At 42.9% G+C, this 144,179-nt stretch overlaps 1 protein-coding gene and 1 long non-coding RNA gene across 2 annotated transcripts in view; both read left to right on the top strand.

Annotated features, from left to right (window-relative positions):
* The window catches only part of LOC127058288 (uncharacterized), a 5,364-nt gene extending 2,979 nt beyond the window's left edge, over window positions 1-2,385 (top strand). Inside the window, exons 3-4 of the long non-coding RNA XR_007776337.1 lie at window positions 986-1,120; window positions 1,284-2,385. This is a non-coding gene — a long non-coding RNA (uncharacterized LOC127058288). The remainder of the gene's footprint in view (window positions 1-985; window positions 1,121-1,283) is intronic.
* Window positions 2,386-70,764: 68,379 nt separating this feature from the next.
* Window positions 70,765-143,751, top strand: LIPC (lipase C, hepatic type). The gene is made up of 9 exons (XM_050967988.1): window positions 70,765-70,846; window positions 119,755-119,942; window positions 122,720-122,899; window positions 124,819-124,936; window positions 129,398-129,631; window positions 131,114-131,356; window positions 139,195-139,315; window positions 140,775-140,993; window positions 143,628-143,751. Exons 1-9 carry the CDS (start codon window positions 70,765-70,767, stop codon window positions 143,749-143,751), a joined length of 1,509 nt encoding a protein of 502 aa, XP_050823945.1.
* The last annotated feature ends 428 nt before the right edge of the window (window positions 143,752-144,179 follow it).

Below are 144,179 nucleotides of genomic sequence, written 5' to 3'. Positions count from 1 at the left end.
CAAAAAAAAAAATAAGGGGGGGGCGTAATTTCATTGCTGCACTTTTACTGACCCAAACTAACAACTTTGACATCAAACTCTGCAATAGCCAGCCAGAGTCCTTTCTTCAAAACATTAGTATATTTTAGTACTAACAATTAGGAGTCAAAGTAGCTGATCATTCCACCACTGCATCCAAACCTGAATCAGATTTTTTTTAAAAGTATGTAATAAGTTTTATTGCCAGAAGCTTGTTTCCAGGGATTGCATGCACAAATACTAGACACTTAAAATTACAACTGGCTACCTGCAGGCTCAGGTACCAAACCTGGGAAAGCAGTTGTTGATATCATGGTTTATATGATTTTTGAAAATCAAATGGGAACAACTGAAGAAGCAGTAGTTTTGTTGCAGCAGTAATTCCATGCTGTTATGTATTTTGGAGGAGAGTTTATTGTAGAAGATTTATCAGTCGTGTATTAAAAACCTGAGTCAGAAACAGTCAGACTGTGAGGAAGAGCAATTCCCTTATTATGTCTGTTATGATTATTCTCCTGAATATCTAGGTTCATGTCACAAACTGCATTAACATCAGTTGTATGGATTCTCTTCCTCCAAGACAACTTTGTCTTATAATTTCAATGATAAGTTTCTGCATAGCCACTAGATGTCACTTTATTAAGGTTATTTTAGTAATCCCGTGCTGCTTTATTGGCATTAGCCCTTCAGAGGTAGTGTGCAGTTTCATTTTGATTTTAAAACATGAACATTTTAAGACTAGCTAGGAGTTGATGAATCACTTGTCTAATTTGAAAACCACAGTATTTCCCATATTTCAAAGACGGAAATCTCAGAACGTACAGACAATGGAATTAAAAAACAGGGACAAGTTTGGCCTCGGTGTACACTAGAAATATGCATTATGTATGTTTATGTATGTGGTCAAAATGAAAGAAATTAAAAGTATTAAGACTCAGGCACCAATTTCTATTCATTTTTTTTTCAGTCTATATGATGAGCCAGAGAACGAGTATTCTGGTAATGAAAAGAAACAGAGAGATGATATACTGAAAGGAGTGTCACTTCCAGAACAGATTCAATGTCATCTCACCTTATTCCACAGTAACAAAGGTGCTGGCAGGTACTGTAGATATAGTTTTAAAATGTTCCATTTATTTTATATTTAGGGTACAAACCCTTGGCTTTCTGATGCCTCAAGTCTGAGCCTCTGATAGGTCAGTTTTACAGAGTAAGACACAGTTTGAAATATCCAGACCTTGCATTCATGCAATTTTCCTTTATAGAAAAACTGACCCTGGAGGAGAGAGGGAAAAAGAACAGGAGGATGACTCCATTTCTGGGCACATGAATGTAGAATCACAGATGTGGGCCAGAGTCTTCATTTCCTTATGTGTATGTGCATCTGGAGGAACACCACTGAAGTCAGTGGAGATACACCATTGTGAGAGCAGGAGATGTAAGAGCAGACTCTGGCAACATGGAGGCAGCACATGCCATTACACATACACAGACTTTTTTTTCAAATCCTGTGGTAGAACAAAGATTGTAATAACCAAGAAATGATAAAACATTATGAATCTAAGACAACACTGAACATTAGATTAAAATATAGGTAGGATTCAATGTTTATCTTTAGGAACATTATATTAGATTGGTTTAATATCAAAGACATTTACCCTGAAATCATTGAGGACAATAGGGTTTTGCTATTGACTTCGATGGCAGCCCAATTAGGCCCAAGCAAAGTGCATTTAAAAAGAAGAATGGAATTTGTATGATAAAATAGAATTTAAAAAGTCTTCTTTGAAATAATAGCAACAATGATGGTGTCATTTAACATTTGTATAGCTTCTTCCATCCCAAAGGATCCCAAAGCACTTTACAAAACTGCTGGATAAAACTGTACCTAGAGCATCAGCTACTGAGAATTCAGCCACCTCTGGGAAGGAGATTGGCAGACAACTGCTTTACATTGGGATTAGAGGATATTTTAGTCAAGAACACAGGCTAACCTCTCCTGTCATGGAAGGTGCGTCAAATTATTTGATAGTCACACAAAACAGCAAGGTCTTCTTTGACTTTTAAGATCTCTTCCAAAACACTGAAGTATACACTGTAATAACTGTGCTAACTTTCTCAGTATGTTAGTTCCACCCCAGGAGCTGTAAATGCAAGCAAGACAATTAACTCCCTGGAAATGCCTCCATTCAGCTGGTTATTCTAGTTTCTAGTAATTAAGATTGCATTTCATGATCCTCAGCCTTATGAAATTAGTGTTTACAGTTCTGTATGCTACAAAAATAAAACATGGTTATTTTAATTAAATTATTTATAAATGGCAGTGGTTCCACCTCAGATGTATGTATAATGAGAACGGGACCAAGCAGAGTCATCATTCATCATACATTTTCATGTATTTTTGTCTGCTAATTGGAGATGCATGGAACTGTTCAGATTAAATGCAAATCTTTCCAATTTCTCTATCCTCCTCCTTTCTTAATCCATTTCCTTCTACAGGCCCGTGCTCAGAAGTCTTATTTACCCGCCCTCCCTCCCTGGCTCTGGACCCTTATTTCTGGGGATATTCTTCCAGTCCTGACATGGTTTTCAGAAGCTCACTGATTTGCCAAATTGCCTGCTGTGTACACAAAACACACAGAGAATATTAAAGAGCAATGACAACTATCTTCACTATTTTATATAGCAACACATATGCTGTCAGTAATTCAGTACAAAAGGAAATCAAGTCTAGTTTTAAAAGAATGAAATATTAACAGTAGTCAGAGCAGCTCCCAACATATTTGAATTGTAGATATTACATATTGCTGTTTGCAGCCAAAGAGACTGTTTTAGTATTGCAGTTCTGGGAGCAATGGGCCCAATTCTTCTGTCATCCTGATCAGAATTCTGATTAATCCCATTGAATTCAGTGGGGTTACTCCAATTTACTCTGAAACTAAGTTACTCCAGATCTACACCAGTGTAACAAAGCAGAATTTGGCCCCATGTTTCAAGGTGAAAGAAAATTTTGTGACAGATTTTCTGTCCTGTGAAAAGGCAAAGGGGAACAGAAATTACTGGCAAATTCCCAGCATACATAGCCAGCTCTTACATCTCTCACAATGCATTCACTGAGGTACGGGATGTTTTGGGGACAGAAAAGGGACCATAGCCAATCAGCTGGTGAAAGCTAGGTCAGCCCCTAGGCTGCCCTAATCTGTTCTGGGACTGGTACAGAATATCAGAGAAGGTTCCTGCTTGTGTAACCAGAACCGACCCTTCACCCAGTCACTACTTTAGAACTGGAGGAGAGATTCCCTTAGAAATACTTTAAAGTAAGGCATGATCCAAATTCAAGGCAGCATGGAAAGCATAGCTTGAAATGACAGGTTTAGACCAGGAATCGGCAACCTTTGGCATGCGGTGCCCCAGGGAAAGCCCCTGGCAAGCCAGGCTGGTTTCTTTACCTGCCGCATCCACAGGTTCAGCTGATCACAGCTCCCACTGGCTGTGGTTTGCCATTTCAGGCCAATGGGAGCTGCAGGAAACAGTGCAGATCAAGGGATGTGCTGGCCACCCTTCCCGCAGCCCCCATTGGCCTGGAACGGTGAAATGCAGCCAGTGGGAGCTGTGATCGGCTGAACCTGCAGATGCTGCAAGTAAACAACAGTCCTGGCTTGCCAGTGGATTTCCCTGACCGACAGCGTGCCAAAGGTTGCAGATCCCTGGTTTAGACCATATTCTTTTCCCTTTGCCCTCTCAACAGACATTTAACTGACTGTTCTTAAAAATACAAAGAATTTCTTTGCACTTCTCCTCTTCCATTCTGCATCAACTCCAGAGAATGCCAATAGAAGTTCCATGAACAAACCACAAATACAGTCCAATAGAGACTGGCAGTATGGATAATGGAGAATGCTGACCTTACTGGCACAGTCTTAAACAGAGTTTTGTTGTTGTTTTAAAAAAAAGTTTTATAACTGTTATTGCACAAACCAGGGCATTTAGGAGCTATTGTGACAGTCTCTTCATCAGTACAATTAAGTAGAGAAGTTCCTTTGGAATCTAATATAAATCTGAAAAAAGTGCTCTACAATTTAGACTGAGTAGCTAGATAACTTGACCATTCCTTCATTTGAACCCAATCAATGTCATGCATAAGGGCTCAGGGGTAAAAGGCGGGGGGTGGGGGGAGCGGAGAGAGGGGAATAAATCCATAAAGAACAAAGATCACAAAAATGAAACAGCTAAGGAGCTGCAATACAAAACAAAAAGCATGTTCACAGACACATACAATCCTAGGTAATGCCAAAACCACCAGCAGCAGCTTCATCCTCCTGGTCAGCAGATTATTGCCTACAAGTGACAAATAAGCTGTACTGTTCTGGAATGACAGCCATGCATCTGAAGAAGTGAGATTTTTTACCCACGAAAGCTTATGCCCTAATAAATCTGTTAGTCTTTAAGGTGCCACCAGACTCCTTGTAGCTTTTTATTTATTTGTCAACTTAACCCTGCAGGGTTTCCTTTGTCTGCTGAAGAACAGTCTTCTTTGGCTGGCGTAAGGTAGGTATTCTTTTACCATCTCTCCCCATCTCTCCGTTAATTCCTAGTTTTCTTCTAGTGTCCTCTGTATGTGCTTGATAACAGCTGGGGTCTAGTACCTCAGAACCACTCTATAGCAATCTGAATATAAGGAGCAGGCAATAAGGGATTTGAGAAAGCATTTTCTATGGTGAGTAGGAACCGGAGCTTTCATATTAGAGAGCACTGCTTTGAATAGCAGAAGAGCTAGCAAATCTCTGAATTTACATCCTTCACATTGCCAGGATGCAGTCATTTCTGATAGCACTGAGTTGTACTTCCAAGTCTATTTGCAAATCCCAATGTTCTTTCCAGGTTGGAATTCTTCCCGAGCAGAGCTGCTGAAATTCAACATTCCTTCCACAAACCATTCCTTATCACAGTTTCTTCAAAAAATTGTATCTTCATTTTTCTGACTGTTAAAAATGACTCTTCAGTGATTAATTAGTCTCAGTGCTGGTAGCCATGGTACACTGGAATGTGCTTTATTCTATGCCAGTAATAGTAATGCATACACAGTGAGAAATCATGACTCACAGCTTAAAGGGATTAATTATTTTTCACATTCGGTTAGTCATTTCTGATGATATTGCTTTGAAATATTTCTACCAACACCTTTTTGTCTTTTTTGAAATATATAGTCAGAATCTGTGGTGTGTGTAGCCACAAAATCATAATGTCTCTGTTTCCCATGTAAAGTTGTAAGAACAACTTTAAAAAAAAAAAAAAGTTAACACAGAACCAGTAGTCATTTTGTTCTTAAAGTGGCTACAGATGACACACACACACACTGCTCTTCCATGGAGAAGTTACATTTGCTCTTCCAGGTTTCTTTATTGTTTTCCTTTATCTAAAATAAAAGTCTTCAGACTAAAAGTATATGACTACTCTTTGTGTTTGAAAAAAAACATATCATCTCAAAACTGGAATGGGGCATACACCAAGTACAAAAGGAGACAGGGAAGTGTCACATGACCAACAAGCTTATCCCATTTAAGTTTCCTTTCCTCCATCTTTACCTCCTTTTCTTCAATTCACACCAGTGAACTACCATTAGTGCAGCTCTAGCTCCACCAGAGATAACAGAAAATGGAAGACGAGCTAGTGCAGACTAGCCCCTGACTTTTTCACCTCCATGTTGTCTAGACCTACTGTCCCCTTCGGGGATTTCTTGATGGGGGAAATATCTCTGAATTTTCCTTTCCCACAGGTCTGTGCAGTCCTCACTATGCAAGAGCCAATGGTTATATTCTCTCTCCAGAGGGACACACAACACTTCAATTATAAACATGGCCACATGCATGAAGAGGTCCTAAAAATCTGTATTAAGAATAATTAACTCTTATATAGTACTTTTCACCTCGAGATTTCAAAACAGTTTACAAAGCAGCACAGGGGTCAGTATTCCCATTTTACACATGGGGAAAGTGAGATGAAGAAAGGAAGATCACAAAGCAAATCAGTCACTGAGGTGGTAATAGAATGCAGCTTTCCTTTCAGTTTACATGGCTACAGGCTGGACCATACAGCTTGTAATTGTAACTAATACCAATGCTATGGCTTCCTGGTGACACTCAATATGCTCACATTATTGGAAGTCTGGGTGAAATGATCCAAAGTCACTACAACAATGGTGATTCATTAAAATGGGAGGTTCGATTAATGGGTATTTGGATAATAAAGATTCAATTGTAACAGCACATAAAGGCAAGCATAGAAAGGGCTGACCTATGTGAAAATGAAATATTTGATCCAAAATATTCCCAGTTATTAGCATCAATGTCACAGTCTGTGGCCATTTATTTTCCTTTATAAAAATGCAAAAGCAACAATGCATAAGCTTCCTTCTCCTGTGCTCTCTGGCTTTTTGCTATTGCACTGACTGTATGGAGACAAACATTACTTCTTGGGGGACTGCTTATCCAGTAAGGATTCTGATGCCATGAAGTGGGGATGTTATCTAGAATATAGCACTGTGCATTAAGACTGTCAATGCAGAAATACTAAGAGACAGGGCCAAATTCAGTGTGGCATAAGCAGAGGCAATACATTGGCTTTAGAAGGGCTGCTTACACCACAGCTGACTTTAGCCCATGATACTGGGCAAGTATTCTTGCCAGCAAGTTAAAGAAGTATGGGCTGGATGAATGGATTATAAGGTGGATAGAAAGCTGGCTAGATTGTTGGGCTCAACGGGTAGTGATCAATGGCTTCATATCTAGTTGGCAGCCAGTATCAAGTGGAGTGCCCCAAGGCTTGGCTTTGTTCAATATCTTCATTAATGATCTGGAGGATGATGTGGATTGCACTCTCAGCAAGTTTTCAGATAACACTAAACTGGGAGGAGTGATAGATATGCTGGAGGGTAGGGATAGGGTACAGAGGGACCTAGACAAATTAGAGGATTGGGCCCAGTGATTTCCCTGTACATCCCCCCGGGGGGGTGTACACCCCCCCTGAATTTCCCCAACACCCCCCCCCCCCTAATTTTGTGAGTTAGTTACATACCAATTCACTGACTGTTTGGAAATCTGAATTTAAACTGAAACATTAATACACACTTTAAAAGCTTATACAGTGTATGATAAAATATGTGTGTCTGAAAAAGTATAATAGATTTGAAAAGTATGAACATAGACTAGCTTCCTTGCTTCCTTATACAGCTGTTTCTTATGATGCCAGTGCATTCATTTCGGTGGTGTTGGCCAACCTATTAATTTCAAATGATGATTTGTAAGCAAAGTCTAAATGAGCTCTCCCTGACAGCTAGTGATGAGCTGGGGCTGCAGGGAAAGGCTTCAGGGCCAGATTATATTTATATTTATATTTACATTCACACCTAATCTACCTAGGTATCCAGCAAACAGAGCTGTGTTGTCCAAGTGATAGATTTTGGCTGGGGTTGGGTTACAAACCACTTGAATGTGGGGGGAATGGGGGATGAAATGTTGTTCTTATTGTTTGAGTAAAGGGCAGTAGAACTGTAGCCTGTGATGATTTGAAGACAACAAGCGAGAAGGTGGGGACCTGTCCCTCTCCACTGTTTAAAGACAGAGCTGATTAGGCTCCATAGATAGTCTTTTGTTCTGTTAAGTGACCACTGCAGCTGAAATCACTGACAATCAGGTCTAAGTGCTTAGTTCTGTTGTGGGGACAGTGTTCCTGTGGGTACAGTGTTTTTGTGTAAGAGACAACTCAGACTGCACTAGCAGCGAGCGAGGTTCCCGCACTGAGAGCTCAGCTGAAATGACTGAGAGCTGGTGGAACCTCAAGAGACCAACTCGCAAAGGTCACAGTGGCAGGTGGCAGCAAAGGTGACTGTGCAGGGCCATTGGCAACAGAGTGGTGGAGTGAACGGTGGCACAACGAACAGACACGGCCAGAGGGAACAGTGAGCAGCTGGAGGAACAAGCAAAGTGCCTTCTTGTCCCCCACCTGGCAGGTGTACTCACGTGAAAGCACCTCTGAACTCTGAGTCTCCACTGACCAAGGACAACACCGGTGAGTGGAGTGCGGTGGAGGGAAAAGTGAGGGGCATGTTAAATAAACATTTGTTTGTTGGACTATATTTTAGTCACTTTGCTCCAGAATGCTAGATTTGTGACTGGGAATGGAAACTTATATAAATATGTTTCCTAGTAGGCCAAGATTTTTAAAATGCATTATTTGCCAAGGTTGTTATCTCACATTGTTGCTATCTTGGGAGGTCATTACATTGGGGAGTTTCTATACTAAACATTTTTATTATTATAATTAATTTTTACATAAGAATGGTCATACTGGGTCAGACCAATGGTCTATATAGCCCAGTACCTGTCTTACAACAATGGCCAATGCCAGGTGCTTCAGAGGGAATGAACAGAACAGGTAATCATCAAGTGACCGTCCCCTGTTGCCCATTCCCAGCTTCTGGCAAACAGGCTAGTGACACTCAGAGCATGGTGTTGCATCCCTCCCCATCCTGGCTAATAGCCACAGATGGATCTGTTCTCCAGCAATTTATCTAGTTCTTTTTATAATCCTGTTATAGTTTTGGTCATCATAGCATCCCCTAACAAAGAGTTCCCTGGGTTGACTTTACATTGTGTGAAGAAGTACTTCCTTTTGTTTTTTTAAAACCTGCTCCCTATTAATTTCATTGGGTGACTGCAAGTTCTTCTGTTATGTGAACGATTAAATAAAATTTCCTTATTCACTTTCTTCGCACCAGTCAAGATTTTGTAGACTTCTGTCATATCCCCATTAGTCATCTCTTTTCTAAGCTGAAAATTCCCAGTCATTTTAATCTCTCCTCCTGTTTCATACCCCTGATCATTTTATGTTGCCCATCTCTGTACCTTTTCCAATTCCAATATATATATTTTTAGGATGGGTGACCAGATCTGCACACAGTATTCAAGGTGTGGGCATACCATGGATTTATATAGACTCACTCACTCATGCCCGTCACCCCAATCAGGGTATGGGCCACCAACCACAGATCTCCAGAGTCCTCCATCCTGGGCCATTCGCTCTAGCTGGTTCCAGGTATAGCCCATTTTTTTGCTATCAGCCTGAAGGTCGCGTCGCCAGGTGTTTCTTGGACGGCCTCTTTTCCGCTTGCCTTGGGGGTTCCACCGCAGTGCCTGTCTGGTGATGTTAGTTGGCTGCTTACGTAGTGTATGTCCTATCCAACCCCACCTTCTCCTTCTGATTTCTTCCTCTGCTGGGAGTTGACAGGTCCTCTCCAAGAGGTGGATGTTACTGATGGTGTCTGGCCAGCGGATCTGGAGAATCCTTCTGCGGTAGCTATTAATGAAGGTCTGGATCTTCCTGATGGTTGTTTTGGTTGTCCTCCAGGTTTCAGCTCCATACAGTAGGACTGATTTCACATTGGAGTTGAACAGTCGAATTTTTATTGCCAAAGACAGCTCTCTGGAGCTCCAGATGTTCTTGAGCTGTAAGAAGGCTGCTCTTGCCTTACCAATCCTTACTTTGATGTCTGCGTTTGTGCCACCCTGCTGGTCGATGATGCTACCTAGGTAGGTGAAAGACTGCACTTCTTCCAGGTGGCTTCCATTCAGTGTGACTGGGTCATTGCTGATGGAGTTAATCCTAAGGATCTTGGTCTTGTCCTTGTGAATGTTGAGGCCAACCTGTGATGACGTGGCTGCCACTACGTTGGTCTTCTCTTGCATCTGCTCTTTACTGTGCGAAAGGAGCGCAAGGTCGTCAGCAAAGTCCAGGTCATCAAGATGGGTCCACAATGTCCACTGGATTCCGTTCCTACACTCGTAAGTGGATGTCTTCATAATCCAATCGATGACGAGGAGAAAGAGAAGTGGTGACAACAAGCATCCTTGCCTGACTCCAGTTTGCACCTGGAAGCTGTTAGTAAGCTGCCCTCCATGGATCACTCTACAGTGTATACCATCATATGAGTTCTTGATCAGGCTGACCACCTTTGCTGGGATGCCGTAGTGACGAAGGAGCTTCCAGAGGGTCTCTCGATCCACGCTATCGAACGCTTTCTCATAATCAACAAAGTTGATGTACAACGAGGAGTTCCACTCCATAGACTGATCGACTATGATGCGAAGCGTTGCTATCTGGTCCGTGCATGATCTATTCTGTTGGAAACCTGCCTGTTCATCTCGTAGCTGTGGATCGACGGCATCCTTCATTCTCTCTAAGAGGACTCGGTTGAAGACCTTCCCTGGCACTGACAGGAGTGTGATTCCTCTATAATTGGCACAGTTGCTAAGATCTCCTTTCTTGGGGATTTTGATAAGATATCACTCTTTCCAGTCTACCGGAATCACTTCTTCTTCCCATATCTTCTCAAAGAGGGGGTACAGCATTTCCACTGAAGCATCCAGGTCTGCTTTCAGGGCCTCTGCTGGGATGTTATCAGGTCCAGCCACCTTCCTATTCTTCATCATGGTGATGGCTTTTTTGATCTAATCTCTGGTTGGTTTATCACAATTAATTGGGAGGTCCTCGTTGGCTGGGTTGATATCTGGTGGATTTGGTGGTGCTGGTCTGTTCTGGAGTTCCTCAAAGTGCTCTGCCCATCTGTTCATCTGTTGTTCTATTCCTCTTATAGACTTTCCCTGCTTGTCTTTAACGGGACGTTCTGGCTTGCTGAACTTTCCTGACAGTCGCTTGGTCGTATCACACAGCTGTTTCATATTACCGCTGTATGCTGCCTGCTCCACTTCAGCTGCCAGTTCATCCACATACCCTCTCTTGTCCTTCCTGATATTCCTCTTCACTGCTCTATGGGCTTCAGCATATTCTTTTTGAGTTTTGGCCTTTGCTGCTCTAGTCCTGCTGTTATTGACTGCTGCCTTCTTTTTCTTTCTGTCTTCTATCCTGATCAAGGTCTCTGCTGTGATCCACTCTTTCTGCTGGTGTTTCTTAATTCCAAGCACTTCCTGGCATACTGACCTAAGTGTCTCTCTCACTTTCTGCCATCTGTTTAGTACACTGTCTTCCTCTTCCTCAGACCGATCCTGTAATACTGAAAACTTATTCTTTAGCGTCAGTCCAAAATCTTCCTTGGTCTTACGGTCCTTCAGAAGGCTGACGTTGTACTTCACTCTTCTGTCTGACGCATCTATCCAGTTCTTTTTCAGCTTCAGCTTCAATCTGGCCACCACTAAGTGATGGTCGGACGCTGCGTCTGCTCCTCTTCTAACTCTAACTTCCTGCAAGGATCTTCTGAACTTCTTGCTAATGCAGACATGATCGATCTGATTTTCTGTCATGCCTGCTGGTGATACCCAGGTACTCTTGTGGATCCGCTTGTGAGGAAAGATGCTACCTCCTATGACCAGGTTGTTAAGTGCACACAGATCCACAAATCTCTCTCCATTCTCACTCATCTCTCCCAGAGCGTGGGTCCCTATGACTTGTTCGTATCCTGCGTTGTCAGGTCCAATTTTGGCATTAAAGTCTCCCATAAGGATGATGATGTCTTTGTCTGGGAGGATCTCTAATATTTTCTGGAGTCTGTTGTAAAAATAATCTTTGTCCTCCTCTTCGCTGTCATTAGTTGGAGCGTAGCACTGAACAACATTCATCTTAATCCTCTTCATTTTAGTTCTGAAGGATGCTGTGATGATCCTGGGACCATGTGCCTCCCAACCAATCAGTGCTCTCTGTGCCTGCTTGGACAACATGAAGCCTGCTCCCTATGTGCGGGGTGCGTCGCTCTCTTCATGTCCTGAATACAGCAACAGCTCTCCTGTCAACAGTCATCTCTGTCCCGCTTGCGTCCATCTTGTCTCGCTAATGCCTAATAGGGTCAGCTTGTTGCTCCTCATCTCTGCTGCAACCTGCGCCGTCTTTCCTGACTCGTACATGGTCCTCATGTTCCATGTGCCGATGGTAATCATCCTGGTTGCAAGAAGGGTAATCGGCTTAGTGGCTTCCTCACGGCTTTTACCACCCAGCATCATGCATCTTCGAGTTGAAGACCATTCTTTTTCCAGGGTAAAAGTCTCTGTTGTCTCTATTGTTGGCGTTTCTGTAGCAGGTTGATTTTTTACGAGGTGGAGTTGCTAGCCCCACGCCCAACCCTCCTCCTTTATCCTGACTTGGGACAGGCAGATGGCCCCAAAGGACCTCTCTGGTGGAGTTATTTATATAGAGGCAATGTGATATTTTCTGTCTTATTATCTATCCCTTTCTTAATGATTCCCAACTTTGTTTGCTTTTGTGACTGCTGCTGCACATTGAGTGGATGTTTCAGAGATCTACAATGACTCCAAGATCTCTTTCATGAGAGTTAACAGCTAATTCAGATGCCATCATTTTGTATGTATAGTTGAGATTGCTTTCCCATGTGCATTACGTTGCATTTATCAACATTGAATTTAATTTGCCATTTTGTTGCCCAGTCACCCAGTTTTGTGAGATCCTTTTGTAGCTCTTCGCAGTCTGCCTGGGACTTAACTATCTTGAATAGTTCTGTATCATCTGCAAATTTTGCCACCTCACTGTTTACCCATTTTTCCAGATGAATATGTTGAACAGTACTGGTCCCCGAACTGACCCCTCAAGGATACCACTATTTATCTCTCTCCATTCTGAGAACTGATAATTTATTCCTACCCTTTGTTTCCCATCTTTTAACCAGTTACTGATCCATGAGAGGACTGCCCTCTTATCCCATGATGGCTTACTTTTCAAAAGTCAATTTAAATTAAATACATTTTTTTTAATTTTTTTTTTAGAAATCTAGATCTGTTATGTGTTTTGGTGTAACTTGCATTTTCCTTATGTTAAATTTGCATAATCCTAACAAAACATTTACTTTATTCATATCTCTTTTATTTATCTCATTGGACCTGACACCCCCCCGTAAATTCGAACACGCCCCCTAATTTCAATTCCTGGGGAGACCACTGATTGGGCCAAAAGAAATCTGATAAGTTTCAACAAGGACAAATGCAGAGTCCTGCATTTAGGACGGAAGAATCCCATGCACTGCTACAGACTAGGGACCAAATGGCTAAGCAGCAGTTCTGCAGAAAAGGACCTACGGGTTACCGTGGACAAGAAGCTGGATATGAGTCAACAGTGTGCCCTTGTTGCAAAGAAGGCTAATGGCATTTTGGGCTGTAAAAGTAGGGGCATTGCCAGCAGATTGAGGGACATGATCATTTCCCTCTATTCGGCATTAGTGAGGTCTCATCTGGAATACTGTGTCCAGTTTTGGGCCCACACTACAAGAAGGATGTGGAAAAATTGGAAAGAGTCCAGCAGAGGGCAACAAAAATGATTAGGGGGCTGGAGCACATGATTTACAAGGAAAGGCTGAGGAAACTGGGATTATTTTGTCTGCAGAAGAGAAGAACGAGGGGGGATTTGATAGCTGCTTTCAACTACTTGAAAAGGGGTTCCAAAGAGGATGGATCTAGACTGTTCTCAGTGGTAGCAGATGACAGAACAATGAGTAATAGTCTCAAGTTGCAGTGGGGAAGGTTTAGGTTGGATATGAGGAAAATGTTTTTCTCTAGGAGGGTGGTAAAGCAGTGGAATGGGTTACCTAGGGAGTTGGTGGAATCTCTTTCCTTAGAGGTTTTTAAGATCAGGCTTGACAAAGCCCTGGCTGGGTTGATTTAGTTGGGGTTGGTCCTCCTTTGAGCAGGGGTTGGACGAAATGACCTCCTGAGGTCCCTTTCAACCCTGATATTCTATGATTCTATGACGTACTATCACTTCAAGAGCTGGTGGAACTCTGTAAAAAGCCTGAGGCAACAGGAAGAGGTGATTCAGATAGTCTTATCTTTTTTAAGGGAAGAAAACAGTCTATCACCACCACACACAGCTACAGCCAGCCACAATTGGCTCTTATCAGACTTTGTTCAGAGGTTTTGCCAGGGAAAGACAACTCACTCCACAATGAGTGGCAAGAAACACTAAAATAAATGGTTGGCTCCTGAATGCAGTCAGACTCGTACTCTTTCTCGAGTGTTTCAGCTCTTTTCATAGCCTTACTTGAAGCATAGAGGCTTAAGTTCCTCTGTCTACCAAGACAACTGGTACAGCACTGGCAGTGGCTGTTGGGTTTCTAACTTGACCTTTGTGCTTCAGAAAAAGGTCTGGGGGAGAGAGTACACAATTTTCATGCCCACACAGGTTTTTAGCTCTCCACACTGCACTGCAAAAGTATGATCTGGTTAATTAATGCCAGTTGCAATACGACAGTGTTTCTGGTGCTGTGAACACCTGCCCACTCTGAACTGGACTGGAACCACCAACTCATTTCACACAAACCATCCTACAATCGTTAGATGTCAACAACTTTTGGTCATCATCACCTACAGAAAAGTTAAGGAAATGGTGTTTGGATCTCATTTAGGAGAGTATTTGGGGCTCAGGGTCAGGGTCAGGGTCAGGTTTAGGTTTAGGTTTAGGTTTAGGTTTAGGTTTGTTATTAGTTAGTAGCACATTCTGGTGAGATTTCAGCACAAAATAATAGTTGCAGTGAAAAATCTCAAGAAATCATTAGTTTGTGAGATTGCCACCATCTTGGGCCAAACATGAGATTTTAGCCTCATCCAGATCCAAACCTGACCACAGGTTCTTCTACTGTTCTAGTTATCACCTGGAACCAGAATTGGAGGGTGGGGGTGTGAGAGATCCAGCAACATGAATTCAGATGTGAACCTAATCCCCCTACACTTCATGTAGTCTGATGTTTTGTTCTTGGCCTATCTCCTACCATTAACTTGGGCTTCATTCATCCATTGATCTAAAGGTGAAAGAGCTGTGCAAAAATGAGAGCCTCTCTTTTCCTCTGTGTTGTCTCTGTTCTCACTCCTCCCTTTTTATTTCCTTCTACTCTGCTCTCTCTCTCTCTGCTGTACCCTGCATATGTGAGCAACAGCAGAATGAAAATGACTAAAATCTTGATTTCTGAAGTGCTTTGGGAGGCCAATGATTCAGGAACTAGAGACCGCAGCAGCTGGGCCTACAGTGCGGTTGAATGCAATCTTCGTGGCTGGACTTGTGTTTCAGCTGCTGTGTATCCTAGAACAGAGATTTGAATCTTGCTGCCAAAAGGCCACAGCTCCCTCAAATAAAGCAAAGAAACCCCCCACTGTACATGACAAGCTTGCCTCAGCTAAATAAACATGCTGCACTGGCTTTGGTGAGATTATTTGTATTATGGCCACACCTAAATCCCTCAGTCAGAATGGGGCCCCTTTACACTGAAAGCCACATAAGGACATGTGCCCTGGCCCTGAAGAACTTTCAATCTAAGATGACATTTGACATACAAAAGGAGGGGGAAAGGAATATGTAAAATTTGTCTATTTTACTGTATGATAACTTTTTTTCCTGTTAATTATAAACTGTAAATCCAACTATCCTTATCTTACGTTCAATCAACTCATTTCATATATGCACCAAACCAGCAGTGGATCTTGAGGAGATATTTGGAATAGGTAGCAAAGATCTTACAATCCATTTGCTCATTTTTACTGGAGTCATACCCTGAGCTGATGAGTACAAGGATTTCACGCACTGACTCCCAAATCCCAGGGCTGCTTGGTATGCTATATCAATGTTCCATTTCATCTGTATATCCCACAGTATTAATTTAAGTTTGTCTGTATTCACTTTATTTTCAGTCTACCTACACATTCATCTAAGAGATAAATCTCCCTGAATATTCTTCAATTTATTTATCTTCAATTTCAGTATCCTCAGCAAATAGTTATCTTACAATTGATATTGCTATCCATCATAATTAGATACAGCAATCAACAAAAAGATATCTCATAACTGACCCCAAAGGAAATGCACCATTTTCTAACAGTCACAGTTACTTGTTTCTGAGACTGATTTCTGTCCATTAAACTATTTTCCCTTCTCACATAGAGAGTCTTTACTATACCATCACCATGGGACTTTAATTTTTTTTTAAATGTAAATTTATTCTGTATTATATCTCCTGTATTAGCTGTGCCAATCACAGCAGTGATACTGTGTCCTTGAAGAAATGTGAGAAGATAATGAACCAAGATCTCCCTTTCCTAAATCTGGCTTGATTGGATCTTATAAAATTAAGTTTTTCAAGGTGTTCCTTCACAAACTTCTGCAAAACAGACTGCTAATATTCTCAGTCACAACTGTTCTTGAGATAACTACGCTACTCTAACTGCTTGACAATCTTTCCTAACCTTTACTTTGAATTATGTTTACCCCAGAATCTGATCATTTAAACAGTACATTGGGATTTAATTTCTACTCCTACTTCCATTACAATTCATGGGTATGTATTATCTGGACCTGTGTTCACTCTTAGGGTACATCTACACTACCTAACAGATCGGTGGGTAGCAATCGATCTATTAGGGATTGATTTAGTGCGTTTAGTGTAGATGCAATAAATTGATCCCCGATTGCTCTCCCGCCAACTGCTGAACTCCAGCTCGGCGAAAGGTAGAAGCAAAGTCAACGGGGGTCTGGTAGCCGCCGATCCTGCACCGCGAGGACACACAGTAAGTGATTCAAAGTCGATCTAAGATACATCGACTTCAGCTATGCTATTCTCGTAGCTGAAGTTGCGTACCTTAGATCGATACCCCGCCCTCCCAGTGTAGATCAGGCCTAAGAATTCCAGTGTTTAAACAACTGTTTCCATTCTTATCTACACACTAGCTAACACTTCCTGTGTCCCAACAGGAAATCTGATCTCTGCCATATACAGTTCTTTATCCTTTCATTCCATTTTAAAGCCAGCTGAAAACTAATTGTTCTTTAAGGGTAATGAAGTAAGTGACAGGGCACCCATTAGCTTCAGTAGGAGCAGAATTTGGCCTTAAGTCTTCTACATCCTTATAGGATTTCCCTAGAATCCCCCTGAATTTCCCCAACACCCCAGTTACATGCAATGTTGCCAGTTTAGTTGTTGGTTGGAAATTTGAACTGAAATTGAAACATTAATACACACTTTAAAAGCATATACATGTAAGCAGAATCAGGATAAGCTTTACCCTGACATCTGGTGGAAAGAATTTCAGAGAGTGTATTTGCATAGGCACGCCTACCCTATCCCAGACTGCCGAGCTGTGGGACTGCTTGGTGACAAATGACTCACCCTCAGTTGGGTGGTACTTGCTAGACAAGGGACATGGGTTCCAAAACCCAGTGAATTGAGAGAGGCTGGGGACAGGTATCTGTGCCTGGTGGTGCAGTCTCCTTGTGGAGCCAGAAGCACCAGTTGCACTTCCTCCTCTCTCCACTGTGGAATGTCAGAGTTGATTTTTTTTATTCCCTCAAGAATCTAAATACAGGTTACTGAGCTGAACTCACTTTGGGCTAATGGTGCACTAGCACTGGGGCTCCCCTACTAAGAGCTGAGATCTCTAAGAGTTGATATCACTAAAGAGCTGAAATTACTGAGCTGAGAGCACTGAGTATTGTGCTAACTAGTGGGGGATCCTGAAGCTATACTGTGGAACAGAGCAGCTGGCGGAGTGGAGCAGTTGTGGGGACGGCTGGAGTGGCTCACGGGACAGCTGATGGCAGCAGAGCGGTTGGCAGAGCGGAGTAGCTGTGGGATGGGTGGAGCGGCCCACAGAGCGAGCGGAGCCGAGCAGTTTGCAGAGAGAACTGGAGCAGCTCATGGAGCAGAGCAGCTGGTGGAGTGGAGCAGTTTCTGAGGACGGCTGGAGGAGCAGCGTGGAGTGGCTGGTAAAGCGGAGCAGTTCGTGGAGAAGGCGGAAGCAGAACCCATGGAGAGGCAGGGCAGTTGGCCCCGGACCACGTAAGGTGCCCCTTTCTACCCAGGCTGGGGGGAGGGACCTCTACAGATAAACTCTCGAACTCTGGGGTGGCATTGACCAGAGACTTTTGGGTTGTTGGACTTTGGGGTGATTGGACTTAAAACCCTAAGGGGAAAAAGGACAGTGCCAAATGTACTTGAAGGTGGGTTTTTGTTTATGGTTTGTGTTATAACCCTGTTTGTGGCGTTTCTCCAATGGGATGCCGCATTGATTCCTTCCTTTATTAAAAAGATTTTGCTACACTCAGACTCTGTGCTTGCGAGAGGGGAAGTATTGCCTCCTAGAGGCGCCCAGGGGGGTGTGGTATGTGAGTGTCCCAGGTCACTGGGTGGGGGCTTGAGCCGGTTATGCATTGTGTTACTGAAACGGAACCCCTGGATACTGAACCCTGCCCTTGTTGCTGCCAACTCAGAGGGGCAGAAGGGTTACATTTTGGGGGGCTCGTCCGGGATCCCTGGGTCAGTACCCCTCGCAAGCACCTGTTGAGTGTTCCACTGTATTGGGAAATAATTGTGTTTATATTTTGAGGAAACTACTGTTTGTATAATGGCTAATATGTCGGGTTTGTTGGGCTCTAGTCCTACAGCCTCTAGCTCAGGGGCGGCAGATTCAGCCTATGACTGGGCAAACGCACTGGGGCATATATTGGAAACGATTGTGTTGGCCTATGCTACGTCGAACTCTTGTCGTAAGTTAAGGTTATTTGATGGGGAAGAGGAGTTTGAACTCTGGTCGGAGCATACTACTGAAATGCTGCGGGAGTGGGCCGTACCTGATGTAGAAAAGCGACGATGTCTAATAGAGAGCCTTTGTGGCCCAGCATTAGATGTAATTCGCACCCTGAAGCTCATTGACCCTGAGGTCAGTGTGAAGGACTGCCTAGAGGCCCTTGATAATACCTTTGGGAGCGTAGAGGGCCCTGAGGACAGTTACTGTAAATTCATTAATTCCCGACAGCAAAGGGGTGAGAAAATTTCAGCCTATATACAGAGGCTGGAGAGACTACTTCAGAGAGCTGTTATGAGGGGAGCAGTGACTGCTGAGCAGATGGATCAGACCAGACTGGCTCAAGTTGTAAGAGGGACTCAGTATCAGAACCCGATCCTACTTCACCTCCGACTAAGAGAACGGCAGGAACATCCCCCAAGTTACTCCCAGCTGATAAAGGAGGTCAGGGAAGAAGAAGAAAGGCAGGTGGCCAGCGAGTGTTGGGAAGCCCAAACATTGGAACCAGCCAGCACGACGCCACCGCCAATGGCCAGTGTACTGATGGTAAGCACCACAGAGGAACTTGCCCAACAAATGCAGGTCCTGACAGAACGGATAGCTGAGCTGCAAAGCATCATTGACCGAGCTAAGATTTCCAGGAATAAGGAGCCTCAGACTGTGACGATAGAGAAGTCAGTATCTAGAGTCACTGTCCCACCTCGCCAAATGGGGAAAGGACAATTCTTTTGCTACCGGTGTGGTCAGGATGGGCACAGTGCTGCTAACTGCCATAAGAAAGAGAACACCTCCTTAGTGTATGAAAAGCTGAGGATTAGTTGGAAGAGATCCAGTAGCTGTCAGAAGGTCCGGGGACAGAGACCACCTAGGCCTAGAGGATTTGAAGATTCCCCCAGAAGAGACCATCCAGCTGAGATCCCAGCAGGACTGATAGGGCCTCGAGCAGAGGTCATGGTGAGGATTGAAGGGGCGGAGTGTAAAGCCGTGCTTGACACTGGATCTCAAGTGACTATTATATTTCAGTCATTCTACCAACAGATGCTTAGGCACCTGCCCATACAGCCACAGACTGGCATTGGTCTGTGTGGCCTCAGCATGGATGAATACCCCTATCAAGGGTATGTCATAGTGCACCTGGAATTCCCAGAGGAGGTTGCTGGGGTAAGGCAAGAGGTAGACATCGCTGCCTTAATATGCCCTGACCCGAAAGGGACCTCTGATGTGTCTGTGCTGATAGGGACCAACTTCAGCCTCTTTAGGCTACTGGCCGATTACTGTAGACAGCAAGCAGGAGACCAATATCTGAACACCTTGGTGATACACACACACTGTGCCGCGGCTTACAGAAAAATTGAGGACACAAGAAAAGTGATGCCTGATTTGCCAGTAGGAGCACTGAGGTATGCGGGCCCGGTCCCTTTAGTGGTGCCTGCCATGTCAGAAAAGGAGGTGATTGTCAGGAGTACCTGCCTAAAAGGCAGTAAGGGAACATTAGCTGTGGTAGAGCAGCCAATCAAGGGAGGGCTCCCAGAAGGAGTGCTGGTTCTCAGTGGAGTCATAACCCTACCTGTTGAAGCCCAGGAGAAGGTGACGATACTGGTTGCTAATGAAACACGCCGTGATGTGTTTGTAAAACCAGGGCAGAAGATTGCAGACATCTTTGAGCCTGAAAGCGTTGTGAGACTCCAGTGTGAAGCTGAAGTTCCAATGATAGATCCTGCGAAGTTTGACTTCGGGGACTCATCGCTGTCTGAGGAGTGGAAGGATCGCCTGAGGAAGAAGCTTTGCGAGAGATCCAAGGTATTCTCACTACATGAGTGGGACGTGGGATGTGCAAAGGGTGTGGAACACCATATCAGGCTACAAGATCCCCGACCCTTCAGGGAGAGGTCTAGGAGGATTGCCCTCTCTGAGATGGAAGACGTGCACCATCATCTTCAAGAGCTGATCGCGAATGGTATCATCACAGAGTCACGAAGCCCCTATGCCTCACCCATTGTGGTCGTTCGTAAGAAGAGTGGAAAAATCCGGATGTGTATTGACTACCGCACCCTAAACAGGCGCACTACAGTTGATCAATACACCATGCCTCGAGTACAAGATGCCTTGGACTGTTTGCTGGGTAGTCAGTGGTTCTCTGTGTTGGATCTTCGGAGTGGATACTACCAGATCTCTCTGAGAGAAGAGGATAAGGAGAAGACAGCCTTCATCTGCCCGTTAGGGTTCTACCAGTTCGAACGCATGCCACAAGGGATTTCTGGGGCCCCTGCCACATTTCAACGACTTATGGAAAAAGTCGTGGAAGACATGAATTTACTGAAGGTGTTAGTTTACTTGGATGACCTGATTGTGTTTGGAAGAACCCTGGAGGAACATGAAAAAAGACTTCTTAAAGTGCTCGATAGGTTGGAGGCATACGGTTTAAAGCTTTCAATCAATAAATGCCAGTTCTGCCAAACCTCAGTGAAGTATGTAGGTCACATCGTGTCCCAAGAGGGTGTGAGTACTGACCCCGATAAAATAGAAGCACTCACTACCTGGCCACGTCCCAGTAACTACAGAGAACTCAAGACGTTTCTTGAATTTAGTGGCTACTACCGCAGATTTGTGAAGAACTATGCTACAATTGTAAAACCTCTAAATGATCTTACCGGGAAATACCAGTCCAACAAGAACAAATCTAAGACCCAGAATAAGCGGAGGCCTCCAAAGCCTCCTTTGCAGAGACACTATGGCCCCTTTGAACCATTTGGGCCGCGGTGGGATGAAAGATGTAAGAGGGCTTTTCGGGAAATCATTACTTGCCTAACTCATGCTCCCATCCTAGTCTTTGCTAACCCAAGCAAACCGTTTATCCTGCATACTGACGCCAGTTTGGAGGGTCTGGGAGCAGTACTGTATCAGGAAGTGGAAGGCAAACGCAAACCGGTAGCCTTTGCCAGCCGAGGACTGTCTGACAGTGAAACTCGCTACCCCATCCACAAGCTGGAGTTCTTGGCCTTGAAATGGGCCATCACTGAGAAATTTCAAGACTACTTGTACGGTGCTCAGTTCCAGGTGTGGACAGACAACAACCCACTGACCTATGTGTTAACAAGTGCTAAATTGAATGCTACAGGCCAGAGATGGGTGGCCGCCTTGGCTAGCTATGAGTTCAGCATTCAATACCGATCAGGGAGGAGCAATGTAGATGCAGATGCCTTGTCCAGATGTCCGCAGGCACCTGGTGTTGCTGTGTTACCCACGAATGGCGTGAGAGCTATCTGCAGTGTAAGTCGCCGAGAGCCGGAGGCCCCTAAGAGCCTTCATGGATGTGCTGCTGAAGCTTTGGGCCTGCCCCCTGAATGCGTGCCTTCTGCTTCAGTGAACTATATTGCTTTGGACCAATCTCCCTTGCCCATGCTCAATGCAGCTGACTGGCAGGAAGCCCAGCTGCAAGATGTTGACATTTGTGATACACTACTTGCCAAAAGAGAGGGGTGAGGCCCAGCTGCGGTTGTCCCACCTACCCCAAAGGGTAAACTACTATTGAAAGAATGGACCAAACTAAAACTGATTCAGGAAGTGCTACACCGCGTGACCACAGACCCTCTACAAAAGCAACGGAATCAACTAGTGCTGCCAAAAGAGTACAGAGCCCTGGCCATGAGGGCCCTGCATGATGACTTTGGACATGTTAGGGATGGAGAGGACCCTGGAACTTATCCGCAGTAGGTTCTATTGGCCTCGGATGGCCGAAGATGTTCGCAGAAAATGTGACACCTGCGCTCGATGTGTTCAAAGAAAAACTCTGCCCACAAGGGCCGCATATCTGAAGAACATCACCAGCAACAAACCTCTGGAGCTGGTTTGCATTGATTTCTTGTCCTTAGAAGTAGACAAGAGGAATATTGGGAACATTCTAGTAGTGACCGACCATTATACGCAATATGCGCAGGCATACCCCACACGTGATCAGAAGGCCACTACTGTCGCTCGAGTACTGTGGGAAAAATATTTCTCAGTTTATGGATTCCCAGCCCGGATACACTCGGATCAGGGACGAGACTTTGAGAGTCACCTTCTAAAGGAGGTGCTGAGGATAGCAGGAATTAAAAAGTCAAGGACAACGCCTTATCACCCACAGGGTGATCCTCAGCCAGAGAGGTTCAACCGAACCCTGTTAGATATGTTAGGACTTTGCGGCCAGAACAGAAGGCAACCTTGAGCCAACATGTCGCATTTCTAGTGCACGCCTACAACGCCACAAAGAACGACGCTACGGGAGTCACCCCATATCTCTTAATGTTTGGACGAGAACCAAGATTACCCATAGACCTGTGCTTTGGTGTATCCGAGGATGGAAATAGCTATAAAACTCACCAGCAATATCTATCCCGACTACGAGAAAAGCTGCGGGATGGTTATCACTTAGCTACATCTGCAGCTCAGAAGAATGCAAGCCGCAACAAATATCGATATGATGCTAGGGTACGTCTGCAAGAGCTCCAGCCAGGGGACAGAGTCCTGCTGCAAAATTTGGGTATTGCTGGCAAACACAAGATAGCTGACAGGTGGAAGGCAATACCTTACCTAGTAATGAAAAAGCTAGAAGACCTGCCGGTTTATAAGATCAAACCTGAAGAGGGTACAGGGCTGACAAAGACCGTGCACAGAAACCTTTTGCTCCCTGTGGGGGAATTGGTAGGCAGCCCTTATGAAATTGGCCACAACCGGGCAACTGGGCAGAACAAAGGTGCTGTGCCAAAGCTGCCTTCCAACTTGGACAGCCGGCTCCCTGCAGCTAACCAACCCCTACTCAGCACATCTGAGAGTAAGTCTGAGGAGGAAGACACAACCATGGTGTATCCTGGAATAAAGACAAGATTTCAGTCTCAATCCGCTGAATCAGAAGAGAGCACATCCTCTTCCGCCCTAAACCCTATGGCAAAAGTATTTAGGCCCATTCCTGACATCCCTGAGCCACTGGTGGGACCCCCGTGTAATGACTTACACAGGCTATTGGACAGTGGTGACATACAGATGGAGGATGTCCAGAGCACCTGCGACCCTCCACTGTTAGAACTAGAAATGCAGGGGCCTATGCCAGTATCTAAGAGAAACTCACAGGAAACCTCCCCATCCGTCACTCAAGAGGATGTCCCCCCTACCATAGCAACAAAGATTCTCAATAGGCGAGACAGGGTAATAAAACCAGTGAAACGGTTAACTTACAATGCACCTGGGGTGATTAGTGAGGAGCCTATACATTTAGCACACAGGTTTGTGAAAGCTAAAGTGGGCTATCTAATGCCTTTTGGAGGGGACCAATAAGTTGGTATAGTAGGGAATGTGATTTGTCGGGACGACAAATTCTTGGCTGGGGGGAGGATGTAAGCAGAGTCAGGATAAGCTCTACTCTGACATTTGGTGGAAAGAATTTCAGAGAGTGTATTTGCATAGGCACGCCTACCCTATCCCAGACTGCCGAGCTGTGGGACTGCTTGGTGACAAATGACTCACCCTCAGTTGGGTGGTACTTGCTAGACAAGGGATATGGGTTCCAAAACCCAGTGAATTGAGAGAGGCTGGGGGCAGGTATCTGTGCCTGGTGGTGCAGTCTCCTTGTTTAGCCAGAAGCACCAGTTCCACCCCCTCCTCTCTCCACTGTGGAATGTCAGAGTTGATTTTTTTTTATTCCCTCAAGAATCTAAATACAGGTTACTGAGCTGAACTCACTTTGGGCTAATGGTGCACTAGCACTGGGGCTCCCCCACTAAGAGCTGAGATCACTAAGAGTTGAAATCACTAAAGAGCTGAGATTACTGACCTGAGAGCACTGAGTACTGTGCTAACTAGTAGGAACAGAGCAGCTGGCGGAGTGGAGCAGTTGTGGGGACGGCTGGAGCGGCTCACGGGACAGCTGGTGGCAGCAGAGCGGCTGGCAGAGCGGAGTAGCTGTGGGACGGGTGGAGCGGCCCACAGAGCGAGCGGAGCCGAGCAGTTTGCAGAGAGAACGGGAGCAGCTCATGGAGCAGAGCAGCTGGTGGAGCGGAGCAGTTTCTGAGGACGGCTGGAGGAGCAGCGTGGAGTGGCTGGTAAAGCGGAGCAGTTCGTGGAGAAGGCGGAAGCAGAACACATGGAGAGGCAGGGCAGTTGGCCCCGGACCACGTAAGGTGCCCCTTTCTACCCAGGCTGGGGGGAGGGACCTCTACAGATAAACTCTCGAACTCTGGGGTGGCATTGACCAGAGACTTTTGGGTTGTTGGACTTTGGGGTGATTGGACTTAAAACCCTAAGGGGAAAAAGGACAGTGCCAAATGTACTTGAAGGTGGGTTTTTGTTTATGGTTTGTGTTATAACCCTGTTTGTGGTGTTTCTCCAATGGGATGCCGCATTGATTCCTTCCTTTATTAAAAAGATTTTGCTACACTCAGACTCTGTGCTTGCAAGAGGAGAAGTATTGCCTCCTAGAGGCGCCCAGGGGGGTGTGGTATGTGAGTGTCCCAGGTCACTGGGTGGGGGCTCGAGCCGGTTATGCATTGTGTTACTGAAACGGAACCCCTGGATACTGAACCCTGCCCTTGTTGCTGCCAACTCAGAGGGGCAGAAGGGTTACATACAGTATATGAGAAAATACTTGTACCTGAGAAAACATAGAATATCAGAGTTGGAAGGGACCTCAGGAGATCATTGAGTCCAACCCCCTGCTCAAAGCAGGGCAAATTCCCAGATTTTTTTTTTAACTCCAGTTCCTTAAATGGCCCTTTCAAGGATTGAGCTCACAACCCTAGATTTAGCAGGCTAATGCTAAAACCACTGAGCTATCCCTCCCCCCATAATGGGTTTGAAAAGTATGAACAAAGACTAGCTTCCTCATACAGCTGTTACTTATAACAATGTTGGCACATTTACTTCAGCTATCTTGGCATACCTAATCATTTCAAATTATTATTTATAAACAAGGTCTGAATGAGCTCTCCCCTGACAGCTAGTGATGAGCCAGTGATGGTTGGAAAGGCTTCAGGACTAGACTATATTTACATGAACACACCTTCTCTGCTTAGGTATCCAGCAGACAGAACTGTGAGCAGTTTTTGCTGGTGTTGGGTTACAAATCACTTAAGTATTAAATGTGGAGGTTATGAAATGTCATTATCCTTATTGTATGAGTAAAGGGCAGCAGAACTGTACTTAGCCTGACTGAGGGCTTGTCTACACTGGCAAGTTTTATTGCCAAAAACTGCTTTTTGGCGACAAAACAGCAATAGCGTACACACTGTAAGGTCACTTTTTTTGAAAAAAACATTTAGATTTGGCATAAAAAAACTTCTACCTCAGCGAGAGACTTTTGTCTTTTCCCCTCCCTTTATTGTCGACAAACAGCCAGTGTAGATACCACAGGGGGGGTTTTAAATTATTTTATTGGCCTCCAGAAAGTATCCCACAATTCCCATGCTGCCGCTCTGGTCAGCTGTTTGAACTCCGATGCCCTGCAGCCAACCCACCCCTCCCCCTTGCAAGCCTCAGAATTTTTAAATCTCATTTGCTGTTAGCCAGCTTCTCAGAGGAGCTTCCCAGGTGAGCTGGCTGGCTGTCACACCAAACACTCTCCAGCTTGGACCACTGCTGAGTTGTTGGATCTGATCAGTATATGGGGAGAGGCATCTGTTCAGTCACAGCTGCGAGTGACCCATAGGAATCAGGACACATATGGGAAAATTTCTCGGGGCTTGTGCGAAAAGGGCTATGATCGGGACACACAACAGTGCAGAATGAAGATAAAGGAGCTGAGGCAGGCGTACCCTAAGGCATAGGAGGCATGACTCCACCTCCATCGCCAATTGTCCTGTGGATACTTTGCATGCAGCTGAAAGAGGGGGTAACCTGGAGGCTGAAATTGTGGATGAAGAAGTCGAGCTAGAAGAGGATGCAGTGCTCCCAGGGGGTTGCCTGGTGGAGCAGGCAGCCAGGAACTTTTCTTCACTCCAGAAGTGCTCAATGGGGAGCAGGAAGCAGATGAGATGCCGGGTAAGCTGCTGTGGCTTATGTAGGGAATCGAAAAGTGGGAGGCAGGTAGTGTTTTCTGTGAGCTGGACATTGCCCTGTGTAACTAATCTGCATGGCCAACCAGGGTGTTGATGGACATTGAGACCTGCAGGGAATCCTCCAGAGAGAGGCTCTGGAAAGTTTCCAAGAGGTACTTGTTAATCCTCTGCCACAGATTCCAAGGGATTGCAGCCTTGTTAGTTCCCCCATTGCAGGCAACTGTCCCATGCCATTTAGCAATCACTGAAGCTGGGACCAAAGCAGCACATAGCTGAGCTGCATATAGACCGGGGTGAAAGCCGAAGGATTTCAGCAGCTGAGCCCTGGTTTCTCTGGTCACCCTCGGCAGCGAGATGTCAGCCAGCAGGTTGGCTGCCTGTGAAAAATCGTGGGATCATTTTAAAATGAGATCCCTGCTAAGGTGCCCTGCAAGCTATGACCTTTTTGTCTGTATGCACAACCACCTTCCCCCACTCCTGAAACTCACCACGATTGGGGTGCTCGCAGAGCTATGTACCTGCCTAGTCTCAGAGAGAAAGTGATTTCTACTAGCAAAATGCGCTTTTTACTAAAATGTTTCAATCATTTGCTGGAATGTAACAATCCCACTTCTGTTCAGCACAGATCTTGAAGAACAAACCATGCACCACCGCGAACCAGCTGCGGCAGATAAGAAAAAAACCTAGGTGCAGCAAAGAAGACATGCTCCGTGAGGTTATACAGCACAATGAGAGACAGACCAGGGAACGGAAAGAGTGCTGGGATGCCGAAAGGCAGGCCAGAAAAGAGAATGCTCAAGTCTTTGATACAGCTGCAGACTGAGCAGATCCGAGTTCGAGCGCCACTGCAGCAGATGCACAATAGGGCTGCTATGTGATCAGGACAGAACAGAGAATTTTGAACACAGAGTGGAATATCGTACAATGAATGAATGAAGATTTAACTTCAACTTCTTTATCAACACTAGTGGTTCGACCAAATCTTTGTGCTATGTTCCTGGGATGAAAGAAGTAGGAATTCATCTCTTGCTACTCCCAGTCACAACAGCTACAGCTGAGCATATTTTTTCCTCATTGAATAAAATTTTGTATTCTGAAAGAAGTCACCTTCTGCCTGATCATGAGCATATCATGAATGACTGGAAGTAACGGACACACAAGAAGACACCAAAGAGTGCAAAATTACAACAAGAAACCAAGACGGATGTAGATGTAGTGCTTCGTAGTAGGCTTGAGTGGCCAACTTTTATTTTTGTGATGATTTTAAAACATGAGTTAAAGCTAATAAAATGGTTGTGAAACGTTTTTCAGTTTTTACTATGGAACTGTCAAAATGGACTATGGAACTGTTTTACCATACAGCAAACCTTTGCCCTCATGGTCTCAACCCTCATTGGCCCTCACCTGCCAACGCCTCCCCTAATTTCAATTCCTGGGGAAAACACTGCTTACCTTCAATCTGTGCTTGCCACTATAATGAGTGGACCAAATACATGTAGATGAGCGATGTAGCTGTCTCACAGAGAGGATAACCTTTAGTTCATGTAGGAGAGGCCTGTGGTTTTGCAATTTAAAAAAAATCTAAGTTGCTCTCCTGGATTCCTGTTTGTGTGTGAGATTTATACAGTAATTGTGTCTCTGGTCATATGGATTATTATTCAAGTGACCTTGTTTGGGAATATATTTGAAGAACATGTTAATTCTGAAGTCTCTTTAAAAGAGTGATAGCATTGTCGCTTCTATTGTAGAACTCACAAAATAGTGACACTAGCTGGTGACAACCATTCTCTGTCTCTAAGAAGTGAATTTTCATCACTGTTTGTCTGAAAGCTTCACTTTACAGTGAAAATTATGTCAAACTGTAATCTGTTTCAAGGTCAGGTGAAAGGGAGCATTCTGATTTTGTTATATACTATATGACACAGAGGGCCAGATTCTGGTATAACATAGGTACTTCTGGAGTAACGTCACTCAAGTCTGTGGAGCTGCACTGATACAAAACTTAAGAGAGATCAGCTCCAAAAAGCTGGAATCAGAAACTTCCATGCTACTTTGGAGTGAGAATTATGTGGATGTCCTTCCCCTAGCTGGTTCACCTAAGAAGTTTATGAGTCTCCTACTGTTCCCAGATAACTAGCCTAGTTCTTTAGCTTAAACAGCAGAGACTCCTTGATTTAAAAGCAAGAAGCAGCAGGCTTTTATCCCCACTGGGTATCACATTGAAATTCTGACATTCATGTAGATTTCACAGTTACTTCAGTACAATTCCACTATTTACCCTCAGTTAACTAAACAATTATATGGATTTAGGTCACTTAGGCACATCTGAAAATTTTACCATGTTATATTTTCTTTTATATTAGTACATCTTCATATTTTCTTGTATCATTCCTACCACTGAGGCTATAACTGAAGAAGATTGAAGAAATACAAAGCACAAAAGAATCAGGGTTAAATGCTACTAAAATACTGCACTAAGATTTTGTAATTTCAATATTTAACATCGTGTTCTAACACCAATAGATGGGTACTTGGCATCACAGACTAAAGCAGATGTTAAGGCAAGAAAACTGGTAAACACTCAACAGTGCAAAAGAGTTCTATCATGATTCAGAACTTGCTGAAAACATGCTATGATTGGCTAATGTTGTGCCTGCCAATTAAAAAGAGCTAGTTACATTATTTATTTAAAACAATACCTTCTGAAAAATAACCCTTTTCTTATTAGTGGATTGTTCAGGAGCAGATCATAGTTTCCTCAAATGCATACATTATTCATTAATATTCAGTCTATGGGGGTTGTTCATAAACTGTTCACTTTGATTAATCACCATTTGTATTATAGTCGCCTGGTATAGATTTTCTGTTCCCTGACTGGATGATAGATTTTTAAGTCCAGAGAATAACTTCTGTTTTCCCATATACAAGGAGCAACCCTATACTTTCAAACACAATTAACTCTATTTTACATTAAAAGGAACAAGCAAGCATAATAGTAATACAGATACAAGCTACGTACAGCAAGAATAATGATTATAAATGCTAAATAATGAATAACCCACTTCTGAGATGAATGTTTCAATAATGTGAAACAAACTTCTGGGATCTGCAGACATTTTACAGCAAATTGCACTTAGGTATTTTATTCACAGCCATTCACAAATGAAGTGTTTGGGTTTTTTTAAATATTTACGCAATTCCACAATAACTAATTATTCAACTCCTCAACGGGCTCACATTGTATGTGCCTCCTGCACTTTAAAACGTCTGGTTCTCACCCAGCCTTGTGTTTTTGGGGTGCAGATCCATCCCCAGAAGTATAAGGAAGCCCAGCAATCCAAGCCACTTTAACACTGCTTCCCTTCTCCTACCTCAAACACTTGCACCCATACAGTAACCTACTGAAATCAGTTTCTCTCTCGCACAGACCTTGGTGCCTGAACAGTGTTCCTAGTGTCCCAATCAAGTCAATGGGACTCCGAGCACAGACCCCTACACTGTACCGTGCCCCACACCAAAGCCTGTAGGATGCTACATGGATACCTGTTCTGCGCTAGTGGATTTCATGATAGGGCTAGGGCCTTGGATTGGAAGCTCCTCGGGGGGAGGACCATTTCTTGTTTCTGTTAAGCACCAAGTCCTCTTTTGGGCAAACAATTTTTTTTTTAATGATGGGAATAAATTGCTGATTTTTCCTGACTTTCTTTGCTAAGTAGTGAAGGAGAAAGGCACTGTTTGCACTTAGCAGAATGTGAGTAAGCAAGGGTAGCTGTGCTGTACCTACTAAACTCAAGTTGTCTATGGAGAGAAAACTTCATGTTCTGGGACATAATCTCTGCTTTCAGGCTGCTGGATAAATCAGGCAGGCACAGTTGTGCTTCCATTCACAGCATGGGGGCAAAGGTTAATGGAACTGGCAGCCTCTAGTAGAAAATTGGTTCCCTACATCCATTGTATCCATTTTGCAGTTTGAACAAAGTGTTATTTTGGCATGTGGCTATTCCCTGGGCAAACAGGATTGCACAGATCAGTTATTTATTTAGCTGCTTTCTTTTTTAAGCTGTTTGTTTTAGAAATAGTCTAGCAGCTGAGCATCTGCACCTAAGAACATGAAAGGTTAAAAGTTCAGGTGCTGTGAGGTGTCTGGACAAAGAGACAGGAAACTGAGCATGCTGCCGTGATTGAGCAGTTTAGGAGGTAGATAAAACCTTTAAAAGGCTGTCATATCTTATGCTGTCTCATGCTTCCTTGCTCTCAGTTTCCAGGCAGAGTCTGAATCTCCTTTTAAGTATCTCTGACATCATTTAGTCCAACACGTAGTGCTACAAGAGGCTGAACACCAAACATCTTGAATAGTTTATCAGGTCTCTCTGGAACCTCCTTCATCTTTGCTTCTGGAAGATTAACAACAATCCCGTTAGCTAACCCCTTTTTACAGTTATAGATACCCACAAAGCATATGGCTGTCTCCTATTACAGATTTCAGAGTAGCAGCCGTGTTAGTCTGCATCCGCAAAAAGAACAGGAGTACTTGTGGCACCTTAGAGACTATTACAATAAATCTATATCCTTCTTTTGCTTGCCAGTATTCTCTCATTATGCTTTGCTGAACAGTGAAACAATCCTTTGAATCATATTCAGTGCCAACCAGTACCTGAAACCATAAACACTTCATTTCCCTATATAGTATTCCTTTTATCTGTCCAACAGCACCTCCTGCCTTTTGCCTATTCACCATTTAAGAGCAACTAGTTTTATCTATACTGTGCCTCTAAAACAGCCTCCACACAGTTCTCAGACATTCTGGGGCTAAAATGATAACACTCATACAGTACCTTTGATCTCAAAGCACATTACAAACTATGCCCACGAATCACTTCATACACCACTGAAATGAAGCAACTCATAAGCTGAAAGGCAGCAACTGCTTAATAGCAGTTAGGTCAGCAAATGGTGGTAGGGGTAGGCAGAATGTAATTACGGCATGTTGGAATTTGACCAGGACAACAGTTTTGAAAGATGCTTTGGGAGTTTTAAATGACCACAAATGGTCAGGACTTTATTTTTACATTTAATCTGGAAGATGAATGGTCACTGTGTTGTCAATGAACCTCTAACTGGTTTGCTTCAGAGCCTTTTAAATCAATACCTTATACCTCCTACTCTCTATCAAACAAAGATTTTACACTCAGTACAAAGCAGTCCCCCTGTTTCAGCATGACAGCATGGTTTAAAAGAGAGGACTGGGAATGCTTATAAATTTACCATGTGTGTTGAAAAAAACCTTCATTTGTTTTGAACTAATTGTCTGGTCTGCAGCAGGCAGAAAAAAAACAAAAGCTTCTAACTAATAGTCTGGGAACAAACTAGGCTTCTATTAGCAACTTTTTTAAAAAATGTTCTCTAAGCTCTGCCACCTCCCTTGAGCAAAGGTCAAAAAAAGAGGGTTAGTGTCCTTTTCTGTTCTCCCTCCTGACAAAAACTAAACAGTGTCACTTCCCAGTGAAAATACCTTGAAATGTTGGAAATAGCCATTTAATTATTTCTACTCTACAGTAGTTCTATGACTTGATTTGCATTAGTTCAATACAAAATAAACCACACCCTGAATTTAGAGAGCTGTGACTGACTGGAAAAGTATGTGTGCACTGCAATTAGACACCCGCGGCTGGCCCGTGCCACCTGACTCAGGATCCCGGGATTTGGGCTAGGGGCTGTTTAATTGCAGTGTAGATGTTGGGGCACAGTCTGGACTCCAGGCTTCAGGACCTTGTGAGATGGGAAGGTCCCAGAACCTGGGTCCAGCCTGAGTCCAAATGTCTACACCACAATTAGACAGCTCCTTAGCCTGAACCCAGCAAGCCTGAGTCAGGTGGCATAGGCCAGCTGCGGGTGTCTAACTGCAGCATAGACATACCCAATGAGGCCAGAAAAGAGAGCAAATACAATATGACGACCACTGACACAGGTGCACAATTTCTCTCAGATTCACCAAGTTCTAAGATTCCTTTTATGTCAGGCGTGGCAAACACAGAGCTCCTGGACCAGTACTGGACCACTTGATGTTTCGTGTGGAACCGCATAAATACATTTCAATTTTTCGGAATTTGAGTTTTCATTTAGAAAAAAGTTTCAAGCCTCGTGACTGCAAAGAAAGCTTTCCAAATATGAAACTGTGTTGTTTTGACTCTGCAGACAGCCATAAACATCAGCTCGGAGGTGTGAAATTTTCTGCCTCAGATTCATCTCATCAAGATATGAACTCTAAGCCTAATGATAACACTTCAAATGTGAGGTATTTAACCAACTATTTAGTAGTTGATCATTTTAGCAGATGGAATAGGAGAAGGGGTGGGAGAGAGGAAAGTGTGAGGCTGAATCTTTTAGCCTGTAAGCTTTTTAGAGCAGAGACTGTCAAGGCCTGGTTGCAGCTGCCCAGGAGAGTAAGACCACCCATGATGGCCCTGTGCAGCTCCCTGCACCTTGTATCCAGAGGTAGGCAAGAGAACAGGGGCAGCATGCTGTATTCCATACCCAAACTCATGGGATAAAGAAAGGTGGTAGAAAGATGTAGAGCCTGCAGCCGGCTGGCCAGCAGAGCTAAGGGCTGGCCTACACTGAAAACTTGCATAGGCATAGCTACCTCTTTCAGAGGGTGTGAAAAATCCACACTGCAAGAGATGTAGCAAAGCCAGGGTAGATGGAAGCACTCTTCCATCAACCTAGCTACCGCCTGTCAGGGAGGTAGATTAACTGCAGCAATGGAGAACCCTCCTGTGTCTGTAGCGAGTGTCTAGGGCAGTGGTCTCCAAACTTTTTTGATCACACACACTCCATCAGTAAAAAATTTTGAGCACCCACTGCCGCGCCAGCTCTACCATTTTTGCCAAAACAAAACAAAAAAGCCGCTCGGACTCCTGCCCGAACTGCTGAAGCAAAAAAAAAAAAAAGAAAAAAAAAAAGCCACTCGGACTCCTGCCCGAACAGCCGTAGCAAAAAAAAAAAAAAAAAAAGAAAGCGCTCCTCCTACCACGCACCCCCCCCAAGGATCCCCTTGTGCGTGCACCCCACTTTGGTGACCACTGATCTAGGGAAGCACAGAAGCTTTTACCTAGATTTCAGTAAGGCGTTCGACACGGTTCCGCACACGGAGCTGTTAGTTAAATTGGAAAAGCTGGGAGTGAATATGAAAGTTGTAAGGTGGATAAGGAACTGGTTAAAGGGGAGACTCCAGAGGGTCGTATTGAAAGGTGAACTGTCGGACTGGAAGGAGGTCACCAGTGGAGTCCCTCAAGGATCGGTTTTGGGACCGATCTTATTTAACCTTTTTATTACTGACCTTGGCACAAAGAGCGGGAATGTGCTAATAAAGTTTGCGGATGACACGAAGCTGGGGGCTATTGCTAACACGGAGAAGGACAGGGATTCTATTCAGGAAGATCTGAACCACCTTGTAAACTGGAGTAATAGAAATAGGATGAAATACAATAGTGAAAAGTGCAAGGTCATGCATTTAGGAATTAATAATAAGAATTTTGGATATACGTTGGGGGCGCATCAGTTGGAAGCGACGGAGGAAGAGAAGGACCTTGGGGTACTGGTTGATAGCAGGATGACTATGAGTCGCCAATGTGATACGGCTGTTAAAAAAGCAAATGCGATTTTGGGATGCATCAGGCGGGGTATTTCCTGCAAGGATAAGGATGTGTTAGTACCGTTGTATACGGCGTTGGTGAGACCCCATCTGGAATACTGTGTGCAGTTCTGGTGTCCCATGTTCAAGAAGGATGAATTCAAACTGGAACAGGTTCAGAGATGGGCTACGAGGATGATCCGAGGAATGGAAAAACTGCCTTATGAAAGGAGACTCAAAGAGCTTGGCTTGTTTAGCCTTGCCAAAAGAAGGCTGAGGGGGGATATGCTCGCCCTATATAAATATATCAAGGGGGTTAACGTTAGGGAGGGAGAGGAATTATTTAAGTTTAGTACTAATGTAGCCACGAGGACGAATGGGTATAAACTGGATATTAGGAAGTTTAGACTTGAAATTAGACGAAGGTTTCTGACCATTAGGGGAGTGAAGTTCTGGAATAGCCTTCCGAGGGAAGTAGTCGGGGCAAAAGACTTTCCTGGCTTTAAGACAAAGCTTGATAAGTATATGGAGGGGATGTTATGATAGAATCGTTAATTTGGGCAATTCATCTTGAATTACCACCAGACAGGTCTGCTCAATGGTCTGCGGGGAGATGTTGCATGCGATGGGTACTGAGTTGCTGCGGAGAATTCCTTCTTGGGTGCTGGCTGGTGACTCTTGCCCACATGCTCAGGGTTTAGCTGATCGCCATATTTGGGGTCGGGAAGGAATTTTCCTCCAGGGCGGATTGGCAGGTGCCCTGGAGGTTTTTTGCCTTCCCCTGCAGCGTGGGGCACGGGTCGCTTGCTGGTGGTGTCTCTGCAGCTTGAGGTCTTCAAACCATTTTTGAGGATTTCAATAACTCGGTCCTGGGATAGGGGTTGTTATAAAATTGGATGGGTGGGGTTCTGTGGCCTGCCTTGTGCAGGAGGTCAGACTAGATGATCAGATTGGTCCCTTCTGACCTATGAGTCTATGAGTCTATAGTGTTTTAAGTGTAAACATAGCCTCAGTCAATACCAAGGGATGGGAGCAAGCCACATCTGGAAGTTGTCAGTAGCACGTTACTCATTCCTTCCCCACTTCCTATCTATAGGAGCAAGAGGAGATGGGCTCTTCCTGGATGGCATATATTCACACAACCCTGTACTCAGGGCATCGGGCAAAGGCTAGGACTATAACAGGGTTTAAAAGAGAACTGGATAAATTCATGGAGGTTAAGTCCATTAATGGCTATTAGCCAGGATCGGGAAGGAATGGTGTCCCTAGCCTCTGTTTGTCAGAGGATGGTGATGGACGGCAAGAAAGACATCACTTGATCATTACCTGTTAGGTTCACTCCCTCTGGGGCACCTGGCATTGGCCACTGTCAGTAGACAGGATATTGGGCTAGATGGACCTTTGGTCTGACCCAGTACAGCCATTCTTGTGTTCTTATGTAAAGCCCCAATAGTTCAGTTACTGCATAAAAGCCAGGACGACGCTACAAACTTTTGCTGACGTAGCCTTGTCAGTCAAGAGTGTGAGGAGGTGTGATTTGTGACTGATAGTTGTGCTGGAAAAAGCCCCTTGTGTAGCTGCTCTTCTACCAATATAGCTTTTTTAAATTATTATTTTGGTGGGGCAGTTGGGAATATTACCTGGACTAAGCTATTGTGGTAAAAACACAGTTTTGCTGTTATACCAGCAAAGCTTTCCAAGTGTGGATGCAGCTATAGCATACTGGTGTAGCTATACTGGCAAAACGATCCCAGTATAGACCTGGCCAAAGGCTATAAGCTATCCTTGAGCCTTGTATCAACCTCCCACAGGTAATTCTGTTGTGGGTGAGAGGAATACCCTCTTAAACTTACTTCCTGGCTTATAATTAAATATAGAATTCAGCTCACCTCACAGAACAACTTTGAGTCCCCTGCATCAAAACAGGTCTGTAAAGCACATTTTCCAGAAAGACCTTCAGATTCTACAGATGAATCCCTCAAGTGAAAATCCCTCTTCAAGGCTCCCCACCATACTGCCTAATGTATGTTAATATGTATCAAACTTCCTATATGTACCATATAGAGAAGGCCAGGAGAACATCTGGGACACTGTTTCAACCTCTAGGTAAAATGGCCTTCCTCAGAGCAGGCAGTTTATTGAGGGAGCACTGTATTTTATGATAGAACTAGGACAGTTCTTCCTTCCCATATAATGAAGTTGGAGCAAGCAGTGTGAGACTTAACATCTCTGTGACTTCCACCTCAGGAGGCCACAACAAAGCAGAGTACTTTTTTCCAGAAGTATTTTATTGTAAAAGTGAATGAGTAATATTAATGCCTAAAACATGCACCAAGGGAACAAGAGGCTGCAAAATATTAAATTAACTCTAGACCAGATTAGCATAGCTTTGATCTGCAAGAACAGTACTGGCAATAAACTTTAACTTTGTACTGAATTTTTTAAAAACCTCACTGTAGTTTCTTCTATTTTTGTGCGTGTGCCTAATCTTAACTTCAAATTCAGCATGCAAGTCACCCCACATGTTTAAGTCTAGCCCAGATTTATACAGAACACACATCCTCCTTCTTCAAAGGTTGACTGATCCAAGTCCAACAACTGTAGTCAAAGGATACGTTTTATTTTTGGTTTAATGTTAGCAGCTGAAGTCGAAAGTTTGAAGTTCATACTGAATGTGTTTAACAATGTTATATTTTAATAATTCAGATGACTAGCCAAAAAACCCACCCTAATACTTACGTTAAAAAAAAATCCTTTTAGCCACTTTAAAAGACTGTCAAATTTGACATCACAAAATGCACAAACAAAGGCGATTTTTATTCCCTCAGGTTATTAGCACACCTAGACAGAAACTATAACAATCATTTTTGAAGTTTTTCCATTTTCTATGTATCTGAGTTTCTGCTACTCAAACCAGTACAACGAACCTAAGTTTAGAGAAATATAAAAATGAAGCCTATGTCCCAGAAGGCACTCTCATGCTTTAGTTAGTACATTTATAACATATTTACAATTTAAATATTTTGCACTGACTTCCCTCTCCCTGCAACTGAAACTTTTAAAGATCTCTGTCTATTTTCTTCTAGAGTTGAGAACTATTCTCCTCATGAACCTTCTCACTTCGACAGGGATAGGCATAGCATTTTCCTTTTGCTAGGAAAGTTGCTGACTAGCGCTTCCTATAATGTTGCTGTTCAGTTCAAGAGCCATGGAGCTGTGGCCATCCTGCCATGAACCCAATAGTCTCCCTTCTATGAAACTCCAAAGTTCCACCTGCTCAGGAGGAGCAAGCTACAGGCATTCCTAAACCTGGAGCTGCTGCACACTGCAGTGCAAAATGCAACAAGGCCACTAGGGACATTCACAAGGCCTGTTCAGATGGGTCAGATTTTCAGTGGGCCTCCTTGAGTGTACCTGCAAACAGATTGAGCGCATCCATTTTGCATACTGAAAAACCACCAGCTGAATCATGAGTGCTTAGACTGAACAGAAAAGGAGAATCGCACTCATAAGCATCAGAAAAAACTAAAGAGCCTTGAAAAGGAAGCATTTTATATGGGAAAATGGCTATACGTATTGGCATTTTACATTTGATTTTTTGCTTATTTGGTATAACGGAAAATTGCAAACGTTATACAATGTCAGCTATTACCATGTACATAATAATTGGGCCACATAATTCATTTTTAGTAGCTATTAGTAGGAAGCCAAGTGTAAAAGAAATAGTTTATGAGCAAGCCCTTTTTCTAAGGATTTATGGTTGCGTGTGACCTTCAGTTAGCAAAGCTAATGTGATTCATTCCACTGAAGGAGTCGGAGTATGTTTTTCAAATCCTTATTTTGAATCTTTAAAATCCTTTGTCTTTCAGTTTCTTCTGTATTCATTTTGAAGAGTGTGTAATTTAACAGATGAGGTAGTTTTTCTTCCTGCAATTGGCTCATCCATTTAAAGATAGGAAAGCAGCAGTGCTAGCTTTTTTTTTATTTAATTTCTTTGTTTTTAAAATTAAATTACTTCCCTTGAAACTAAATAATAATGGCTCCAACTACAAAAATCGAAATAAGTAGTGTCAGCAAAAAAGGGGGTGGAGTGCTCCACAAAGAATACAAATGGAAGGAAAAGATGAAATATCCACGCTTGCGATCTTTATACAGCCAAAACTCCCAGTGAAACCAGTAAGTACATGCCTGACTGTGAGTGATATGGTCTATTCAGTGTTGATGGTTTTGCTAAATTCTCTACAATTGCAGTGATCTGCTAAAGCCTTAATATATTTGTTATCGGATCCAAAATGGTAAGGGCCCTGTCATATCCCAAGTAAGGGCTTCTTATGCAGGGGAGGGAAGAAAAGAAAAACAACCAAAAAAATGAAATGAAGGGTAGAGATATCAAAAAATGATGGTTAGATCAAAAACAAATACAACCTGTACTCCTCTCCATTTCTCAGTGCTCTATCAATTTTGACATAGGTCCTGAACTATGTGCAATCTTAAAGTCATGGTTTTAATAAATACAGGAAATTACACTTGATTCTATTCTTAGCTCTTCAGAAATATTATACAGTGGATAGATTAAAATATAGATGTGTCTGAGGATTTTTTTAGTCATTGTTTGGAGTCTGTCATTTCAGAGCTAAGGGAAGTCAGTTTATAACTTCTCCCATTAACAAATACTGATTACCATGTGTAATCCTTCAAAAGTTATTTCACTGATTTGGAACAAAGTCTGGAGGACAATAATTTTTTCTAAAAATCAGTAGTCCATGTGCCTGTCAGAAACACAACATTCTGTTTTACTACTGAAAATAAGAGGATCAAAGTAGTCTTCTAGCACCCTTAAAAAATAAATTCTCAAGTCTTTAGTTAAGAACAGAGTTTTAAACTTGTTTTTCAGATAAGATTTCTATTACTGAATTATGCTGTATATTTCACAGGCTCTCTCTGTAACAACAAAACAACTGGAATTATTAACAGAATGTTCATTTGCATAGCACACTCACAGCTCAAAAGCAGAATAATATTTTGCATTTATATAGCACCTTTTATCCCAAGGGATCTTCCAAAGCTTGTCACAGGCTATACCCATTAAACACCACTGAAACATACAATGCCTTCTGATTTGGGGAAAACTTCCACTGAAGTCAGTGGGAGGTTTAAATGAACAGAGTGCAGAATCCGGCCCATTGAACTTGTGATTGCCAGCTAGAATGTACAAAGCATTAAGAAGATTTTTAAAGTATTTTGGTTAGGATATTGCAGCAAACCAAAGATTTCTGACTTACCTCTATGATTGATAGTATTCGTTGCAACTGGATTTTTTACTGCTCTTCTCAAACAGCCTGTTTGCAAGTTACTCCTGTTCATATTTCTAAAGATGATGGCACTGGATCCTTTGAGTGGGATGGAAAAAGGATTCCAACTGTAAACAGTGGATGAATATGCTGGAGGGAAAAAAGGTGAATTCCTACTAGTTTATCAAGCCAGATCCCTGCAAGTCAAAAGTTAATTTGTATTATTACTAATAATTTGTGTTGTGATGGTGACCAGAAATTCTGGCTCCATCATGCTAAGCACATTATAAAAGACAGCTCCTGCCCCAAAGATCTTGCAGTGAAACTAATCATGCAGGGTGAAATTCCATGCTGCATCTGAGAGTATGTCTACACTATGAAATTGGGTCAATTTTGTAGAAGTCAATCTTTAGAAGCGATTTTATACAGTCGATCGCGTGTGTCCCCACTAAGCGCATTAGATTGGCAGAGTGCGTCCTCAATGCTGTGGCTAGCATCGACTAGCGGAGTGATGCACTGTGGGTAGCTATCCCACAGTCCCCATTGCCCATTGGAATTCTGGGTTAAGCTCCCAATGCCTGATGGGGCAAAAACATTGTTGCGGGTGATTTTGGGTACATGTCGTCAGTCTCCTCTCCCTCGCTCCTTGAAAGCAACGGCAAACAATCGTTTCACACTTTTTTTCCTGGGCTACCTGTGCAGACATCATAGCACAGCAAGCATGGAGCCCTCTCAGCTCACCGCTACTGTTGTGAGCATTGTAAGCACCTCGCGCATTATCCTGCAGTATGTGCAGAACCTGGCTAGGAGATGCCAGCATGAGGATGATCATGAAGAGGACATGGACACAGACATTCCTGAAAGCACGGGATGTGTTAATTAGGACATCATGGCAGCAGTGGGGCAGGTTGATACAGTGAAACGCCAATTCTGGGCCTGGCAAACAAGCAGAGACTGGTGGAACCACATAGTGTTGCAGGTCTGGGATGATTCCCAGTTGCTGTGAAACTTTTGCATGCATAAGGCCACTTTCTTGCAGCTGTGTGAGTTATTTTCCCTGACCCTGAAGTGCAGGAATACAAAGATGAGATCTGCCCTGACAGTTGAGAAGCGAGTGGCAATAGCCATGTGGAATCTTGCAACACCTGACTGCTACCGGTCAGTCAGGAATCAATTAGGAATGGGCAAATCTAGCGTGGGGGCTGCTGTGATCAAAGTAGCCAAGGCAATCAGTAACATTCTGCTAGCAAGGGTAGTGACTCTGGGAAATGTGCAGGCCATAGTGGATGGCTTTGCTGCAATGGGGTTCCCTAACTGTGGTGGGGCGATAGAAGGAACGCATATCCCTATCTTGGCACCGGACCACCTTGCCAACCAGTACGTAAACTGCCAAGGGTACTTCTCAATGGTGCTGCAAGCACTGTTGGATCACAAGAGACGTTTCATTGACATCAACATGGGATGGCCGGGAAAGGTGCATGACGCTCGCATCTTTAGGAACTGTTTGGCTGTTCGAACAGCTGCAAGAAGTGACTTACTTCCCAGACCAGAAAATTACCATTGGGGATGTTAAAATGCCAATAGTTATCCTTGGAGACCCAGCCTACCCCTTGCTCCCATGGCTCATGAAGCCATACACAGGCAGCCTGGACAGTAGTAAGGAGCAGTGCAGCTATAGGCTGAGCAAGTGCAGAATGGTGGTAAAATGTGCCTTTGGATATTTAAAAGCTCACTAGCGCTGTTTGCTGACTAGGTTAGACCTCAGCACAACCAATATTCCCATTGTTATTGCTGCTTGCTGTGTGCTCCATAATATCTGTGAGAGTAAGGGGGAGATGTTTATGGTGGGGTGGGAGCTTGAGGCAAATCGTCAGGCGGCCAGTTTTGAACAGCCAGACACTAGGGTGATTAGAAGAGCACAGCTAGATGCACTGCACATCAGAGAGGCTTTGAAAACCAGTTTAATGACCTGTCAGGCTACGGTGTGACAGTTGTGTGTGTTTCTTCTTGATGCAAAACTGCCTCCTTTGTTGAATTTACTTCCCTGTAAGTCAATCCCCTTCCCTCCTTCATCCACAGTCCCTATTGTTTTGAATCCATGCATTTTTTATCTATTAAAAAAAAGTGAGATCACTAACAAGTTAGCTCGGGTGGGGTGGTGAAGGAGGGAAGAACAAGGCCACACTACTTATTGTAGCCACACTATAAATCAAAGCTGTTTGAATGTCAGCCTTCTGTTGCTTGGGCCATCCTCTGCAGTGGAGTGGCTGGGTTCCCAGATCCTCCTCCCCTCCCTGCGTTCTTGGGCGTCTGAGTGAGGAGGATATGGAACTTGGCGAAGAGGGCAGGCAATTATACAATGGATGCAGCAGCAGTTTGTGCTCTTGTTGCCTTTCCTGCAGCTCCACCAGATGCCTGATCATGTTTGTTTGCTCCCCCATTAGCCTCAACATCTCCTCCTGCATGTTCACACTCACTGAATCCTTTCCTGGCCTCTGCCACTGAATGCCTCCGTGCATTCAGCTGTGCCCTATCAGTGGGGGAGGACTGCATGAGCTTGGAAAACATGTCATCACGAGTGAGGTTTTTTCACCTTCTAATTTGCAATAACCTCAGGGAGATAATACGAGGAGCATAGAAACATTTGCACCCGCGGGAGGATAAAAAGGGAGAGTAAAATTTAAGAACAATTTGAGAACAAAAGGGAGACTCTTTCACAGTGAATCAAGCAATTCACATCAGACAGCATATGCGCTTTAGGTACAGGGTCGCATTTTGCCTTTTATACTGAGTGCCTACCAGTATGGTGACACATCACACATGGCTGGGCAACAGAATTTAGTTTCCAGGCAGCCATGGTAAGCCAAAAGGTATGCAGGGCTGGCTTCTTCCACATTCATAACATGTAGGAATAGTTTCAAACTGCAATGCCTCCCTTCCCATTGCAAGAAATGCCGGTTGGGTTTGCTGTTTAAAAGGAGGGGGCTATGGTTTTGGGTTGGATGTGCAGCACACCTCTCCCCCCACTGCGTGGCTATTCTCACGGATGATCCCTTTTAGCCAAGCACAAACAGCCCAGCATGAACGGAGTCCTTTTACTGTTCCCTTACAAAAATTCCCCTATTTCAACCAGGTGACCATGGATGATATCACTCTCCTGAGGCTGACACAGAAAGATAAAGACCGAATGTTGCATGAATGCAACCAAAACCCAGGAACATTCGCCGCCACGCTTTGTGCTGCAATGATTCCAGACGACTTGCTACTGGCTTGGCATGGTAAAGTGTCTTACCGTGGAGGATGAAATAAGGCAACCCTCCCCAGAAACCTTCTGCAAAGGCTTTCAGAGTACCTCCAGGCATAGGCCCCGATTCCGTGGATGCTCCGGGGCTGGAGCACCCACAGAAAAAAATTGGTGGGTGCTGAACACCCACCGCTAGCTCCCCGTGGCCATGCCCGGCCCCCTGCTCCAGCTCACCTCTGCCTCTGCCTCTTCTGTGAGCGCGCCACTGAGTCCTGCTTCTCCCCACTCCCTCCCAATGCTTGTGCCATGAAGCAGCTGATTCGTGAGGCGGGGGGGGAGAAGGGGGAATGTGGTGCACTGTGGGAAGAGGCGGGGCCGGGGAGGGGATTTGGGGAAGGGATCCAATACGGGCAGGGAGGGGGCAGAGTTAGGGTCAGGACTTTGGGGATGGGGTTGGAATGGGGGCGGGGCCAGAGGTGGGGAAAAGGGCGGGGAAAGGGGTGGGGGGGCACGGGCACCCACAGGCGCCGGAGAAAGAGAGCTTCATGGAGATGTCCCTGGAGGATTCCCGCTTCATCCCCAGATATGTTAACAGACTTTTCCAGTAGCTGTACTGGCCATGATTGCATCCCAATTCTTCAGGGCAAATCAAACATTAAACACTGGTACTTTAAAACCCTGTACTGTAATTAGAAATGTGCACCCACCAGAGGTGCCTTCTCTGCCTTCTGGGTCTGGAAACCCGCCTTGGGAGGGTATTGGCTCCAGGGTGATGAAAAGGTCCTGATTGCTGGGGAGAACGGAATCTCCACTTGCCTGTTGCGCATTCCCTTGCTCCTCTTTCTTCTCCTCATCATCATCCACAAAATCCTCCTCCATGTTGCGTGAGACTCCCCCCCTTGCAGGTGTCCACGGACAGTGGTGGGGTACTGGTAAAGTCCCGCCCTAGAATGCCATGCAGCTGATCATAGAAGCAGCATATATGGGGCTCTGACCCAGAGTGACTGTTTGCCTCCTATGTCTTGTGGTAGGCTTGCCTGAGCTTCCTAACTTTCATGCGGCACTGCTGTGTATCCCTGGTGTAGCCTCTCTTCACCAGGGATTTTGGCATATATATATATATATATATATATATGAGATTTTGGCATATATATAATTAACATTTCTTCTTTCTGATCAGAGTTCTGCCTGCACAGATTCTTCTCCCCATATAGCAATCAGATCCAGTGTCTCCCATTCACTCCATGCTGGAGCTTATTTGCAATTCTGGGACTGCATGGTCACCTGTGCTGCTGAGCTCGCCATGCTGACCAAACAGGAAATGAAATTCAAAAGTTCCAGGGGCTTTACCTATGTACCTGGCTAGTGCATCGGAGCTGAAAGTGCTATCCAGAGCAGTCACACTGGAGCACTCTGGGATAGCTCCCGGAGCCCAATACTTTTGAATTGCACAACACAGCCTCTACACTACCCCAGATTCGAACCAAGATTTTAGCACTACTCCCCCCACTAGGGAGAAGTACAGCAGTCAATTTTAAGAGCCCTTTAGGTCAATGGAATGGGGTTGGTTGTGTAGTCACATGGCTTATAAAATCAGCCTAACGTGGCTAAATTCAATCTAACCTCATAGTGTAGACCAGGCCCAAGAGGCACAACACAGAACTCACAGCTCAAAGGAAGATAGGCTAAGGTGCCTTTAAGGCTTGGTGCCCAATCATAGAAGGCTCCCTGGGCTGTCCTATGCATCTCAGAGCTACACAGAACATCATAGTGCTCAACAATGTGGCCCGGCCCCAGACATCCTCTTCTATCCTGCGAGTGCAAACCCCAGTACATCTCCTAAACCAGGGCTTGAGATGGGGTCCTCAAAGGACAGCCTTACAGCAGTCTTCCATACTATCTGCATCAAGGGAATCCTCCCAAGGATGCAACCAGGACATTTAGGGTATGTCTGTGCTGCCATAAAAGATCAGCTGCAGCTGATCCAGGTCAGCTGACTTGAGGAATGGGCTGGGTCTCAGAGCCCTGACTCCAGCCTGAGCCTGAACATCTGTACTGTTATTTCATAGTCCCACAGCCTGAGCCCTGAGAATCCGAGTCAGCTGACCCTGGCTCAGACTTGGTGCTGTGGGTTTTTTAACTGCAGTGTTAACATATCCTGTGAGCCCCTGTACACTGCTCCAGCCCTTTTACCCAGCTAAAGCTAACAGAGCAATGGTGAGGTTCTGAGCCTCAAACTTAAACCCTCAACAGAATTAGCGAGGCTGTTTAAACACATCTGATCAGCTTTAATCATGAATAGTTATTCTGCATTCTCTCTGTATAAACAGTTGGGGCTAATACACTCATCTCAAACTTATACCAATGAAACATTTATACAACACCCAACCATTAAGCACTTTCTCCATATAAAGAGCTGTCCTGTAAGAGTTAAACATATAAAGGGTCTGAAAGCAGCTCAGTGTTCAGGTCTTTCCAATCTTTACTTCAGTTCCAAAGTCACTTTAGAGAACTCCAGACAAAAGCTTTGATACTCTGGAAAGGCCAAGATAATCATAAAGTTGGTCCAAATGGGAAAACAGGTAGGGCAGGTGCCATTGAGCAAGCATTTGTTAAAGTGAAATCTAAGAAATCCAATGCAGTTTAAGTGCATCTCTTTTTCTCTCAATAAATGTTTTCAAATAGCACTCAGTGTCTGGCTTCGGGATGCTTTTATGTTTCTGGTCTTACAGTTTCCATTTTATGTGTTTAAATTCATTTGAATTATTTAGTAGTCTCAAAAAATGATCAATGAGTGACTAATTATTATAGGCCATTGTGACAGAGCATGGGATAAAGCAAATGTCTAATTTCAAATTATATTTACTTCCAACTCTCAAAGCTAGGCAAGCTCCCTCCAGGAAAAAAAAAGTGTGTTTATATAGAAACAGAAGGGAATTGTTTTAATGATCACAGAACAGGAGCTGAGTAATTGTGCACAACTAAGGCGGTGTCTTTCCTGCATCTTTGTTTTTCTTTTTGAGGGAAACAGAAAGCTTCCTGGCACCACCAGGTGCAGTTGTATTAAAAACATAAAGAAGGCTCCTGTTCTAACTGAACACAATACAGCAGAAATGTCAGAGAAGCAGCTGGATTGTTTTGCAAAACCTTCGTTGATCTATGGAATACAATACGCAGCATTGTCATTTGCAATATGGCAGATTAACAAAGTTTGAATTGTACATATGAAGAGTTAAAACAAATTCCTTATCTTCCCACATATTGTGAAGGAAAAACAGGATACTAATAAGCTTTAATGAGATGCCTCCTCTTCCTCTGATGGTCACATTTAGTCAATTGGATTGAGCAAGAAACTTTTCAATAAACAGAGTCAATATTCTTGCACACATTTGAACAAAGCACACACTTCTTTCCTACTGGGATAGTGAACACAGTTTTGTCAGTTTCCTAGAAGTTAGGATAAGCCCCAACAAACTGTAAAAAGAAAGAGAGAAATTTACATCATTTATGTTGTAGGTAATGTTTCCATACTTTAACATAAACTTTCTATACATCTAGCAGCATTTTTGTCAGAATAGATGTGTTTATTTCAGGGCTTTAGAGCTGTGCTCCGGCTCCGCTCCAGCTCCAGGCAAAAACCTGCAGCTCCACTGCTCTGGAGCTGCTCTGCACTCCAGCTCTGGGCTCCACTCCAAAGCCCTCATTTATTTACAACATTGATTTGGACATTCTCCTTATTTTCTATCAACATAAAGAGATTCCAAATAAAGGTTGATTTCATTCAACATAACTGGTGTTGGATGTACAGATTGTTACACTAGGGACAAGCACTCTTGGATACTCCAGAAGAAAGGATGCTAACTTCAGCCCTTAAAAGAGGGAGAAGCAGGGCAGGTGCAAAGATGTTCTCGCCCTAGGCAAAACTTCCATCTTGCACCCCCCCCACGAGCCCTGTGGCAGCTCCCCGCCCCCCCTTCCCTAAGGCACCCCCCCCACGGCAGCTTCCTACCCACCTGCCCTGAGGCACCCCACCCACAGCAGCTCCCCGCCCTAGCTCACCTCTGCTCCGCCTCCTCTCCGAGTACGCCGTCGCCGCTCCACTTCTCCCACCTCCCAGGCTTGTGGCACCAATCAGCTGTTTGGCGCTGCAAGCCTGGGAGGGAGAGAAGTGGAGCAGGGCAGCATGCTCAGGGCAGGAGGCGGAGCAGAGGTGAGCTGGAGCGGGTAGCGGTTCCCCTGAGTGCCATGCCCCCCCTTACTTGCTGCAGGCGGCCCTCCCCGCACCCCTGTGCCCCAGGTCCCTCTTCCTAAATGCCAACAACGACTGGGGCGGCTGAAGATCCGTCCGCTACAGTCACCGCTGAAGGACCCGAAGTGCCGCCCCCCAAATGCCAGCACTCTGCACGACCACCTACATTGCCTAATGGGTTGCACCGGCCCTGGGGGGAAGCAAGTCTTCAGAGGCAAGGGAGATGGTTATTACTTTCCTCAAATGATACCAGGAGGAAGTAGATTATTATTGCCACGCAGAGAGATGAACACCCCAAGATGTATCAGGCTGATTACAGAATAAGATTGCTTTGTAGAGATTAGATTAGTGGTCTCAGAAAGAGGTATAAAACTCTGGAGTGACATGTTCAAATCATAGCCAGCATGACTTAGTGCCTCATTCTTCAGTTATGTATCTGTTCATTGTATGGGGGCCTTTCAGATATTGGCACAGCTCAGATGAAGTTGGGCATAATTTGTGAAAGCCTTTAGAATGAACATGCAATTCTTGCACTGCTTTCACATTTCAATAAAGTGCAATTCTACAGTAACATGTTCAATGTTTGATTTATAATAACCCAAGCACATTTTCTAACCTGAAGATGTAGATATGTACTGAACTCTTCTATTTTATCAAATCCTATTGTCTAAAATAAATTACTCAAAATCATTTTGCACCATCCAGCAATAAATCACAGCCCATGCTCACAGGCATAATGTTTAAAAAAATGTGGTTGACATGATGCAAGCAAAATTTATTAACAGTACATTTGCTTTCATCTTTCCAAAAGTACAGAATAGTATGATAAAGCAATACATTGCATTATTTACTTCAAAATGAAGCAGTGTATAATGCAGATTGTAACAAATCGCTAGTTATGTAAGATTTCATGGTTGTCTTCAACACCATTGCCAAATGGACCTTCACAGCAAAATCGGGAATAGAACTCTGGTCCCCCCGCTCCAAAAGTATAGGCTTCTAACAATTACATTAATGGGAATTCTTCTGTAATTATGGGAATGAGTAGATTAGTTTTGAGTGCATCTAATGGAGGGCAGTGGTATAAGAACGCTTTAGCTGGTTCATTGCTAGTATATTTGTCTCTAGGAAAAACACCTATTTTAACATGAGCTTCTGATCCAGTAGTAGGAATTGCTTAAATCCAGCTGTTTAATAAGCTGCCATCACTCCACTTATAGGTTAACACACTGCACTATACTTTATATAAAATGCATAAAATGTATCTGTCCAAATGTATCTAAGATTTCTAATGGAATACAAAATGAGTGATTTAACACAATCATTCTGCCAATGCATCACTGCTCCATTATTTTACAATTGTTCTGAAACCATGACTAAGAATAGCTCCATTAACTGACAAAAAACTGATTAAAGAGACCAACATGGCAACAACAAAACTGATTGTAAGATGTTAATGTGTTCTGAAAATTTTTGTCTGATCTGTAGTTTCTTCTTCAATATAACAAGGCAGCTTACAGCAGAAGTGGCTTGAGCTGAATCTGAATTCAATGTGGAGCAAAGAATCTCATAATTCCAACCATAAGCCTGTAGTGCTTTTAGTCTAAAAAGGCAAATAACAGCTTGAAAAATCTTGTAACCAGGATTAAATCTTAAAATCTCCATAGACCTTGCAAAGAGCATTAAAAAAAACAAAGGCAGCAGATGGGAAGGGTAAACGCCTTTGCACATTGAATTATCAAATACCTATGAACCTCGTATTATTTGAAACTGATCTACCCAAATGTTGTCTTATGCAATCAGTAAATTAACAGAGTTTAATTTTATAGCTAATTTCATAATTTAGCAACCAGAAAATCAAACAGTAGAAAATGTCAGACACACTCTAGCTAAACAGAATAAGAAAAAAAATGTCCTACATTGTTACTAGTATCATCTTAGAATTAAAAATATTTTGTGTAGTTTGAACAGTCAGGAAAACCAGGTTTTTATGTTGATTCCAAAAATAACCCCCTCCTGGGCTTGTGAAGCTTCCCATTGCAGTTAGGAGAAGGCTAGTGCTCCTTTGTATTTTAATTAATTAAATTGTGGAAGTGTGATATCCAAAAGCAGAGTCTGGGAGGCCACTTCCTCTTTCAGTTATTCCTCAGGGAAAAGCATCCCTGCAAAGGGCAGGTAAGGCAGTGGGAAATGGACAGGGATTGGAACTGGTGGAGTACACTCTGGAGATAGCCTCTAGTACACATCGGCTGGTGATTATTCCAGTCACGCCTGGTAAAAATAATGATATAGGTACTGTAGTTGTCCCAAAGCCCTTCAGTATTGAACCAGAAGCTGAAACAGTGACACTTGAGAGGGTTGTGTGTTATGCTTCTGGGAAGAGAGGGAAGCAGGGTGACCAGACAGCAAGTGTGAAAAATCAGGATGGGAGTGGGGGGTAGTAGGAGCCTATATAAGAAAAAGATCCAAAAATCGGGACTGTACCTATAAAATTGGGATGTCTGGTCACCCTAGAGGGAAGGCTAGTAGCCTCAGCTTCTCTTGTCTTGGGAGCTGTGCTTAGTGCAATGAGCTGTTCTTTCCCTTCCTCTGAGATGAGAGGCAGTACCAACCTATAGTGCCACAGGTGCCTTGGGAGCAGACCTGGGTTTTGGCAGACATGACTCTTGGCCTGCAAGTACTGGGCCGGTCTCTTTCCAATACTGATCATGGGTATCAGGGATACTGAAACTGGGTCTTCGTGGACAGCCCATTCTGGAGCTCAGTGTCCAATTTGAAGGAATGGAGGTGCGCTTCATGGATTGCTCAAGATGACACAGTTTAGAGAGGTGTCCATCTATAAGGGCAGACCAAGCAGTGATTAGACACATGGCTCTCACAAGGCAAAATAGTCAGCAGCTATGGCTACCTTTGAAGGGAATTAGTCCATTGCAAGACAGGCTGGGCTTAGGGTTTTGGATCCACCATTCCAGGCAGTAGAGGTGTGAAGTGCCAAACAAAATTCATAAAGAATTGTTTTTGTTTTGTTCTAAAAACAAACCTATGATGGGAAAAAAAGAGTCAGAAATTGAACCCTGACTGAGCTACGATAACAAAATTCTACCCAGAAAGTGGCAGACGGCACTGGTTCCCTCCCACCACCACAGGCAGGAAGAGGGACCTGCAAAACGGTTGTAATTTTTTGCTTTTATGTTTTGGATAACTCCGATCTGTAATCTAAAACACTAACTCAGAAGTTTTTGGTATGGGAATGTACAGTTATGTGTAGGGAGAAATGTATTCCTTTAAAATGTCTATTCATTTAATATTGTTGTATGCAGTGTTGTATCTGTGTCAGGTCCCAGGGTATTAGAGAGACGAGGTGGGTGAGGTGATATTTTTTATTGGAGTAGCTTCTGCTGGTGAAAGAGAGGCATTCAAGAGCTTGTCTCTCTCACCAACAGAAGTTGGCCCAATAAAAAAGATCTCATCCACCTTATCTCCTATTCCTTTACCGGGCGTTCCTTTAAGTTAGTTCTACTGTATAAAAATAGCAGAAATTTATAAAGGAAAAAACAGCCAACACTGTCCTTAAGCTCTACCACCACCAACTAGTCTGAATACATCTTCAAGCACTCAGTCTGGGCCAGAGCTAACTTTTTGACTTGTGGTATTTGGAGGAAAGGTGCTTATAAAACACTTTATGGACAATTCACTCAGCCTCATGACATGCCCAAGAGGTAGACATTATTAAACTCTGTGTACAGATGGGACATCAGTGCCACAGGGAGGTCAAGTGACTTACCCAAGGTCACACAGGAAGTCAGTGGCAGAGCAGAAACAGAACACAAGTCACCTAATTTCCAATTCTATGCTTTAACAACTAGACCACACTCCCACACCAGTCTTTAATGAGCAGAGTTTTGTCATTTTTTAAAAATGGCTTTTCAGGGGAGGAAAACTATTCAGTTCAGCAAGTTTCAGAAACCAAAAGGTTACTTTTCCTGTTGTGTGAGGTTTTTTCACTTCAACTTCCAAACTAAATTGGTAGTGTATCTAAGCACTCCTGCACTGTGTGCCTTTTATCACAGCTTTCTGTGAAGCTGCACAGGCACCTGCACATCATTTTTTCAAAGTGATACTTCTTTCAACTCTTAAATGAGACTGTTAGTCAGCAGGAGGCAGATCTGTAGATGCTTTGACAAGCTGCTACTCAGGATAACTCGCTGGTTTCATGGAACACCAGTATCATGGAGAAAGTATAGGAAAGGAGAAATAATTGACAATGGATAAAGATGAGGCGAGGGAGAGACAGATCTCACACTAGCAGAATATAGGAATAAGGGGAAGCTAAAGAGAAGACAGAAAGAGAACACGTTAGTAATGTTAGCAGGAATATAGTTGATTAATATTTTTTCTATTAATAATAAAACAACCACTGCCATCACTATGTGTTTTGTTTTAAAAAACAAAAGGGTCTTTTCCTGCCAGGTCATATATAAGTGACACACTAAATAATGTTCCAATACTTTAAATTAACTCAGCTTCCAAGCATAAAACATAGTTTGCATTTATGCTGTGTGTAGCATATGAAAGAGTGGGATGTGACACGCTCTGTACCTCGGGGGAACACCCTACACCCCCATGTTCATCTTTATAAAATGACTGTGTGGTATCCAATGCAAAGTTTGTCATGGGTATCTTTGGAAGGCTCATAATGCACTGAGCATGGTTGTTACAGTGATGCTACAGTAATTGTTACAGTAATGTTATAGGAAGGTTATAGGTTATAATTTCATGTATATAGTTATGAGGCAGAAAATGTAGCCTCATGGCTCAAAGCAAGCCCATGCAAAAACTCTCCAAGAACAGAGGCAGTTCACACCTCATCAGGGCATGGATGGGACAAAGCCAGCCCAGCCTCACAGGAACAATGGACACTGGCTTAGGCAGCAACAAAAGAATCTGTTAGACCCTCGAGGGAGTCACCCCCTTCCTTTCGACAGTTTGGGACTGCAATTAGGTAATGCTCACCTGACTCTGAGGGCGGGGGCAAAGACAAGAAGAAAGAAAGGACATGATAAAAGGGAGAGACATTTTGCCATGCTCTCTCTCTTCCACCTACATCTACAGATACCACCACCATGCAGCAACTGAAACGCTGATCAAAGAGGAGAGCCCGATTGAAAAATAACCAGCCAGCATGTGATGAGAAGCATGTAAGTTTTAAAGATATTGATCAGCTTAGATATAAGATCAGCTTAGAAAGCATTTTCCTTTTATTTCATTTGACCAAATCTGACTTCTTATGCTTTAACTTATAATCACTTAAAATCTATCTTTATAGTTAATAAATTTGTTCGTTTATTCTACCTGAAGCAATGCATACGGTTTGAAGAGTGTCAGAGACTCCCCTTGGGATAACAAGCCTGATACATATCAATTTCTTTGTTAAATTGACTAACTTATATAAGCTTGCAGTGACAAGTGGGCTTAACTGGGCACTGCAAGATGGAGGTTTCTAGGGTTGTGTCTGGGACCAGAGATATTGGCTAGTGTCATTCACTTGCAAGTAGCTGGGAGCAGCTTACATGCCAGAGGCTGTGTGTGAACAGCCCAGGAGTGGGGGTTCTTACAGCAGAGCCGTGTAAGGCTGGCTCCCAAAGTCAAGGATTGGAGTGTCCTAGCAGATCACTGGTCCAGACAACACCAGAGGGGAACATCACAGGATGGATCAATGAACTTGAGCTTTTGTGGTATTTTGTAGATAATAACTCTGATTTATCTGTGATGTGCGTTGTGGATTCATAGATTTTAAAGCGAAAAGGGACCATTCTGATCAGCTTACCTGGACCTCCTACGTAATGAGAATCATAGTATTTCACCAATAATGCCTGCATCAAACCCAATAACTTGTGATTACATTAGAGTATATCATTTAGAGAGACTTCAAGTGATGGAGAATTTTCCATCCCTCTTGGTAAACTGTTCCAGTGCTCAATTGCCCTCACTGTACAAATGGTCATTTTATTTCCATTTTGAAGGTTTCTAACTTAATCCTCCAGCCATTGGATCTTGTAACACTGTTTGACTAAGACAAAGGAGTCCTGTAATGTTAGAAATCTTCTTCCTGTGTAGCTACCCATAGACTAATCAAGTCACCTGTTGAGATTCTCCTCAATAAACATAGACCAAACTCTTTCGTTCCAAGGCGCATTTCCTAGACCTCAAATATTCTTTTGGCTTTTTTTTTTGGAAACATTCTCCAGTTGTTATATGGGACACTGACTGTTGTTAGTAAGGTTTCTTATGGACTTTTGTAAGTCTGCCATGTTCTTCTGATGTCAGTTCACGCTGAGAGTAAGAGAGAGTAGGACAAAGAGTAAAAGTAATCTTGAAATCCCTAAATTTTTGAGGCCATACATCTAGCAGAAGGGGACAGGGAACATACAGAAAAACCTGCCTAAAGAGAAGAGTTGCTAAGCTGCTTTATTGTGATGACCCCATTCATGTAACACTCACCTGTTTCCCCTCCCACAGAACACACCTGATCAGTCTTGTCATCTGATTAGCCCTTCGCTAACTTTCCTCTTTTAGGCAAGTATGTTCATTTGCTTAAAGCTACTGGCTGAACGAAATCTGCTTAAAAAAGCAACAAGCACAAACTCGTCCTTTGGCTGAGTATATCATGGCTACACAACCATCACCATCATGCTCTCTCAGTTACCACATTCTCGCTTGTGCATATAGCATATGCCCTGTGACTTGTTTGCAGTGCCTTTGGCTGCAATAGTTGCTACTCACCGATGGAGAGCTAGCTTTGTGCTAGCTATTTTGCCCCTGGTAAAATATTTCCACATATAAATTAAATACACCCAGAATGAAGCAAAGCAGAAAGTAAGAGAAGATTCCAATGTTTTCTATAAAAAATTCCCTCTCTCCTAGAAGACTCCAGAATGCTAACACTGGGTTCCAAAGATAAAAGTGGGTGTTTCCGGGCCATTGAATACTGAAATTTTACTAATCTGTTACAATAGAAACATCGGTGCTAAATTCAGTGTTTAATAGTTTTCCTAATTCCTCATTTCAACCGTAGAACATCAATATCCATAGGACACTAGCACAAAACAGATTGTGAGCATGAATTCAATCACTTAGTTTTAACAATGACATGTTCCTGCATGTCACTGCCATAGCTGTGGACACCCGGATGGCACCACAGTTCATCAATTTTCTTACAGTTCATCAAAGACTACAAGTAACAAATAAGTGTTTCACATATTTCCAGTAGACTGCTGGTATTTTTATTTTATGCCAACAGAAGTTGACGATTTTTAAAGCATTTTGCAATGCCATCACTAAATTCCTCCTCACCATTGCTATTATTTTCCAGTACAAATCAATTTCCTAGATACAATTGTCAAGATGAAAAAAAAAATGAGTCATTGAACACTGAACATTACAAATGTTCATATATGTTAAAGAAGGCACACTTCCAATTTGCACACACTAAAATACCGTCCATATCTCCATTCCTATCACTTCCAGCCCAAGCAAAAAGGGAAGAATGATGCACGTGTTCCATGCATGAGGCCTTCTCATTTGCCATGGGTGAGATCTAGCTGAAATGACAATGGAAAACACGCTGCTGGAGTCCTGACTGGGATGGAAGGACGTGGTGGTGACGTCTCATGCATAGACTGGGCTTGAGCAGAGTATGATTGGGGAATCACCCTTGGCTCCTACCCTCTCGGCCTGAGTGCACAGTCCTAGTGGGCACTCATGGCTCCCCCCACGAGGCAGGGAGCAGCTTATATTGCTTCTCCTGGACATGGGCTGCCAATAAAACTGTTTTCTTTCTCCACTTGCCCTTCCCATAGGTACTTGTTTTATTGTGTCTGCTGCTCAATTTCCCAGTTTGTCCTGGTTTTTTGGCCAGCCCCCTTTTAAGCAGATAAGAAGGATCTTTCCCACATCACAGCCTGGCTGTTATCGGTGTACATTTTTCACCTTCAACAAACTGCACAGGAGGTGTTTCTGAGGAGGGGTATTGGACTGTCAAGCTGCCTAGAGTGGTTCATGAACATGGGTGCCAACCTTAGGGCAAGCTGTTACAAACCAGCACACAAACCCGAAAATGGTTGCGTTCTATAATGAGATTTCTCCAAGCAAGTATCAAGTGTTAACTGCTCAAGCACTATGTCAGCATTAACATGGAGTCACAGACTGCCCCCTTGAGCTCTCCGGTCTATCTTGCCACCCAGGCAAACCTGTCTTTGTGATAAATGGCCCCTCACATCAAAAAATCACAATATTCCGGTTACTCCCAATCACTTACACCATGTCAATTGTACCTTAGATCTCTCAAAGACAGCACTTGTAGCCAGTTCTATAATAAACATTTATTTTAATAACTACAGAAAAGAAATAAGTTACTTTCAAGGTTTAAGCTGGTAAACACACACGAGTTAGGTTTCAAAAAGTAATAGATCTTGCACATTAAACCAGCTTCTATTTGTCTTTTAGGGCTAACCCAAACTAAGCAGCTTGGGGATCCTTGTTTATGCTTAGAAATAGTGCCTTCTCCAAATTCCAAGCAGCAGAGTGATAGAGATCTTTCTGGTCAGGAATTTTTATTCCCTTCTCCCAGAGTTCAAACCATGATGCGATGAGGATTTTTGCACATTCCCTATTCATGGGGTGTGGGGAGCAAACAATAAAATATTTTGTCCACTGATGTTCCACAATAGTCCATTTGGTATCTATTGGCTTTCTTTTGTTGGCTAGGAGATAACACCTCCTATGGAAAACTAGTATCTCACACCTGGTAAAGCTTCTTTCCTGACTGTCGGGGTTTCCAGTTTCATAGCAAACACTTTTATAGTTACAAAGCAAATACTTAAACATTACTTTATAACATAGGATACAGATATAAGTGAGATGAATGCATGAAGCAGCTCTCAAGTGTTTCATGAAGTCCAAACATATCTCTATAGATCTAATACCTAGTTTAACAATACTATTACAGGTGAGCCAGACTAGTTTCCACCTATGCATTTGTCAATGTTCAGTGAGGTCTAGGGACCTTGGTATGAACTGACACCTGGTCTGCCAGCATCACATGGACTATTGAGTTATTTGCACCAACTGTATAGCACGTGTCCAGTATAGATTAACTGAGATACTGGGATCTTGAGTTATTGCTGAAGCCCTGGGCACTGGCCAGGTGCAAGCTGGCTGGATCCTTACTCTCCATTACCAGCTTCAATGTCTGGTGCAGAAAGACACTTTTCACCTCATCCCTTGCATGAGGAAAGCAAGGAGGTGGTGGAGAAGAATCTCTCTGGTCTTCCTGGTCCTGAATCCTGGTAGGATTCACAAGAGGGGGCTAGCTGTACTCCCCTCGTAAGGGCTGCTCTGTCTTCACAGCTGTTAGTTTGCAAACTGCTTTGGAGTTATCCTGGCAGGTAGTTTGTGTGGGATGATGCCACCTGGCAGTTTCTCCCCTGGGTCTGTTATGTCACAGCTAACAGCACTTGCTGCCTTGGCTTTAACTAGACCTCTTTATGAATTATTCAATGAAGTGTCCAGACCAAGCGTGCTATTACACCCAGCACAGTTGAAATGTGAACACAGTCTTCATGTAGATGGTCAATGTGGCCATTTCTTTTCACTCTAATTTTCCTACTTGTATTTAAACTGAAAGTTATCTGTGGCTTTAAGACCAGCCAAAGGACGGAGGGCAAAGGGCTCCAAGATACCTGGCAATGAATTGCAGCTTGCTTAACAAGTTCAGTGTACCCCAATTCTTTAATGTCATGGAATGTATCTGACAAGTATCATGCAGAGTACTAATGAAAATCTCATGACTCAGTGGTTATTCATATGGCATAATGCAGGTGCAAGCAACTGATTCAGAGTTGTGGAGAAACTGAAACTATATTTCTTAAAATGTGTTTGTCAACTGAGCAGGAGTTACTCCACTTAGACAAAGGAATGTGTTTTTTCCACCTGGAAATTACTGCCAGAGGACTTTAAAAACCCCAATGAGAATGTATTTACATATTGCCTAAACAGACTCATCAAGCTAACAAGGGATGGAGGCAAACCCCACACTCTCATGGGGGGGAGGAGATTGACACCCACAGATTTAATGTTCATGTAATTATAGCAGAAGGGGCAGGACCTACATAATTTGCATTGTAGCAGACAATGCAAGTGTCCCTGTGTCTGGTATGGTTTATAGCTGAGCGTGCCAGTCTCAGGTCAGGCTGTCAGAAAACAGGGCAGACACCCCAAACTGGTGGTATATCCTATAATTAGATTTCATCAAACCAGTAACAAATGTATACTCCTGGACTACTATGTTAGTCTTGCCATGGACAGTTCCCTTAAGCTCTCCAGCCCCTCAGACAAACTGGAGTTTATTATGGAAGGTTATTAAAATCAAAATTCACCACACATTAGGTTACTCCCGACCCCAAGGGACAAATCACTTATCCCAGGTCAATGGATACTCTTGATCTCAAAGACAACACTGTAGCCAATTTCTCTAGTAAACTGAAGATTTATTAGCTAAGAAAAAGAAATGAAAATTATTGAGAAGTTAAAGCAGGTAAAATACATTACAGGTGAGTCTAAGTTTGTAGTCTAATCTGCTAGTTCTCCATAAGTCTCTCCGGGGTTGCCCAAAATGGCTTTAGCGACCTCAGTCTTGCATCTGGAACACCCTCGACAGCATCCAAATAGATCAGAGATACAGGATCATTCCCTTGAATCAGTATTTATAGGTCCCACTCACAGAAGGCATGCTGACCAGCGTCTTGCCCCATTTATGTGCTTCCTTTGATGACGAAGATTAGCAAATGCAGACTGGGACTGTAAATCCTTTGTTGTTTAACGGTCCTTGCTTTTTCATTTACATTTCCAAGGAGCAAACATAATGTAAACACGGTGTGATAGCCAGAAACAATCTTTCATTAGTTTTCATGAAGTTTTACATAATAAGTGAACTCACATCTAATTACTAATATACATTTGTACTTAGATAGCCCTAGGTCAATGTAAATCAACAAGTTTTAGATGAGTGAAGACAACACTATTAGCATTCCTCTAGATTTCAAGAATTTAGGGCAAATGTAATTATCGGGAATATGCCATGTATATGAACCTCCCTTTTTGTTCTATTCTAACAAGTGCATTGGTTTGAACACACTATGATCTTTTACCATTTCTTTGGTTTCTATTAGCATGCGAGGGAATTAGTCTGCTGCCTAGGTTTTAGCTGGCAGCCTGCTAGGCAACATCACACTCAGTAGGAAATTTCCTTCACCAGTAGACTCCATGTTTCCTTCCTCACAGTTTGAGTGAACTTTATATAGGGGTAACTCCAGCTGAAGTAACAAACTGTTGGATATTGACCCTAAAGGAGCAGCAAATTAACTTTCCCCTGGTTGTTCCAAAACAAGTGTTTCTAGGGGAAAATTCAGGGCTAAGGAAGTGTAGAGTCACTATCAGATGTTAACCAAGGCTGGTGGAAGCCTGGGGTCTGCAGACAGGTTCATGGATCAAAGGCATTGGACTAGGGCTGCCCCATACATAGACAGAGGGCATGCTGGTTGCTGACTGTGGGCATCCCAGGCAGAGAACTACAGTAGCAAAGCTTTGGGCACTTAAGGATTATAGGGTAAGAGGTAACAGCTCTTCATCTGGGATTGTCCCCCAGAACATAACACCATCTTCCCCCCCTCCATTTCAAATGAATTTGGTGCTCACAAAAAAGATGCAACAGTGAAACCTCAGAGAATGACATCCTCAGAATGTGTGTGGCACAGATTCCCTCCGCACCTCCAATCAGCACGCCTAAACACTGCCCTGAAAATAACTACAACACACACTCAGCTATGATTTGACTCAGCAGCATTAGTGACTGTGCTAAGTGTAGAAGACTTCTATATAAATGGCTGCAAGCCTTATTTAAAAGTTTGCAATTCTTATGGCTTTGTCCATTCATCATAGGACAGACAACAGAAATTTGCAGAGCCTGTTATCTTAATATAAGAAATGGAAATTCTTATTTCCTGCCTTTATGAGACCCAATCATGCTCCCTTTGTACAGGCAAAGCAAACTTTACACAGCTCTTCAATTCAAGTTACAACACATTTTGGACCCTTAATTTGTAGTATTTGCAAATAAAGCAGCATTGAAAAACCCAGACAACTAGCAACAATCCTTATGAAATACATCCCTTAAAGACAACATCATCCAGAATAACATCTGCAGTAAACAGATTGAACTTTGAAACACTCTTGTTACTTCTCCAAAAATATTAAGGGAGAAAAATGCAGACAGATGACTGCAATATCTGCTGGTACAAATCCCATTAAAAGCCATCACATTGTTCCTCATAAATCAAGATTGGGTGCACTGACCAGAATCTTTAAGAAAATCATGACCTGAACCCAAACTGAAATTGAGGTTCAAAAAGGATTAAATATTTTTAAAAAATTATTTAAAGAATATCTGATGCATGCCTCTGCCTAGCTCCAACAGAAACTCCTGAATATTTGTATCCAACATTGCAGATTCAGATAGTGCTTCTCTAAACTTTCTGAACAAACTTCTGTGAGCTTAATCCAATTGAACCTCTGAACTTTCAAGATCTTCCATCTCTAAAATAAACTCACTTCCTACCATATAATCTTCTATGAACACAGGAATTGCCATACTCCATCAGACTGGTGGAGTATCTAGTCCAGTATCTTACCTCCAACAGTGGCTACTATCAGCTGCTTCAGAGAAAGGTGCAAGAAGCCCTGAAATAAACAATGATAGGACAACCTGCCCATAGAGAAAGTTTGTAACTAACGGGGTTCATGAAGAGTTTGAGTTCATCTTATAAACCCTCATGCTTCAAAATATATTATTCTGCACTTTGGGTTTTGTTTATCATGGCTGTTCCTTACCCTTTCATAGATTCCCATTTTCATTGTTCAGAAATATTTTCAGATTTGATGTGTATTTTACCCATTTCTTCTTTGATTTTTGTCTGCTTGGTCTTTTCGTTATTTTATTAAAGACAGTTTCAGATACATTGCCTCTACAGAGGGATTCAGGTTTTGCTCTCATAAGCATGTTAACTCCTAAGAGTCACCATCAATCAGCACTTGAATGTTTAATGTCTTTCAATATCCTTTGTTTTGCCACAGTTCTCAGCCTTTTATTTTAAGTGCTTTCAAGTGTATCCCTCTTCAAATATGTTGCCTAAATGATCCCTGGTTGTCTTGTTCTACTGTCTTCTTTATTCACAGGAACTATAAATCAATTTCTGAAACAAGCCTGCTCTCTCTCTAGTATCAGAAACATTTACCTCCTCCCAAGTGCAGCCAAGGAAAGGGAGGTGAGTAAGCATTGTTGTTTTTACGATGCAATCATCTCTTTGAGATGTACTTTTATTTGAAGTGAGGAAGGTGAACGAGCAAGGCTGCTTTAAAACAGAAATTGCACTTGTCTTTCCTTAAAACCTTGAAGCTCTGTTCCCAAAAGGAGCAGAAAACAACAAAAAACACAAAAATGCCATGCATGAGGCTGGGTTGGGTTGCAGTCTTTCAATGAAATGCTTTATGTATGTTTGAGTAGTTATCTGACATGCAGTACAATGAAGGGAAAAGACCTTTTGCCTGACCAAATACAAGCATATGAGTAAGCATAGACTTAATGCACTTTGTCACACACAACAGAAGGCTACTAGTACACCTGGCAGGCATGCCTGGTTCTTACTAGGGGGTCCATGAAATATCTATCATGCTTGTAGGAGCAATAAGTTCCTTAACATGTAAGCTTTGCCATGTACAGTTATGGAAGGCTTCCCCCTCCCCCTATCTTGACCCCCTATATCATCACTGACCAGGTACTGATAGAAAAACAGGGTTTCTTAAATACACAAACTGTTCATAAAATCAAAACCTAGAATTCATAAGAAGATAGTTGCGGTGGAGCTCACTCATCCTCGCATCTCCCCTTTGCATTGGTGAGGGGTGTTGCCATGATCTTTGGCTCTACCAAGATCCCCTATCAGCTGCCTGCCTCTGGCCCCCATGCTTCTGTGGCTCGGGCCTCAGGCCAAGTCACCTAGAATTCAAACCCCATTCTTTCAAGGCAACTAAACACATTACACATTGTTCCTAAATAAAGGGCACTGAAGGAAATAGACTGAAAACGTAAATATTTTATTTACTGAAATTACACAGAAGAACCTCCTATTACTATTCAGTTTTATTTATGTCTGGCTATTGTTTGATTTTCAGTTCTCTAAAAAAAAAACCATTTCAAATACAAGTTTCTCAGTGGTGCTGGTTGAGGTTTTTTATAGTTATCAATGAACACAGCTATACAGAATGTGGTAAACTGCATTTTTTAAGCTACAGGAATGCAATTCTGAGCCCAACGTACAGATTCAGGGCAAATATAGGTGACATCAACTTGATTCTGAGTGACCAGTCCAGAAGAGATGTCACATGCATCATAAGCAATAAAACAGACTGCATCTTGCAGAAGACACTCATTTCACAGGATCAGGTCCATGCACACTAAGTTATTTTACTCAGAAGATGAAACTTACTGGCCCCTTAAGATACTGGAAAACATTACTACAAAGTGCACGGGCCCCACTGCTTTTCACCTCAAGCCTTGGGTAGCTGAAGGGAGTTATGCCACCTGACGATCTGACCCATAAGGTTTCCTCTCAAGCTGAAAGACAACTTTGTACTATGATGCTCTTTGTCTGTAGGTGATTGAAAACCCTCTTGGAGAACATAAGGAATGTTGCACATCATTATTGAGCTTTAAAAAAAATGGAAGTAAAGCTACTAAGTTACAGAGCTCCAAATTCCGATATTTTGCCTTGGAATGCACCAAAACTTCTGCAAATACCAAACTCCCCAGTCTGATAGACACCTAGTACCAGCAACCTCAACCCTGTACCTCAAGAAAGGACTACAGTGTACTCCTATTTAGCCACAACCTTATTATATAAACGTCCCATAATCCAAATCCCTGCCTTGTCCCTCAGCATGAGATACATGAGGGACAAGGAAGGGATTCGCATAATGCAGAGGTTCAACTTCAGATAACAAAGTAGATCGCCTCACCCCCCCGCCCCCGGATTGTGAGGAGGATGAGCCCCTGACTGAAGTGGTGGCTACCATGTGGCTGAACGGTTCCTGGGGCAGTGCAAGGAGCCAGGGCCAAATTATTTTTTTGTGGGACTGGTGCCAAACATATCTGTGGACCCCCATGGGGTAAGGAGCAAGGCCAGGCCATGGGCAAGCACAGCAGGGTGGGGCAGGCAGACAGGATCCCCCTGGGGTGGCACGGAACCGGTACCTACCTCTCTCTTCCCGAGCCAGGTCCTTCCCAGCCAGTTTCTCTCTCTCTGAGCTGCAGTTGCTCTTCGCACCCTCCTGGTGGGGAGGCTGACTGCAGTTACTCCTGTAACTGGACTTTTAGTGTCCGGTTAGCAGTGCTGAACAGACACTACCAGGAGCACTTTCTAACTGGACTTTCTGGTCAAAAACCAGACACTTGGCAACAAGGGCACTGGAACAGCAGGAGCAGGGGGCCACAGCCCCATCGCTTTTACACCGCTATCTCCTCCCACTTTTTTCCTGTCTGGGGGTGTGGAGTGGGGTGGGGAAGAAGCAGAGAGGAGCAAGGAGTGGGTCAGGCCTTGAGGAAAGGTGGAGCAGGGATGGGAAGAGACAGACTGAGGTCAGGACCTTGGGGCAAGAGGCCAAGTGTAGGCAGGACCTCAGGGTGGAGCAGAGGCAGAGCCACAGGGGGAGTGGAGTGCAGGTGGGGCCATGAGGGGAGGACCAGAGCAAGGGAGGCTACAGTCCAGGTGCATTGCCCCCCCGCCCCCCTCAAACTTCTCAGGGCCTTCCAGCACTACTGCCTGGCAACCATAATCCTGGCAGGGCAGAGTAGAGTTCCAGCTGGGGGGAGGGGTCTCTGTTCTGCCCTGCACCTTGCACCTGCAGTGACTGGGTATCACTGGCCCAGCAACAGCACAGGAAACCCTCTGCAGCCCCACTGTCATGAGAGTGAGTGAGTGGGGTAGAGCTAAGACCCCTCCCCAGCCAGGACTGTGAAGAGAAGCAGCCTCGAGCCCCCGGTGCTGAATGACTCCTGCCCTCTCAGCTATCCCAACTCCCAATAACCTGAATCAAATCCATGTCCCTCTCCTCTGCTATTCAGATAATCAGGAGTACACTGTAATGATTAATTCCCTGAAGCCAAATCGGGACACAGCCCGGTCCATGTGTCCCAGGAGCCAGCTTCTCAAGTGCTTTCCCAGTTGCCTTTCCAGTGTCAAGTATCAGAGGGGTAGCCGTGTTAGTCTGGATATTTGCTGCTTTGCCGGTGTCAATATAGTTGTGTTTAGAAACCTCCAGGTCCCAAGTCCTGTGTTTCCTTAGCTTTGTAACTTCGGACTGTATTCAGCCAATGGTGCAGGGCCCTCTACCGTGAAAATCCTACCCAGAGGAACTGCTGCTACTACAATTCTTGTTTCACTTGCGGGTCTGCAGTCAATGCGTGGACCCCAAGAGCAGCCAGCTTGCCCAAGGGACACATCCCCCAGCAGTCTCCACCCATGGGACTATTATGGAGTTCCAGACAGACTTTAAAGCCACCTTCTTTTGACAGCCCCTCCTCCCCTCCCCCTTCATACCACCATGCTCTCTTCCCAACATAAGTCCTCAACAGAGCACAGCAGCCCCCCTCTAAGTAGTGGGATACACGCTGTATTCCACACACACCCTAATGAGGGTTCCATAAAACAGTTATCATAAATATAAGCTATGCAATGTTTTAATGGTTATTTTATCTAAACCAAATAGAAACTTATCACCTTACAAGAAATGTACATTACCAAGATGTAAATTTTGACATAACCTCACATATACATATAGTTGAGATGTGTGTGAAAAGCATGCCTTTTAATGTCACCACACAGCCAGATCACAATGGGCACAGGTGGTACAGAAAGATCCAGCAGGCATCCTGAACTTGGAGAATTCCAGCTTCAATAATTCTCTATATGGAAACAGACATCTATGGTATGCCTTAGATCTGCTGCAGTCACTATCTACTAACAAACCTATTGGAAGCTAACTTCCTTTGATAATATGAGTCTTCCTCCAAACAGGGGATACAGCCTGTGAATTGAAACAAAGGAATACCATTCACGAAAATGATCATCTGTTCGCATGGTCAGTGCCAAAGGGCTAACAAGCCAGTAATTGCTGAAGCATAACCGTTTCTTTCTCTGCCTTTCCTTTATGCTGAAAGCTTGTGTGTGATCTCTGTGTGTTACTGACTACAATTTAGTAATGAGAGCCAGTTTGCTACCCAAATGAGACAGAACAGCTCACACAAAGCTGGCAACTCATTTATTGAGTGACCTGTCAAACATGTGGTAGGATTGGCTAAGTTACAATTTAGGTAAGAAGCACTTTTTCTGTTCATCTAATCAGGAAACCTCTACCTCTAAAGTACATTATATTGTAGGAGATCGTCTTCTCTTGATGAGTGTGTATTAAAGTTAATTGGAATTACTCATGTACATCAAATGGAGACTAGACCTAGGAAAAAGAAAAAAGACTCTGATCATATGTAGTGTGAATGGGATAGCCTTGCAAGAGGCCATTGTGAGCAGTGACTTTCCTTAGAAAACAATGGCATCTGCTTTCTGTTGACTAATGTGCCATAGCATGCAATTTTATGCTACATCAACTTATCTTAAATGCATGCTGTGGGATTTCTCATTCTAATACTGTAGAAGTATTCCCAGAGCACTGCTTGTTCTCTAGCCATTATTGCTTGTATTACTGTCAATGCTGAAGGCAAATTACTAATGCTGCTAGCAAAATATGAATTACCTTTATATAGCAGAAGTATTACCTGGAATAGGAGTGTTGCAATAACATGACCATTGACTTCAATGTGGAATTTGATGGAGGGAAGGGGAAGAGGGTGATACCACGCCCATGAGAAAGTGTTAATTGTGAATACTAGTTAGAAATGATACCCCAGTTAGAACTTTTAGACCAAGACAGATATTGCCATGAAGGAACACACACAAGCACAATTTGTTAAAGATATTAAATTGTTTTAATTCCATAACCCCTTCAGTCTAATAACATCCAAACTACTTTTAAACCTCATGTGAATTAAGGCTCAGCATCCTTTGAGGTAAGTTGTGTCATCCTCCTAATTTTTCAAATGAGGAATGGAGGCCTAGAGAATTTAAGTTACTTGAACAAGGTCACAAAACAAAACACCAGAAGAGAACTCAGGTCTTCCTTACGTAGGAGATGACTCATGATTAGGTTCCTCATACTGAGGAACCAGAGCCACTTCCAGACAAAGCAGAGGTCTTTCCATACCTCTAACAATACATCTGCTTGTTTTTGTCTATTGCCTGTTTTATTGTGCTTGTTTTCTAATGTTCTGGTAGTATTTTTTCCTATCAGCTTGTTGTGACAGTCTATACTATTATGTTCACCACTGGAGAACTGAAAAGACAGTTTTCCGACAGTCCAGACTGTACCCTGGGTAATGTCACACTGGTGTAAACGTCTTACTTGGGTTCATTTCCTCTCGACCCATTGTTTTCCCTTGATCCTTTTACCTGTGACATATCTGCAGTATCATGAACACATGCAGCCACTGACTTTGCGCGAGTGTTTTGGGTGTGACAGAGCTGAAAACACCTTCACACTTTCTCTCGAGCTCCCCTCAGGCTTCTGAGGAGCTCCCCATAAACAGCCACAAGCCCTTTGAGGCAGGGCCTGTCTTTTTGGTCGGTGTTTGCACAGTGCCTAGCACAATGGGGGCAGGGGGCGCGAAGGGTTGGGAGGGAGGTTGTCCATGACAAGGGCTCCTAGGCACTAAGGTAATACAAATAAAGATAGTGGAATTTGCTCCAGGTTTTTGTTTATAAAGCCTAACAAATCAGTTTATAGTACTAATGTAGGATTCAGACCCATCTGGGCTTCTGAGCTACCAAATGAAAGACGGTTCTGTAACAAGTAACAGTTTGCTGAAGGAGGAAAAGTTCAGAGTAGACATTAGAAAATAGCTTTATTGGTAAAACCAATTGAACAATGAAATAAACTGTGACCATTGCCTAGAATGGATCACCCCAGAGAATGCCACACTCGGGGCTGAGACACCTCAAGAACTAGTGCTTTATTTTATCATCAGAGTCACCAAACCAGCAACAAAATGAGCTTCTGTAGCACCACACTGGTTAACAAAAAGCCAGACTGAAGACCCCTTTAGGCATTCTAGATCCTGGTTCCAGATCCAGACAAATTAGTCTAATATAGTGAGAGGTTACTGAAAACCCAATTCAGTGTACATGAGATTCTACCAATCCCAAAGGATGAGATACTTATCCCCAGGTCAATATATATATTTAGTATCTTAGCCAAATAACATGCTGTTAGCCAATTCTTAGTAAACTAAAGATTTATTAATAATAAAAGAAAAAAAGAATTAAATTGTTAAAGAATCATAGACTAGTGATTGGCAAATCCTCAGATCCGAACTGTAGCACTGATGTTAAATTTGCTAGTTTGCACAAATTTGCTAGTTTGCTAGTTTCCAAAAGGCCAGAATCCAAAAGGTAGTTTACATGTAGAGTCAGTTCAAGTCTTCCCACTCATTTTCCAGGGTATTCGAAGTAACTACTTGGAAGATCTCAGTCCCTGTTCAAAAGTTCCCCTTTCCCTGTTAAAAGTTCAGCAGACTAGAGATGCAGAATCAGGCCCAAGGTTTCTCTTTTATAGCTGAAAGAGGTTGTTAAGTGTTTTGAGCAGGGCATGTGACTGCAGCTCCTTCTTTGTTGAGCGCATACTGACCCATTCATGGAAGTTAACATACACAAGTAATCTAATTACACTGATTTACATAAGGGAATTGCTGGTTATTCATTAGGAACAGAGCTAGATAAACTGAAGACAATGTAGATAATATTACCAGTTTCCTGCAGTGACTCACATCTTTGATCTTCAGGTTAACTGAACATTGTCACATACATAATATAAAGACAATTAAGACATGAAAGGGATTTAGCATCTATGCACTAGTTTATTTACATTGGTAAACTAACACGATATAGATACATAGGCAAACATTTATCATCTCCCTTGATTCCTACTACTAATGAATGGGTTAGTGATTGCTGATCTGCTTACATCTCTTTGATATTCACACACATGTGAATTGTACTGATTACAATTGCAATGCCTGTTAAATTATGGGTCATACACAGGAGTTAGCTGGTTTGCCAGCATAACAAAACTACTAAGTGTTGCAATCCCAAGATGATCACCATGTGCTCAGAGACAGGTTAGATGAGTGAGAATGATAGGAGCAATCATGCAAATTAAGAGGTTGAGACAATAGAGCAGAAAAAAACACCATTATGGGTCATCCTATCTATTTTTCTAATCTTTCAGCTTCTGGTTTCAGCTATTCTATCTCATGCAGATAGTTCTGGAGTTCTTATTAAAGCATTTTCTCTCTATTTGCTATTTCTAAACAGCAAATCCTTGCAAAAAAAAGTATAGAAGAGAGTTTACGAAATACTCTTTAGAGCACACCAGGTCTACTTAACCATTCTGACAATATCGTTCCTGTGACCCTTACATTCTCATTAATGGGGTCCTCCAGGTCTTGGGGTAATGGGGAATTTCCACTTGAATCATATGCCTTTGCTATTAGCTCCACTTTTCCTAATTTTAAGAGGATGTCTCAGTTCTGATTTGTAAAGGAACACATGAGATGTGGGTGAAATGCAGGATTTGAAGGCTGAAAAGTTTACAGAACTGTAGAAACATTTTTCCAGTTGCGATTCAGGAGCAAATGCGCATTACATTTTTTTCCCCTCAGGTGGGAGGAACTTCTGAAGTTCTCTTGGTTTTTTGAAGATCCATATTTTTGTGCAGCTGTAATCTCTAGGTGACATCAGTTAGTCAACGTCCTGACCACATAAGTAGTCCTCCTAACTAGCGCTGTGTGAAGCTTTCATAACAAAAAGAAAGAACTGATTAAAAGTAGCCAGTTTGGGATTTCAGTGTGCCCGTGGAACTCAGAATGACTTTCACATAATGGTTACCACAGCTCCCACACCTGTTAGTAAACTTGGAGAGAGATTTGAACACAGCTGACTGAACTGTGATTTTGGGTGGAAAAAACTGAATGTATACAGTCATATCTGTGCTTTGCTGGGAGGACTTTTTGTTTTGTTTGAATGGGAAACTCAAAAATAAGCCTCAAGGGACTACGAACTCCCATGAAGTGCCAAGTGAAAAAAGTTCATTTGAAGCTCTGTAAAGGGAGAATTTGGTTCACAAAACTCCATTCCCAACACCTGCCAGCACAGGTGGTGAGATACCAAGATGAGGAATGAAACATACGTATCTGCACAGCGGGGTAAAGATTAATCCAATGGCATTAGGCAGGCTAACCTGCAACATCCAGATCATCTCCCACTCCATAAGGGAGGGAATTTTTTAGGAAAGCCACATCAGGCTCCACTCAGAGATCAACCCAACACTGTTTAATTGCCTTGGCCCAAGCAGAGTGCCTGCCTCCAAATCTGGTGGTTCCCCTAAGATCCACTGAGGTCCTGTGCCTCTTCCTCACCTCAACTCTATTGGAGGGGGACTAGCTGTGGCTGCTCTTGGGACACCCAGGAAGGTCTCCAGGAAATCCAGGACAGTTGGGAGCTGTATTCATGTCTCCAGGGAATCTCCTTGGGGCTAGGCAACCCTTTGTCCTTGGCTGCTCAATTTCCAAGAAGTCTATGGGAAGGCAGTGCCATGGAGCCAGCTAAGCCCCCCACTTCCCTAATACCGTAGGAACCTAGCTTAAACACTTTTTTTTCAACAAATTTTGTAGAATATAATACTAATATTTCAGAAAAGCAAAGTGATCTTCAGTAACCTTTTCAAGTTTATAATAGAAATGCTCTAAATTACAGTTAAACCAGGACAATAGGAACCATGAAGTCAAGCTATATGTAAAGTGGTGCACTGGATCAGCTGGTTAAAACACTCCCATATTCAGCCAGGTTTCTTCCTTGAGATAAAAACAATGACAAGTCCTTGTGGCACCTAAGAGGCTAACAAATTTATTTAGACATAAGCTTTCATGGGCTAGAACCTACTTCATCAGATGCCTGGAGTGGAAAATACAGGAGCAGGTATAAATGCATGAAAAGATGTGATTTGCCTACCAAGTGTGAGGTCAGTCTAATGAGACAATTCAACTGACAGCAGGATACCAAGGGAGGAAAAATAACTTTCGAAGTTGTAATGAGAGTGGCCCATTTTAGAAAGTTGACAAGAAGGTGTGAATAACAGTAGGGAGAAATTAGTATTGGGGAAATTAGGTTTAGGTGTTGTAATGACTCAACCACTCCCAGTCTTTATTCAGGCCATGCATCTGATGAAGTGGGTTCTAGACCATGAAAGCTTATGCCCAAATAAAGTTGTTAGTCTCCAAGGTGCCACAAGGACTCCTCATTGTTCTTGCTGATACAGACTAACACAGCTACCCCTCCTTGAGGTAGTAATCTTTGAGTTCGGGAGTGAGTTTGTTACAACAAAGTAGTGCCTTATCCCAAAAGTAGTTCCAGTCAACTTTGTGGGACTGCATTTAATATAACGCATTACTCTACTAGAGAGAGGGTGTCAGAATCCATCCCTAGGAGGAACTCTAACACCTCAAAGCAGCCTTTAATAAAAAAAAAAGTTTGCTATGTTTCTTCCAAGTGCCTGACTGGGCCCTCAGCACTACACCTCACACATGACCAGGGCAGAAACAAGCAGTGCTCCCTGCCTACTTGACAAGGCCTGTTCACCCTGTCACAGCACAAATAGAGTACACACCTTTATAGCGACATTTGTACACATCACAGTTATTAACCCCTGCTCTGATTTCCAGTAGACAATGTACCATGCAATGACTTTTCTTTGAAGTCACCTCTACACTTACTGCAGTTATTGTTATTAGTGGAGGGAGATGTCAGTTAATTGTGCTTTGTTAATGAATTTCTCACACAAGATAAAAATCTGCCTGCTTATGTTAAACTAAAAAACATTTTTTCTTGTACAAAAGCAGTCATCTATTATAGCTGAGGTTAGCAAAACTGTTTGTTTAAGTGAGATATTTCAGCCTATCGCATTTGATTTCCCCCCCCCCCCACCGGCTCCCCTCTACACACACAAACCCCAACTTGGATGTCTCTAGATTTGTGAACTATTTAGATTAGTCTTCTTTTCCTTTAGTCATTTTGCAATATGTTCAGTCTGAGCCAACCAACTTTGAGCTAACTACCCACGACCTTCAGCTGCATTTCAGAACAGAATATTCACCCTCATTGTGATCTGTTCAAAACTGAGCATTGCTGAATAAGGTAGAGATCCAGTTCTAAATTTAATTTCTGCCAAAAGCAACATAAAATGAAAATGTATTTGGATGAAAGTAAATTCAGTTCACATTAGAGTGAGGCACAGAAAGAAAATATTGGAACAGTGAACAGAACACTTAAAGGTTAAAGGTTAACGATTAATGGGTAACCATTGCTTCCAAAGTATTGATAATCTTCTATGTCTCTTTGGCAGCAGAAAATTAGTAGTGAAAGCCTCAGCATTCGTGCGGAAAGAGAAGAAATGAGAAGTTTCCGATTTCTCTCACTTTTCTTGCTTTTCTTCATCTTTACTCAAGCAAATACACATGGAGGGAAGAAAAAAGGTAATATACTGGATAATGTAACTAGCAATCATGATTTTTGTTTCAAAGTTTGTGCTATAAAGATTGAGGTACTGAATCCTTGGGATTCAGCATGCTTTTTTTCAACATTACTTTCTCTTAATCAAATGCATGGCAATTAAAATGACATTTATAAGAAAATGTACCTGTTTTTAAATGAGAGGAAACCATTCTCAAAGAATGCAGCCGTTAGGTAATCTGACCTCTAACATGTTTGTTGACAGTTTAGTTAAAAAATGTATTTGTTTGAAAACTCTCTTGAACCAATAGTGCAATCTGCTCTGTGAAAGAATATTTTCTAAAACAGGGGAAAAGGTCTCCAGATATTTTACAAATTGCTTCATTAATTTATTTATTGGTGGAGTGTCGTTGGAGTGAAAGGGGTATATGTTTGAAATCTTGTGCCGGAGGAGTTGTATGTTGTTGCACCTGCATTTTCCATGGGGTTATGCCACTTTATGTCAGTGTCCCTTTGATTATTGAAATATGACAACCACAAAACTGTAGTACTAAACCTCTCTACTGTGACAAAGTTAATTTCATATTCAGCCTTGTAAACCATACATACTAAGTAGCAGTTTTCCTTCTTATCTAAGGTTATTTCCAATACTTTAAATCTGGAGGGGATAATATAGTTTCATCCTTGGACTGAGGTGAGATGTAGAGTTGTACATCTGCAGTAGAAGTATGTCCTTTGTTGGTAGCTGCGTAAGGTTTCATGATAACAATTCTATTAACTATTTCCCGTCAGAGGATACTATACATATCACTTGCACAGTGATTTCAATTTGGGGGCAGGGGAGTTCTGCACCCCAAGTTTCACTTTGTATTTCAGGTGTGACAACAAAAACTTGAAGAAAAACCTCAGTCAGAACCAGTTTCACTCAAAACTAGAATCTGTTCCAGGTTCCCACACAGCTGGGCCCACAGGTACTTGAAAGGCTGACAACTCTTAGCAAAACATTGATAGGCCTACACTGAGTTTCAAATTTTTAGTACAACTCAGATGGAGATTTGTTTGTAGTTTGAGGTTTGTAATGTAAGCTTTACCCATCTCCATTCCAAACCTTGTGTGTTAAAAGTTCAGGTCATTCATCAAAAACATGACAGCAGGTCACTGTACCCCAGTTCCTCTAAGGTCAGAAGGCTCACTTGATGCCAGTGCCTACTCTCCCTCCCTTACCATCTCTGGCACCTTTTATAACATTCCTTTTTGTAATCTAGGCACAATTATGTCAATGGACTCCACTTGTTTGCTGTTTGCTTCCCTAGCTTAGAACCTACCTAGGCTTCCAAGAAGCACGTTAAGCATGCATCCCATTAGCATTAGCAGGCACATCCACATTAGTGCCTTTTTTAGACAAGATACTGTTGATTTAAGAAACAAGAATAGGTAAAGCTAAGAAATATTTTTTAAGAAAATCTGCTCTGTTCTCATTTGCACAGAACAGGGCTAGAATGGTCTGCAGAGCTTAGTTACAAAGGTTAAAATCTGGTTGCAGCAGCCTTGCATTCTAGTGTCAGATTCTTGTTTCACATCAGTTTTATACCACTATAACTCTTGACCTCAATGGAGTTATTCTCAATTATTCAAGTAATAACCATTATTCTTAAGGATTAAAAAAATCAAAATGTGTAGAGTAGTCTAAGTTTCAGGTCTGAAGTACATAGAATGACACTCCTTTCAACTGGATTTGAATTTGTAGTTAGGTTAGACTTGGCCCCTCACCCTTTCAAAGCAGGGAAATTAAGCACCAGCTAGTTTATTGTGTGAGGGTACTTAGAATGGGAAGACACTAGCAGATGTGTTTTACATCAGTGGGATTTGTGGGTCATTGTTGACTGAAAACAGTCAAACTCTTTAATTTAGGACATGTACATATGGATTTAGGAGTTAAACTAAATATCCACATTTGAAAATTTTGGTCCGAAGATTGGTCTGACTGGTCTCTGCTTGGATGTTGAAGATCCAGATCCCATTACATTCCTTGTGTCCTTTGCCAAAATTCCTCACCCCCACACATATACCATCGGTGGCTGCATTTCATTAGAGAAACTATATAGACATACAGCAGCAAAGTCCTTTGGAATTAAGAGTTCTATCACCTAAAGGTTACTCCTCCTTTGAGGGCTTCATTGAAGATTTTCAAGATCTGGCTAACCTCAAAAGTGAAACTCCAGACAATCATTCCCATCAAAATCCAAAATATAACTTCAGTCCAATTAATTAAAGACCCTTTTCTTTTGTTCATGGAAATACCCAATACTAGGGTCTAGAACAAAGAACTAGCCATGCATCAAACAAGCTTCAATGTTTTCTTCTAATGCAAATGACTGAACATCTTAATGAGGGGCTTACATTCACCGGAAGAAGAAAACATAATAGGCATTCACTTGACTTGTGCATTGCTTTCCTTTTCCTGCTACTATTCACACAGTAGAAATCACATCTCATACTAAAAAAACTGGAACAAAGTACATTTTCTTGATAATGCAGTAGTGCATCTACACAGCACTGAAGAAATGTTGTTAATTGTTTGTGGTTTGCTTCATTCCTTTCAGAGTAGAAGAAGTGATATCATTTTAATGGGAAATGTCAATAGATACATTTATTAAATTATTTTCTGAAATGCTTGTTGTTGTTTACCACTGACTTGTGTGGCATATCTTGTCATATGAGAGCTACGCTCAATCTACTTGAAGTTTCAGGGTTAATAGTGGGATTTCATTAACTACATTAATAATGCTGTTTTCAACTTTACATTGCTCAGCAGAGTAGCCTTAGCATAGTGACTTCTTTTCCTACATATTAGGTACAGCTAAGAATAGTTTGCCAAAACTAAGTCAGGCTTCATATGTAGTCAGAGAGCGTGGCAGTATTTGGATGGGCCAGCAGCCACTTCCAAGCAGCATGCATAAGATTTCCTAGCAGAATAAGCAATAACTGGCAAAAGAGACAAAAAGGGCCATCTATCTGCACATGCCAAGACTGGGTGATAAAATTCATTACTTTGGCAATGGGCCAAAATGAATTATGATCCTCTTCAGATAGATGTAGAAAACAAACCTTAAACTATTCCCCTTTCAAAACAATTTACTGAAGAATTTCCCTCTAAAATGGTTTACTCAACAATGCATTTGTGAAAAACAGAGGCAGTTTACACAGTTAGGAACTCTTACTTGTTAAATACTCTGATTTCATAAAAGTTGCTCCAGTACTTACTCATTCGTGTGCTGTAACTTCCCTGAAAGTGTTAACTTGTAGAAGACTAATTTCCTTCATAAGCAGCTAGCAACAGTCTCGTGACCTCACATTATGATCAGCCAATGAAAGTTTATTCTGTTAAAGCATGCTTCATGGTCTTGGCAGTTGGATGTAGGGCAACCTGACAGCACGTGCCCATGCGCACACACACTGTTCAAGTTGCTTGTGCAGTTTCAATTACGTTCATTTGAATTAGTCTTTTACCAGTAATACAAAATAGATTTTACTCTTCTAATTGGCCTCCAGATTCAGATACAACTACACCAGGTGCAATATGTGGTAAATACCAAAAAGGAGGTGACAAAGAGGAACCCAACTGAAACTGATTATGAATGGAGAAGCTATTCATACATACAGCTCTCTGTAACAAATTAAGCCACCTTGCACCACACAATTTGGATTTGCACTATAGCAGTCCTATGACTTACTACTATTCAAGAATTTGATTCTCTCACTCTTACTCCCATGGCATACAACCTTACTCTGTAGCTGAAGTTACTGGGACCACTCACAGAGTAAGGTATTATACAATGGGAGTAATGGTGTCAGAATAAGGCCCCAAGGCAGCAAACAGACCCCTATTTCCAGTCATTGTAGCTTTGGAGTAGACAGACTCCCACAAGGCTCTGCTTCCATGGCATGTTATCCCACACATTCTTTGCTAAGCAAACATATAAACACAGAGCTGAGATTAGATTGGTCATTTTCATACATCTGTATATTAAACCATTTACCCATAGTTCTCTTATTTCAGGGTCAAATGTTCTGTAGCGTGCCATGAGCGATTTTATTCCCTATTTCAAGTGCCACTGCTCTACCATTGGGTAATGAGGGGTCATGAGGCATGTTGGAGGACATCAATTAATGTTCAACTCTGTGTTCATAAATCCTCATTTCATAAGGCCACTCAATTAGAAGCCCAGTCAAATGTAAACTTGTCCTCTTCAATCACTTACAATAAATGCTGGCTATAAAAAACAGTTCAGATGAATTCTGATTTACCAGGATGTCCACATTAATAAATGTTAGCAATTACTTAAACTTCAGACACTGTTCAGGAACAAATCCTATTTGCCTGGAAACTTAAAAATGTTTCTTTATAGATACACTAATGTTTATATTTTACAGGACACACCATGGTAAGGTATGGTATTACATTTACTTACACCATGGTAAGATGTGGTATTAGAGGGTCAAGTGGGTGTTGTTTTGGTTTGATCTCATCTCTAGTTGGCGATTTGGGGATGAGAAGCAGCTGGTAGTTTTAATTTTTATGTAACTGAATTTTAACCTAGGCTAATAGCTTTCAAACCCTCAGGGAGTTTCTATATTCACTACATATCAAATACATAAAATATTTTGTATTATACTAGCAATATTTCCACTCCAGAGCTTACATTGTACTGATGAAATATCTTTAAACCATTTGAGAATGGACTATGTCTAGGATTGTTACTGTTATTTGGGGAATGCTTGAGAAGTGCTGCATTTCTCACCACTGATTACAACCTCTGTAGTGATATATTGTTTATTACAGATATGGGGAAATAAATACAAATATGAACTAACTGATGTATGTAAGACATCTTGAGGGAAGCTTAACCTCCAGCTTATCTCAGATACTTGATTAGTAAACTATGTATCTTTGCTAAATTGCATTATGTAAAAAACTAAGGGCCTTTCCATGTTTATTCAACCAAAGTTCTTAGGAGCGATTTAAACACCATTTTAAAATATCTAGTCCTAGACTCCAACCCAAGTGCTCTCCCCTGGAAGTTCACTAGGGAAAGTGGTTACCAAACCTTTTTCAGGCAACTGAAATATAACAAAGACTGATCTTGGCTACATTAGCCAGTTTCTATTCAAATGTGTATGTCTAACCAACAGAGTTCCATAGCTATGAATCCCAGTTTCACAAGTGCATGCATTAAGAGAGCTGGCTAGCAGTAGCTTATCTGGACCAAGAACAGAGGCTCACCACTGAGAACTAAATTGTCACAGCCTTTACTCAGCCATGCAGGGGAGTAAGGTCTTCTCTGTTTAACCGGCTTAGATTGTAACACCAGCTGCAGAGAGGAAGATGGTGCTGCTTCGCTGATGAGGTTTGACTTTGGCTCAATCCACCTGAACCCCCAAAGTAGATGAACAGGTGCAGTGGGAACAGTAAACTGTTCTGTGAAAAGGATAAAGTACCTTCCACCCAAGCACAAGGGAGGAATTGTAACCCAACCAATTCATTCTCTGGTCTGTTCCTGGGATGGTGCAGCTATGAGGTTGTAGGAAGGTTGTAAAATGGCCATCTAGACCTAAAGTAGAGAAAAGAGCTTAGATTATCAGTCTCGCAAGTCTTAAGCACCAATACCAGCAACTGGGAAGCAACTGCAGTGGAATACTGCATTGACAGCCAGCTGGCTCATCTCCCAGTAATTTATTGTGCTCCATCTCCATCATGCTTAACTTCTGCTTACTGGGGAATAGAAATTGAAATCTACATCATTATGCAAGCTTGTTCTTTTAACGGAGAACAGTTTTTTTGTAAGGAAAATAATATATTGGAATTTTCTTAGCAAATGAGATCAAAGTCATGACAGCTGAGGAATTAACAAGAGGTGCTGCATGGGAAATCCTAGGCGACTGATGAGGTTTTAAAAAAGTATGGAATGTAAGATGTGCATGTGTGTGTGGTATTGAATTTTTGTGCTTCCTTTAGTTACTAAGGGTGCAATTTTGCCATCTTTACTGGTACTGAGTAGTAAAGTAGTCCAACTGAAATTCATAGGACTACTTGTGCAGAATTTGAGCCCTAGATTTTAGGGTTATCTTTACAAAAATAGTGTTCCAAACAGTCTAGAGTTGACCTGTACCTGTTGTTCACTTGGGCAAGACAAGGTCAACAAGAAAGAAATGAAACACCATGTGCACTGTGCAATGCTCACAGATAAGGATGTTTCAAGTTCAGTCAAGGATACGGAGCATACAGAGTTTACTGAATGAAAGAAGTTTTGCTCTCTGTGAGCTAAATTCTAGCACTTAGCCATAGCTCCGCACTGGTGGATGGGTGGAGCTATCTTAGGGTGATTGGACAGCAAGTGTGAAAAAAATCAGGATGTGAGAGAGGGTGGTAATAGGTGCCTATATAAGGAAAAGCCCCGAATATCAGGACTGTCCCTACAAAATTGGGACATCTGGTCTCCCTAAGCTAAGGGGAGCACAGAGAGGCTTTCAGAATACCTCCTAGTGCACAGAAGCATATAGGTATGATATACCCTTTCAAGAAGGGAGACTTAATCCTCTCCTGAAATATATTGCAGCAGGACCATTTCTAAAAAGAAACATGACCCCCCACACACTATGGAGTCAATGTTGTGAGGAACGGAGTACCTCAACACCCATAGATATGGTAGTATCCTTCGCAGAATGAAAAAAAAGCGTGACTTGGTTGTAACAACTACAAAGGAGATTCTTAAGTGAAGCCGCTGGACGCAGATGCAATGTGGTTGTCTCTATCTTCCAAACTAAGTAGAGCCTATATTGCTTATTGTCACTATTTCCCCAAATCCCAGCCTGGACTAAGCAGAAATGGAAGAGGCTGATTACTACACTTCATACTTCAATGGTTCTGGAGGGCACTCAAATTTGTAGGCTTGAGTTCTTGACATCTAACATTTAAAAGTACAGTAGCAGAAAGTTAATCTAGTTTCTCCATAGACCCCTCCCTTTGCAGTCTTTTATGCATGGGATGGAGGGAACTAAATACAAGTATGGCCAGAGAAGACAGAAGAAAGGAAATGGAGGTTTTGTGACATGCTTCTCCCTCCTTATGAAACAGCTAACAGCAGTTTCAGGACTCCATGTGACTTGGTCTTGAATCTTTTTTGCTTGTTATTTTTATGATTCTATACTATATTACCTCTTTGAAGCTCAATTTATATATCCAGCAGTCTGTTTGTAAAATCAAATATTTTAAGTAAAATAAGAATGTGCTAGCTCTAGACTGCCATATAAGAAGTGTCTGTATATTCTCAAAACACCTTCAGCTTCTTATTTAAATGAAATGTTCTCTGAATATCTGTGAGCAGGTGAGTTCTCATAAGCCAACCTGAAATGTTTAGGTTCTGAGATGCTTTCCATTTATGAAGGACAAACATTTTAGAGGTTAAACTGGCTAAACTAAAAATTCTCATCTGTTTTTCTGTTACGCTGACTAATTCTAGTCTAAAAAAGAAAAAACGGAATAAAACACTAACATCAGAAACTGACACCTTATCAGCTCAGAGACTAAAATACCTAAATATGCACAAAAGGACACACCACAGAACATATGCATCAGATTAGCAGTCAGTGCTCTCCAACTCAGGTCATTGTTTCTGATCTCTTCTTAACCATCGTGGACTGAGTCCAGGGCAACCTAAACAAATGAGTCTCAAGTTTTTAGTAAGAGCTAGGTTTTCTATGTTGTGTGCTCCATAACCCACTATTAAGGCTTGCCTACACTTACCGGAAGATCAATGCTGCAACAATCGATTTAGTGGATCTAGTGAAGACCTGCTAAATCAACCACCAATCGCTCTCCCATTGACTTCTGTTTCACCACCTGATCAAGAAGAGTAAAGGGAGTCGATTGGAGAGCGTCTCCCATCGACATCGCATAGTGTGGACCCCGCGGTAAGTAAATCTAAGCTACATTGATTTGAGTTACGCTATTTATGTAACTCAAATTGCGAAGCTTAGATCAACTTTTTCCTTTAGTGTAGGCAAGGCCTGAGTAACTCAATTCATTCCCTTACTACCTACATTCATTTTTTGAAATACAATAAAAATGAATGTTTGTACTCAGGAAGTAGCCAAAGGACTCCAAAACTTCCCAGAAAGAAGGTTGTGTCGGAATATCCTTTTATGTTGGTGTGAAGTACTTATTTCTGCAACAAACTCTCTTAATAAGGATCCATGCCAGCTTCCATTTAAGTCAATGGTAGGTTATCCATTGAATTAACCGGAGCTGGCTCTGGCCCAATAAGAGATTCCAATATCCACAGTAGTTTGTGCACTGCAGTAGAGCATCTAACAGTTAATACTTAGTACTGCCATGACTGCAGGGGACTAGAATAGATGACCTCTCGAGATCCCTTCCAGTCCGATGCTTCTCTGAAGGGTGCCATGTAAACCAAAATTTTCAAGCCTGCGTGCCTACAGTCTGGCACCTCAATCCATAAGTAGGTCCCTAAAAAAAGCTTCAGTTAAAGCACTTAACTGTAAGCAATCAAGTGTAAACATTTTTGTCCTGCTGCTCACAACCCACCCCACTAATACTGCTCAAGGGCAAGTGGAGAGATGCCAAATTTAGAACCCAATAGAAAAGTCACAGGTTCTATATTTAGAACAGAAGAGTTGACATTCTAGATCCATTTAGCTCTGGAGAAATATGAGGTCTAGTCTGCTTGATTTTTGTTTTATTTTTTCTAGCCACATTTCAGTGGGAGCAGGTGAGTGCTCAGCACTTTAAGTCCATAGTTAAGCATGACTTTCAAGAGTAAGTGTAGGTTCCTGTTTTAGCACTTCTCTAATCACATTTGTATACAAGATTCCATTCTGTAGATATCCTCAAATCTGACAGAAGTAGAAATCAGCCCCAACTTTCAGCCCCAGTAAATTCTGCTATTACTCCTTATTCCCTATCAGATAAAAACCTAAAGACTGCAGTGGCCAGATTCTGATCTTAGCTACCCAATAATAAAAATTGGGAATATCTCCATCAGCTTCTATGACTACTTTTCAACTGACTGCTGCACAAGAGCAGAATTTGGCCTTTGTTTTCTTAGTAGTAACTGTAGTGATTTTATTTGCAGTTCCTGGCTCCATTAGAATGTAAAGGGCATCTTTCTCCTCTAATTTCGTGGATTGATTTCTAATCATTTTATCAGCAAGAAAAAAAAAAGCAGAAGGAGACAGTTCTGTCACTCTGCTGATTGCTTGTGAAAGGTTTAAGCGGGGGGGGGGCGGACTTTTCTGTCTGATGCTCATAATATTTACATTAAGATGGTCTAGGGCACACTTCTCCTTGAAAAACTAGAGCTAATATGATTATTTTCTCCATAGTCAACAATGTAGTCTGCCAGAAAATAAAAACCTCTACCTCTGAGCTCTCTGGAAATTTGCCCAAATTAAAGCCTAGATTTCCCTTAGACCCCTTTTTGCATAATTACGCAAATGAATTCTAAGTTTGGAGAGAAAAAGTTTAACTATGAATGAATGATCCAACTCCTGTTCCAGTTTTCTTTCCAATATTGCCAGTTTTAACAAGGTGATTTAACTCAGAATATCAGCCTCTGTAAGTAATGCCCTACAGTGGGATAGATTTGACAGATCTGTTTGCCCTTCTCTGCCGCATCTCTCTCTCTCACACACACACACACACACACACTTTTAGATCATTACTCTGAATTTATACTAAATACAGAACCATGAGAGCATGAGCGTTCACAAACATATTCACAGAAATAAAATCTCAGTCCTCCAAGGACCAGAGCAATTTCTTTTAGGCATTTCAGTGCCAAGGCAGGTCAGTGAAGTTATTATTAGTATTAATTAGCACTCCTACAAACTATTGAATTCTTTACCTGCAGCCAAGAGGCATGCAAGACAATGCAGAATTCTCTTACTGCTTTCTAAGATTTAACTTCCATTCTCATTATTACAAACAAGATACAAATCTCACCAATGCAAACTGACTTTCGGTAAAGTAAGATTTGACCCATGTACCCAAAATGGCTATACAGAGATCAGATAAAAACAAAACTTCAGAGGAAAGAAACTCTCCACAGAGAGTCTGTTTAAGAATTTGTAAAGAAAAATCATTTAGTCCTACTAATTACAGACAGACCATGTGTTATATGTGGTATAACAGGTCACAGACAGATAATTCGCACACTCAGCTCAATCATGACAATGTACTTTCAGGTCTGTGCTTTATGAGTCTGAATATACATGAAAATTGACTCCTCCTCCAAAAATCTGAACTACAAATATCAGGACTGACTCAGAGGTCCAAAACCAAACTGATATCAGTTATGAAGTGGTCTAAGAATTGATGAAAGTCCACCAGCACATCATTCTCTATATTGCCACTATATGCATATTCTAACAAAGTGCCATGAGACCGGAAGCCTGACAGTAGCTCTCATTATTAAAAGACACTGAGATTTCATTGAGGGAGCTGCTGGAGGATTTATTTGGGAGAAAAAAATAATATTTAAAATCACTGATTTTATTGGGATTAAGAGACAATCCACAGGGAAATCTTAAATCCAGAGATACAAATACTATGAAAAATAAAATACAGCTATTACATGAATTAAGAAGCAAGATATTTTGTAAAACATGACACCAAAGTACTAGCCTCCAAGAGAGAAATGCATCAATGGGTATTAGCCAAGATGCTCATGGATGCAACCCCATGCTCTGGGTGTCCCTAGCCTCTGACTGCCAGAAGCTGAGAGTGGATGACAAGGGAGGGATCATTTGATGATTTCCTGTTCTGTTCATTCCTTCTGAAGCACCTGGCACTGGCTACTGTTGGAGGACAGGTTACTGGGCTAGGTGGACCATTGGTCTAACCCAGTGTGGCTATTCTTATATCCTCCACCTTACCTCTCATATAAATCCCATAGGATTAGAAAGAAAGTGGAAAAACCCTTCAGTCAGCAGACATGAATTCACTCATATGCACTCTGTGAACGTGCACATAACCCATGCACCACCCATAATTTTGGTGCGGGGGGCCAACGGGGAGCTGAACATTAGAAAAAATGGCCACAGCACAGCACCACTCACTCAGATATAGCCAACTGCCTCCCCATCATGATGGGGGCGGGGTGCAGATGGGCCAGTTTTGAGTGAGTGACATTTGTGACCTGGCACACAGGGTCACAGTGCTGATCTGGGGTTCCCCAATATCCATGAAAAGGCCCCAACATTCTTTGGCTGTGCAATGTTACTCAGCATTCCCAGTGAAACTGATAAGCACAGTGAAGAGGCAGAGGAGGCCAAGAAAACAAAAAATAAGCACTGCATGTCTTGGTGAGATAATCTAGGTACAGTAAGAGTGAATGGGAGGTCATCAGATGTAGACAGGCAAGTGAAGTTTAGCACTTCATTAACCAAAACTAACCAGTCAGATACTTTCTGTGACAGGCTGGGGGCATGTCTGTCAAATTTGTGAACTCCATTTTGGTTTGTGAACTCCATTTTGTGATTATAACCTTCATTGTGACCTCCTTGTTGGATTATGGCACCCAGGTGGTGTTGAAAGGTAGTCTAATCCTGACAAGGTCAATCTATTCTTTCTGCTTATGCTATCGGTGGAATACCTGCCATGGGCCTAAACAAAGAGCCATCAAATCTGATGGCCTAGTAGTTTAGACTATCTGCAAGAACAATTAACAAGGAAGGAATTGCAGTTCCTCAGTCTTAGCCACAAGGACCAGAAGGGGAGAGGGAGACTTTTAAAAAGATGGCTACTTGTCTGAGGTGGGGGCCAAATTGCATGTTATGGTGGCTAGCAAATAGACAAGGTTAAGGAGAGGAAGCGCTGCTTAGCCTGAGGACAGAGACCAACTCCAGGACTCAGAAAAGGGGTGAGATCACACAAGGCAGATTGGATTCAAGGACTGTCTATTTTCCAAAGATCGGTAGCTCTCTAGCACTTTCAACTGTCTATGATTAAGAAATTCCTTTGCTAAGTCTGTACTCCTTGCTTTCCTGACAGTTTAACTAGAAAGCAGAGCTCCTCCAGCTAGGTGGACTTTGGGGGAATGTATTTAAGCAACTGGGGCTCTTACATGCTCCACTGCTTCCCGTCTGTCTGGGCTCCCGGCAGAATGGTGCTCCACGCGGCTGCCTGTTCTGCCTATGGCTAAGGACGGCCCTGACTGGGGGCACTGGTAGCAGGGTCCCACTGGCCAAGAGGAGTGTCAGACATGAGTGCAGCTATCATATCAATGTTTTCCAGAAGGCCAGTTGAGTGCTACAAAGCAAGCTATCATTCTGATTGGCTGCCAGTAACGTCATTATCTTTGTCAGTAACATGCAGTAAATGCACAGGTCTGAATTTTCCTTATTCAGATATACCATTTCATGACACCAAAGAGCATTCTAAGTTGTGCATTGCTGGGGTAATCACACACCACCAGCCACGAGTCACAGTAATTGCCTGAATGTACGTTGTGTCATGTCTTTTTGCTAAAATGAATTAATATAATGGGAGTTGTGGACTTGATTCCCTACATATCAAACTGAAAACAGCCTTTAATGACATGACAGAAATGAATGTCAAATCTGTCATGAACCTTTCCCTTCATGCAAACATTAAGCAAAAAAACTCCCCTCCAGAAACAGGCCTAGCTAACAGCATTACTAAAGTATAACTCTGTGGCTCACCCCTCCCAATCAGCTTTCAGAAAGGAAGAGAATTAAATATTCAGACGGATTATGATAACAAACAGTTTGGTCACTGACAGACTAATTCATAAAGTTACAAAGCTAAGAAAAGGTTGCTAAGCACTGATGTTGTAATAGGTCTATATCCTGGCTTCAGATGCGCACTTAATGCCTCCAGCAACCTGAAAAATGGAAGATTAAACACAGATCAGAAAGAATAAGGCACTTATTCTGGAATTTTCCATTTTACTCTTAAGCTAGGGATGAATTTTTTTTAAACCATGTGCAGCCTCCAAATTCATGCAGTTGGAGGATTCATAGAAGATCAGTGGCTAATATATATTTTCTTTAATTGAGTTTTATTAATTTCAGCATTCCATAGTAAGATTCTCTCTATTTGCATGACAAGACTTCAGTATTGGTATGGCTGGGCATAGAAATACAGTAGTAACAGTTTACTTCATGGTGCTTTGTTCTAATGCTCAGTCTGCTGAGAAAAGCTTTCAGTTGAAAGTAACCTAAAATTATTATATAAATATATATGAGCAAGCTAATTTGAAATAACATGACATGCTTTGATAAGCACATTTCATCTCATTCCCCAAACCAAGACTCAGGTCTGATATTATGTAACATGACAGTCACCCACAAGTCTCTCATTAAATCAACGTGTATATTGATGCTCTGCCTATGACATTTTCCTTTCGTGTAATGGACCTAAAGCACGTGAATCCAAAAATATACAACTCATGCATTCAATATACTTGATCTTCAACAGCCAGTGATTTCTAGGACAGTCCTGTGACACTTCAGATATTCCAAACATGGAAGTGAATAAACTATCTCAGGATGGCAACCACACAAATTACTTGAGTCAAGTTGTTAAAAAAGAAAAAAAATTGCTATGGTTATCGTCATTATAGTTCAAACTTGATGAGAGAATTCAGGATGTTGTTCTACTGGTACTAAACCATGTATTTATTTTACTCTGGCCTAATCACTATTATATCACATATAGAAAACACAAACAGGTTCCCTGTTTATGAAAGAATATGTAGCTAAAGTATGAAAATTCTTGTTTCCATTTGTTAAAAAAAGTTATTTAAGCATGAGAATATACAGTACAAATGTGCGATAATTTAAGTCTCAATTGCCTGAAATTTGGAGAAACATCCACCTGGAAACTTTGTAACTTGGTGTGAACTTTAAAACATATTTGAGCGAACTCTGCAGCTCTTAATTTTTCCTTTTCTTCCCTCATTCAGTTTCTATTGCCGGTGACAATATGTAAGCAACCTAGTGCCTTAAAATCTGTACATTTATACATATTAAATCAAAGACTGAGTCAAATTTTGCTGTTATTTTCAATTAAAATCCTGCTCCCACACCCAACTCCCTTCCATGAAGGAAGAGGCTTGTGAAGTAGTGGAACTGGCATCACTGAGCTGTGCAAAAGTGGGCACAAGATTTAGGAACTCAGCACAGAGGGCATTCACCTCCTGTGAACTGCAGAGTTGCACCCCATAGGATCTCCTTGTTCCCAAGTACACAGAGGTTTTTGGTTGGAGCAAGAAGATCCACGATTAGTGCATCACTATTGGTATCTACTGCAGTACAGCTCTGCTACAGCTCTCTGACCTGTGGTGGCTTATTTTATGGTTCATTTAACATGTGAAGTTGTTTTGGATCAGTTAACAACTAAACATTTCAACTATCGTGCCTGCTAAGCAGTGTGCACCCCCTTCCTCCTACATTCCAACAAGCAGCACTACAAGGTAGTGGAGAGGCTATGGTCAGCAGGGGCTCTATGTATTTTGCTGCCCCAAGCACAGCAGTCAGGCGGCTTTCGGTGGCACGTCTGCAGGAGGTCTACTGGTAACGCGGATTCGGTGGCATGTCTGCGGGAGGTCAGCTGGTCCCGTGCCTTTGGCGTACTGGCCACCGAATTGCCACCGAAGCCGCGGGACCAGCGGACCTCCCGCAGGCAAGCCGCCAAAGGCTGCCTGACTGCCACCCTCATGGCGACCAGCAGGCGGCCTGTCATAAACAGATAGCTAAGGGTTAATTATCAGAGGGTAGCCGTGTTAGTCTGGATCTGTAAAAGCAGCAAAGAATCCTGTGGCACCTTATAGACTAACAGACGTTTTGGAGCATGCTCCAAAACGTCTGTTAGTCTATAAGGTGCCACAGGATTCTTTGCTGCCTTTCTAAGGGTTAATGTCTCTTTCACCTATAAAGGGTTAACAAACAGTGACCTGCAAACACTTGACCAGAGGACCAATCAGGAGACAAGATACTTTCAAATCTCACGGAGGAAAGCCTTTGTTTGTGGGTTTTGGGTTTGGCTTTGTTCTCTTTTGTGGGCCGCCTCTCTTTCTCTTAGCTCCATCTCTTTTTGTTTTATTTCTAGTTCTTGTATTTTTTTTCCCCATATCTCACTTGTGCTCTGCGTCTTTGATTTGTCCCTCTGCCTCCAGTCTCACTCGCTCCTGTTTCAGGGCATCCTTGGTAGTCATGGTTCCTGCTTTCTTGGGTTGGGTTGCCCTCTGCTGGTTTACTGTCTGAATTACTGTTCCTCTGCTGCCTGCTCTGTTGCTAAGCAACAGAATCTTTCTAACAAGCCTTCCCGAATAAAACTAGAACAAAAGGAAAACCTTCATTTGCATGTGTGTTCTGCTGGTGTTGTTGACTCACAGCTGGAGTTCTATTGTCTAACAAAAGACCCCTGTTAAACTTAATGGCCCTTGCCTGAGGCCATATCTATGCACAGCCAGAATGAAGCAAGGAAAAAAAAATTCTCTGGTTGCCATTTAAAAAAATAAACCCTTTCCCTCTGCTTATAACCAGCTAGCAGAGAAGCAAATTAATAATCTTACTGGCTTTTGGATTCTTATCTTTCCCACATGCTGCCACCATGTCAAGTATAATTCCCAATTCTGGACCTTAGCGTCCAAAATATGGGTACTAGCATGAATTCCCCTAAGCTTAATTACCAGCTTAGATCTGATAGGCTGCCACCAATCAGGACTTAGAGTAGAGCGCCTGATAAACTTTGGTCTCCCCCAAAAACCTTCCCTGGGGGTCCCAAGACCCAAATTCCTTGAGTCTCACAACAAAGGGGAATAAACCATTCCCTTCCCCCTCCCAGCTCCTTCCCACCCTGGGAACACTAGGAGATCGCCTGATTCAACTTCTTGAATCACCACACCGAGAGGAATGTTACCTTCCTTCTCACCCAGAGGCCATACAGATTCAAGCTGCGTGAATCTAACACAAAGAGAAAATTAATCCTTCCCTTCTTCCCACCAATCCCCTTGAACCTTAAGTAGGAGAAAAAAAGTCAAACAGGTCTCAAAAAGCAAAACTTTTAATAAAAAAGAAAGAAAAAAGTAAAAGGTTTATCTCTGCACTTTAGATGGTAAACAGTTACAGGGTCTTTCAACTTATAAACAATAGAAAGAAACTTTCTCCAGCAGAAACACAATTTAAGCTACTTCCAGCAAGTACGCATATGCAAATGGAAAAAAAACAAATTAAAAGACTAAGACAGCCTTTTCTTACTTACAATTCTGAATAGATAAAAGACTGTAGCAGGGAGATTGGCAGAAACCTGGTTTCACCTCTAGCCCCATCCAGGACCCAGAGAGAACAAAGCCAAACCCAAACCCCACAAACAAAGGCTTCCCTCCATGAGATTTGAAAGTATCTTGTCTCCTGATTGGTCCTCTGGTCAAGTGTTTGCAGGTCACTATTTGTTAACCCTTTATAGGTGAAAGAGACATTAACCCTTAGCTATCTGTTTATGACACGGCCTGCTGCGGCTTGCCGCCCAGGCACGCGCTTTCTGCGCTGGTGCCTGGAGCCACCCTGATGGTCAGACAGGTAATCACCCATCCATATTACAAAAAGTTCCCTTCGCTGTCAATCATTAGAAGTTAATAGTGGAGACCAAGGACCTTACCATTTCCAAGATAGCTCTATCCAAGCCTTGGTGACTCTTGATACTTCAATCATGCCAACCCAGACATGTCTATGTGACTCCCACCCAGTTCATTCAATGCTTGTTCTCATGCTCCCAGCAGGAGTGTCTTTGGAAAGAAGCTAGCTTCTTGCAACCAAGTAGGTAGCCATACAAAAGCAAATGGGTAAACTGAGTCACAATTTTCATAACAATACTGTAATTTCCCACAATCTCCACATCTGGCCTATAGGTCTCAGAAGAGGGACAGGATATTTTAATGATATGTTACTATGCAAACAAAAAGCTCATAGCAGTGAGCTGTGGTGATGAGCTCTATAAACACACCAAAAGAAACACCTAAATAATAGAAGTGACAAGCTTGCACGAATAGGCTGTTGCGTTGCAGTGTAGCCAATTGAAATACGTATGCAACATTCTTAAATAGAACTTCTAATAAAATGCTTCTCCTTTATTACACGAAAGGCTGGCTGTCAGAGTCACTTGCAATACAATGGCCAAATTAAAACAAAATTAAAATTCCTTTTCTAGGCACCCAGCTTTACACTAAAGCAATAACAGAAGCATTCCTTCTTTGTTTTTGGTATGTAGGTTGCCAGGAAGAGGGGCATGGTTGGTTGGGTTTTGAAGGGCTTTTAAAAATAATTTCAGTGAAGCTTCTAATTTGATAGTGGAAATCAACTATGTTCAAGAAGGCAGCCAACATTCAATGAGCAAAAGAAAAGGTATGTTTTTTCTTGCTGCTCTACTGTGAGTGTTGGATAAAAAAAAAAAATCCAATGCAGCCAGTGTTGTTGTAGGTTAACAAAAATGGAATAAAGAAATCCACATTTGTGAAACTTGGGAACATTGGCTCAAGGTATGAAAATATTCTTAAGGGGACAATTCACCCCCCATCCATCACTGTGAGGAGTGCTCACAGTTACTTGAGCTTAGCAACGGACAAAGGTTTCCGAGTTCTCCTTTCGTGATGCAGAGCCAGATTATGCCACTCAACCTAGGGCCAAGGTATTTATTTTCCTCATTTTACCCTAATCTGAAAAAAATGCATTAAAGGACATTTTATGATTATGTATTTGCTTGGAGCAGGGGTCCTAACTTGGCAAAGATCAATTCCTTGGAGGCTGGATTCTACAAGAAACAACCCACATGTCCTAAAACAACGCCTCACTATTCTTTTCTTTCCCCTTAATTAGTCACAGCTGCATTACTAGTTAGCTCTTTAAATAGCTGCCTAACAGCAAGCCTTGGAAATAACACCAAAGAAGGCTCTAAAGCTATGTGTATTCTGATTTGCAAACCATGATCTGAGAAGTCAGGAACAGCACAGCTGGGTTTGAGGCTACATTCACTGTGAAAAAAGTATTTCTTCACAGTTGTTCTATTGACATGCTCTGGAACATACTGATAGCTGCAGCTATCAGAGGCCAGATTTTAGCATGTCATTGAAGCCATTAGCATGGACATTTCTCTGAAGTACAATGGTCACCCTTGTTTGGTTGCTGAAGCTTTAAAACAAGGCTCTTTAAAGAATTAAATGAAATAAAATGGCATATCCAACAAGCATTGCTATATAAAGTGTTGTGCTGCAGTAAGATTCCTTTACAAATATTTTATTTAAAAGCACATTAGTAACTACAAAGATAAACCTTATTCTCCAACTGATGTGATTCACAACTAGCAGCGCTTGGAAATTGGAACAGTAAAAACCCAGATAACCGTTACATTCACACATGTATTTCCAAAAAGAAGCTTTGTAAGGAGCTGTGACTAAAATAAATGGGCAAATGCCAGGCTTCACAGGACTTGTATTTTTAAAAAGTCACTGTGCTATGTCAAATCTGTAGTATTATCAATCCTTTATGAAATACTTACAGTATATAAACACATTGTACACTGTGGTGACTGCAATACTTCAGGCAAAGAGCTCCCTGTTGTGATTTTGGAATTTTTTGTTAGAGTTGTTAACATTTTATGAAACCTTGCTAAGAAATTACTCTCAGAAGTGCCTTATTTCCAAAAAATAAATATTCTAGCACTATTTTACTCATCCCTATTCTCAGCTTTATGAGGTGGGGCAGAGGCCACACAGAATAACCCATTGACTAGAAAATGTTTACACAGAATAACTTTGTACAGCTTAGGAAAACATTTTGGTCCAAGGAAGTTTTCAATCATCTTTGGAATGAGATTGCCCCACAACTTTGTTATGGCCGCCACAAGCATTTGTCACTCATCCCTGCCTCACTGGCCAATCACAGGCTCCATGGAGTAACTAGCAGACACATTTCAGAGGGGTAGCCGTGTTAGTCTGTATCAGTAAAAACAAGGAGGAGTCCTTGTGGCACCTAAGAGCAAATACATGTGTTAGTCTCTAAGGTGCCACAAGGACTCCTCGTTGTTTTTACTGACAGACACATGTACACTCTACCACGTGATCCCCAGGTACCCCATACCCCAGTACTTTTTCTTTCAAAAGATGCTGCATTTGGCATTCCTGCTAAGTTAGACTTGTATGTAGTATATATCTTCCCTCACAAATGTGTCAAACCATTTGATTTCAGTTGGCAGAAAATGCAGAGGCAACTGCTTTCCACTTCCTACATTTTTTCACGCCTATCCTTCTTATTGTAATACAAAAGAGTCCATGTGGCACTGTAGGAAGAATGAGATCATATGCAGCCTCAAATAACTCTAAATATTCATTGTTGAGGTAGTTTTAAAACCATGCCCATTTTGAACAGCCACATCTCTAAAAATCCATCCTCAATTCATTTACAATGATGCCATCACTTTATAAACCTCCTTAGCAATTGGAACTCCCACACACTTAACTATACCAAGCTTCATAAATGTAACCCTTCTGCCAGGTGGGGCTGGCAGCAACTAGGGCCAATTTCAATATCTAGGGGTTCCTTTTAACAATACAAAACAGAACTGGCTTAAGCCCGTAGCCTCACTCAGAAATTTATCACCATCCCCGGGCCCCTCTAAGAGAATACCTCCCAAAGTTGCAAGCACTGAGTCTGTGTATAACAAAAGACATTTTAATAAAAGGGAAAGAGAGCCAAGCTTTAATCTGGGGAAACACCACAACCATGTTCAAAAGCATAGGACGATAAGCAAACCCAACCTCACTGTGTGTTGAGCAGTGTCCTTTGCCCCATTTCCCACTTTGTGGTGGGAAAGTCCAACAAATCAATGTCCCTTTAAAATATCACTCCACTCTCCCACCACTGCACCCCACTCACAGTTGGCTGTCCTTGGTTAGTGAAAACTCAGAGTGCAGCGGTGCATTTATAATAGGGGATGGGCAGGAGCATCGAACAATGCCTCTGGTGCCACGGGCTGCTGTCTCCTGGCCACCGGCCCACTATCCTCAGCCACCACTGCTTCCACAACATCATGTTCTGAGGTTCCACCACTTAACCCAGCTCTTCATGATTTCAGCAGGTAGCAGGGAACCTCAGAGCTAGTGCAATCTCCATGCATTGTCCCCACACAAGACCTAAGCCTTCACTCCCAGACTAGCTCAGAAGTGATGTCAGCTCTAGGAATCAAAAACCAGCAACAAAAACTCTGAACTGAGTCTAATCAGCTCCATCATTACACACTGGAAAGGGGCATCCATACCCCTTGCTTAGCAAGTGAGGTTGAGTTTAGGGCAACTCCCTTAGTCAGGGCATACTAAGCATAGTTCTGCTGCCCTTCACTCATAAAGTAAGGGAAACATTTAATTAATCCTGCATTCAAACACTAGAGTGATTTGTAACTCAAAACCAGCCAGACTGATCAATTTGGCAAAGCAACTCCATCTGCTGCACCCCTAAGTAGAATAGGCACATGTATGCAAACATGGTCTGCTCCTGAAGTGTTTTCCCTGCTTTATCGCTAGCTGCCAGGGGAGAACTCATTCAGACCTTGCTTACACTAGCAATATTTTTAGAAGCCTTCTTTGCCTGATAATTTCACAGCCTCTAGTCTCCCATTCTCCTAATGAATGCAAATTAAAAAAAACATGATAATTAAACAGAGAAATATCGCATCCTGTCAAATATTTGGCTGTCTGGAACATGAGGAGAGGCTGGGATGGAGAAACTGATTTGTCTCCATAGCAATAAGAGGAAATATACCTGTCAAACTGTCTGCATTGATCTGCTGCAAAACAATTATTAGAAACCAGTCCAAATATCTAAGCAAGTTTCAAGCATCTTGCACAGGCAGTGGTGACTAAAGGACCATAGATGGTTTAGTTACTGCCACACCATTCGGTTACCTTCCAATTGTGCCTTTGTCATGGTCAGGCTTCATTTTCTTGCTGAGGCTCACAAATGGTGCTTGTCCTGACCTAGCCATATCTATAATCCAGGCCAAATTGTCTTATTTCAAAAGTAGTTTTTAAACTAATGAATTGCAGGACTTAATAAGGAGGAAGGGAAATAAATCAAGCAGGTGCAAAATAACCTTTCATTAGTCAACCACTATAGATGGCTCTGCTAGGAAGGCTCTCTTTAAAGGATAGAGAAATTCTATTCTCATACATACTGTATGCAACCCACAGCTTTGCTCTAGCTCTTGCACTACCCCAAGGAAACCCTTCTGTTCCTTGAAAGGAAGAACATTTCCTTCTACCAAAAGCCCACCCTGTGCTCAAGCAGACAGATGTGAGCCATTGTGTCTTATCAACACAGTGGTATGGGACAGGTGTGGGCAGTCGGCAATACCTTCTTTAAGTATCCACACCCATGCCATGTGCCTAATCGCTACAGTATTAGCTCAAGTGGATGATGCTCTGGGACCATGCCGTAAGCATATCGGGTAATGAAGCTGGACCAGAATTTTATTTGTTCATTCTCATTTACTCCCATTTTTCCTCAAGCATTAGCTCTGGAACAGAATACTTTCACAATGGCAGGGCTTCTCCCTAGCTTCTAAGTGAACACTGCCCCATCCTTCGAATACCTTTATTGGCCACACATGAGCAAAAACACAACTGGTTCTTCAGCTCACTTCTCATACAGCCAGTGCTGCTTTCTGCCTGCTCTGTTACTCTTCTGGAACAACAAGTCCAGGGCAACCTTCCTGGGTACCTGGCCCCCTGTTAAAAAGCCCCACCACAGGAGTTAGCTCTACCGCCCAGGCACAGCCTGCCCTAATCACTCTTAAATTTGTCCTGTGTCAGACTTCAATAGACCCAGCGGTAGCCCTGCCCCTTTTAATTGGCGTAAGTGGGCCCACCTGCTCTCAGACAGGGGTGCTAGGCTGGTCAACTCAAAGGGACCACCTCTTCTGTGACAAATACTATGACTAATTTTTGGTCCATCCACAGACATTTACAGGACATATTTCAGATAATTCACTTAGGTTACCTGCATTTTCCCCCACCCCATCCCCAAGTATCAGGAAGTTTGAGTTACCCAACTATATTATGGACACTATAAATATGCAACAGATGCAGCAAAAGGATTCATTAGTTCCACAGAGCAGCTCTCTGAGTTATTTTCTACCTCCCATCTCCTTGTGAGTAGGTTGATGAAGGGAATGGCGTGATTCCTTCCATAAAGGGTTAAAGCCTAATTGGAAAATGTTATTTTAAGTGGCAGGTGAACCTGACATTTTTGGGTAGATAACAAGCATCCAGGTGCACACTTGGCCTTTGTCACACTTGATTAAGGTTACAGGATTCTTGCATGGCAATAATATCAGATACTAATTAGGAATGGGTAAAGCGGTTTGGCTAAATCAGCAATCAAAACCTTTGCCCAAAAATGAAATCAAACCATATCTTAAGCTCGAGAAGCATTGTTAAATTTTGTTGTTGATTTTTCTTTTGCACTTCTTCAGACCAAGACCACAAACCTACCAAAATACCATGAGAAAGGCAGTCTTCATGGCATTGCTGGAATTGTGCAAAAAAGCATATTCTTCTGAAATTGCCAGCTCAGTTTTTCAGACCCAAGAAGATCAGTTGGCTAAAACAAGCAGCTACATTTTTGCATGTTTATTCAAACTTTGGTTGGAGTGTTGTTGTAGCCAGGTCAGTTTCAGGCTATTGCAGACACAGTGCGGGTGAGGTAATATCTTTTACTGGACCAATTTTGTGAGCTTTGCCCTACACTAATATTAACACTAGATCATTCTGACATAAATTGTACTCATTGCAAATTTGTCATTTCTACAAAACTGTCTTCTAATTTTCATGCAAAAACATTTCTAGTGGAGAATGCAGTTTAAAAAAAAGTACGTCCTGCTCCTGTTGCCCCCATGCAAAAGTCCTTGATACACTTTGCCAGAGCACTGATTCTGGACCAGTGTTTGTTTTGTTCATGAGAAAAATTGTCCTGCACTAAGTAGATGTGCTTTTACTGCAAACCTTCTAAGAAAAGAGGTAATAAAACTGAAGGATTGGAGGGGAAATTATGTTTAGGATGAAATGAACACTTGTTTAAAGGAATAATTCTCACTACATTTCTGCAAAATGTCTCCTTTAGAGTGGCTACCACACAAAGTACTAACTCAGGACTACAGAGAGCTTCAGAAAAAGCTTATCAGTTGACAGATTAGAATAACTGCTACATACGTTTGAGGTTAGAATGCTTAGAATACAAATACTGTAATTCTATAGTACTGTAATTATAGTTAATAGTTACCAGAAAGGTTAGAAAGAAACTTTTGCAAAATAAAGGAATCTCTCTCCATTTAACTGAAGGTTTTGCTATTAGATTTGTCAGTCCTAGATGGAGGAGAATGTATTTCTCTTTTTTTAAAAACAGCATGATCTTTATGTGAATCCAGAGAGAAAATTATGGAAGTTATTAAACCCCCTGGTAGAAGTGTAATAGATGGAACTGGGTGGATTTTTTTTTGCTTGCAGTGTGAGTTGTTTAGTCTAGGCAGCCTCCATAAATCTGAACACAATCCATGATGTTGCTACACAGCAAAATGAAAGAGAATGAGGACATATACATCACATAATCTCTATGGGGGTTGGGTCAGTTCTTGGAAATGAAAGTGAATCTATCTCCAGGAGTTATTTACAGGTTATACTCAGGAGACTTAGAAGCAAGAGAATTTCAGACAACTCTTGTCACCTGACATGCTTGGACCTGGAGTGCCTATTTATCTAATACACCATTTAAAATGAAACTTGCAAGGCACTATAAAAGCTATTCTAATTACTAAATATCTATATTAATAGAATAAACAATGATGGAAGCAGCCATTATGGCATCTTCCTAACTTTGAGAGGTAATAAAAGCAACCCTGCACCTGCATGCACAAAAAACCAAAAGATACCTTCAAAGGTTGCTGTGAAGTATTTGTATATTTCCTGCAAAATTCATGCTGGCTCTAATAAAAGAAGGAATAGAGCTCGCCGTACAATAACTTTCAAAGTCTGCTGCCTCTTAAACTTCCTTGCTGTATTTGCATTTCCTGCATTTCATACCCCGTCAGCACTTTTACTAGATTGAACGTCCTGCTAGGAAATAAAAAGCAACAAAGAGTCCTGTGGCACTTCATAGACCAACAGACGCACTGGAGCATGAGCTTTCGTGGGTGAATACCCACTTCCTCAGATGCATGCGTATTCACCCACTAAAGCTCATGCTCCAATACATCTGTTAGTCTATAAGATGCCACAGGATTCTTTGCTGCTTTTACAGATCCAGACTAACATGGCTACCCCTCTGATACTTGCTAGGAAGTAGCAGCTCTCATGAGGAAATGTCAGCACGAATTAGCAATAGATGCTACCTATCTCTCTATCTAGGTAATAACACGCCTCTTTCACTTTAATATCTACCTGCCTCACAAACAATGAATTTATCCATAAACATACATGGAAGTTAAGGAAGTACTGTTTTTCCCAGTTTACAGAGTGGGAACTGAGGTATCAAGAACTCCTGAATCTCAATCCAGTGCCTCACATGCTCATTCCCAAGACCATCCTTTCTCCCTGCTGTGTTTCTAAAAACTGGTCTCTAATACAAAAGATGGAGACCTAGGGTCTTGCGGTCAAATTATGGGAGTTCTCCTTTAATTTAGCCAGCTGGGATTCATTCCAGTAATTTCTTTTATACCACTCTGCTGTGTTTTTCTAGTAATGGCTGATCAGCATTACTAGACTAGCTCAGACTAGCAGCAAATATAGAAACATTTTAGATTTATTTTTAACATGCGAGGTAGTGAAAAAACACAGACAAAAGGTAGATGTTCATCAGTTGTTACTTTCTTCTTAGGTGCTTTAAGTGGATCTATCTCTATGGTATATGATTAACTAAGTACCAATAAGAGTGATGTATAATATTGTTACAAATAAGTTCCCACAAAGCTTTTACCATTTGTTTACTTTATATTTTGTTTCTACTATTTAGGGAAACATTTCCTTAAGCTAAGATCATTCTAGAAACAAAATCTTAAAACACTGACAAGTAACTTAACATTTGTTTCCTGGTCCAATCAAGGGCTCTTGATCAGCGTTCCAGACACAATTTTTTTATTCATAGTCCAATAGCAGCTAAGGCAGAGGTGGGCAAACTATGGCCCGGGTCCACATCTGGCCCACAGGACCCTCCTGCCTGGACCCTGAGCTCCTGGCCTGGGAGGCTCGCCCCCAGCCCCTTCCCCTGCAAGTGCAATGTTCTGGGCAGTGGGGCAGCAAGCTCCTGGGGCAGCACAGCTGCAGAACCTGGCCTGACCCGGTGCTCTGTGCTACGCGATGTATGGCTGGCTCCAGCCGAGCAGCGTGGCTGCAGCGCCACCAGCCACCAGTGCTCCAGGCAGCGCGATATGGGGGCAGGGAGCAGGGGATGGAGGGGGTTAGATAGAGGGCAGGGGAGTTCGGGGTGGCGGTCAAGGGGTGGGGGTGTGGATGGGGATGGGGTGGTCAGAGGGTGGGGAGCAGGGGTTGGATGGGGGCAGGAGTTCTGTGGGGGCAGTCAGGAAGGGGGGGGGTTGATGGGGTGGTGGGGGGAAGTCGGGGCAGAGGTTCCAGGGGCAGTCAGAGGACAGGGAGCGGGGGGGTGGATGGGGCAGGAGGCCTAGGGGGGCCATCAGGGAACAGGGGGGGTTGTATAGGCCAGGAGTCTGAGGGGACAACCAGGGGGTCAGAAGTGAAGAGGGGTAGGTAGGGGGTGGGGGCCAGCCCACGCCCTCCCCTCCGTAACCGGCCCACCATACAATTTCCAAAACCCGATGTTGCCCTCAGGCCAAAATGTTTGCCTGCCCCTGATCTAAGGGCCCTAGTTAGGGGCTCCTGTGTGCAGGGCCGGCTCAAGGCACCAGCTCAGCAAGCAGGTGCTTGGGGCAGCCAAGGGAAAGGGACGGCACATTGGGCTCTTCAGCGGCAATTTGGCGGCCGGTCCCTCTCGGAGGGAAGGACCTGCCGCCAAATTGCCGCTGAAGAAGAAAGCAGAGCGCTGGAGCTGCACCCGATCGCAATCGCGGCTTTTTTTTCCACCGCTTGTGTCAGCAAAAACCCTGGAGCCAGCCTTGACTGTGTGCTAGGTGCTGTACACACATACACACAAATAAATATACCCCCTTCACATGACTGGAATTGGTATACACTATCTCCCATGGTTACTAATTCACTGCCCCCAGCCCTAGTGCATACTTTTCCATTTAACTGAATTAAAGCTCATCCTGTTTAAATGAGTCCCTCTGACTGTAATTTCCAGATTATTTTGCAATTTTGACTTTCACCTAGGTGTAATTCCTAGTCCCAGCACACAGCCAGGCAACCGGTCTATTTGCAATGTGGTGTTCCCCCTCTTTCCCAGGCAGCTAGAGCAACAAGAGAAACATTTCCACTGTCACAATTTCACCTCCACTCCATGGTGAAACACCTTCTCCATGGTGAAAAATTAGTGTAGATCCCATTCATGCTGTACCCAGCATCCTGCGTCTCCCAGTCCCAGTAGAATAGTCAGGGCATTCTGTGACTATGGAGACAGGATTTGCAAAATCCTTGTGAGTTAACAGCTTCTACAGATTTCATCTGTTTAATTTTCTTTACATTCCACAGGTATAGAAATAAGGGTTAGGGGGGTAGGAAGAAGATACCTCCATGGGCAAGTTATTCCATAAATGTTCACTGCAGACTGACTTGCACCTTCCTCTGGAGCACCTGATGCTGGCCATTGTCAGAGACAAAATACTGGACCTAGATGGACCACTGGCTTGATCCAGTGTGGCAGTTCTTATGCTCCTAATTTAGGTCACTTTGTCCACTGTAATTTTTACACAGAAAACTACCGGGCTGACCTTGCATGATTTGTTCTATTTAACTGTTTTTCTCTTCTGAGTCTTTACAGGAGGATTTCTTTATTACACATTAGAGAACTAGTTGGTGATACCTGAAGGTAGAGGACTGCCTTTCTCCAGTCCCTTAGTTCCTTGAACCCCTGTTTGTCATGATTTTTCAGAAGATAATCTGCAATTTCTGTATCTGGTCCCTTGGCTAGCTGAAATCGAGTCCTGCTGACTTACCTTCCTCCCTTCACTTGCATACTTAATCTATCAAAATCAATTTGTTATACTTAAATTATACGCATAGATGACACTTGGTCCGTGCCAAAGGCTAGTGCACCAATACCAGTCAGAATACTTTCTACTGCCATAAGACTCAGCTCTTAATGCACATAAAATAGGTGCACAACACATGAACACATGCACAGTTTACAAAATTTCATCTCACAGAAAGTTCTTGCTGAACATTTTTGTAAGAAAACTTTTAGCTACAAAGTGTTCCCTCCCAGCCACTGGATAGGGAGGTTTGTACTTGGGGAGAGGGGAAGCTAGTTAGAAAACTCAATAAATCAATAGAAGCAGTACTCAAAAGATATCAGGTTTCAATTTTACTCTGAACCTTGAGCAGAATTCCCAGGTTCATTTGGTACAAAATGATTTTGTAACCAAGATTTCCCTGTAGAATCCTCCCAACTGAGTGCCCAATAGCTTCAGTCTAGTAACAACTCATTTGGGGATTAAATTGTTCCAACTGCATATATGTTTTGTAACCTTTCTGTACATGGTAAGGATAAATTGTTCAGCCATCTGGTCCTACACTACAGAAATTATTGCTAAAGAACTTTTTGATTTCTCTCTTATAATCTATATATATAAACTACCTATTAACTAGTTCTTGAACTATATTCTCTGCTAATACTGCATTTCTTAACTGAAGCTTTAGACACTTGGTTAGCTTTTAAGAACACAAAGCAACCCACTACAACCCTTTATTACTATTTAAATATTATCCACTGTTCAACTCCTCTCTCCTCACACTATGGGGACCACTCCACCAGGTGTATATAATGTGTGCTTTGGAGGAATAGGCACAGCAGTATGGAGAACTGTCCATGTTGAACTAAGGACTATTTGAGCCTAGACCATAACTCAGTGGTTTGAGCATTGGCCTGCTAAACCGAGGGTTGTGAGTTCAATTCTTGAGGGGGCCAGTTGGGGATTGGTTGTGCTTTGAGCAGGGGCTGGACTAGATGATCTCCTGAGGTCCCTTCCAACCCTAATAATCTATGATTCTCCACTATAAGCTATTAATTCTCAAACTGTCTGGGAGCTCAGCAGGAATTCATTTGGTACCTATTCCTCTTCTCTCAGCAATATCAGAAGAGTGGATTATTTTTGCTATCATTCTCTGTCATGCCTGGCCATGGTACAGAGACTCCACTCATTTCTTTAGCGGATGATCTAGTGACAGTGGACAGAGGTCAAGTGCCCATGATGATGGTATTAAATTTATTAGCCTTTGATATGACTGAGCACAAAGTATTGCTGACATGCCAGCAGGATCAAATTGGCCAATGGGATTGTCCTTTAGATTCTCTGTTCTTCGCTGCAGGTCTCAGAGAAGAACCTGGGAAGTAGCAGACAGTGGAAAGCACCAAGTAGCTGCTCACTTGTGGTGGTGACACAGGGCTCCGATCAGGCTACTGGGGAGATTGTGAGGCACTGTGTGTTGCTGGTAACACTCAGATCTAAGTCTCTCTTTCATCAGGCTTCACTTTGATCAGAATTGCCATTGCTTGCCCAAGACATGCACTCTAACTAACTCAGCTGCAGCTCAGTCTGAGGTGGGCAGAGGTGATGCTGGCAGTGCAGTCTGCCTGCTTACCCTAGGGGGTCTGACAGCTGCACATTTCATCTGTGCTGTGTCCATTTTTAAATTTGCTTCCCACTTGCTTTCAGGGGCAACTGACGGTGTTGGTGCTAATCTAGTAAATCCTATATACTCTAGGAGTGGCTCTCTTTGGGGCCAGCTCTCACACTCTGCTTTATCACGATGGCCATCAGCAACAGAGATATTTTTCCTGACAGTCACTGCTTGCATACTCTTGGAGAATGGAAGGTCCCCAGGAATTCAGTGCCTGTGACAGCCTCAATTTGTTAATTGGAGCATGGCAGCAAACATCGTTTTGGTCAAACCTGGATGATATAGTGTGTTTAGTTGGGGTGGCATGCAGAATAGGGGCTCTATGCACTGCATATTTGGGACAGATTAATTTGTTGAGCCTTTATTTACAGTAAGTCATGATCCAAGATGCCACAGCATTGGGCATGTAAAAACCATAAACTAAACAGGACAGTTACAGTGGAGGCTTACAAAAAAATCATCAAAACATAACTTTTGATGCACTTTTCATCAGTAACAAAGGAAACTGTTATAGTGAACATTTGCCAGACACAACTGGAGTTCCAAAGGGGCAGGCATCCGGGATGGAAGGGAACTACCTACTGCAGTGGGGAGAGTATTAATCAGAAACAAAATGGACGTGTAACCCGCTATTCAGTGTGTTACCTGTCACCCCGTAGGCGTGGTCCACATAGAGGCTCATGCTTTAGGTCTGCAGATCTTGGGGTCAGTCACTGGAGATGACCAAGCTGATGGGTGTCACAGAAGCACTACTGTATTTCCACAAAGATCTATAAAGCATAACAGAAGGGAACAATTTTATATTATTTTTGATTGATCGCTGACAGTAAGAGCAATGTGCGGTATGAGTTCTCTATAGCCACACACCTAATTCCCACAGATTTATACATCCTTGGTGAAAATAGCCTAACACTTACAGTGTGACCAAGTGGCCAGAGCACACAGGCCTGGAGGTCAGGATTCCTAATCAGCCAATGACCTTTTGGCCTTCACCAAGTCACTTAACCTGTGTGTGCCTCAGTTTTCCCATTTGTGTTGTGGGTGGTGAACTACATACCCACCTCTGAATGCGGCGGTTAAAATAACTAAAATGCTTTCAGCTCCTCAGCTGACAGGCACTATACACATACAAGCAGTTTTATCATCACATTGACGAAAGACATTGGATGTTTTGACTACATAATGAATTTCAATAAAGTGGAAATACATGGTCATTCTTGGCAGAGGCTGAAGAAGTATGATTTATGCAGCATATCCTTTCCCATTCTGAGTCACTGGTCTCTCACATGCATGAACTGCCATCTCACCTTCTCTGCCCTACAGAATGTAACAGATGCTGGATTCTATACACCAGCCAAAAACTGGGAGCATGGGTAGATTTATTACATCCACCATGTGCTACATAGAATATACACAGTAGGGGAAGGTGACTTTTTGGTGGCAAAAAAATGTTAAGACAACAACACAAAATTAACCTCTTCTTGTTCATCTGTTGGGATTTTATTTACACAGCTGTTCTCATGCATAAACCATCTTTCCCCTTCCGACTCCTTCCGTTGTTGCATCTCTGCTTTGCACAAAAGGGCTGGAAGGATGTCACTCTTGCATGATTTTGGTAGCATTTGTACAATTACAGAGCTAAGCAGTAGCAGATATTCACCAAGTGCCATAACAGCTCCCTTGCTCTTCTACCAAGACATTACTCTCTCTTTGGACTTTGAGCATGTAAGAGTTTGACCTCCTGTATAAAAAGTAAACAGTTCATTTTCTCCAGATTCCATTCCTTCACTTTAGAGATACTGTGGTAAACTTTGCTGCGCCCCCCCATTTGCTACAGGAACATTAAGGAGGAGGATTCTCATGACTGTTTTTACAGATTCTTTGTAGGTTTTCCCAGTCACTTGTATGGAGTTTCACATTGCCACCCATATTAAATCTCAAGAAAAACTTCCTAATGGTAAGAACAATAGGACAATGGAACAGACTAACTAGGGAGGTTGAGAAAGCTGTTTCACTGGACATTTTCTAAAGGAGGCTGGATAGCCATTTGTCTTGGATGGTTTAAATACAACAAATCCTACATTTTGGCAGGGCATTAGACTTGATTACCCTGGCTGCCCCTCCTAACGCTATGATTCTACCCAGTATGGTTTATAGCAGTGGTTCTCAAACTTTAGCAACCCAAGGATCCTCATTTTGATTTACAAATTTTTGGGGACCCCCCCAGCCTCCTGCTCAGCCCAAGGCCCCACCCCCACTCCACCGCTTCCCCCAAGGCTCCTACTGCCCTTCCCAGCCCCCACTCACTCCATCCCCCCTCCCTCCATTGCTCACTCTCCCCCACCCTCACTCCCTTTTACCAGGCTGGGGCCGGGGATTCGGATGCAGGAAAGGATGCAGGAGGCAGTTTAGGGTGCAGGCTCTGCATAAGCATACACCTTTCCCCTCAGTGCTTAAAGGCTTCACCAAACAAAGTTTTGTTTTTCAAGTTTGGAGTTTTAGGGATCATTCATCAGCTGTGCTGAACTGCTGGCCAGTTGTGATGGGGAGAAGCTGAACCAGCTGTAAGCCAATCCTGGGGTCAGTTTCTAAGGGATGGTCTAACCTGTACTGGTTTGTAATGGCTTCCCCGTAGGACCAGCATGGGTAACAGTGCACCATGGCTATGCCCCAAGAATGCCCCTCCCATCACCAGTACTGGGGGAGGAACAGAAGGGGCTGGCTTTATGCCATCATGCTGGCAAATCCTCAGTGGCCCAGTTAGGACAGGATAAAGTCCCCTTCACACTGCACTGACAATACAAAGAGACCTGAGCAGGGCCAAGGATTTGGCCCATATAATCTAATTTTACTTTCTTGACTATCAACCTGTGTTACATCTAATACTCCTAGGTGCTAATTGTGCACATGACCAGTCTATGCAATGCATTTCTTTTATTCCCTAGTCCCTCCATTTGCTACAGCCCTTCGTTGCATCTTCTCTTTAGCTAGGGCCTGTTCCTGTAACTGAATAAACAGGAACATACCCCTTGTGTGCACACAGGATCCTAGTGATTTCAATGTGGCGCTCAATGAGTGCAAAGATATGTCCACACAGAAGCAACTGCAAGATCAAGCTCTTATACTGTAAGCTCTTCAGTATAGGGAAGGTCTCCTCCTGTGCGGTTGTACAGCACCTAGCACAATGAGACCAGAAGCTGATGGTGGCCTCTGGGCACCACTGCAATACAAATAAGTAATACTGTCATCCTCTTAGTAGATTTGGTAGAGTTATTCTGCTCTAATACTGGAGTAACTAAGATCAGTACATAAGGAAATCCAAGAGAATTTGTTAAATGAGTAGTTAATATTAAGTAGAATTTAAATCAGCTTACAGTTTAATTACATACACATGACATGGACATTAAATTCAGCCAGTATCGAGTGTAATTTTTGTTTTTCACTGGTTGCAATATCTGCTTCTTAAAATGTGTATTTCCCTTCCACATCTCGTCCTTTTCACCTAACCAGTGGGAAATTGCCGTGTTTATTAGCAGCCAAAAAAATCAATGAGGTGATCAGTGATGTCAATAAAGCTCTTGGCATGCCTCTAGCTGGCTAACCTGTACTCCTCTTTTTTGGGCTGATGACTCTTTCTGTAGCCAGAGAGCAAACATGCTCTGGTTGAATCATTCATAAGCACCAAAGAGTGTGGGGAGGGAGCTAAGAGGGAGGGCATTTTTTTTTTAAATAATAAGCTTCCATGGTGACATTGTGGTAGGGTTTAAAACCAGAAATATTTTAAAACCTTGAAGACGTTCCCTGTCAGATTATATCCATTGCCACTGTGTCCACTTAATAACTAGCTACTTGCACTATTAATATTTTTTAATTTATAGGCATTTTTATGGTGCTTATCTCCACAGCATCTCAGCTTTCCATAAACTTTAATGAGTCTGCAACACTAATATGAGGCAGAGGCCAAACTAGAGTTTACAGAGAGGTTAACTGTCTTGCCCAAAGTCATAATGCAAGTCTGGGGCACAGCTGAGTGAGCCAGGTATCCTGACTCCTTGTCCTGTGCCTTGCCCACAAGTCCATCCTTCCACAGTTCTGAGTGCTACTGAGTCACAAAGAAGAAACTGGCCTGAATTTCAGAGGTGTTCAGAATCCAGTAACTGTGGTGGAAGTTGTGGGTGCCTGGTGGAAGGCACTTGAGCAGCTACTATGAGAGGTCTCACTATATGTTGAAATGGTGCTGATTATCCAGGACATCCTGGTCATTGCTAATTAATTAATTTTCCTCTATTATAACCACATGTACCACTCTGTGCTCCTTGCTCTAGCTTTCAGCACATCAGCACAGGGGACTCAGCAACTGTGATAGTTCGTCCACTTATGAGGGTGGCTAATTTTGAACACTCAAAAATTGTGAGTAGGGGGCTTGCCTCCATTGACCAAAGTTTTCACTCCTTCACAGGTGTGCACTAATTATCTAACTGACTGTCAACTTTCCACCTCAGAAGTGGCTGCATTTCACTGATATTTTATATATGTCATTTGGGGAGCACTGTCCTTTTGAGGATGAAAGGCACTAGAGCAACTTTCAAGATACCTAGAGAAGAAAAGTAGGGATCTGATATTGCATGCCAACTAAGGGCATGGCTACACTTGCAAGTTAGAGTGCATTAAAGCAGCCCTGTGCGCTCAAACTTCCGACACGTCCACACTGGCAAGGCACGTAGAGCGCTCTGACTCTGCGACTAGAGCGCTCCTGGTACTCCACCTTGGTGAGTAGAATAACATTTGACGCGCCCCTGATGGAGCACCACAGCGTCAGTGTGGACGCCTTGGTTTGTTAATGCGATCTGATCGGCCTCCAGAAGTGTCCCACAATGCCTGTTCTAGCCATTCTGGTCATCACTTTGAACTCTACTACTCTGCCCTCAGGTGACCAACCATCAGACTCGCCTTTTAAATTCTCTGGGAATTTTGAAAATCCCCTTCCTGTTTGCTCAGCAAGGTGTGGAGTGCTCTCAGTGAATCTTTCCAGGTGACCTTGCCTCCACACACCAGGCAATCCCCAGTTGGAGCAATGGTGAGGTGCTGGACCTCATCAGTGTTTGGGGGGAGGAAACTGTCCACTCCCAGCTGCACTTCAGCTGTAGGAATTACGATATCTTCAGGCAGATATCAAGGGACGTGATGGAAAGGGGCCATGACCGTGACGCACTGCAGTGCAGGATTAAAATGAAGGAGCTGCAGAATGCCTACCGCAAAGTCTGCGAGGCAAACCATCGCTCCAGCGCTGTCCCTGTGACCTGCCATTTCTACAAAGAGCTGGACACAATATTTGGGGGTGGCCCCACCTCCACTCGGAGTACCACCATGGACACTTCAGAACCCAGTTCAACAAGGCAGGAGGAGGAAAGCAGAAGTGAGGGTGCTGAGGAGGAGGAAGACACCCAGGCATCCCTAGATGCATGCAGCCAGGAGCTGTTCTCAAGCCAGGAGTAAAGTAGCCAGTCATGGCAGCTGGTACTTGGGAAAGGACAAACACCAGAGGAGGTGCCTGGTAAGCGGCTTTTATTTTGAGAAGGAAGTTATTCAGTGCAGGTTCTTGGGGCAAGGAGGGTTAGGGCTGCATGCATGCCTAGATGAGGAATATGGTGTTGTTGTGCTCTCTCACATCACAGTAATCGGCCTCAGTGATTTCTTCAAAGGTATCATCCAGGAGTTGGGCAATGCGCTTGCTCAGGTTTCTTGGGAGAGCCACTGTGGTCTTTGTCCCAGTCAGGCTAACATGTCTACACCACTGTGCCATGAGGGGTGGGGGGACCATTGCTGCATGCAGGCAAGCTGCATATGGGCCAGGGTGGAAGCCACATTGTAGTAGAAGACCTTCCCTTGCTTCCCAGGTCACCCTCAGCAGCGAGATATCTTCCAGGACGAACTTCTGTGGAAAATGTGGGGACAGTGTTCAGTATAGGGCCCCCCTGCAGTTGTTGGCTCTCCCCAAGGCACAGAAACCCAGAGGACAGTACAGCCCTGAAACAATCATTCCTCTGGACCCTGTGCTTTCTCACCATTTTGGGGCTCCTGTGGGTTATGTGCGCTCACTTAGGGACAGGCAAATTATGCTATTGTGTAGACTGTGCTTGCCCTTAAGTATGGGGGAATCATTGCTCTGTCTGGTGTGAACAATGCTGCCTCTGGTAAGTGCTGCATTTTGCCTTTACAGATGCAACCTTGAGATCTCAGCCATCCATCTTATCACCTGCCGAAAGACTCCAAAGAATTAGGAAGAGGCCACATAGAAGCAAAGAAGACATGCTGCATGAAGTAATGCAGCAGTCCCTTATTGAGAATCTAAAAGCACAGGAGTGGAGGGAGAGTGAAAGGAGGATCTGCCAGCAGAATGAGGAGCACCAGCACAAAAACACGGAGCTCCGGCAGCAAAGTACAGATTGGCTGATAAGTATCATGGAGTGCCAAGCAGATTTGATCCAGGCACTCGTAGCCATGCAGGCAGAGCACTACTGCCCCCGCCCTCCCCTGCAGCCCTTGTCCCAAAACTCTTTCCCTTGTGTCCCAACATCATCTCCAACCCACTTTCCCCAACATCCAGGTTCTTATCGCTACCAGCTGCCTCCAACACCTGTAGCTTCACCACTCAGCCCTGAAAACTACGACTCTTACCCACTGCACTCAACTCCCATCACCATGCAGTATAGCCATCCTGAAGTGCAGCACTCATTGCACAGCGCTCCAGACAGGAAGGCTGAGTATAACAGGACATACACAAATCTGTGATTGTACCGTTCCCCACCCCACCCCCTTGCCCTTTCTGTTTCCCAAGCAGTTGTGTTTCTTTTCAATAAATGGATTTTTTTGGTTTTGAAAACATTCTTTATTATTGCATAAAGTAAAAGATACCTTAGCCCAGGAAAGCAACAGGCACTGCAAGTCAGCGTAGCAAACACAGATTCCTGCTAACTTTGGAACCACTGCACTTCACTCCCATGCAGGGCACCAGACATTACTGGTGGCTTTCAGCCTCAAATTGCTCCCTCAGGGCATCCCTAATCCTTGCACCCTGCGCTGGGCCCCTCTAACAGCCCTGCTCTCTGGCTGTTCAAATTCAGCCTCCAGGCGTTGAACGTCTTGAGTTCCATGCCTGAGTAAATCTTTCACCCTTCCCTTCACAAATGTTACGGAGGGTACAGCACGCGATATAACCACGGGGATGTTGTCATCAGCCAATCCAGCTTCCCATACAGAGAGCGTCAACCCTTTAAACAGCCAAAATGCACTCCACAGTCATTCTGCACCAGCACAGCCTGTTGTTGAACTGCTCCTTGCTGCTGTCAAGGCTCCATGTGCAGGGTTTTGTGCACGGCATTAAAGAGCAAGTGGGGTCTCCAAGGATCACAATTGGTGTTTCGACTTCCCCTACTGTGATCTTCTACACCTTTCTGGGCCAGCCTATCTTAATGTCAATAAAATGCCTACGGTGATCCACAAGGGCCTGGAGAACCATAGGGAAATACCCCTTCCGATTAATGTACTCAGAGGCTTTGTGGGCTGGTGCCAGAATTGGAATATGCATCCCATATGCACCCATTTGTGCAAAGCCAGCCACAATGTCCTGCACGTTCCCCAGAGTCACAGTTCTTCTGAGCACGATGCGATTAATGGCCCTGCAAACTTGCATCAACACAATTCCAATGGTTGACTTTCCCACTTCAAACTGGTTAGCGACCAATTGGTAGCTGTCTGGAGTTGCCAGCTTCCAGATTGCAATAGCCACCCACTTCTCCACTGTCAGGGAAACTCTTAATCTCATGTCCTTGTGCTGCATCTTTTGGAACACTGGCCTGGGACTAGATGCTGTGAGGTGCTGAGCACCTGAATCTCCCATTGAAATTAAAGGGAGTCAATAGTGTAAAGCATCTTGTAGGTTCCAGATCCAAAGGAGACATCTGACTTTCTTTACTGGGTGAGGGAAGGGGAATGTCATTTTAGTGTCTGGCTCACACACAGCCTGTATGTATCTGTATAGCTGAGTTTTGTTTCTCACTTTTTGAGATTGTCATTCCTTTAATGGTATTAACATACAGATTTTTGTGCCTTGAGTTTCCCTCTTCTGTTAAAACTCTTAATCAAGAAGAAAAGCAACTGCCACATCAATATGTTATGGCTCTGGTTCTACAATGTCTTCAGCTCTTATACATCATTAGATTCATTGGGCTAAATGCTTAGAGCCTGACCAACCCACTGAGGATTCTCCCAGCCTAACACCTGCTATGCCTGTCACGTTCCCAGATTCTCATCCAAGAGGTGCAGCTGACACATCCCTTTGACTCAGAGATCCATGGCTGCTGGAATGCTTTGGCGTGTGAGCCTCTAGTGTAAATTAGACCGTACGTCAGGCTGCTGTAACTTGCACTGGGGGTTCAAACAACCACAGCATCCAAAGGCACCTTTTCCTCTTTCTTCGTCCTCCACTTCATAGTCTTCCATGCTGAATGTAGCTTGGCTGGACTGGATGATCTTGCCTATGTTGTTTTAATGGACATAGGTGTAGTATTCTTAATATGTATCCACAGCACCAGCACACACTGGAGAAAAAGGTGATATCTCTATGAAATAGCAACATGATTCACATTCAGAGACATCCAGGGAGAAGGAGTGTTCAGATCCACAAGAAAGAGCTACAGGACCCACCTGGGAGATCTGACCCCGTGTAATTTTAGCTGTGAAGATTCCTCTGCTGCAGCTGCTGGGCGAACTTCTTATCCCAGGCTGAATCAGTCTCACAGACAGCATTATATCACGGATAGACATTCAGGGAGAAACCAGCTGAATCACTCTGCAAGCACGAGTCTATTCAAGGTTATCCAAAACTAGTGCAGATGTTCTATTTGTAGAGTCTTCATCTGCATTAAATACCATAGGCAGGGCCTTAAGAAATACTTTGTGATGCATGGATGTGCAGTGAAATTTAAAAAACTCTCACTGACATTTTATGTACATGCACCTTACATATTAAGCAAAGACCAGCAACTTCTAATTCCAAACTTCATTCATATTATCTGCTGTAATTGTATAGAAAAAATATAATTATATACATAAATACATACATCACAAACTTATACAAAAATATATATAATATACCCACACACTTTTTCTCTATATCTATAACTACACATACATACCCACACCCAGGGTGTTGATAATCACATGACAAATTGCAAAGCCATACAATATAGTGTATCACAGGGGTCGGCAACCTTTCAGAAGTGATGTGCTGAGTCTTCATTTATTCACCCTAATTTAAGCTTTCGGTGCCAGTAATACATTTTAATGTTTTTAGAAGGTCTCTTTCTATAAGTCTTTAATATATAACTAAACTATTGTTGTATGTAAAGTAAATAAGGTTTTTAAAATGTTTAAGAAGCTTCATTTAAAATTAAATAAAAATGCAGAGCCCTCCGGACCAGTGGTCAGGACCCGGGCAGTGTGAGTGCCACTGAAAATCAGCTCACGTGCCTCCTTCAGCACCCGATCCATAGGTTGCCTAGCCCTGTTGTATCACATGATTTACCGTTTATCAAGCAACTTCAGCCACCTCATCACTGGCACTGACCACTGACCCATCTACATTAACACTTACTTTCAATATTCCAAACTCACAGCAACTTCCAAGAGCTGCCATTTTTTAAGCAACTTGCCAGAAAAATTACTCTCTCTCTCCTCTCCCCAAATGTGGAATTCTCCCCAAACTATTAACCCTGCCAGAGCAAGGAAAACAGTGCTAGAGCAACAATAGGTTAAAAGGTTAAATATTCTATAAAAGCAGCAAAGAATCCTGTGGCACCTTATAGACTAACAGACGTTTTGGACCCACAAAAGCTCATGCTCCAAAACATCTGTTACTCTATAAGGTGCCACAGGATTCTTTGCTGCTTCTACAGATCCAGACTAACACGGCTACCCCTCTGATACTAAATATTCTGTGAGCCTGTAGTGCTACTAAAAGGCAGCTTTACACCTTTGGAGACTGAGATTTATAGCTTCCAATGGGACACGCATCATTTACTACTAACTGCCCAAGTTAATGCACCTTATAATGACTTTTAAAATATAATTTGCTAAATCCTCTTATATAGCTGGAGTCATGGTAACTAAGGTGATCTGGCTTTACAGGGAAAGTGTTAGAAAAATCCTAATAAAAAAAGTTTTAACTCCCTAAAATAGTTTTTCTGTAATGTAAGTGACATACGGTATAGAGAATACAGGACATATGTGTGATACAAAGGTTTTCTCAGTACTCATTTTGGACTGCCTGCATAACTCACTAAAAACTTTGCCAATTTTAAATAACGCATCAGCCCCAACTTAAGCTAAAAAACCCTTTATATCACACCACCATAAATCTCTTCCTGTAATATATTATATGAAAGATCTTTAAGGATTATAGCTGGAGTGCTTGATATCTATGAATTCAGATTAATGAAAAAGAAAACACCTAAGGAGAGTACAGTATAGAGAATCTACATGAATTCAGTCTAAGATAAATAAACAGGAAATGTATTTAACTTGGTCTTAATGGGGCTGGAATGTTCTCTAATTCCAAGTCTTTTTTGCTAAGAAGCTTTCTTCTAAACGCAATGCATGAACAGACAGAACCTGCAGTGCATACCATTTCCAAGAATTTGTTGCAGAAATAACTGCTTTGGATCATCTCTTGTTTATCCAGCACCCACTGTAAGAGATGACCTTGGAGAAAATTTAGGACATGCCCAAAACCTTCTGGGTCCTTTGATCTGAAATCAGTGAACATATTAAACTGTTATTTAGATGAACATGCCTAGTGACTCTCAAAGCAAACAGCCACTACGTGCTTCAAAACCAGGACTTCCCGGGCAGCTATTTTTGCCTTACTAATTCTTCCAGACTAGAACAGTAAAAACAAAATAAAGTTTTAAAAAATCCAAAGGGTTGGATGAAAGCTAAGGAAAAAACAAAAACAAAGCAGGAACACTAGAAGGAAAAGAAAGCAAAACCAGAAAAGCAAGGGGAAAGTACTAGCAAATGAAGGTTCCATGGGAAATATGTACTTCAATATTTTTAGCACCATTTCTACTAAAATCCAATTCTCTTGGAACTGCAACAATTTAATATACTCGGTCACTAAGTTATTTATCTTAGACCAAAACATCTGGCTTTCTGGGAACTTGCGAAGACATCAGATTAATTCCCTATAGCTTTACCATATGCATAGCTCCACTCCAGAGCCACTCAGCTCAATGCCATGCAACAGAGCTATTATAGTGCCAGTGGGTTGGAAGGCCTTCCACGGTTGTTATTCTGATGAGTAAATTTTACCTCCCTTAAAAAGCACATTTTACACTGGAGAACATCAGTAGAACAATCCAGGAATATTTCGACCTTGTCTTTCTCATAAACATTCTCACTATTTTAGCTAAATTTCAAATACGAGGTCATATTTCACATACTTTACTATCCCTCTTCTCCTTCTATTTAATACTGCGGTGCAGAAGTTACAATGAAATTGTGACATCTCAGCCATTTCCATGGCAAGTTGTCATCAGGCTAGACTGTCACTTCACTGCAAGATCACGCAGAAAGAAAAAGCAGGGATGTGAGGAGGAAGAACACTTCTATTTCTGTTTATATCTTTAAACAGAACTCCAAAAAAAAAGAGTCACATCCTTTGCAAAACTGTCCTCTTTTCAAAATTTCCCCTGTCATTATAGCCCTGCTGTAAAGTGAAATGGATGCGGCAAACATACAGCTATGCAATTTTCTCCCTCTCTTTTGCAAGAATATATAAGGAGAAGAGGAGAAAACGAAAGAGAAAGAGAAAGAAATCACAATGTTCTGACTTGGTTATACAAGATATACACACAGTTTGAATCCTTGAATCAACATTTCCTTCCTATCTCCTACATTTCTTATTTAGAGATGGATTGACTATTCATAACAAATAATTAGACAAACTTACTCATCTTTTTTCACAAATTAGCCATGAACAAACTTTGATTTTACTAATTTGTTCCTTATTCAAAATTGTTTGTCTCAGCTGTTGTGCAGAGACCACTGTAGATCAGTGCCCAACATATTGTCTCATTGCTCATTTCTACTTGCCTGTCCATTTATATTCATCTGTTGTCTCTAGTCTTATATTGAGATTGTAAGTTCCTCGGGGAAGGGACAGTCCTTTAGTTCTGTCTGCACCTACCACTATGGGGTCCTAGTCTATGACTAGGGCTCATAGGAGCTATGGTAATAGCAATAGAAACTATGAAAAATGTTTGTTGGTCTTATGAATATTCTTAAAAGCAGGAGGGAAATGAGAGCTCAAGATGGGCATATGCACACTTTTGGCATATATCTTGCCTAAAAAATTTAGTCACACATTTTCATACAAATATTTTCAGTGAATATTCCTATAAAGAGGGAAGCATCATTGGGATGAATGGGTGCAGAAAATAAATAAAAAAGGGTACATATGGGCAGAGTATATTCACAGTCGGTATTTGAATAAGTGTCCATGAATACTTTTTTGAAGGATTTGCCCAGTTCTAAATCTGATCAACTTCAATAGAATTTATTTCCTGTGGGAGTTTTGTATAAATAAGGAAGGGGGGGGATCATTACTTCCCTTCTACTTAAGCCTTTGAATGAATGTGTGTTGAGTTTGATGTTTGTGGTACATACTTGTCCTAAGAATTTCTGACAAGACTTCTTTTTATTTCCCAGTATTGCCGCAAGTAGAATTCAGGATAGGTCAGGTGAAATTCATTGATTTCAATTTAACAATCGTTTTCATACAGTAGAATACTGGGCAATCCCTCATGAGCTTGAAAAAACACTATGTGAGAGTTCAGAAAGTTAAATAGAACAAGTGTGTGTATTTAGAGGGATTAATTCACCCTATTTTATGAGGTCCCTTCCAACCCTGATATTCTATGATTCTAAGATGGGATCTCCTCTAAACCAGTAACTAAACCTACATTCGCTATATTACTGTGAGGGTACGTCTTCACTACCCGCCGTATCGGCAGGTAGCAATCGACTGCTCGGGGATCGATATATCGCGTCTCATCTAGACGCAACATATCGATCCCCAAACGCGCTTATATCGATTCCATAACTCCACCAACCTGAACGGAGTTGCGGAATCGACAGGGGGAGCCGTGGACATCGATCTCGCGCTGTGAGAATGGTGAGTAATTCGATCTTAGATACTTCGACTTCAGCTACGTTATTCACGTAGCTGAAGTTGCGTATCTAAGATCGATTTTCCCCCGTAGTGTAGACCAGCCCTGACTGACAGCACTCACTACAAGGCAGAAGCATTAAAATCGTCAGAACACTCTGACGTGGGGCAAGTCCACCCTTATGCAGTGGGCCAACACAAAGCCCATGCCCCATACAAATCTCATTTAAGCTCTCAAATTTAAGAGTCCATGGACCCTAGATGAACATACATGAGGAAAACCCTGTTACTTAGTAATTAATGAAAGATGCTTAGTCCTTTCAGGGGTGGTACATCCTCCTAGATTTCTTTTTATAAGAATAATCTACACTGTCTCCCTTTCAGAGAGCATAAAGTGGAAGTCAGGAGAATCCAGACTCTGTCCAAGAACACTCTGCCTCTCAGTTTCCCCATCTGCTGAGGATAATCACCACTTGACTGTGGTAGTGAGAGGACTAACTGATGTTTTTAAATTGCTTTAAGATGAAAGATGCTAAAGAAATGCAAAGTTGGTATTTATATTAACCAGAAAAGGAAAAAAGGCCTCAGGCTTTTGAGACTCAGTCTCTTTCCATGAGGTTTTGATTTTTAATGAATGTGAAAAGGGTTGACCCACAACTTTGTTGGCTTTTGTGTTTCAGTCTTTGCCCATCTTTCAGACTAACCTTAACTGCTGCTATGCGTGGCTCCACATAAAGTAAACATACTTGGAAAAAAGATTACATTGAAGTTTTACACAACAAAAGGAGTTTAATAGGGGAAGAGAAAGATTAAGAAGAACAAAGCACAAGCACCAGAAAATAAATATCTGTTTGGATGGGTTTGGAGCCAATACTGTATTTAAAACTAATGAGGGAAGCAATGTGGATTTGGCAAGAGGAGAGACAATTAACATAGCATTTGAGCAAAGCAGAAGGAGAATCTGTTCATTTCTGTTTCTTGACATACAGGTTATACTGCATGTGCTGCTTCCTCTTTGAAAACCTTGAAACAAACACAGTATTTGACTCATGTGAAGATGTAAGGGAGATGTTTCAGAATAGACAACAGCACATGGGAACTAAACTATCACAGCACTGAGCCTATGTTCACAGTCATCTCTTTAAAGATCTGTGGAAAGGTTTTTGCTGGTCTTTTTATATTCAGAGAATCTGCAAATAATGTCATTTGAGACACACTTGGGCATTGGCAGTTTGCATCTCTCTTGGTCACCAGCCTGAATGCTTACAGGAGAAGGCAGTTCTAAATAAACAGCATCAACAGGAGTGTGACTAGGGTATCATAATAAACAGGTGAAAAGATCTCTGATCAGTTATCCTTGATATAAGAAACCTTTGCAGGTAGCATGCACTCATTTATGTTTTAAACCCAAGGCCAAATTAATGCAGGGATTTTAGGGGCAGCAGCCCATGACCTTGGGCTAAGGGGAGCCCCGGATGCGGCCTGTTGCTTCTTTCCATCCAACCCACAACAAGTCTCTGCGCCGAAGGCCAGACACTGGTCCCTGAGCCTCAGTGCTTCCCCACCCCTGGGCCTGGAGTTGCGAGTGCCGGCTTGCCAATGTGTCCCTGAGGCCTCTAGGCAAGGGGCGTTCGGGGAATCTCTGCACGCTGCCTCCAGAGCCAGCTCTGCAGCTCCCATTGGCCTGGCCCCTCTGCCTAGGGGCCGGACATGCCGGCCACCTCGGGGAGGAGAGCAGTGTGGAATCAGGGCAGGAGGGGATTCTTCCGTAACCCTGCTGCGCCGCCGACCAGGAGCCGCCTGAGGTAAGCACCTCCTGGCTGGATCCTGCACCCCACACCCCCTCTTACACCCCAATCCCCTGCCCCAGCCCTGAACCCAAACCCCCAGGTGTCCCACAAACTCTAATAGCTCTGAGCCCACAGGAGAGCTAATCTAGCCGTGTTTAAATCACAGATCAAAAAATTGTACTTAATAAAGAAAAGAGAAATTGTGCTTAACCTGAATATTATTACAACTGTTTGTTCTACTGACTTGCATCTTCAGTGATATCAGTGTTGGGTATTTCTTCCAATTGTTCTTTCTGTGGAAGGTAGTTAAATAGTTTCTGTTCTAATCAAATTTGGACACCTAGTGTATAGCTCTAAAGTTCTAACACGTATGCACGTTCTGTGACTTCCATGACCTCCATGACTAAATCATAGCCTTAGTCATAGCTCATATAAGTTGTGGCAGTGGCTTTAACCAGGTCTGTGTGTGGTGTCTTATTCACTGCAGTATGCAGCCCAAGGCTCTGTGGATAGTTTTCAAACTTTATTATTCTATGCAGTCTTGTTTTAGCCATATTGGTCCCAGGATATAGGTGGATGAGGTAATATCTTTTATTGGACCAACATCTGTTGGAGAGAGAGACAAGCTTTTGCGCTTACACACACCTGAAGAGCACTCTGTGAACTCAAAAGCTTCTCTCTCTCACTAACACTTCTTAAGCTCATTATTACTTAAACTCTGATTTAAGAGTTCCACACAACGTTAGCTCTAATTTTCTACATTACATCCTGCCATTTTGTGTCAGCTTCAGCAGATTATGCTTTGAAAGTGTACAGTCTGGGGGATTTTGATAGGCACTTCAAAGTGAAAAGAGGCTCGTGAATAGGGTTTTAGATAGACAGCAGGAACACTGACAACATTTCTAGCAAGAAAACCTTTGAAAAATAAATTTGTGAAACTAAAGAACTCAGAATACATCCATTTCATTAACCCTTGTTCCATGGTGGACAAATATACATATTGCATCTGGGATTGGGGTTGCCTCCCTGACCATCCTAGCTAATAAACATTTGTGGACCTATCCTCCCTTAACTTAGCTAATTGTTTTTTGAACCCAGTTATAGTTTTGGCCTTCACAACAGATGCATTGAGCTCCACAGGTTGACTGTGAAGGGTTCTATGGTGCACTCCAGTCCACTAGTCTATGCTATGCCTCCCCATTACCCAGGTCACAAGCTGCTACTCCTCAGTGGCATGTGCCAAAATTTCTGAAAGTATCTACTAATTCTGGGGGCCTCAGTATTTGGGTGGCCTGATTTTCAGAGGTGCAGAAGGCCAGTGACTCTCAACTAGCCATCCAAGCATGGAAGTACACCTCTACCCCGATATAACATGACCCAATATAACAAGAATTTGGATATAACACGGTAAAGTAGCGCTCCGAAGGGGCGGGGCTGCCCACTCCGGAAGATCAAAGAAAGTTCGATACAACGTGGTTTCACCTTAACGTGGTAAGATCTTTTGGCTCCCGAGGACAGCGTTATATCAGGATAGAGGTGTACTCAGAATTTGAAACTCGGGTCCTTGGCTTTATTAACTTGAGTATTTCTATGACAGAATCAAAACACCACAATTGACTAATTCAGCAGCCAACAGAGACCAGGTTTTTCTGACTTTCAGCAAGTGAGGATGAAGAGGAAGTATTCAGGAAAAGGCTGCCTAAAGGGAAAGGTATCTCCTAGGCCTCCTGCAAGGTCCCCATGGAGGGACATTCCATCAGGACTGCACCTTAACTCTAAACTTACAAAGATTGAGCAGGATCATTCCTTTATAGCAGTCACACAACACTTAATCATGTGCCCTGTCTGAAGGCTACCACTCCCAGTGACTCCTGGTAACACATGTGCTGGCCTTCCAGGTCAGCACTCTGCTACAACCCTCTTGTAGGTGTCACAAAATCATCATTAACAGAGAGCAAGGCTGAAAAGACAAAAACATCCTGTAACTGCAGCACATAAGGAAGCCATAATGGCATTTCCTGCAAATGGTCATCAGGCTGCTTTGCAGGAACCTAGACTATTAGTGTCAAGGTTTGCACTTAAGGGGTATGTCTACATCTACAATTTTGCAGCGCTGGTTGTTACAGCTGTATTAGTACAGCTGTATAGGGCCAGCGCTGCAGAGTGGCCACACTTACAGCAACCAGCACTGCAAGTGGTGTTAGATGTGGCCACACTGCAGCGCTGTTGGGCGGCTTCAAGGGGGGTTCAGGGAACGCGAGAGAAAACCGGGGAAGGAGACCAGCTTCCCTGCGGTTTGCTCTTGCGTTCCCCGAACCCCCCTGCAAACCGCAGGGAAGGAGACCTGCTTGCACGGGGGTTCGGGGAACGCGAGAGCAAACCGGGGAAGGAGACCTGCTTGCTCGGGGGTTCGGGGAACGCGAGAGCAAACCGCAGAGAAGGAGACCTGCTTGCAGGGGGGTTCGGGGAACGCGAGAGCAAACCGCAGGGAAGGAGACCTGCTTGCAGGGGGGTTCGGGGAACGCGAGAGCAAACCGCAGGGAAGGAGACCTGCTTGCAGGGGGGTTCGGGGAACGCGAGAGCAAACCGCAGGGAAGGAGACCTGCTTGCAGGGGGGTTTGGGGAATGCGAGAGCAAACCGGGGAAGGAGACCTGCTTGATTACCAGAGAGGCTTCCTCAGGTATGCTGGTATACCTGCTTATTCCACAGAGGTCAAGAAAAGCGCTGGTAAGTGTCTACACTTGATTACCAGCGCTGGATCACCAGCGCTGGATCCTCTACACCCGAGACAAAACGGGAGTACAGCCAGCGCTGCAAACAGGGAGTTGCAGCGCTGGTGATGCCCTGCAGATGTGTACACCTCCTAAGTTGCAGCGCTGTAACCCCCTCACCAGCGCTGCAACTTTGTGATGTAGACAAGCCCATAGAATCACAATCACAGCTCTGGATCTCACTTACTTGAGTAAGAGATAATATTTCCTATGGAGGAAAACCCTGAAATTGAATTTGTCAGCTCCCAGGAAAGTGGCCCTTGTTTTATGTACATATTTATTTTCATGTACAGTATAACACATTTTGAGCTGATCTCGCTCTCAATTCTCTGTAATAGATCTTCCAAGTGGGTCTTAAAATTCTCAATCCTGATTAGCACTTGATTTTTAAGCCTTTTTATTTTGAAAATATAAATACACTGTGGAACTTTGCAATTATATTTTACTATGTAATTGACTAGCTTCTAGAAAAACTACAGTGACAGAGTCCAATCTGGAAGCTCAAAATTTCATACACTGTTTTCCTCTTGAAAGTATTATGTGCATTAACAGATTGAGGGCATGGGCCGCATGTGACTTCCGCATTGGGGGAGGCTGGACCTAAGCACTGGAAGCTCTCTGGAAGTGGGGAGGCCACAGGTGCCTGGACCACGGCCCTACTTCCTGCTTCGCCCCAAGGCCTATCCGCAATCAGCATCCTCCTCCTAAGGCCCCACTCATGCTCCACCGCAGGCCCACTCAGCCCTCACCCCTGAGGGCCATCTCCACCTCACCTGCTGCTTGTGCCTCTCTCCGCCCCTTCCCTGTAGGGGACCCCACACACACATCTCTCTACCTCTCAGAGGGCCACAGGGGAAGCGACAAAGAGGCACAAGAGACAGCTGGGGGGGGCCATAGGGGGAGGCGGCAGACCAAGAGCACAAAGAGGAGCAATGTGCACTGGGCCATGGGAGAAGAGCAGGACAAGGGAGTGGGCCTCAGGGCAGAGCAGCGGCAGCACTCCAAAGGCAGCAGGCTGGCAGCGTGCCACCAAAGGAAGGTGTGCTGTATGCTGTTTTGGGAGACTTAGCCTCCCCTGGCCTATTATACCCACCGCCCATGATTGAGGCGCTCCTTTGTCTCATAACACAGCAGACTCTGTTGGAACTTTTCACCTTCGACAGTCATGAATAAGTTCCAAACTGCATTTTTAAGTTCTTCCTCCCAGACCTCCCATCAAACCAAAAGTTCACATCACAACCACCACATTCATACAAAACCCCCAATATAGTTATTCATTGCTGAGCATCATCAATAATATATATGTCAATGTATGAAATGCAGAAAGGCCAGTAACTAGCAGGAATTCAGTCAGAGAGCAAAAGTGCTGCAAAAAAATGTAAGAGGGGAAAAAAACAAAGTAGAGGTGTCCATTTTATGAGGTTCACTAGGTTTTTAAGTGCTCTTCTCATTTACTAAGAATGCAATACATTTTATGCCTTGCTGTAGATAATATTCACAGCTCCTTAAAGTGAGTCCATGGTTAAGCATATCTGCTTCTTTAAACTGTCCCCCTGGTTTGCTGTGGCTTGATCTTTTCCTAATATTGCTCTGCTCTGAAACCAAAGGCCTCAGATACAAAGTAAGCTACTCATGACTGTATGCTGTGAAAAAGAAATGATCAAGCTAAGTTCTAAATAGCTATAATGGTCAAATTGATTTTTAAAGACAAATATGGCATACTTTCTAGAGACAAATCACTTGAGATCTGCTCTAATGGCAGCAGAGGTCACCCAAAACCCTAAACAGAATGATAGAATTGTATTAAATGGTTGCTTTGTCATAATGCTACTTGCTATGCATCTATTAGTACATACACACTAGTTATATGTTTCCTGCAGAGTTACTATGCCAGCAGTAACGTAGAGTCACAACAACTGTACCTCATCCTTGTGGTAGATACTGTATCATGCACCATAACTATAAGGCCCATATTTCCCGTGTAATTGCAATTATTGAAAGAGACAGGCTCAAACCAACCTCCAGATTCAAACAGCATCAAACTTTGAAAGAGGTCAGCTTTTGACCAAGCTTTGCAGCTTATGCTAGTTATTAACAGATTGTGTTACGCAGCATTTCACCCAACAGAAGTGGATATTTTTAAAAATAACTTTATTCATCTATATATTTTAAGCTGTGCTGCATAAATTGTCTTTGCAGGTTTTGTATTCCTTGTTATTAGGTATGTTATATACATTTCATTTCAGAGGCACTGGGGTCACAGCAACAGCACACTAGAATAAAGAAAAATCAACCCAGCTCAGCAACCAAATTTAGACTCTATACAGACACAACTGAAGAAGGCTGTCTGATTTTGTTTGATCAGTTGGAAACGCTTGACAAATGCAGTTTCAATACCTCTCTTCCTCTGGTGATGATAGTCCATGGATGGTCGGTATGAACTTCACATTACTTTCTTTTTAATTCAAGATGCATCTGATCTGACCTCCTTCCCTTCTTATTATGTTACTACCAAAGTATCTGCCGAGAAAAGGTTAGGAAAATAACGACTGCAGATTTCCTTAGTAGAAAACATATCTTGAAATAGTCCAGAGTCTGTTACTCCCATTGAATTCTGAGACAGAATATCAACCTATCATATAGGAGACCTGTGTTAGAGATTACTTTCATATTCCCTGGTTTAATACCAGCAGAGTCTGAACATGTAGCTGAATTAATGTGCTATGTCACTAAAGGTGCGAGTACTGATTTCATTTCTGTTCTATTTGCTAACAGATATTTACAGATTGTTATTGAAAAGAAGTGCTCAAAATCTCCCCACATCTCTTTCACACATACCTTGAAAAGAAATTCTCTATAACACGTTCAGCTGAAAATGAAGCCCTGAACAGCAATAAATAACCACTGAACTGGTTCCAAGTTAAAAAAATATAAAAAGCCAGTTCAAACAGCCGTTCTAGTCTGCAGTGAATTCTGATCAGCTCTTCAGTTAAAAAAAAAAATGTTCATTTAACAGACACTCAAAGCAGAATCTTATAGAAGCCTGTAAGGGTGTGGGACTCATCCCTGCCGCACCATCTGCTGGTTTCTCAGGGAATTAGCTCAATTTCCAGCCTGGAGCGCCCTCTGCAGGCTGATGATCCACTACTGCTTGGCCCCCGTGTCCCTCTCTGGACTCTGGTGCCCTGTTAGCTGGGGTGCTGCCCCCTGGCAGTAACCCTTTTCTCTCAGGGTCTCCCTTCCCTGGGAAACCACACCCACTATCCCCACCTCACCTCAGTATCAGGCCACTGCCAGTCTTTGTCTAGACCCCACACCCTGGGGCAGACTGCAGTATCAACCTATTCATCATTGGCAAGGTTGAGTTTGGACCTGCTGCCTTGGCCTACCCCTGGGCTGCCCTCTGCAACCCCCAGTACCTGTTGGCCTTATGCTAGGCCACAGCCTGGGGCTTTCCAGGCTGGAGCTTCTCCTGCTCCTCTGCCTTTCCCCAGCCCTGCTCCACTCAGGTACCCTGTCTCCAGCTCCCTGAAGCCAGGCCCTTCTCCCTCTGCAGGTAGAGGGAGACTGAATGGGCTACTGGCTCACTGCCTCTTATAAGGGCCAGCTAGGCCTGATTGGGACCTAGCCACAGCTGAGCCTACCTTCCCTAATCAGCCCAGGTTTCTTGCCCCAGCTACAGCACTCTCCTGGGCTGTTTTCCACCCCGAAGGGCAGGAGCGGGTAACCACCTCGCTACAAAGCCGCACGTACTAGCAAAGGTGGACAAAACTGTTTGAGCAAATCTTTTATCACAGAAAACTTTATAGGGCGTTGCTCCATAGCACATGAATGTAATACCTTTTCGCATTAGTAGGAGCTACAGATGAATAGGGATGGAGAATTCGCCACTAAAATTATTTCAGTAAAGGACCCCAAACAAAAAAGTAAGGGAATAAAAGATAAACAACTCTCTTCTGAATTCCAATGGAGCTTTTTGTAACAAAATGGAAAATGACGATGCAGTTAGAAATTGGAAGAAGAATACCATTTCAGAAGTTTGGACACAGTGAACCAGGGTTTCGACTTGTTCCTCAACCTGGTCAGCAGTTCCAGTTTTGTAAAGCTCAAGTGAAGTTCCCCAAATCAGGTAGAGACATGTAAATTTAAGAGCTTTTATTTGGACCGCCATCTACAATGAGGGTGAAATCTTAGCCTCATTGAAGTCAATAGCAAAACTCCCAGCAACTTCAGTGGAGCCAACATTTTACCCTGGGTCTTTAACCAAACTAGGGGGCCTAATTCAAACACTGTCTTCACTGAGCAAACAATGTGCCTGATCTTATTCCCAGTGAAGTCTGCGACAAAACTTCTTACCTTCAGTATGAGAGGGATCAGGCCCTGAGTTGGAACTCAGTGCTTAAACCAGATTTAAACATGGATTCTCAAACTCTGTTAGAGGCTCACTGAAGAAGAGATTTAGATGCCTATAAGAGCCCCAGCAAAGGAAATGTATTCAGTTAGTTTAACTTAATTCTGACAGCTTTAGCAATTAAAACATTTGGTTGTATTAGATTAGATAGAAACTAAGGATTCTTGCAATCAAAAAAGCATTAGGAATGTATGGCCCAAAGAATTAAATGCGACTACTCACGTGAATACAAGCTTCATGATCAGACCTTTGAAAAAACAAAGAGAGAGAGAGAGTGCATGCGAGCAACAAGAACAAAAATGGAGCAGGACAGATTTCAAAATTATTGATGGAATCTTCTAAAAAATCAGAAGTTTGGAAATCGAGATTCCCAGCAATCTTCCACCACCACACCGACCGCTTTCCCCATACCTAGGATTTTTGGAGGTTAGCTGCTCTAAAATGAAATCTGAGAAATTATTCAGTTATCCCTGGAAGAGAGAGTAAATACAGTGGCAACTGTTCATTGTCAAGGGCCCATGTCAAAAGGCCCAAAAGTTGAATGCTTTTGATATTGACTCTTGAGTTTGTTTTACCCTTCCGAGCTGACTACTATATGCAAACATTCGTCATCCTCGGAAGAGATATACAAAACCTTAGAGCTCCCAAAACTTGATGATTACTAAATAATCCTCCTTGCTCACATAATCCGGTTTTCATGCAATAAAAGCATCAGGTCAGCATCAAGCAGTCAGGAATTTCATAGGAATGTACTTGGTAAAGAGGTTCTCTTTTTCTCCCCCCAAAACCTTTTTTTACAGGTAGATGGAATGTTAGAAGGGTGGATCTGGAAGATGGTAGCAGCCCTGAAATCTCAGCATAAACAAACAAATGTGATTATTGCAGACTGGCTTACACTTGCTCACCAGCATTATCCTATAGCAGCACAGAATACACGCCATATAGGGCAAGAGATAGCAGATTTCCTGGAATGGCTGGAGGTAAGAGCCCCAAATCAAAATGTGTTTCTTTGAGCAAGAGCTATTTTCTCCTTTTGTTTATGCTTTCACCGCAGTTCGAAGTTATGATGTTGGTTAATGTGATCTGCTTCACTCACTTATGTTCTTTCATTGCAATGCACAAACAAATTTCTTCCATAAACTTTAAGATGACTTCATAAAAATTGTATTGTGCAAGAGAGAGACAGCAAGCAGCCTTCTGTTTATTAAAACATTTTGATATTACTTTAGAGATGTGATCATTTCATGCGACTGTAATTTCCTTTGTTCTGTTAGCACTGCTGCAGGCAGCTGTTTGTCTGAGTTATAGACCTGTACTGGATATAAAGCTCAAGTTCAAAACACTTAAACTGATGGTGGTCAGCAGAAGCAGGTCAGAATGAAAGAGCAATACATTTTCAGAGCCTGGTTTTGCATGAGCATCATTTGCAAGAAGAATGGGCTTCACTGGACAGGGGCTGCGGTGTTTTGGCTTCAGTTCCCAGCTCTGCCACAGACTTTACGAGTGACCTTGGACAAGTCTTTACTTCAGTTCTCCACAGCTGGCACTAAGCACTTTGGTCCGCCCCTCTAAACCCTCCCCAAAGTGATCTCAGCTGCTGTGGAAGCAGCAGCAAGGCCTGAACTATGCTAATGTGATGACTTCCAGCGCTGGCCACTGCACCTGGTCTCAGTGAAAAAGGGAGCCCGCTCACAGAGGCAGACACATGCGCTTCAAAGCTGCCCTAGCTGTGGCAGGCAGCCATGCCAGAGCTGCATTGGTCTGATGGCTACCAGCTACTGCTGCTGCCATGATGGTGATGGAGGAGCACCAGGATGATATTTCAGCTGACGGGGGTGCGAAGAATGAGAGAACAAGAGCTACCCATAAAAATTAGATGCTTTAGGCAGCCCCCTATTTAGTACACACACAAACACAGAAAAAATATGAAGTCACAGGCCACATCTACACTACAGAGCTTTGTCGGCATAGCTCTGTTGGCTGAGGTATGAAAAAACACACAGGTCTACCCAACACAGCTGCCCCAGCAAAAACCCCAGTATAGATGCAACTATGCTGACAGAAGAGTGCTTCCATTGGCAGAGCTAATGTCATTTGGGGAGATGGTGTAGCTATGCCAACAGAAAAACTCCTTCTGTCAGCAAACACTGCATCTACACTCAGGGTCTCGCCAGTATAGCCATAGCAGCAAAGTCTGTGTAGTGTAGACCAGCCCACTTCCTTTTAGTTGTGGCTATGTCTACACTGAACTTTCTTTGGGGGGGAAAAAGTCTGTAAAGCTGACTGAGAAATTTGTAACAAACACTAATGAAGAGCAAAGCAGCTACCACTGGTGATGGCAGGATTATGAGTAGCCATGAGTTCATCATGTCCAGTTATGGAGAATGGACACTATGCCACAGAGAGCAGGAAGATAACTGGTGTCACCCTTCTATTTTGTGAGATTAAAAGTAACCTTTGCTCTTGTTCAAACTGGGTCCAAGGTGGCAGTGACCTGACGTTATATTTTGATAGCTAGTTAGTGATCTACGTGAGACAAGTGGGTGGACGTAGTGCAATTCCCAGAGGAGAATACTGCAGACACAGATAATACAACACCTGCAACATTTCTAATGAAGATCAACAACCTGCTGCTATTTCTACCCAGGGCCTAGCTGAGCAGAGTATCTGACCAACAGTGTCTAATTCTATGGCAGTTTCCTGAGGTATGCACATGTCCAGTAGAAATTAAATGAAGTTAAAACCAGCAAATGCCTTTCATGACCTAAGTACCTCATTTGATCATTGGTATCAAAATACAAATTGGCTTGTGTTGTAACCGATGGGAATTCTTAGACAGCAATTACCAGTTTATTTTTCACTTTTTATGCTCCTAAATCAAGCTGCTGATGTCTTCCAGGAATCTGTTCAATTTTCCAGAAGCAATGTTCATCTAATTGGGTACAGCCTAGGAGCTCATGTTTCAGGGTTTGCTGGCAGTTATATTAGTGGCACAAACAAGATTGGAAGAATTACAGGTAAAAAAGTATTTATAACTTTAATAGAACAGACAGCTGGCTTCATTGCTCAAGTGTACTGATACTTAACAGCCTTATGTTACAGCTTACATTAGAACCATAATTTTTTTTTAAAATGAGCAATCTTCACTGATTGTGTTAATATATAACAGTGATATTTGCACTGGATTTTCAAAGGTTTTCCTGAAATTAATGTATTTCAGCAGTCCTATGATTCAGTGCGCTAAATAAATTCATGTTGTGTACTGGTCTCCTTTTCTAATATAATTATTCCAAATTTTAACACGCACACTGAGGTCCTGATTCTGACAATACTTAGACATGTAAGCAACTATGTACACTTGCGTAGTCCCAATGAACTCAATGGAACTATGCTAGTATGAAAATTTACTCATATATGGGGTCAAAAAGTGAAAGATCTGCAGATATTGTTCTCTGTGGGTGTATTTTAGTAATTATATAATTATTGCAGCTATTCATGTCTTTCACGGAAGGCCCATTGTTTAGTATAATGTAGTGCTGAACAGAGGTAAGCCAGACACCCATCATTTGGAACTGGATCCCCAAAACAAATATCTTTAAATACACTGTTTTGTTCAGGCCCAGTGCTATGAGGGAGCAAAAAGTAAAGTCTATAGCCTCAAGCTCCATATATGTTACAGTTTGCAGGACATCCAATAAAGGTCCTAAGGTGAATCCTAGGGCAAAACTCTTCTGATTATTAGTCTTATGTGTAAATAAAGATTTCATGAAGGTCATGGAAATCATGAAAATGTTTCCGAACTGATCTCTTAAGTATTTGTCCCTGTAACTGACTATATTTACAGGTGAAATTCATTCAGTCTTTGAAACTGACTAACATTAGTTGTAAAATTCATTCCATCCTCAAAATTGATTAATTTCAGTTGTAAAATTCATTCCCTGCAAACTCTGTGAAGTTCAATACTTTACTATTTATGCTATGGTGAATTTTATTTAAAAAAAAAAGTGATTTACACAGGATCCGACTTATGAGCCTTCTTACTTATTTGCCTTCTCCAACCTGATCAAAACCAAAGTCCACATAATATCTAGAGTCCAAACATAAACTCTTCCTGGGTTTGCCTGTTTAACAAAGGAATAGGAGATAAGATAAAATTCAGCTCATGCCTTTGCCCCAGGCGTGACTGCTCTCAGGATTCCTACCTCAGACCTGCTCTTTCTACACCCTATATTCTCTATTCCTGAAGAACTGCTCCTACCTCCCTTATACTAGATGTCAAAATAAACCACTGCCTTCAGTAAGCCAGCAGAACCCACTGGGTATTGCTGGGAAAGGGTTAACACCTGCTCACAGGGTGGGGTGTCTCAGGCACTGCCAGCCTTCTACAGATCTGTACAAAGAATACCGCAGCGTCCAAATGCATTTTCTCAGTTCACCACGATTGTTTTTCTTTGACAGAAGCTGTAATGAGTGGTGATTTAAATGGAAAAGAAGCACATTTAGAGTCTGCCAAATGCTTGATATTTAAAGGCAAAGTGCACCCTTCTGAAAATATTTCTCTAAGCTGTAACCACTGTACTTTTTCTTGGCTGGCCAATAACTGTGCAACAGCTCCCACAATAAAATATGCAATTTTTGTATTTTTAGAGCTGTGAAATAGTCCATATCGGACTAGTTCTGCCTTGACTGCTGTTTCATTCTCCTTCTAACATACATTTTCTTGAAGTTACTGATTTTCTGCAGTGGAATGGTAATTAGAGCCTTGATTCTGCTTCCACCAAAGTCTGACAAAATTCCCATTGACTTCAGGGCCATAGCAACAAAGAACGTGGCCCCCTCCGAACATATGTCCGGGGCCCCTTACAATGCAGAAACGATAAAAACCTAAACAACTAAATTAATAACATTTATCCGCCGACCGCCATTATGAACGCAAATGCACATTCTTTGAATGGGTCCAACTAAAATTCGAAACTGACCGACAGACAACTGATGTAGCCAATAGCATTATGATGTATCATAATGACTTCACGGTTTTGTCAGTAAAACCGACATGGATTGTGCAACAGCGTCAATAAATGTCACTTACCTAGTTATACCTTACTTTTTTTTTTTGTCGCTTTTAGGGGCCCCCTTCCTTGGGGGGCCCCCTCCGGTTGGAGGGTACAGAGGGCGCTCGCTACGCCTTTGATTGACTTTAGTGGTGCAAAAGCAGGTCTCATCAGAAAAACCATACAGACTCCACTTGCAACAAAGAAGCAGAATTTAGCACTTAAGCTTCTATTTAGGTTTAGTTGGAAAAAGGCAAATTTCTCATTGCAAAAAGTTTATGCTCTGATGGGAACTAGATTCAGTTTGGAAGTTTCTCCCACTGGTGTAGAAACTGGGCTTAAATTCTCCTGAACACAGAATCTTAGGCTATCCAATACTTCAGTGTTCTGAACTGGAAGAATTACAGTAAGGCTCTTTCTTGCCATATTACAGTACACCATCTTCCAGCCTCAGCCCAAACCAAGGAAGTGCAGAGGTCCACAAGCATCAACCAAATGATTCCACTCAAGTATGGGTCAAGTTTTGGGCAAAGGTTCAGAACGCTTCTTATTTTATCCTAAGTAGTTTGGCCATCCCTAGCAGGAACCCTCAATATACTCTTGAAGGGTGAGCAAGTGAGAAAATGCTCACAATGCCCTTTGAGTCAGCCCCATCTTAATGGACTCAGTCAAAGACCTTAGAGTTGGACCACATGACCCTATTAACTTCCCACCTCAACCTTTATCTTTTTATTCACTCCTGACAATGTCCCAAATTAAGCCACTCATTTGTGGCCTCATCTTGTCACTGATCTAACCGACAACTATTCTCCCCTCAGACTCCATTGTGCTCACCCACTAATATCTTCATCATTAACAATGAGTTTTAAAAGAAAATTATACTAAGGAACTTGTCTAGTTGTACTTGCGCTTTCAGATGTGGAACCTCTCTCTTTATAGTGACTTGAAGTCAATTAACTTGTGACAAAATTATAGTCCTGGATTATATTTGACAAGAATCGTATAATTAGAGTATCCCTAATACATACTTAACGTTAACAAGAAACTTAACTGTTACACTTCATTATGCTGACTAATGGCATTTTGGCGCTGCTGTAATGTAATGTCATACCAATTATGAGTATAACTTGAATGAGTGTATGAGATTATTCACATATGTAGAGCACCATATCAAGTAAGTACAATGACATTTAAAAAAAAAATAGAATGGAAATATTACATGAGGTCCACATCACCTGCAGTGTTTAGGTTATCAACGAAAATATTTGACTTTAATCTGGTCTGGGAATAAGGCAAACTGAGACAATTATAGTTTTAACTCCTAGTTCTGATCTTAGATTCACTGCTATATGCCTCCAGTTCTTGGGCCTGCTCATGCATGCAAAGTAGATAATTTTACATGATACACACCTGTGTATATGAGCTGGTATCAAAGCCCTTAGTTCAGTTTATTCACATGTTTAGTACATTAAGCCACTGAAACAAAAATATATTAAAATACATTACTTCTAATTATAATTAGGTGTATTCTTCAGCAGCACTGAAATAAGCTTGCAACAATAATCTTCATTAATTGAACACTGAATGGAAAATATCTACAAAAATTGGCAACATAGTCATTATAGCCAACTTTACTTTTAGTACACATGTGCCAATTCTGCTCCCATTAGACAAGGGGATTAGCAGGACTATCGGAGCAGTGTCTGGCCCAGAGTAGCCCTCTAGACACAGAAAAGCAGCTAAAAATGTACATGGGACATGAAAAAAATCAGTTCTTTCAATAGCCCTCAGAAAGTAAGGTGATAGGCCCCTTAATAATAATAAACTAATAATAAACTAAATCTAACAGTCCAAAACTGGAATATTTTTTCTAAAGAGGAATACTTATTAGCCTTGATATACAGTCATTTGATGAGGGAGAATCATTATGAATAAAAATAGCTAACCAAACAGAGAAGCCTTTCTATAAACAAACCAAATATTATGTAGTCTCAGGTCCCAGATGTAGGTAAAAGTCAAGCTTAATGTGGAACACCTGTCTGCAATAGGGCCTCTGCCATGTGTGACCTCTGCAGGATCTAAAAACCAAAATTAAGTAAACCTCACCCAGGCAGACACAGCAGCAGTGAACACTGCTTGTCTACAGCAAACACATCTATCTCTTCAGGCTAGTGTCCTTGTGTATGTAGTAATTACTGTTTGTTAGTGTCTATATTTGCTTTTAGCCCTTTGGGTGTAGTTGTGTTCCCCATACTGGTGGCCTTTTTGTCCCTAGTCTTGTTTCTTAGTATAAAGAAGGCAAGCCATCACTAAAAGTCTAGGCGGTCATAGAATGTGTTTTTCTGTTTTACTGTGTTCATTTCATAACTTCTTTTGGTAAAACAAATCTACTGTACCTCTTAAACAGATTATTTGCATTTATTGTAGGCCTTGACCCCGCTGGTCCTTTGTTTGAAGGAATGTCACCAACAGACCGTTTATCTCCAGATGATGCAAACTTTGTAGATGCAATTCATACATTTACTCAACAGCACATGGGTCTCAGCGTAGGGATCAAGCAGCCAGTGGCACATTTTGACTTTTATCCCAATGGAGGCACCTTTCAACCTGGCTGCCACATCATGCATATGTATAATCACATTGCACAGTATGGAATCACTGGTAAGAAGTGCTTTTTGTCATGTCAAGGAAGCATTGCAGTTTGACTCACAGCAGCTCTGAGAAACTTTAAATGTCCGCATGCAATTAAATAGCCTAAAGGATCACCCAATATAAACAACATACTGTAAAAGGGAGCTTTTCTTAGCTAGAAACTGATTACCTGATTTGTAACATGCCCTAAGCAACCACAGTTCGCCTTGACTTGAGTGAGAGCAATGGGCACTTAGCACCTCTGAAAATTAGGATACAAGCATCCTATCAGCCATTTTGGAATGATTCCAAGGATACTTATTTTGGGTACTGAGACAAGAGGAAAGTTTACAGACACATTTACAGTGCAATTAGTTATTTAAAATCAAATAAAATTCAGTGCTATACTACTTACCTGCCCCCCACAACCACCCACCACCCTCATGACCCTCAGGTACTACCCACTGCAAAGTGGGCAAACTCGCACTCTCTCTCTCTCTCTCGGACCTTATTGCCAATTAGATAAGTAACAATCGAAGTTTTATATATAGAAGCTCTGTCCTAGTGTAGCTCAATGTAAATGTACAGAGACGCCCCTGAAGGAATTTGTTACTGCTGCAATATACTGCTGGAAGATAAGGCACTCATTCAGAGGGACGATTAGAATGATCTGCTGAAACACCAGAGCAGGGTAGAGTTTGCCCGGCATACTGCATTCCAAAACATTTTCAGCTGTTCTCACAATACCAAGAAATAAAGCTATTAGATAGCCCGTATCTGGCTTCAGCAGCTCTGAATTAGGAAGTTCATGAGTGAGGATGTGTTTTTATAGTCTACCATGGTATATATTAACCACACAGAGAGGAAAATAAGATCTAAAACTGTAATACTAAAGGAAAAGACTGTTACAAATTAGTTTTAAATTGAAGGTTGTTGATAGCAGCATGAAGAATAAGTACCCTAGTGCCAGGCTTGTTTCTCAACAATTTGCTGTGGGAATGATGCATTCATGTTGTTCCTGTTGAACAACAGCTGCAAATACGATTCACCAGGGACGTTAGTCACTTAAATAGGTGTACGATATGCCAGGTATTACAGGAATGGCCAAAGCGCAGCACAGCGTTCTGCAATACAGCCCACAGTGGCTGTCATCTGTAATATGAAGTGAAGTCTGAAAAGACTACAGATACCAGCATGCTATGTTCCACATGGAACAACCAAGATGGGGCATTGCATTCTGGTACCTGTAGTCTAAACAATTTTATTAAGAAAAGGATGGTTACAATCTGTTCCATTTTGTACACATTAGTTCCAGATAATGCTTGGATGGCTCCTAGATAGAATTAAGAATTCTACATGTGTCTGCAGGGGTTGTCTAACTGATTTAGTAGTAAATATGATGTGTTGAGAAGGATCAATAAGATTTACATGGCAGCTTACTACACTGCTTTGTAAATGGCATGGGAAGTGGGGGCACGGGAATGTCAAGAATTTTGCTATTATATTTTCCAGGGATCACTCAGACAGTGAAATGTGCACACGAGAGGTCGGTTCATCTGTTCATTGATTCTCTACTGCATGATGATAAGCAAAGCATGGCCTACTGGTGCAACGATATCCACACCTTTGACAAAGGAATGTGCCTCAGTTGTAGGAAAAACCGGTGCAACACCCTGGGCTACAACATCAGAAAGGAGAGGCTCCAGATAAACAGACGGCTCTTTTTGAAAACACGAGCACATGCGCCTTTCAAAGGTTAGTAGGTACACTTGCTAAGGACCCCAAGTAGAAAGTGAAGTGAGAGAATTAGCTAGGTTTTTGGATCTTGTTGACTTATTTGCCTAAGTAATAAAATCAATAGGTAAAAATCAGTTTGTCCAGATAGTTGTGAATGCCAGTGGGCTTTTCCCCCTAGCCATTCCATCAAGAGCTCTCTTAATATTTTAATGAGAGAAGCAAGTTGCATGCTTATCACACAGTAACTGTGGATTCGTGGATTCTAAGCTGCTCGGGTCCTGAGCTGCAGAATTTTCTTATAGCTAATTCAAACCAAACAATTGGTATAACATATGCAGGCTGCCAGCCAAGCCAAGCCAAAAAAAAAAAGCCATAATTGCTCAGGGAGACTGTAAGACCTCCCATTCTGACTGTGGTACAGATTTTATCTGTAATTAGTCTATAGCAGACACACAAATGATTACTTTTCAAACAAAAGGCAGAACAGAATAGTGTGGGTTTTTATAGGGTGGAATTGTAGAACTAAAATTAAGCTACTGGAATTCTAGTGTTATCGTCATTAAATCATTTTGTCAGGAGCACAGTATAACAGCTCACTATTTGAATTTGGAGAGAAAACACATACAGAATTACACCAATTACTATTGGGGGGTGTGGAAATGGGTCTGATAGAGAATTGTGGAATAGAGGCCTGTCTGCACTATAAAAATGGTCAAGGGACCTGGTTACATACTAACTACAACATGGGTTCTCAGCTTTGGGATTGAGACCTCCAAAGGGGATGGGAACAGGTGTCAAGGTTTCAAAGCCACCATAACCTTTCCGTATTGCTATCAATAAGGGAAGTCCTGGAATGGAAGAGGTTAAGACCCACTGAGTTACAACACAGTGAACACACAACCCCATCTTGTAGTGTAGCTGAGCCCCATGTTCCCAAACAATGCTAAAAGTTGGGTAGGCCAAGACATTAGCATGATCTGGAAACACAGTAAGATCCCGTCTACACTGCAAGACAGAATCGGGTTTAATCATGTCTCAGGGCTATTGTGCTGTAACCGTGTCCACTGACACAATTGCTTTTGTAGTGTAGATGGGCATTGGGTGGGAGTTTGAAACAGTAAAGTAAACAACACAGCCCTTTTCATCACTCCCAAGGTCTTTGGTGGCATCCGATTACCTCTGGAAATCAGGACTGAGTCCTCCAGCCCAGGTCATTTCTTACAAATAGTTCTTACAATAGTTAAGATGACTTAACTGCAGGTGGCAGACACACACCATCCCATTCCTGACCCCCACAGCTGTGTGGGGGTGACAGAGCATTAGATAGTCAGGGGCAGCCGGAGTAAGAGAAGGGAAGGAAAGGCAGAGGCTGGCAGCTTGGGGAGGATGTAGGAGGAGGCACCAGGACGGGGGCGGCTTCAGGCACCAGCACACTAAGCGCGTGCCTGGGGCAGCAAACTGCAGGGGGCGACCTGCCAGTTGCCGTGAGGGTGGCAGTCAGGCTGCCTTTGGCGGCATGCCTGCGGAAGGTCTGCCTGTCCCATGGCTTCGGTGGCTATTCGGCAGCGGGTACGCCGAAGGCACAGGACCAGCAGACCTCCCGCAGGCATGCCACCAAATCCGCATTTCCAGCGGACCTCCCACAGGCAAGCTGCCAAAGGCTACCTGAATGCCGTGCTTGGGGCAGCAAAATACATAGAGGCTCCTCCCCTTTCCCCGCCACTTGACAGCTCCTCCCTGTAGCGGGGCGGTTACCCCACTCCTAGACTATCAGGCTAGGCTGATTGGGGAAACAGACACAGTGGGGCCATGCCCCAGTCAGGCCATACCTGGGTCAGTCTCTCTCTAGCTGTGGAGAGAGATGGACCTAGATACTGGGGAGAAAAGGGTACCTGGAGTGGAGCAGTGCTGCGGAAAGGCTGGAGGAGCTGGAGAGCTCCAGCCTGGCAACTCCTCAGGCTGAGGCCTTGGTAAAGGCCCTATGCAGGTACTGGGAGGTGCAGCCCAGGGATAGGCAGAGGCAGCTGATCTGACCCCCTTGCCAATGATGAGTGGGACTGAGAGACTGCAGTTTGCCCCAGTGAGTAGGGGTTAGATGATGACTGTCAGTAGTCACTGAGGCCAGGTGGGTGAGAGGGTTGGGGGTTCCCCTGGGAGGGGAGACCAAGAGCTTGGTGGGGTACTGCTGGGGCAGAACCCTGAAGTAAAGGGCACTGGGGTCCGGGAGGGACATGGGAGCCAGCGACAGATGAGACACCAGCCACCAGGAAGCACTCCAAGTGCTGGAGAGCTAATTCCCAAGGCAACCAGCAGGAGGCACCATGCCACTGAGTCTCCTCAGGCTGTTGCCTGCATCACAGAGCATCCAGCAGTGTGGGAATTGCAAGGAAAAGTCTGTACTTCAGGAGATTCTGCTCTGACTCCACAGATGCAATGTACGCCAGCGTCAGTCTAGCCCATACTGTCTCACATATTGTTAAAGAGAGCATGAGAATTGTCTGAAGGAGATAATGTGTTCAGTCCTTCTCCCTCCTTTCAGAAATAAGCTATTTATTACCACTTTGGATGCTAAGAGGTTGCCACAGGGAAAGGAGACACCCACATGGTTTGCACATCCCTAGAACAAGCTCTGCTTATGTACAGAACTCTTAATTTTGCTGCTTATACTTTGATGTCCCAAGTGCTCAACGTGTAATTCAATGTAATCCTTTCACACATTTTTGGGTTCTTCTGAAAGATTTTTTGAAACATTTCCTCTAATCCTAGTTTAAAATGCATGGCATTTACTCCAAATGGGGAGGCTACATGCACAGCTCTGTCTCAGCAACTCAGATTGGACTGGATTTAATCTGTATGAAAACAGAAAAAAGTTGACATTTTCTGCATTTCCTATTTTATTTTTAATTATGTGGAAAGCTAGTTGTCATGGAGCACATCACATACCTCTGGACAGGTGCCTCCTCCTGTGTCATAACCTTAGTCCCAGATTTGGACCTTAGCGTCCAAAATATGGGGGTTAGCATGAAAACCTCCACGCTTAGTTACCAGCTTGGGCCTGGTACCTGCTGCCACCACCCAAAAAATTAGAGTGTTTTGGGGCACTCTGGTCCCCCTGAAAACCTTCCCTGGGGACCCCAAGACCCAAATCCCTTGAGTCTCAAAACAGAGGGAAATAATCCTTTTTCCCTTCCCCCCTCCAGGTGCTCCTGGAGAGATACACAGACACAAGCTCTGTGAATCCAAACAGAGTGACTCCCCCTCTCTGTTCCCAATCCTGGAAACAAAAAGTACTTTCCTATTCCCCCAGAGGGAATGCAAAATCAGGCTAGCAAATCCAACACACAGATCTCCCCTGATTTCTTCCTCCCACCAATTCCCTGGTGAGTACAGACTCAATTTCCCTGAAGTAAAGAAAAACTCCAACCGGTCTTAAAAGAAAGCTTTATATAAAAAGAAAGAAAAATACATACAAATGGTCTCTCTGTATTAAGATGATACAATACAGGGTCAATTGCTTAAAAGAATATTGAATAAACAGCCTTATTCAAAAAGAATACAAATCAAAGCACTCCAGCACTTATATTCATGCAAATACCAAAGAAAAGAAACCATATAACTTACTATCTGATCTCTTTGTCCTTACCCTTAGAAACAGAAGACTAGAAAGTAGAAACTACTTTTCCAAAGCTCAGAGAAAGCAGGCAGACCGAAAAAAGACTCAGACACAAACTTCCCTCCACCCAGAGTTGAAAAAAATCCGGTTTCCTGATTGGTCCTCTGGTCAGGTGCTTCAGGTGAAAGAGACATTAACCCTTAGCTATCTGTTTATGACACATCCTGGCCATTAGCTTGAGGACAATACCCCATCCGTGGTCTGCACCCCATTACCCTTTCTCCGCAGTCCACCTGGAGTTTAGTTTCTAGTCCAGCCACTTCCCCAATGGTGACTGCAGTCAGCTGTCCTGCTACTTCCTCCAGTGATGAGTAGGAAGGACCCAGGCCTGCTCATGACTATGGGTCTCAGCCCAGGGACCCCCCAAATTGCAGTCACTTACTGCAGTCCCTTTCCCTCTACTATTGCTACATTTCCCTAGGCCACTTCCGTGTGGCCACAGCACCCTTCTCAGTCTCAGCAGCCCATCCGAAGCTCCTTCTCTTCTCCCCAGGTTCCTGCCTGCATTACTTTGTCCAACATGCTAAAGGATTGCAGCTTACTCCAGACACAGTGCTCCCTCTTCAAGCACCAGGCAGCTATGGCCCTGCTCTGCACTGAGGCTCTTTTTATATGGGCCTGCTGGGCCTTCAATGCCCAGCCCTTCTCTTATTATCTGCTTTTTGCCACAGCCTCTCTAGGGCTCTATTAACCTCTTACTGGTGGATGCCCTATCACACTGCTCAAAATATATTTTGACATTTTAGGAGCCCCTAAGCAGTCACTCTTCACTTGTTCTTCAAAGCAAAAATTTATTTTGGGTCAGCATGGTAAGATCACCTTCAGGATCCATGATTAAACACTGCTTTTATAGTAAGGAATCTACTGACAAATGTGCCTTGGCAAAAGAAAAGATCAATGGTATTGTTTTCTTACTGGCATCTGGAACTCTTTTCTTACCAGGAGCCTTAACTCTGTTGTTCCCATTGACTTGAATTTCACTTTTAAAGACGTTTCAGTTCCTGGAACTATTCCTGATGTAAAAAGAAAAAGCCATTCTCACAGACCTTTGGGATATCAAAAGGGCAATGTCTTAACAAGAGTTTTCTTTCATAGTAGACTGCAAAACAGTCTAACTACTGTATAAGAATCTGTATCAAGTGATCTTGAAACACTTTCCCAAGAATGCTGTAAAGATCATGTGAAAAATTCAGACAGAAAATAATTAAGAAGCTCAGTGTTATACTTTCTCATAATCTTAGTTTCTTTATGAAACTGGACATTCTGTTCTTCAAGTTAATGACAGTATGTCCTGGAGTAAAAGCTGACCTGGTTTCATTAAAAAGATAGCAGTTGTAAGAAGATAATACATTTATAATAGCGCCTTTCATCCTGAAAGATCAACGTGTTATACAGACTGCATGTATGTATGTAGAGGGGTCACTCACCTACCACTGCACTGCAGCCATTCTGTGAGAGTGATGCTACACATCCGTTTTAAGGAGGGGGACTGAATACCTTTCCACACTATCATGCAGTATTTGGTAATAGTATGTAATTACCTGATCTGTAATTTGACCAGGAGAGCAGGATAAACACCTGTAACTCTTGATAAATGTGTCCTGGAGGCGTGAATGCCCAAAATTAGTCAGGACATGTGTTACAGGTCTTATCCAGCAGATGGCTAGGAAAAAAACAACCTTCATCCAGTGGGGACAGTGAAACGGTTTTTGCCTTTAGCTTCTGCAGAAATATGTTAGTATTTAATAACATGAACTTCCTTCCCAAGTCTCCAAGTTCAGTGCAGGTCCAGCTTTAATTTTACATGGTTATGAGCATAGCATTTGTAAGAGGTGCAGTCTGATCAGTGTGTCTGATATACAGTGTCAGTGGGTTAAAATGATAGATTTGGTGTTTAGGAATGGATAGGTTTGGATACAAACCAACCAAGGGACCCATTCTATCCACCTCTCCGGCCTCTAGGTGCTGCTCCAAGCACCATATAGGGGCCACATAGAAAGGGTAAAGTGCCAAGGAAAATTCCCTCAGGCACACAGGATCAGATAAGACTGACATAAGCAGACCTATGCTGTCCCCTTTCAAGCCCCAGCCTGGAGGGACAGGCCTAGTGAAGAAAGCAGTGTTTGCCCATAGGGCTCAGTATTATGGGGGATACCAACAACTCATGAGTGTAATGGTTCTTAATTTAAAGCCAGTTAATGTATTGGGGGCAGACAGAGAGTCATCTTGCTCAGAAATCCTCTGATAGACGGTACTATATGAATGCTTTCAGCAGCTGATAATGGCTTTTCCACAGTAAATGAAACTACTTCTGTTACCATTACTTTTGACAGGCTGACCGGGCAGAGGATAGACAAAGTTGGGCATTCAAAGCTGTATGGCACAATTTGCACACACAGTCAGAATGATTTTCTGCAATTTGCTACATGTGAAAACTGCATATGACACATATGCTGCTGCTCTCTCAGCCACTCTTCTCCACAAATGCGTCACTTTTTCAGTTCAAAGACTTTCCCAAACCCTCTTCTAGAACCCATCAAACCTCAAAGAAGTAATGACATATTCCTTATTGTAATGTGTTGAACAAAGTCATATTGTGAACAGATGCATGTTAAGCACAACGTATCATTATGCTATCAAGAATAGTCATCTGTTTTGCTGGGAGATATTCTAGCAGATCACAGTGAGCAAGGCTGACATCCAGAAGAGAGTTCTCAATCCACATGACTACTCCACTGCCCTTCCCAGTCCACAAGGGGATTTCTATCTATACAGCTGTACAGAATCCAGGGAAGTCAGACCAGGAACTGCCTGCTTATTCTGTGTGACGCACATCAGAAATTCTCAGAAATAAATCTTATGAAATCTGAAAGGTTTCCCACAGAAAACTCCCCCCCACCACCCATAGGCAGCGAGTTATATGGGCTCGAGGTGCCCAGGCTCCAGGAATATTCAGGGCCAGGTGCCCTGCTCCAGCAATATTTGGAGCTGGGTCTCTCCCCCGGCCCTGCCTGGATCGGGTCCCGGCCCCCGTGGGTCTCCCCCCACCGCCCCGCCCCGCCGCATCCCTGCCTGGAGCGGGTCCCGGCCTCCGCCTTCCACCTCTCCCCCTGCATCTCCCTTCCACCACGTTCTTGCCTGCTTGCAGATCGGCTCCTGGCAGAACTGCTGTCTGCTGCCCCAGGGTCCTAGCGCCTGCCATCGGCTAATGGCAAGGCAGGCTGCCCTTACCCTGCTCTTCTGCCCTAGCCCTGAGTCTCTCCAACACCCCAAACCATCATCCTCAGCCTCAACCCTCATCCCCCTGATCCTCTGTCCCAGCCGGAGCCCTCATCCCCCTGCACCCTAATCCTCAGCCCCAGCCAGAGCCCTCATCCCCCCGCACCCTGAGCCTCTGTCCCAACTCTGAGCCCCCCTGCATCATGAACCCTTCATCCTCTGCCCCAACCCTCATTCCCCTGCAGCCTGATCCTCTGCCCCAACATGCACCACCTCCCCCTTCCTACACCCCCAGCCCCAGCCGAGCCTGCACCCAAACTCCATCCCAAAGCCTGCACCCCTCACCCCCTCCTGCACACCCACCCCCTGCCCTAGCCCAGAGCCTGCACCCAGCACCCAAACTGCCTCCCAGAGCCTGCACCCCTCACCCCTTCCTACACCCCCACCACTAGCCCAGAGCCTGCACCCAAACTCCATCCCAAAGCCTGCAGCCCTCACCCCCTCCTGCACACCCACCCCATAGCCTGCACCCAGCACCCAAACTCCTTCCCAAAGCCTGCACCCCTCCTCCACCCTAATCCCCAGCCCAGGACCTGCACACCAGAACTCCCCCCTGAAACCCAACCCAGAGCCTTAGGCAGGTGGAGGCGGAGTTGGGGGGGGCAGAGTTGAGGGGGGGCGGGTTCTGGGCACCACCAAAATTTCTACAAAGTTGTCTCCCATGCCCCCACCCATTTCCCCTATGCCAGTCCCTATAAAGAGAGTCGCCGGGACCCAAACCTGTTGGTTAATGCTGTTTGGCAATGATTGACAACTACTAACTTTTTAATAGTGACCAATGCATTTAATAAAATAAAAGTGAAATGATTTTCAAGTGTCTGCTCTGAACTGCAAACTTCTGCTATCACAGGAGTATGCTGCCTGTATGACCATGACTCACCTTGCAATTTCTTCTTCTGTGCAGTTTATCATTATCAATTCAAGATACACTTCATCAATGAAATACAAGAGAAGCAGGTAGAACCAACTTTTACTGTATCTCTGACAGGCACTAAAGAAGATGCTGAAAATCTCTCCATCACACTGTGAGTACTAGACCCAAAGTCCCTATTTTATGGTGGTGAAAAATGATGCCACATTTTCTAAATACAGGCTCACTTGTATAATAAATATGCATCATTTGTTCTGAATTGCCTGGTTTAGTACAGTCTTCAATAGAGATAAACTGGAAATCATGCAAAAAAAAAAACTTTTACAATGTTCTTGCAAGTCTTGATATGAAAAAAGTCACTATAAAATGAACTAGTCAATCTTAGAAGTTTTCTTGAACAATGAGTACAGCATCCTGTGCAGTGAAGTTCAGTTCATCCCAGTGTGAGCAGTTGTAGAATGCTGGGTCGATTTTGTGTAGTTAAAATGTGATCTAACTTGAATTGGGAGGTTCACCAGTATGGGTGGCTGTTGTCATGAGTCTAGACAACATACAGAGATACTGTGCGGTATCTTCTTATGCATGCAAGAAGGAGAAGAGAATAGAGATAAGAGAAGAATATATCCCAAAACGTTCCTCTCCCACTAGGCCCTTAGCCAGCTAACCACAAAGATAGAGTGTTTGTGCATGGAGTGAAGTGAAAGACACACTGCTAGCACACCTCACTTCTATTGCTATATGTCATGTAGACCTGACCATTGCAGAGAATCTGAATTGATGTAAAAGCAAATGGGAACTTGGGAAGGCCTTCCTGGAGAAATACTGAAACATCTGGTGTAGTTCCCCGCAGTTTAGAGAAGTTTAGGGACATTTCTAGAGGGATTTTCCGCAAAATCTGGGTGCTTTGTTTTTCCACCCAGAGGGAGAGGGAGTTGAGTGCTGCTGGTAGGACAGACCTTCTTGTAGTGAAGAAGAGGCACAGAGGGAAATCTTTTCTCCTCCTGTCAGGAGCTGCTGCTGCTCCACAAATAGTCCAGGCTCCTCCCATTGCAGTCTGCCATGTTTGACAAATTCTCACACTTCACCATCCCTGGAAGAGCTGTGATTCCCCCAGACCAAGGAGAAGGGAAACTCCTTCTGATTTTAGCAATGGAGGGGAACTGCCCCCACCCACTTTGATCCCTACCTACAATAACAAAAACTGAGTCCATCAAGTAAGGTCTTTGAGGCAGGGACTCTCTTTGTTCTGTGCTTGTATAGTGCTTAGCACACTGGGGTCCTGGTCCGTGACTGGGACTCCTAGGAACTACTGCAATACAAAGAACAAATAATGTCATCGGTAGCTTAGTGGCTAATGTACTGACCAGTCTGTAAGTGGGAAGAGTACAACTTTATTTTAATAGTAAATGCACCACTGCTGTAGAATCTTGCAAGATTGTTTACAGTTAAAACATGCAGGAAGAAAAATACATTTTCAAGTGTGGTTTAGATATTAGTGTCATCTGCTCTATCTCTTCATGTGTAAACCATAGATAGACCTATAATCCAGAAACTGTCATTCACACAAACACATTTCAGTGTCCAGATCACTTTTGATGGTTTTGCTTTTACAGCCTTGAAGGCATTACAGGAAATAAAACCTATTCCTTTCTCATCACTCTGGACATCGACATTGGTGAGCTAATGATGATCAAATTCAAATGGGAAGGAACTGCAGTTTGGGAAAATATCTGGGACACAGTTCAAACTATCATCCCCTGGACAAAGGACAACCGTCGACCAGGACTTATTGTAAAGACAATAAGAGTCAAAGCAGGAGAAACACAGCAAAAGTAGGTATTATAGAAACTTATTTGGAATAATTAAGGAGCAGTGTGGCCAGGGTGCTTTATATCATGCTCAGAAGTGCAAGAGAGGAGGAAGCAGATTTCAGAACTATGCAGTCTCCTGGCTGATTATTCATTACATTAATTTAATGCAAGAAGTCTGTTTTCTGATAGACTCGGTAGATTTTTCTCACATTAGTTTCTTTTGCCCTGGTTCAATCTTGGACAGATGAGCTACTACTACTATGTGTGTAGTTTCAAAACTTGTGTGGAGGCCCCTGCCCGGTTGGATAGTGTGTTAGTGAATAGTGGAATTTCCATGGTGGGTTAAGCATACACGTACAGAGATACTGGCGAGGAAAAGCACCACACATCACAACATCGATCGATTCCAGTGTTTCACAGTCACTCTTGCACTCTATGCTGTCATTTTTCTGGTATTGTAGATGATGTGATTAATTGTCAGGCAAACTGTAAAATCGTTGCACTTTGTTTGCTAGGAGCTAGATTTTCTTGAGTAAAAACTTGCAAATGCAAGGCGAGGTTTCATGGTTTTCAAGAGCTATTACATCATCCCCCATAGACAAACCATTACAGTACTGGTAACATCAGTGCTTATATTTGTGAAATTGTTTGTCTTTAAAACAAAGGAAAATTTCAGCCAGAAGACTGCATAGTAATGTTTTTAATGACTACCACTGCTTTAACTCCTTGAGAACTAGCCATTTTAATTAAGGTTAAATGGGAACAAATTGTCCTACTTTGCAGAAGGCTTCAACCCTGAAGAGACAATTATATTGGTCTTGCTCCATAGAGGTCAGGAAAGACCTCACCGCCACCAGGGCTATCTGTTGCAGATTATTGAGGGTACCCCTACTATCTGCAGAGCCATAGTTTCCTGGTGCTGATTTGAAAGAGGGATTAGATGAGTGATTTAGATAAATTTACAAAGCGCTTCAAACCTGAAGAAAAAAAATTATACATTTACTTGACCAAGATCTTTGTGCTCCTTTTGCTCTTACTCAAAGCATTTGTTTTATAAATATTTTCCTCCTCACAGAACAGCATCTCTGCCATAGAGTATTAATCCTGAGTTTGACATCTCATGTTGGTATGAGTATGATAATGGACCTAATTCAGTATTGACTTAGCCAAGTTAGCTGCAGGATCAACTGGAGAGTAAGATGCACTGGGTGTGACAGAGACATGGTTCAACCGGAGATTTGATGGTTTAAGAAAATGTATACACAATGTGAACGGAACATGTGTCTGCCCCACTTGAAATTCTTTCCTAAAGAGGAAGGTTCCTCCCTGATACTGTTGTGTGTGCCAATAATGTGCTGCAAGAGGACTCTCAAAATAGCTCAAAAGAATTACACTACTGGTGTGCTGTCTAGGGATTCCCACTGCTGTAGGTAAGGCGGGGGGAGGGGGAGAGATTTGGCACCACAAAACTTTGTAGGTGGTTTAGCTACCCAATGACCTTGGCATTATTTTCTGTAAGTGGAATTGGATTTTGGTGTTGAGGATGTTGTAATAGGGGCTGATGAGGTGCTATTCTTTGTCTATGAAATCTAGAACTTCATAGGAACTGAAATAGTGCCTTGGGGTGAGTGAAAGCTAACTAGGTATTTCTAAAAGGAAGCACAAAGAACACTTAAGGGGAAATCGCTTTGAAAAAAATGGGGGGCAGGGGGTGTATTTAAATAATTTACTAAAACTCCCTTGGAGAGACCAAACTGCATGAATTTAATCATTAGCATATTGGGAATTTTAGATTTTAAAATACTAGAAAAAACAAACCATATGTTTTGATAAGTCTTCCACTTTCCCAGGCACTTGAACAAACTGTTGACTATATTTTCATATCCACATTTTCCCCATTTTAATCGTTTAAAACATCTGTTTGGAATGGTTTCATGTGCTAGATTTTCCCTTCGTGTGGAAGAGCGGGACACGTGTCAATGAATGCTTTTTCAACAGTGCTTCTTAAAGAGCGGAGGAAGGATGTTCAAGGATGGGCTAAGCTTTTATCTGCCTTTGAGACCTCATCTTCACAGCCTCAAAACTTTATTATGGCTGCATTTATACCAAGATATTTTCACTAAAACGTCCATCTATTGCTATTAATGTTTCAGCATCACACATGGTAGCAAGAGTGGGAGAACACTAGTGTAAGGTCCAGGCAGCTGCTGCTGTTTTAAGCACCATATTATCTAACTATCAGAACAGATCTACTATGACCTGGTTTATGCTCCTAGTCGCCATCAGCACCTTGCCCTTATTAGCATGCCTCCATTGTGGCATTGAGAGCTAAACTGCAGTGGAGAATTCTATCAAAAATTTCCTCATGAAGACAAGACTCACAAGAACTAGCATAAAGTTTGGAAGTTCAGAAGAACATACAGAAGCAGTAAACTAAATACATAGGAATCACCTGTGCCTCACCTATTCCCCCTTACCCTGCTCTAAATACCCTGCTGCCAGATGCACATTCATAATTAAAAGCAAATGAAAACAATTAGGGATCTTATTTAGAAAAGCAGAAAAAGGAATTGAAGCCAAGAATACTATGGGGAACAGAACATTTACACAAAAATGTCCAGAAAAGGTAACTTATACTTTGTGTTTTCTATTTAGAATGACGTTTTGCTCTCAAAGTGTTAACAACGTGCACCTGCATCCAGCCCAAGAGAAAACTTTTGTGAGGTGTCCAAACAGCTCTCGGAGGCTAAAGAGAAAATTCAAAGTAACAAGAACATGAACAGAGCTGCCCGTCAAGCATTAGTAAAATCCCACATACCTATGACAATAGTTCAAACATTTTAAATATACCAAGTTTAACAAAAAAATAATGTACACTGACAGTTCCAGAGGGAACAAGACAAAAATCAAAATTTTATTTTATTTTTGGGATATAACCGTATACTGAAACATGCATTTTGTTTGTTCTTAAAGCTGTTCCCAAACAGATCAGCTTGCAATTTCTTAGCCGATATCATGTGTTTATATCTAAATTGCTTTGAAATGTGGAAAGATAAAACCTGCTCAGTGGAAATGCAAACGTGATTACTTCCATAGACTCTTGCTAAAAGCTGACATTGAACGCAGGGCAGATTTCTTGTTGCTGACTCTTTAAAAAACAATTTGCTTTCCAACTAGACAACTTGGAATAACAACAATTTGCATACT

This window comes from Gopherus flavomarginatus, chromosome 9 (assembly GCF_025201925.1).
Source record: "Gopherus flavomarginatus isolate rGopFla2 chromosome 9, rGopFla2.mat.asm, whole genome shotgun sequence".
In the NCBI taxonomy this organism is placed as follows: domain Eukaryota; kingdom Metazoa; phylum Chordata; order Testudines; family Testudinidae; genus Gopherus; species Gopherus flavomarginatus.
Note: the sequence above shows the minus strand (reverse complement) of the source record. Positions and strands in the feature narration are given on the sequence as shown.

Coding starts and splice junctions, on each gene's coding strand:
- LIPC (XM_050967988.1), top strand. CDS start 70,765: ATGAGAAGTTTCCGATTTCTCTCACTTTTCTTGCTTTTCTTCATCTTT. Junction 70,847..119,754: donor ACATGGAGGGAAGAAAAAAG/GTAATATACTGG, acceptor ATTTCATTTCAG/AGGCACTGGGGTCACAGCAA. Junction 124,937..129,397: donor CAAGATTGGAAGAATTACAG/GTAAAAAAGTAT, acceptor CATTTATTGTAG/GCCTTGACCCCGCTGGTCCT.